Below are 144,179 nucleotides of genomic sequence, written 5' to 3'. Positions count from 1 at the left end.
ATGTTTGTCATTTAAAAATTCATCACAGGACATACAGATACGTCAACGTCAATCCTAGGCCTTTTTCTATCATTTTTCTTTGTCCTGATGTCACAGTTGATGAAATCAGTATGTTTCTTCCAGGCATTGATTTACCAGAGCTCTGACAGTGCAGGTTGTCCACAGTTCACACTGCTAATTGCCTTTCAGTAAACTCTCTGTGTGGGTTTACTGAAAGGCCATTAGCAGAAAGAGAGCGAGAGAGAGAGAGAGAGAGAGAGAGAGAGAGAGAGAGAGAGAGAGCGAGAGAGAGAGAGAGAGAGAGAGAGAGAGAGAGAGAGAGAGAGAGCTTGTTGCCAAAAGAAAAGGGCAATCAGTGAAGAACAAACACCATTGTAAATACAACCCATATTTATGTTTATTTATTTTCCCTTTTCTACTTTAACTATTTGCACATCATTACAACACTGTATTTGAAATGTCTTTATTCTTTTGGAACTTTTGTGAGTGTAATGTTTACTGTTCATTTTTTGTTGTTTATTTCACTTTTGTTCATTATTTATTTAACTTGCTTTGGCAATGTACAGTGAGGGAAAAAAGTATTTGATCCCCTGCTGATTTTGTACGTTTGCCAACTGACAAAGAAATGATCAGTCTATCATTTTAATGGTAGGATTATTTGAACAGTGAGAGACAGAATAACAACAACAAAATCCAGAAAAACACATGTCAAAAATGTTATAAATTGATTTGCATTTTAATGAGGGAAATAAGTATTTGACCCTCTGCAAAACATGACTTAGTACTTGGTGGCAAAACCCTTGTTGGTAATCACAGAGGTCAGACGTTTCTTGTAGTTGGCCACCAGGTTTGCACACATCTCAGGAGGGATTTTGTCCCACTCCTCTTTGCAGATCATCTCCAAGTCATTAAGGTTTCGAGGCTGATGTTTGTCAACTCGAACCTTCCGCTCCCTCCACAGATTTTCTATTGGATTAAGGTCTGGAGACTGGCTAGATCACTCCAGGACCTTAATGTGCTTCTTCTTGAGCCACTCCTTTGTTGCCTTGGCCGTGTGTTTTGGGTCATTGTCATGCTGGAATACCCATCCACGACCCATTTTCAATGCCCTGGCTGAGGGAAGGAGGTTCTCACCCAAGATTTGACGGCACATGGCCCTGTCCATCGTCCCTTTGATGCGGTGAAGTTGTCCTGTCATTTTAGCAGAAAAACAGCCCCAAAGCATAATGTTTCCACCTCCATGTTTGACGGTGGGGATGGTGTTCTTGGGGTCATAGGCAGCATTCCCCCTCCTCCAAACACGGCGAGTTGAGTTGATTTTAAAGAGCTCCATTTTGGTCTCATCTGACCACAACACTTTCACCCAGTTCTCCTCTGAATCATTCAGATGTTCATTGGCAAACTTCAGACGGGCCTGTATATGTGCTTTCATGAGCAGGGGGACCTTGCGGGCGCTGCAGGATTTGAGTCCTTCACGGTGTAGTGTGTTACCAATTGTTTTCTTGGTGACTATGGTCCCAGCTGCCTTGAGATCATTGACAAGATCCTCCCGTGTAGTTCTGGGCTGATTCCTCACCGTTATATATATATATTTTTTTTTTCCAGAGCGACTTACAGGAGCAATTAGGGTTAAGTGCCTTGCTCAAGGGCACATCAACAGATTTTTCACCTAGTCGGCTCGGGGATTAGAACCAACGACCTTTCGGTTACTGGCACAATGCTCTTAACCACTAAGCTACCTGCCGCCCCGTTCTCATGATCATTGCAACTCCACGAGGTGAGATCTTGCATGGAGCCCCAGGCCGAGGGAGATTGACAGTTCTTTTGTGTTTCTTCCATTTGTGAATAATCGCACCAACTGTTGTCACCTTCTCACCAAGCTGCTTGCCGATGGTCTTGTAGCCCATTCCTGCCTTGTGTAGGTCTACAATCTTGTCCCTGACATCCTTGGAGAGCTCTTTGGTCTTGGCCATGGTGGAGAGTTTGGAATCTGATTGATTGATTGCTTCTGTGGACAGGTGTCTTTTATACAGGTAACAAACTGAGATTAGGAGCACTCCCTTTAAGAGTGTGCTCCTAATCTCAGCTCGTTACCTGTATAAAAGAGCCAGAAATCTTTCTGATTGAGAGGGGGTCAAATACTTATTTCCCTCATTAAAATGCAAATCAATTTATAACATTTTTGACATGCGTTTTTCTGGATTTTTTTGTTGTATTCTGTCTCTCACTGTTCAAATAAACCTACCATTAAAATTATAGACTGATCATTTCTTTGTCAGTGGGCAAACGTACAAAATCAGCAGGGGATCAAATACTTTTTTCCCTCACTGTAAACAAATGTTTCCCATGCCAATAAAGCCCCTTGAATTGAATTGAATTGAGAGAGCAAGTGTTATGTTGGGAGTTACAAGTCATACCAGGACGATGGTCATCTTCTTGCTATAGGGTGCTGAATGTGAATGCAAAGCCAAGACCTCAACAGAAAGAAGAAAAGAAAAAAAATCGTTTTGGCAGCAGAGCGTCATTGCACTGTAGGATTTTTCATGTGTACACTTGAGCACTGAAGGTTGCTCTCACTGAGAATGTTCTGGCATTCTTCCTGTACTGTACACACAGGCACAGATAAGCACCGAAATTCTCATCTTGATTATATCAGTATGTTTGTCAGCTGTACTGTCAAGATAGCAATCACTCCTCTCTTTTCTTTTAATCTTATTTTTATCTCTAATAGGCAGAACCATCTGTTGGTTAACACATGTAGGAATTTATGTCCCGGGTCCCTCTCTGCTTGCACTCAATGCACTGTGTGTGCTTCTATTCACTCTTGTGCAACAATATGTTGGTATGTCTGTATCTGCATTCAGCTGCATGCACTAATAAAATAATAATAATAATAATAATTTGGTGGGTGCTTATATTTGTCCTGTTTCACACAAGTGAAATTGTACGCATGCATGAAATGGAAATGTGTTAATCTATAATCTATAGCGCTGTGGCATGGTGATTTTAGGTCTCTGAGGGATTTACAGACGGCCAGTGCTAGGTCACTCTGTTCCCTTCTCAAAGCCTGCAGTATGACTCCTCAGCCCAAGAGCATTTAAGGAAGGACTGTAATCTGTGATGTAGTGGTGCCCATTATGACTAGGATCATTTATGATGATGAGCTCTGATTTACTCTACTGAAATGTTTTCTTGATTCTGGCAAATCAAACCCACAGTTTAACCTGCTATGTTCCTCTGCTTCTATCAGAGCCTTGGAGAGAAGCGTCCTGGACCTACACAGGCCACTCACGATTAAACACGATCATGGCTGATTGACAGCAAATCCTCCAAAATAGCTGTGACTTCCCCTGCGCAAATTTGTAGACTACACTACACATTCTCCAACTGTAAAGACCAGATGTGATTAGAAGTTGTAGACAAACTATTGCCAATGCCATTTACACTTTGTATCTAGCTAGTACTAGTAAATGAATAGTTTGGTCATGGCTCCAGTGAGATGTACTCAGCCTCTACCCCATTAAACAGTCATTACACAATACGCTTGAATGAGAGCTTGGCTGTTATGTGGGCACTGAATATCTGGTAACTGACCCCTCAGATGCCAACACTCATAAATCCCCCTTGTAAATATAAGCAGTGCGATTGTACTCCTGAGAAGTCGAACGAGATGAACAGGTCTTAGGCAATTCTCTTTTGATGAGAGAGAGCCTGTAGACAAAGGGGATGGTGCCCTGTTGAACACTTTAAAAAACTATTTTGAATAGACTATTGCTATCTCTTGCATGTCTGTCTCCTACCTCTGGGCTCATTGTTGATGTAAAGAATGAGCTTGGTTGGATGAGATATTGATTACTAGCAGTAGCTTGAATCCCATGAATAGACTAATGGCATTGTAGACTAGCTCTTAAGGCTAACACAACGGACAGTCCAGTGTCCATGGTGAAATGGTAGCTTTTATTAGAGGACATGACAAAGCTAGCAGTTTCTCCTAGTTTCATTATTCCCATCTGTATTTGTATTTGTATTTATTAGGGATCACCATTAGCTGTTGCCAAAGCAGCAGCTACTCTTCCTGGGGTCCAAACACATTAAGGCACTTACATTACATATAAAATAAAACATAAAACAGTACATCATATAACATTATTATACCACTACATATCTACAATACAATGTATAATACCACCATACAACAATATTACAATGTACGTGTGTGTAGAGTGTGTGTGCTAGCGCGTGTGTCTGTACCTTTGTGTGTGTCTCTTCACGGTCCCTGCTGTTCCATAAGGTATATTTGTATCTGTTTTTTTAAATCTGATTCTACTGCTTGCATCAGTTATCTCTTGTGGAATAGAGTTCCATGTTGTCATGGCTCTATGTAGTACTGTGTGCCTCCCATTGTCTGTTCTGGACTTGGGGGTTGTGAAGAGACCTCTGGTGGCATGTCTTGTGGGGTATGCATGGGTGTCCGGGCTGTGTGCTAGTAGTTTAAACAGACAGCTCAGTGCATTCAGCTTGTCAACACTTCTTACAAAAACAAGTAGTGATGAAGTCAAGCTCTCCTCCACTTTGAGCCATCTGTAACAGATGGGTGGTTGCTTTCTGTACTTCTAGAAGAAGCTCATTGTCTTTGTGAAGCCTATGGCACTGTGCTGTGCCAGACAGTATTGCTGTTGGGTTGTTGGGTTTAGTAATCTCACCCCTCAGCCTGACGGCTGCCTGCCTGCCTGCCTGCCCGCCACCCCACTCCAGGAAATGTCACATGCCAGCATCAATAAGAGATGAGAATGGCTGTTACCCAATCGCCCTAAGCTGCCCACCTCAGTCCCCACTCCTTCCATTGCTCATGAGGGCACTATTAGCCTGGTTGCCGTCTCTGTTCAGCTATTACATTCCACTCCTCGCCACTCCTGTCATTTGTCAAGGAGTGGAATGTTAGCCAAAAAGACTGGTACCAAGACTAGGGCACTATTACACTGTATTCCCATTGATACAATTAGTGTGTGTGTGTGTGCGTGCTTTCGTGCATGCATGTGCAATGTCATCATACTGTTCCATACAATGCTGCACTGTTTCTCTTATCAGTCGAGCACTGACATCTTCCAGGTTTGCTGGCTGAAAGATAGACTGTTGATTCCAAGCATCCAATTCTCCTCTTTTAGTGATGCCTCCATTCTCTCATTGTCACGGCAAAATGGAATCTTGGCAGTCAAGCCGCACAATTATGATGCTAAACAAACCGTTTTTCTCTTTGAATGACTGTCGCCTTAGACGCATCCCTTTATTGGTACGACTGCTAGTTGTTGTTTCCACTGAATGAGTTTGGTGAGAAATAGATCACTCTGAAAAACACTCTTTAGTCTTTAATTGAATGCAATGTGTTGTGATTGTGTAACAGACCCTTGTGTGAATGTGAAACCAATGGAACGTGCCATTACACTATTACTTGATTGACAAAGACTAGCACAATGTCATTCAATATCAGGACAATATACAGTATGTTTGTCTGATACGTAATAATACACTGCTCAAAAAAATAAAGGGAACACTTAAACAACACAATGTAACTCCAAGTCAATCACACTTCTGTGAAATCAAACTGTCCACTTAGGAAGCAACACTGATTGACAATACATTTCACATGCTGTTGTGCAAATGGAATAGACAACAGGTGGAAATTATAGGCAATTAGCAAGACACCCCCAATAAAGGACTGGTTTTGCAGGTGGTGACCACAGACCACTTCTCAGTTCCTATGCTTCCTGGCTGATGTTTTGGTCACTTTTGGTGCTTTCACTCTAGTGGTAGCATGAGATGGAGTCTACAACCCACACAAGTGGCTCAGGTAGTGCAGCTCATCCAGGATGGCACATCAATGCGAGCTGTGGCAAGAAGGTTTGCTGTGTCTGTCAGCGTAGTGTCCAGAGCATGGAGGCGCTACCAGGAGACAGGCCAGTACATCAGGAGACGTGGAGGAGGCCGTAGGAGGGCAACAACCCAGCAGCAGGACTGCTACCTCCGCCTTTGTGCAAGGAGGAGCAGGAGGAGTACTGCCAGAGCCCTGCCAAATGACCTCCAGCAAGCCACAAATGTGCATGTGTCTGCTCAAACAGTCAGAAACAGACTCCATGAGGGTGGTATGAGGGCCCGACGTCCACAGGTGGGGGTTGTGCTTACAGCCCAACACCGTGCAGGACGTTTGGCATTTGCCAGAGAACACCAAGATTGGCAAATTCGCCACTGGCGCCCTGTGCTCTTCACAGATGAAAGCAGGTTCACACTGAGCACGTGATAGACGTGACAGAGTCTGGAGACGCCGTGGAGAACGTTCTGCTGCCTGCAACATCCTCCAGCATGACCGGTTTGGCGGTGGGTCAGTCATGGTGTGGGGTGGCATTTCTTTGGGGGGCCGCACAGCCCTCCATGTGCTCGCCAGAGGTAGCCTGACTGCCATTAGGTACCGAGATTAGATCCTCAGACCCCTTGTGAGACCATATGCTGGTGCGGTTGGCCCTGGGTTCCTCCTAATGCAAGACAATGCTAGACCTCATGTGGCTGGAGTGTGTCAGCAGTTCCTGCAAGAGGAAGGCATTGATGCTATGGACTGGCCCGCCCGTTCCCCAGACCTGAATCCAATTGAGCACATCTGGGACATCATGTCTCGCTCCATCCACCAACGCCACGTTGCACCACAGACTGTCCAGGAGTTGGCGGATGCTTTAGTCCAGGTCTGGGAGGAGATCCCTCAGGAGACCATCCGCCACCTCATCAGGAGCATGCCCAGGCGTTGTAGGGAGGTCATACAGGCACGTGGAGGCCACACACACTACTGAGCCTCATTTTGACTTGTTTTAAGGACATTACATCAAAGTTGGATCAGCCTGTAGTGTGGTTTTCCACTTTAATTTTGAGGGTGACTCCAAATCCAGACCTCCATGGGTTGATACATTTGATTTCCATTGATAATTTTTGTGTGATTTTGTTGTCAGCACATTCAACTATGTAAAGAAAAAAGTATTTAATAAGATTATTTCATTCATTCAGATCTAGGATGTGTTATTTTAGTGTTCCCTTAATTTTTTTGAGCAGTGTGTGTGTATATATATATATATATATATATATATATATATATAGTAACAAAAGTGTACGGGCTGATAGGGCCCAAGTGTTTCAGAATGTCATGCTATGATAGAGATGTAGAAGTATATAGCCTACAGTATGTTTCTAATGCGGAGTAATATATAAAATGTGTTTTTCTGCCCTATACAGTAGCAAAAGTGTGAGGAGTAATACTTGTTGTGTCAATGAGATAAATACTGCAGACTTTGAAAACCTCGTACAGTTTTACTGAGGCTCAGTGGGATTGTATCTGGGCCCAGCTGTCTCGTTGTCTGGCTTCCACGTCTGCGGGGCATTAGAAGGCAATATGTCGTGTCCCTTCAGCTCAGTAGAAAGTTTGTGGAAAACAGTTTTTGGCAAATTGTGTTTGCATACTAAGCATCTGGAGAATATTCTAATGTTATGAGGAAATCCTTTTAAGCAGAGAGTTTGAGTGCCACTGCAGGCCCTTAAAGTACTGGTGGATTATGCAGAGCATGAGTAAATAGCAAGGAGAGTATTATGAATATAAATTTTCATATTTCATAGAAACCAGTCGTGGCTATGCTTTTACTCAACGAAAGCTCCTTTAGAGAGGATAGGTATGAACCCTGTCTGTCTGTCTGCCTGTCTGTCTGTGTTTATGGTGTTTCTTCACCATGGGGTCTTGACATTCCCAGTATTATCTATCGCCCCTGACAGTGTGTAGCATGTATGCGTGCTAGTGTGTGTGTGTGTGTGTGTGTGTGTGTGTGTGTGTGTGTGTGTGTGTGCGTGCGTGCATGCAAGTGTGAAACCGAGCCGACATTCCCTCCATTTCTTGATTACCTTCTTTTTGTCCAGCTCCTGATATTATTTTTGATGCGCATAACCCCTCATCCTTTCATTGTGTCCTGCAGGTGACCTGGTATCCCGGGCCATGCACCACCTCCAGCCGCTGCATGTGAAGAACCAAAGCAACGGGACGCCCATCCACCAGAAGAGCAGCTCAGTACACTGGGAGCCTGAGGCACTCTACACCCTCTGCTACTTCATGCACTGTCCACAGATGGAGTGGGAAAACCCCAACGTAGAACCCTCCAAGGTTACCCTGCAGACAGAGAGGTAACACGCACACACAGAAACAAACACAAACACACACAAGCAGGAACACAGTGACGGACGCACTCACACACCTCATGGGAGACTGTTATATATATGGGCTGTTATGTTAATGGTGTAGATAGACAGTTAGGATTCATATTCATCCATTGATCAGACGGGTAAGACACAAATGTCATAGTAGTACTCATTCTATAGTGAACCAAAGCCATTCTGAAGTATGCGACACACACCTCCTGTATTCAGCTTTAACAGTGAGCCTCCAATGTCTCCCACACATCCCTTAACCAGATGGTTTCCTATAGAGGAAAAATATTTTAATGGAGTCAATTGACAGCTTGTGCATGGTATAGTAAACCCTAACAATCAGCAGGAAATTATTATTGAAACATGAGCACAGCCAAAATTGATGGCTTTACTAAATTACTTTAACTGACATAGTCATTACAGTTCAATACAAGTTATAGGCTGTATGGAGTCCATGTTTTAGAATGGTATTATGCATTACCCAACATTTACATGATGTTGATTCTGAGATCCCTCCTATACCTTAGAATTTGGTCAAACTCTTACCGTGCGGTAAAACTGCGAAACTGACGTCATTACAAGAAATGTTGCTCAGATATACCCTATGGGAATATCCTGCTTACAAATTCAGTAAATTTTTTCTTCTTCTTACAGTTATACACAATATATCGTACAGTAAATATGTGTTTAATGAATTTATGGCAAATACCTATCTATCTACACTGTACATATTAACACTGGCTTGGAGTTTTTCCTGGCCAAGTCACCTGGTGAGGAAAAGCTCCTATACATTATATAACCTCACCGGCCCAGAATGTCCTGAGGCTATGTGGAACCTCTGTCAGGGGAAGGGGAAATGGGTGAATAAGCTGGCAGTTGATGCAGAGCAGGCCTCCTCCGGGGCTCCAGACTTTACAGCCCTGTAATGGAGAGCTAACTGCTAATGTGTCTTCCAGGTCTCCTTCCCCAGTCTGCTTCAGCTCTGAGCACCACGAAGATAGGTTCCTAACGAATTGGGAATGCTGCGTGATCACGTTTTAAAACCTTGCCTAGGTCTACACTTAATTGCAAATCTTCAAAGAGAATGGTCGGAAACACGTCTTCAAGCTAGCCCGTGAACTATGTAGCTTTTCTGTTGGTTTTGTAGTGGAATATATTGGTCAACAAAATATACACTACTTCATGATGTGGGGTTGTGTCTTTTGAAACGCTGGTACAAATTGTGTCATAGTGTGACAGATATATGACAGATATACAGTACCAGTCAAAAGTTTGAACACAAAAGGGTTTTTCTTTATTTTTACTATTTTCTACATTGTAGAATAATAGTGAAGACATCAACACTATGAAATAACACATATGGAATCATGTAGTAACCAAATAAAGTGTTAAACAAATCAAAATAGATTTTATATTTGAGATTCTTCAAATAGCCACCCTTTGCCTTGATGACAGCTTTGCACTCTTGGCATTCTCTCAACCGGCTTCACCTGGAATGCTTTTCCAACAATCTTGAAGGAGTTCCCACATATTCTGAGCACTTGTTGGCTGCTTTTCCTTCACTCTGCCGTCCGACTCATCCCAAACCATCTCAATTGGGTTGAGGTCGGGGGATTGTGGAGGCCAGGTCATCTGATGCAGCACTCCATCACTCTCCTTCTTGGTAAAATAACCCTTACACAGCCTGGAGGTGTGTTTGGTCATTGTCCTGTTGAAAAACAATTGATAGTCCCACTAAGCCCAAACCAGATGGGATGGTGTATCGCTGCAGAATGCTGTGGTAGCCATGCTGGTTAAGTGTGCCTTGAAATCTAAATAAATCACAGACAGTGTCACCAGCAAAGCACCCCAACAACATAACACCTCCTCCTCCATGCTTTACGGTGGGAACTACACATGCAGAGATCATCCGTTCATCCACACCGCGTCTCACAAAGACACGGCGGTTGGAACCAAAAATCTCCAATTTGGACTCCAAATTTCCACCGGTCTAATGTCCATTGATCGTGTTTCTTGGCCCAAGCAGGTCTCTTCTTCTTATTGGTGTCCTTTAGTAGTGGTTTCTTTGCACCAATTCGACCATGAAGGCCTGATTCACACAGTCTCCGCTGAACAGTTGATGTTGAGATGTGTCTGTTACTTGAACTCTGTGAAGCATTTATTTGGGCTGCAATTTCTGAGGCTGGTAACTCTAATGAATGTACCCTCTGCAGCAGAGGTAACTCTGGGTCTTCCATTCCTGTGGCGGTCCTCATCATAGCGCTTGATGGTTTTTGCGACTGCCCTTGAAGAAACTTTCAAAGTTCTTGAAATTAGGCTTCTCCAAGCTCTGATGCGTTTGATGGTCATTAGTAGCCTACCAAACTTGCAAACTGCCTGGTACTCAGCACTCTATGGTCCCTCTAATCCCTCTGACATCAATGCAAATGTATTCAAAAATCTAATCAAACACTTAATGAGAGCCCATGAGCTCATGTTCCACTACATTTCTATAGGCTATGCAATTGCGTGAAAGAACAAAGTGATGGCCTCTATTAAAAAGAGGAGGATCCCTACAGCTTTCTATAGGCTAGGCCTACTATATTTATTTCTCAACCTTCCTAATATCAAGCACATTGCTTCTCTTTACAACAGGAGTATAACCTACCTGGCTGGCATGAAAATGAACCACGGAAAAAGCGTCCTCCATTTGCTATTTAAGTGCATAGATGACATGTATTTTTTTCTAGACAGGTGCATGATAATGGTCCATTCTAAATCAAAACACATTTCACACATATATTATTTTGTGCAAGATTAAATCAAGAACAGTCTGATGGGTGACAATATTAGCCTATCACTTGTGAATGATATATTATCACTTGTGAATGATGCTCAGCTTCTGTGCAGTAAGGCAAGAAACAGTGCATGCCTTTTTTTTGCACTTTTTCAAATCATAGTCTCACACCTCATGTAGCCTAGCCCATAGGCTATATGTTTTGATAAGGTTTGTATCACAACTAAAGTGGCCAAATAACTTCTTAAAATTAATCATATTAATCCGCTTTACAACGGGTGTAGAGCCTAACTGGCATACATACGGAGCACGTGAGTTTCAAGTTTGGGGAAGATAATTTTGACCATAAAAATGCACCTTTGTAACAAAAGCATTACATGCATAATCACATTTGCGGTCACTTTTGAGAATGGTGTTTTCCCGCTAATTGATTGCATTTTGGAACATTCGCACTTATAGCCTACTGCTGTGTGCGCATTGCTGTGCTTATAATGTGAAGAAATAGCCTATTAGTTTATCAACATTTTAAGCTAAACGTTTTGATCTGTTATGCAACAGATTAAAATGTTTAGCTTAAAATGTTGGCTCAAACGATTGGCTCAAACGCATTAAGAAGGAAAGAAATTACACAAATTAACTTTTAAGAAGGCACACCTGTTAATTGAAATGCATTCCAGGTGACTACCTCATGAAGCTGGTTGAGAGAATGCCAAGAGTGTGCAAAGCTGTCATCAAGGCAAAGGGTGGCTATTTGAAGAATCTCAAATATAAAATATATTTTTGATTTGTTTAACACTTTTTGGGTTACTACATGATTCCATATGTGTTATTTCATAGTTTTGATGTCTTCACTATTATTCTACAATGTAAAAATGGCAAAAATAAAGAAAGACCCTTGAATGAGTAGGTACGTCCACATTTTTGACTGCTAGTGTACATGTAGGAGTGATGCTGGGGCCAAGGACATTCAAGGCATTGAGCTATTTTGTGTGAGATAATTAGCAGTGATCTAGAGTCACATCAGTATTATTCAATATTAACATTACATGTATATTCATATTAATAATAAGAATATGTCTATGACAGACAGGTGCAGATACATATTCATATGTGTTTCCATCCTCTAAGGAACAAATACAATTGTCCTTTAAATGGGAACCAGCTGTTAGGGTCTCTGACTAAAGGAGTAGGAGGAATAGCATAACTTTGCTCCAAGACACTGATCTCAATTCAGTTTTGCGTTCCCCTACCCACCATCCCTTGAATGATAATGGTTAGAATTTGTGTAAGCTAAGCTGATCCAAGATCTGTACCTAAACCAGGACAACTTCTACCGGTACCATTCAGCCCATAGCTGATATTGATGACTCCTGTATGTGTGTGTGTGTGTGTGTGTGTGTGTGTGTGTGTGTGTGTGTGTGTGTGTGTGTGTGTGTGTGTGTGTGTGTGTGTGTGTGTGTGCGTTTGTGTGTGTGTGTGTGTGTGTGTGGGGGGGGGGGGGGGTGTCTCCCCCTGCAGGCCTTTCCTGGTGTTGCCTCCCCTGATGGAGTGGATCAGGGTGTCGGTGGCCCATGCGGAGCACCGCCGCAGCTTCTCAGTGGACAGTGACGACGTCCGGCAGGCCGCCAGGCTGCTGCTGCCAGGGGTGGACTGTGAACCACGCCAGCTCAAGTACGGCATGGAAACACACACACATGGCACTCAGGCACGCATGCAGGCTCGAAACACCCACACTCAACAATATGAACTCAAACAGACACACACACATGCACGCACACTACCACGTATGGACGCATGTGCACGCTCACGCACACACACACGCACACACACACACAAAACCACACGCACGCACACACACACCTCTCATACAGTTGTTATTTGTCCTCACATTGACACAAATCAGTTAACACACACATCATCTCTGTCCAGAATCAGTGTAACACTCTAAATTCAGCTAATTGATTTCCTTACCTGTGATTTCCCTACCAGGACGGATGACTGTTTCTGTGCATCCCGGAAGCTGGATGCAGCCTCCACAGAGGCTAAGTTCCTCCAGGACCTGGGTTTCCGCATGCTCAACTGTGGCCGCACCGACCTGGTGAAACAGGCTGTCAATCTGCTGGGGCCTGATGGCATCAACAGCATGAGTGAACAGGTTAGTTAGACACACACATACACACACACACACACACACACACACACACACACACACAAATGCATGCATGCAAGCACATACACGCGCACGCACACACACACACACACAGTACATCGAGCAGACGTAACACAAAACCAAACGGACACCTTGCAGGCAGGCAAGCACTGGCAAAGATGCTTATACACTTACACACATAAACGTACCCCTTCGGCCTCATGTACACATGGATGGATACACACACACACATACATGCCCACACCCACAACCACCCACCCATGTTCTCAACTCAATTTGACCTGCTACTTTTTTTCTTCTCTGTGGTGAACGTGTGAAACTCAGTATTGCCCACTCTCTCCTACACACATCAGTCCATTGGGACAACACACACACACACACACAGCTATGTCTTACTATACTTGTGAGGACTTTTTGTGGACCAACAATTGATTCCCATTCAAAATCCTATTTTCCCTAACCTCTAACTCTAAACTTAACCCTAACCCTGCCCCACTCATTATTGAACCTTTAACCTGTATTTTTAACTTGACAATTGCTGCTGGTGTTTTCGCTAAGAATTGGAAAGCGGCACGTCCTCCCCCTACATAAAGGCGGAGATCCTTCTGACTTACATAATTACTGCCCAAACTCCCAAGTTATTTTGCGAAGCCAAGGTACTACAATCCCTGACCAACTCCCAGCGAATAACTTTTTTAACTTCTCACGCTATTCTAAACATGCACTAGTCTGGTTTTAGATGATGTGTTAAATTGCCTAGATCATAAAAAACATTGTGCTACCCTATTTATAGACCTTTCCAAGGCATTCGACACCATTGACCATTCCCTACTCATTCAAAAACTGTCTGAAATGGGCCTGGACAAGGAGTCTTGCAAATGGTTTAAGAGCTATCTAACAGACAGGACACAATGTGTGCTTTCTGATGGTGTCAAGTCTAGTTTCCTCAATATTACGAAAAGTGTACCGCAGGGGTCGGTATTGGGACCTGTTCTCTTTACTATTTATATAAATAATATTGGTCTATGTATTAAATCCTGTAATATTCATCTGTATGCAGACGATACTGTTATGTATGCCATTGTCCCAACTGTAGACCAGCCGTTGTTAGAGCTGCAATCTGATTTTGTTGAATTACAGAAAGCCCTTGTTGATTTTAAACTTGTACTTAATGCGGGCAAAACTAAATATATTATTTTTCTCTAATTCACGGAAAAATTTCTCAGATGGGCTACATATTCACTCATTGGATGGCTCTCTCATCGTTCCCGCCAATAAATATCTGGGTGTCTGGATTGATAAAAATCTAACATTTAAAAAACATACTGATGAGTTAGTTAAAAAGCTAAGATTGAATGTGGGCTTCTGTTTTAGAAATAGATCTTGCTTCACCATGAACAGAAGGAAGAAGTTTTAATAATCATCACTGCATCCTGTATCAGAAGGTCGGCTGGACCTCTCTAAAGTCCCGTAGAACACGTCATTACTCCCTTCTTGTTTACAAAGCTCTGCTCTACAAGCTTCCAACATACACTATACTGACAGGTGTATAAAATTGAGCACACAGCCATGCAATCTCCATTGACAAACATTGGCAGTAGAATGGCCTTACTGAAGAGCTTAGTGACTTTCAACGTGGCACCGTCAAAGGATGCCACCTTTCCAACAAGTCAGTTCATTTCTACCCTGCTAGAGCTGCCCCAGTTGCTGTTATTGTGAAGTTGAAACGTCTAGGAGCAATAACGGCTCAGCCGCAAAGTGGTAGGCCACACAAGCTTACAGAACGGGACCGCCGAGTGCTGAAGCGCGTAGAGTGTAAAAATTGTCTGTCCTCGATTGCAACTCTCACTACCGAGTTCCAAACTCCCTCTGGAAGCAATGTCAGCACCAGAAGTGTTCGTCGGGAGCTTCATGAAATGTGTTTCCATGGCCGAGCAGCCATGGAAACAATGGCATATTATTACTTGTTGTAATAACCTGATGTAATGTGTTTATAGCTGTCTATAGTTTTTATATTTTAGTTGTTGTGTTGATGGAATGTTTGTCTTCAGGGCACCATTGCAATTGAGATAACTAATTACAACCCTAACCAGAATTCTAACCCTAACCCTAAACCCAACTCCTAAGACTAAAATAGCCTTTTTATACTAGTTAGGACCGGCAAAATGTCATCACTTCTCTGAATTTTTGTTGGTTTACTCTTCTTGTGAGGACTTCTGGTACTCACAAGTATAGTCAAACGTGTATACACACACACACACATCTAGTGTACCAGCCACATTCATTTTTCATTTTTTAGTTTGAGGCTGTTCTGAGCTGAGGAACGCAACTCATTCCCTCCAGACTGCCTCCTGTCTTTGATGTTTAGACTGAATGAGGAGCCCAGTGGAAACACACTGGCTGTTCCCAGTGCCTTAGGGAGCTGCAGAACATTACTCCTCTGAGTTTTCCATGACCGATGCCACACGCCACTGTAGTTAATCAAAGTGGCTGGAGGGAGAAATATCAAACATGGTGTCCAAGTGTGCTGTAAGCATATCCAAGAAGTCAGATACAGGTCAAGCTGAGGATTGTTGCCATGTGTTGATGGCTTTGACCTGTGCTCATGTAACGGAGGTAGTTCAGTGAACCACGCTCGCATGATGAGTAGTAACCTTGTCTAAGACCTGAAGACTTGTGTTAGCTCCCCGAGGTAATGCCTAGGCTTTAGCTCTGCGAGCTAACACAGCATTGTGGGGCACAGGAGATACTGTACGTCTTCGAACCCAGATGATCAAACTCACAGTGTAAAGACAGTGTAAAGCAACCATCCACTGTCATACAAAAACGATGTCCTTGACATCTGCTTCATATCTGCTTTATTCAACTCACATAACCCGGAACATCTGGACTATCTGTCAAACAAAACCCTAACTGTAATGTGACCAATGTATATTCTGACCCCTGACCCCTCTGATGTACATCAGGGGATGACCCCTCTGATGTACGCCTGTGTGAGAGGGGACGAGGCCATGGTCCAGATGCTGTTGGACGCTGGAGCAGACATCAACAGTGAGGTCAGTGATGATGACAACACCATGTTGTGTAGAATGATTTGTATGTAGCCTGTTCCCAGATCTGTTTGTGTTGTCTTGCCAACTCCCATGGTCATTGTCTCATTTGGCGTGACAATGACCATATGAGTTGACAAGTCAGCACAAACAGATTTGGGATCATTCTAATGTATGTGATGTGAGACAGGAGAAAACCCAGATTGTGCTGTCCCTCATCTGTCCCCACTCCTCCTCTCCTGTTGCCATGCTGTATGTATAGTGAGAAGAGGGTACGGTCATAATCATGAGGCACGGGCCACAATACTGTTTACTGTACACAATTCAATGACACACTGTTTACAATTTCATTACACAGACATAACTGTAAGCTTACCTTTTAGCTATGCCTTTGGTACGAAGAATGATAAGAGAACATTAAATACTATAGTAATATGTTTGAGGCATTTCTCAAGGAGCCCCTGATAAGCTTTGGGGGATCTTTGGTTGTAGCCTACTTACAGTAATGGTGGCCTATGCCTGTTGGTCCTAGTCTTGTTGAGTCATCTCATGACTGTGTAACCCACCAGCCATCACGTCAGAGTTCATGTCGGCCATGATAGTGGTAACCTTAGAACAAAGCACTCAACACAACACTCCAGTAGGCTGAGGATGGATTATGTAATTGCTTATTTTGAGGTTATAATGATTCATCTAAATAAAGTTAAATGGAGCATGTGACTGTTGTGATTGATTAGGCAACAGGACACTGTTTGTTGCTTCCAATATTTCTGAAGCACTGCACACAGCAGGTCAAAAATATTAAACATGTTACTTTTGCCTCTGCGTATCCTCTGAGTAATTAAGGTCAGGAAAAGTAAATTAAAGCAAAGCAAATTAGAGAAAAGTCAATTAGAGAAAAGTTTGAAATGAGTGTCCGCTTCAGAGACTCTGAGAGATGCTCGAGGGAATTGTGTGTGCTTTGTTCACGGGTCTCTGCTCACAGCCTCACATTCATGTGCTCCCAGTTGTTGTCTCAGCCCCTGATTGACTGTTTGCCTGAGAGGAGATGTGGTTTAGTTACTGAGGTGAACTTAGGTCAGCCTTGGACTCCAGACAGACAGACCAAGGCTGGAAAAGAGTGGAAAGTGGAAAGTATCTTTGAGTACTACACTATTAAGCAGAACTAGACAGAATCGATCGAGTTGGTTTAGCAACAAAACCAGCAGGATGTCCGCTTTTGCTGCAGGCTAACTAGCTAATTACCTATGGGTCGTATTCATTAGGTCATGCAACGGAAAACGTTTTAAAACATTTTGCAACAGAAGACAGAAATTATCTTTTTTATTGTCTATAAGTCCAAGTAGACCCTCCCTGTTTCAATCACAACAACCCCCCCCCCCCCCCGTTTGGTGCCTAATAAATACGATTCAGCTCTCCTTTAGACTCCCTCCTTTAGCTGCTTGTCTTTGCTGCATAGACTAGAATTTTAATGGCTTTATATCTCTCTTCCCTGAACCTCCCTGATGACTTCCCAGGTGCCAAACACAGTGCACAAGCACCCCTCAGTCTACCCCGAAACGCGCCAGGGGACACCTCTCACTTTCGCCGTGTTACATGGACATGTCCCTGTTATGCAGGTAGTGATGTCATCCTTTCTCACCTCATTGTGTTTTCTGTCTGTTCACCTCTCATTGTGCATCATATAGTGTCATGCAGGGTGGGGGTCAATTCCATTTCAATTTAGACAATTCAGGAAGTCAACAGAATTTTAGTTTTTCTAATTGAAAAGCATTGAGAAAAATTGTAATTAGAGGTTTGGTTTACTTCCTGAATTGACTGAATTGAAATGGAATTGACCCCAATCTTGGTATCATGGTTATTATTATCATGACATAAATGGTGATAATAACAGCTCAAATGTGTTTTCTCCTAATTCTATGTCTATTGAATGTCATTGAATGCTAAGTGACCTGAGCTTGAAAACCCAATGGAAACTGGTTGAAATGGAAACACTCAATATGTTTAGGAGTGTTTGTCCCAAAACGTGTCCCATTTTATTGTCAGAAAAGTACTAGTTTGAACGATTGTGTGATTCTCTACTTCCTCCTGATTAAGTGCACGTGGCACACACTGCATTAACTTAGTGGAAACAGGACAATCTGTTTGTCCACGTTGCTAATGGTTATCAAACACAATACATCAACATTGAAATGATCTTTCCACTGAATTGCTAGAACTAATTAGCTCTACTTCTTAAATTAAAAGGTGTAGCAGGACTTTTTCCACAGCCTCATCAAGGGGTTTCGTTAGTACATGGGAATCACTTGGGCGGAAAGAAGAAAAACAGGATTTGTGGTTGAATAAATGCAGATTTAGTGTCCAGGCTCTTTCGGGTAGAACTTTCTCTAAGCACCTGTAATGTTCAGTCAGATTTGGTTGGGGGCTTTTCAGTTTCATAATTTCACACTCCATTTCCCAAGCCATCTGTTCTGCCAGGCTGTAATATTGTACTATCCAGTATGTGGTTCAGGTTGTACTATCTGAGTCTATCTTGGTGATGGGCCACTGATGCTCATACCAACCCTTCAGAGAGTGAAGATAAGTCTGACTCCACGTGTCTCCCCCCTGCCTTACCCCTGCCTCACCCCCTGCCTTCCACAGCTGCTACTGGATGCCCGGGCCAACGTAGAGGGCTCCCTACAGGATGGCATGGAGAACTACACAGAGACCCCACTACAGCTGGCCTCCGCTGCAGGTACACCGCTGGAACAGCATGCCTCTGACAGCCTGCAGCCGACCTTGCACAACCAACCTGGACAACATCATGGCACTGCTGATAATAACCACAAGATGCAGTGGGATGTTATGAATAGGCCCTGGAGTTTTGCCTGACCACCTGACTAGGGAAATCTCAGGACCCTAAATTGGGGAAATAATTCAGTTTAGTTTTTCAGGGAGATCTAGCGTACACATGCGCACACACACACAGACACCTTGCAGGTATACAGATGTAGGATCTTAATTTGATCCAGTTTGCTACAGCAGGAAAATAATAATCCTGCAGCAACAGGAAATGTGAATTATTATGTGGATTACAATTAATGGACATTTTTTGTAGGGGTTGATACATTTTTCATTAGGGCAAGTACATTCTGACATTTTTAAGTGGAAATTACAAACTTTAAAAGCCTTTTTAAACCTTGAATACACTACAAGTTTGCATTTCCTGCACACTTCTCAGCAACAAAAGTGATAAAATTAAGATCCTACATCTGTAGGCACACTAGCGAAGATGTTCACACACACAAACGCACACCTACGGCCTCATGTACACATGCATGGATTGACACACGCACACAACATCTGCAACAAGCCACCCTCATACACACATTCTCAGCTCAACTTGACCCGGAACTTGACCTGCAACATTCTCCTCCCCTAGGTAACTTTGAGCTGGTCAGTCTGCTGTTGGAGAGGGGAGCAGACCCCATGGTGGGAACTATGTACCGTAATGGCATCTCTACAGCCCCTCAGGGAGACATGAACTCCTACAGTCTAGCCGCAGCACATGGACACAGGTAACACTTAAATAGTATGAGCAAAACACTTTACAGAGAAAACACATCTCTCATTCTTGCTCTCTCTCTTTCTGCGCCTCTGTCTCTCTGCCTATCTCTCTTTCTTTCGCATGTGTGCACGCACACACCGGACACCCCCCACACATGCACATTGCATCTACTTGTATTGACATCATCATACCTTACATTATCGCCACTATCACTACTAACAAATATATCTGTCTGCTATCCTCCCTGTAAAGGAACGTGTTCCGTAAGCTGCTGTCCCAGACAGAGAAAGGGAAGGGGGACGTGCTGTCCCTGGAGGAGATCCTGGCTGAGGGGACAGAGGAGGAGAGGGGCCTGGAGGAGAGGAGCCCCTCCCAGCTGGACCTGGTCCGGACGGGCAAGGCCAAGCTCAAGGCCCTGAGAGAGGCCATGTACCACAGCTCTGAACACGGACACGTGGATATCACCATCGACATACGCAGCCTGGGTGAGTACATACTTTGGTAACACTTTATTGGGATAGTCCATCTATATGGTATAGATCACTGGTGGCTGGTAGCACTTTAAGTCGGAGGACAGGCTAATGGCTGGAATGGACTGAATGGAATGGTATCAAACAAATGGTTTCCATTCCATTCACTTCATTACAGCTGTAATTATGAGCCGTCCTCCCCTCACCAGCCTCCTCTGGTATAGAGGCTCAGTAAACTATCAATAGGCCAGATCAGTAACATGTCAATTGCATGTCTGTGAACTTGCAACAGGAAATGATCTATAGATGTACATTCTGTAGGCCTTCACAGTAATTACAGTATAGATACAGTGGTGTGAAAAAGTGTTTGCCCCCTTCCTGATTTCTTATTTGTTTGCATGTTTGTCACACTTAAATGTTTCAGAACATCAAACAAATTTAAATATTAGTCAAAGATATTTAATGAAGGTTTTGAAATGAAGGTTGTTATTATTAAGGGAAAACAAAATCCAAACCTACATGGCCCTGTGTGAAAAAGTGTTTGCCCCCTGTTATAACACAACTCAACTGTAGTTTATCACACCTGAGTTCAATTCCTCTAGCCACACCCAGGCCTAATTACTTCCACACCTGTTCTCAATCAAGGAATCACTTAAATAGGACCTGCCTGACAAAGTGAAGTAGACCAAAAGATCCTCAAAAGCTAGACATCATGCAGAGATCCAAAGCAATTCAGGAACAAATGAGAAAGAAAGTAATCAGTCTGGAAAAGGTTATAAAGCCATTTCTAAAGCTTTGGGACTCCAGGGAACCACAGTGAGAGCCATTATCCACAAATGTCGAAAACATGGAACAGTGGTGAACCTTCCCAGGAGTGGCCGGCCGACCGAAATTACCCCAAGAGCGCAGCGACGACTCATCCAAAGAGCTGCAGGCCTCACTGTTTTGCTGCTTCAGGACCTGGAAGACTTGCTGTGATAAATGGAACCATGAATTCTTCTGTCTACCAAAAAATCCTGAAGGAGAATGTCCGGTCATCTTTTCGTGACTTCAAGCTGAAGCAAACCTGGGTTCTGCAGCAGGACAATGATCCAAAACACACCAGCAAGTCCACCTCTGAATGGCTGAAGAAAAACAAAATGAAGACTTTGGAGTGGCCTAGTCAAAGTCCTGACCTGAATCCTATTGAGATGCTGTGGCATGACCTTAAAAAGGCAGTTCATGCTCGAAAACCCTCCAATGTGGCTGAATTACAACAATTCTGCAAAGATGAGTGGGACAAAATTCCTCCACAGCGCTGTAAAAGACTCATTGCAAGTTATCGCAAACGCTTGATTGCAGTTGTTGCTGCTAAGGGTGGCCCAACCAGTTATTAGGTTGTAGGGGGCAATCACTTTTTCACACAGGGCCATGTGGGTTTGGATTTTGTTTTCCCTTAATAATAACAACCTTCATTTCAAAACTGCATTTTGTGTTTACTTGTGTTATCTCTGACTAATATTTAAATTTGTTTGATGATCTGAAACATTTAAGTCTGACAAACATGCAAACAAATAAGAAATCAGGAAGGCAAACACTTTTTCACACCACTGTATGTGCAGCCTTTGTCAGTATACTAGATATACATGTTCACCCTATACATTGTAATCTAAGAGATCCATATAGCCGGGGTCATTAGGTTGCGTCCCATTCACATGAGGCTAGCTATAGATTTTCTACCTGTGTTGTTGTCGTTTTTCCACTTGAATGAAGGCCTGGCTGTTTGTGTAACAACCTTGTGTTTTTTGTCATTTTGTCTCCTAATTGCACTGAGCTCTGGTAGTGTGTTCTCACTTTAATCACCCTCACTTAAGCCACATAAAGCCTATACCGTTAAGCAAAGATATTATAGTTTATTGACAAGATGACTGCCAATATTAACAATAGGAATCAGTGTAGACAGGTGGGAGGAGTTGGAAGCAGGTGCAGGTTGGAATTTATTGGGATGACTCATGTACTTGAGGCAGCTGTACAGGGTAGTCACTAGCTGGCACAGCCACAAACTCATACAATCAGATGTTAAACCTTACCCTAACCTTAACCACACTGCTAACCTTATGCCTAACCTTAAATTAAGACCAAAAAGCAACAACAAAAAAATCATGCATTTTTACAATATATAGGCAATTTTGACTTTGCAGCTGGCCCATCTAGTGGCAATCACTCAGCTCTGCCTCCAGGACAAGATTCATCCCAATAAATGTCAACCTGTGCGCAGGCGGGAACTCTGATATAAAGTGTTTTTTCTCAAAGTTGGTGGGATGTCTCATGTGTGTGTGGATGTCTGTGGATGTACACTCTTAGAAAACAAGGTGCAATCTAGAGCCTTAAAACCTTTTACTGCAGTGGGCTAAATCAGGGTCACACAGAGTGTTTCTTGGTAGTCTTAAACAAATCTACTTTGAAACAAAAGTATACACCTCACAGACATGGTTATGGGCTCACAAAAAAGAAGACACCTGTACCATGTCAGATATAGAGTTTAAATGTATTCAATTTTGAGTTTGCATCCCAATATTACACTTAATATACATCACAGAATACTGAAATATAACAAAACTGTTTGACATAGAAACACAGGATTTTCGTTTCCAAAGAGGGCGCTTTTGGTCATTGACTGCAGGAAAGGGCTACATGGTTCTTCAGCTGTCCCCATAAGAGAGAACCCTTTGAAGAACCCTTTTGGCTTCCAGGTAGAACCCTTTCTACAAATGGGTTCTACATGGAACCAAAAATGGTTCTACCTGGAACCAAAAAGGGTTCTCCTAGGGGTACAGCCGAACAACCATGTTGGAACCTTTTTCTCTAAGAGTGTATACATAATGCCTCTTGGTGTGTCTCAGGAGTCCCATGGACGCTGCACACCTGGTTGGAGTCTCTGCGGACGTGTTTCCTGCAGCACCGGAGACCACTGATCCAGGGCCTGCTCAAGGAGTTCAGCTGTATCGAGGAGGAGGAGTACACACAGGAGCTCATCACCCATGGCCTGCCACTCTTGTTTCAGATCCTACGAGCCAGCAAGGTGACTGAATATCAAGGCCTCTATTCAAAAAGTGTCTCAGACGATTGCTGATCTAGGATCAGGTCCCCCCCTCTTATTCATTATGATCTTAAAGGCAAAAGTGATTCTAGATCAGCACTCTTACTCTGAGTCAGGCGCAAATGTCACCATCTGCCTTCTGCTTTTCTCCATATCCACATCCCACTTTCTGTCAACTTTCAACCATATTTGAAAGTTGACAGATCCCAACACACAATCCCTCTCTGTCCCGTGTCTCTTCATCCCCATAACCCCCTCTTTGTCTCCTTTTCTCTCCTGACAGTGAAGATAATCATGTCTTCTCTCTGCTTCACAACCCTTAAGAAATAACCTATAGTTATTCTAATTTCCTCCTATGGGCCATGGTCAAACGTAGTGCACTAAATAGGGAATAGGGTGGCATTTGGAACTCATCCTATTTGTCTTCCTGTGATTATATAATACAGCCCTCAGCTTCACAGTGACTGACAGAATCACGCAGGCCCAATCCATTTCAATTAGTGCGTTGATTTATGATTTATGCCCTCCGGTTCTAACTTACGTACCCAGTCTTGAAAAACCCACCCTTCTCTCTTTATCCCCTCAAGATTCACTGCAGCATTAGATCCAACAGAATATCTCAATAATATATTATAACTAGACTCTCCTATCTTAAGTATAACCATAGAATGCCTTTTATTTTATTCCCAGTCTAACTTTTGGCCTGTCATGTAGTAGGGTTTGTGCATTATTGCTGAGAGAGAGCAGATGAACACACACATGCACGTGGACACTCACACAGAAACGCAATCACACACACTTACGCACACACACACACTCTCTCACACACACACAAACACACACTTATGAGCACTCTCGTGGACACACACAGACACAAACATGCCCACACACACAGACACACATTGCCCTCTCCTGTCCCATTCCAGCAGCCGCCCTTGTCCCTGTCAGGGTTGATCTATGGCGGAGGCAGTGACCCCATCTCTCTGAGACCCCAGGGACCCCCGTCACTGTTTGTTCTGTCATATCCCCGCTAATGATGTGTGACTTAAAGGTAGAGAACATTCATCTTCCTCTAGTCAGACTGAGTGTGTGCCGGTCTGTTCACACCTCCTTGTTTAACACACACAAGGGAAGGCTGACGCACAACAGAGAGTGAGTGACACAGAGAACATTTGTACATTTGTTTTTCTGTTCATGATGTGATATGAGAATTTGCCTGTGTTATGTTGTATAAAAATGTATGCACTCACTACTGTAAGTCGCTCTGGATAAGAGCGTCTGCTAAATGACAAAAATGTAAATGTAGTTCTACTGTGTCTCACAGGAGGGTATACATCAGGTATTCGTGTGACACATTTTAATAGCTTTTGTTTGTACAACTACGCAAGCTTAACCTGTGTCTGGAAAGTAGAAAAACACATTAACCTCCTTGTGGAGTGAAGTGGCTGGTAATTGATGTTGGAGGCGTCATGCTAGCGTGGATTTGTTGAATACACAGGGGAATTGTTCTATAAAGCGCACCGGTCCGTTGCGTATGTGCGCGTGTGTGTGTGCGTGCGCGTGTGTGAAGCGGGTGTGTGCATGCTACTACCCCTCTCCCTTCTCTCCCATAGGCCCTAGTACCACACACAGTGACTCAGACACACCCTACGATAGGAGAGGCCCATTCTGTCCCCAGAGACGTCTCACACTCAAGCCTGACATATTATGTTTATCATAGTCGTGTGGGTATACAGCACAGAAAACAGCATTATAGCTACTATACATCAGTGTGATATTCACCCCGTCCACAGATAAAGGGTGGATCACCTGATGTCTGCAAGTGGCCTTAATTAATGGTTGACTGTGAGCTACTGTGACTTGTGATATTTGAAGATTTGGGAGTGAATGTGGTAGTGGATATCTATACATGAATATGCCTTTTAAATTGTGGGTATGGAGTAATCTCGGAACCCAGAACCAAATTCTCTCATGAATGCTGACCTCCGGCCTGCTAATGGATTGCAGGTGTTGGGAGAGACTAGGTTTATTTAGTTTATTTATTTAACCTTTATTTAACCAGGTAAGCCAGTTGAGAACAAGTTCTCATTTATAACTGCGACCTGGCCAAGATAAAACAAAGCTGTGCGGTAAAATCAACAACAACACAGAGTTACATATGGAATAAACAAAACGTACAGTCAATAACACAATAGAAAATCTATATACAGTGTGTGCAAATGTAGTAAGTAATAATTACAATTTAGTATTAACACTGGAGTGACACTGGGGTGCAAACGAGCAAAATAAATAACAATGTAAATAACAATATGGGGATGAGGTAGTTGGATGGGCTAATTACAGATGGGCTGTGTACAGGTGCAGTGATCGGTAAGCTGCTCTGACAACTGATGCTTGAAGATAGTGAGGGAGATAAGTGTCTCCAGCTTCAGAGATATTTGCAGTTCGTTCCAGTCATTTGCAGCAGAGAACTGGAAGGAATGGCGTCCAAAGGAGGTGTTGGCTTTGGGGATGACCAGTGAGATATACCTGCTGGAACGCATACTACGGGTGGGTGTTGCTATGGTGACCAATGAGCTAAGATAAGGCAGGGATTTGCCTAGAAGTGATTTATAGATGACCTGGAGCCAGTGGGTTTGGCGACGAATATGTAGTGAGGGCCAGCCAACGAGAGCGTACAGGTCACAATGGTGGGTAGTATATGGGGCTTTGGTGACAAAACGGATGGACTACATCCAATTTGCTGGGTAGAGTGTTGGAAGCTATTTTGTAAATGACATCGCCGAAGTCAAGGATCGGTAGGATAGTCTGTTTTATGAGGGCATGTTTAGCAGCATGAGTGAAGGAGGCTTTGTTGTGAAATAGGAAGCCGATTCTAGATTTAACATTGAGTCTGGAAGGAGAGTTTACGGTCTAACCAGACCCCTAGGTATTTGTAGTTGTCCACATATTCTATTCTAAGCTCGTTTGGAGGTTTGTTAACACAGTGTCCAATGAAGGGCCAGATGTATACAAAATGGTGTCGTCTGCGTAGAGGTGGATCTGAGAGTCACCAGCAGCAAGAGCGACATCATTGATATACACAGAGAATAGAGTCGGCCTGAGAATTGAACCCTGTGGCACCCCCATAGAGACTGCCAGAGGTCCAGACAACAGGCCCTCCGATTTGACACATTGAACTCTATCTGAGAAGTAGCTGGTGAACCAGGCGAGGCAGTCATTTGAGAAACCAAGGCTATTTAGTCTGCCAATAAGAATGCAGTGATTGACAGAGTCAAAAGCCTTGTCCAGGTCGATGAAGACGGCTGCACAGTACTGTCTTTTATCGATCGCGGTTATTATATCGTTTAGGACCTTGAGCGTGGCTGAGGTGCACCCATGACCAGCTCGGAAACCAGATTGCATAGCGGAGAAGGTACGGTGGGATTCGAAATGGTCGGTGATCTGTTTGTTAACTTGGCTTTCAAATACTTACGAAAGGCAGGGCAGGATGGATATAGGTCTGTAACAGTTTGGATCTAGAGTGTCACCCCCTTTGAAGAGGGGGATGACCGCGGCAGCTTTCCAATCTCTGGGGATCTCAGACGATACGAAAGAGAGGTTGAACAGGCTAGTAATAGGGGTTGCGACAATTTCGGCGGCTAATTTTAGAAAGAAAGGGTCCAGATTGTCTAGCCCAGCTGATTTGTACGGGTCCAGGTATGGAGTGTTGTATCTAAGTACACATATATTGTGGGTATGGAGCGAATAAAACCTGCCTGATGTCTAACCCCTCCTGTCTGTTATGTTCTAGAATGAGGTGATCAGCCAGCAGCTGTCAGTGATCTTCACCCAGTGCTACGGGCCATACCCCATCCCCAAACTCACAGAGATCAAAAGGAAACAGACTTCACGCCTGGGTGAGCACTAGAATGATGATTTTAACACTTTGTAGCAATAGCTCTACATATACACTACATGACCAAAAGTATATGGACACCTGCTTGTCGAACATCTCATTCCAAAATCATGGGCATTAATATGGAGTGGGAAGGCTTTCCACTAGATGTTGGAACATTGCTGCGGGGACTTGCTTTCATTCAGCCACAAGAGCATTAGTGAGATTGGGCACTGATGTTGTTGTTACGCTATGGTTAACCCAGCACTCAGAGAAACAAAACACGACTAAGGGAGTGGAGGAAACAAAAATATTTTAATAAAAGTTCAATTTGTCTTAGTCCAAAAAACAACTGAAGAAAAGGAACAGAGTGGGCTAGTCGGCTCCGGAGGAAGGAGAGGCTGAGGCAGGCAGGCAGGCAGGCAGGCAGGAAGGCAAGCAGGCAGGTTGGGAGGTATGTCTGAACTGAAGACAAAACAAACGACAGGTTAAGGAGAGTAAAAAGCCAGGCTGAAGACAAAGACAATTAAACTTTACTGGTGAGCCAAGTTACCGCTCTAGTAAGAACAACGATCTGGCGCCGGTGGAGAGCCATGCCCAGGAATTAGTAGTGCAGGTTGATGAGAGAATAGGATGCAGCTGCGTAGGCAGGAATCACTGGAAACAACCCGCAGCTGCACAGGAGAGGCAGATCCTGAGCACGCCCCCCGATCCACTCCAGACACACCCACATAATGGGGACAAACACACATACAGAAACAACAGACAAAGAGGGGACAAAACAAGGAGGAAGGGAAACAGAAAAGGGAGAGACAAGCTGCCCACATAACAGTTGTGTGCGATTAGGCCTCACAGTCGGCATTCCAATTCATCCCAAAGGGGTTCGATGGGGTTGAGGTCAGGGCTCTGTGCAGGCCAGTCAAGTTCTTCCTCACCGATCTCGACAAACCATTTCTGTATGGACCTCGCTTTGTGCACGGTGGCATTGTCATGCTGAAACAGGAAAGGGCCTTCCCAAACTGTTGCCACAAAGTTGGAAGCACAGAATCGTCTAGAATAGCATTCATTGTATGCTGTAGAGTTAAGATTTCCCTTCACTGGAATTATGGGGCCTAGCCCGAACCATGAAAAACAGCCCCAGCCCATTATTCTTCCTCCACCAAACTTTACAGTTGGCACTATGCATTCGGGCAGGTAGCGTTCTCCTGCCATCCGCCAAACCCAAATTCTTCTGTCGGACTGCCAGATGGTGAAGCGTGATTCATCACTCCAGAGAACATGTTTCCACTGCTCCAGAGTCCAAGCTTTACACTACTCCAGCCGACGCTTGGCATTGCGCATGGTGAACTGAGGCTAGGATGCGGCTGCTCGGCCATGGAAACCCATTTTATGAAGCTCCCGGTGAACAGTTCTTGTGCTGACGTTGCTTCCAAAGGCAGTTTGGAACTCGGTACTGAGTGTTGCAACCGAGGATAGACGACTTGTATGCGCTACTCGCTTCAGCCCTCGGCGGTCCCGTCTGTGAACTTGTATGTCCTACCACTTTGCAGCTGAGCCGTTGTTGCTCCTAGACGTTTCCACTTCACAATAACAGCACTTACAGGTGACCGGGGCAGCTCTAGCAGGGCAGATATTTGACGAACAGACTTGTTGGAAAGGGTGCCACGTTGAAAGTCACTGAGCCCTTCAGTAAGGCCATTCTACTGCCAATATTTGTCTATTGAAATTGCATGGCTGTGTGCTCAATTTTATACACCTGTCAGCAATTGGTGTGGCTGAAATAGTCAAATCCACTAATTTGAAGGGGTGTCCACATACTTTTGTATATATAGGGTATCACACTGCACAGATTCACACGAACAGAGAGACATGTGCCATAGTGGCTAAAGATAGTAATAAACTGGACATTGAGAAGTGACTTGGAATACATGATGAATCTGTATGCCTTCCAGACCCTCACTTCCTGAACAACAAGGATATGTCAGATGTGACCTTCCTAGTGGAGGGGAAGCCCTTCTACGCCCACAAAGTCCTGCTCTTCACTGCCTCCGGCAGGTCAGAACACTGCACTGCACTCTCTCTCTCTCTCTCTCTCTCACACACACACACACACACACACACACACACACACACACACACACACACACACACACACACACACACACACACACACACACACACACACACACACACACACACACACAGACAACAGACACACAGGGCAAGTTTTCCGGACACAGATTAACCTAGTCCTGGACTAAAACACACTTTCAATGGAGATTCTCCATTCATGATTTCTAATCTAGGATAGGCTTAAACTGCATCTGGGCATATTCCTACATCTCCCCTAGCCCCTAGATCTGAAATGATTGGATAAATGTAAGCGATATGGTATAAATTCCACCCAATCTATCTGAGGGCAAGTGAGAGCTTTTCCTGATCAGGCCACTAAAAACTCCTGTCCCCAACTATCCATACATAACTGAAAATCATTCATGTCGAGGTCATTTGATCTATATATTTTACATGTGTTTGTGTTTCACCATATAGATCTGGATACTGGGCCATCTGTACTCTGCTTACACCATTGACACACACACACACACACACTCACACACACACACACACACACACACACAGCTAACTGGTTAGCGATTGCACATTGGCTACACAATGATGAAAAATATGACTGACTGCAGATATGTTGAGACTGCGTCAATATTGTCAGTGTGTTGATCCATAATGTCATTTTTTCTGGCCTTTGGGACCCTAAGAATACTCTCACTTCAGATCCTGTCACATGGCATTAAGGATGATTGACCCGATGGGTCATACAGTGAGTGAGGGCTTGTCACAAGATGGTTGATGTCCTTGACGATGCTCTGTTGACGTGTTCTGGAGATCTGGTGGTATGTGTCAAGGGCCTTGTAAAAACCCATTTAAATGGATGTGAACCATTACCTTATCTATACCGTAAAATACACAATTTTCTTTCAGTGATTACGTTTTACTCTGTAACATAGAATACAGTGTATGACTTGATCACAACAGTGATTACGGTTTTCATTGGTGAAGTGTAAAGACCATGAATGAAACAATTGTGAATCAAGGTTTATTACGGTAATATCAACCAAGATAAGGTATCTAAATCCTCATTTTCTCTATCTCTTTTGTATTTATCTCTTACTTTCTCTCTCCCCTCCTCAAGGTTTAAGTCTCTTCTGGCAAACAGACCAGCTGCTGAAAACACATGTATTGAAATCAGCCACGTCAAATACAACATATTCCTGGTATGTTCAAAGAGAAAACAACCATTCTGTTTACTTAGACATCTGTTTTCTCCTTACAATTTAATCATATATATACATAGATCCAGACATGTGCACAGATAGAGCTCTACCTGTGCAGAGCACATGCCCCTTTGCCCTTCCAGTTTCTAAAGTGCCCTTTTGTTTTCGGGAAAAATATGTGTAATTTACAGTGTTGGGGAAGCTACTCTGAAAATATAGTTTACCATGCTACCAATTACTTCACACTGGAAGAAGTTAAGCTACACTAAAGCTACCCTTAAGAAACATATAGTTTACTTAACTAAAGTTACTTTGAAAACGTAGTTCACTACATCCAAACTACTTTGTGATAAATTATCATATCTAAATCTGAAATGTCGTAGACTACAAATTGCAAGAACAGATCATTTTTGGGTCAAATGTTAACAGAATGTGTCATTTAGCCGATTAAACACAAAAACTATGTTTCAAGTGAGAATTAGGTAGGTCTGATGCTGAAAAAGAAAGTAAATTCTTACCTACTTTACCCATATTTTTCTAGTTCCAGTAGTTAGCTACACCACTACATGGCAAAAAAGTTATTAACTACTGAAAACACTACCAAGATTTTAATTTAGTTCAACAACCACCAAGCTACTGCAAAATGTAGTTCAATTACTAGTTGAACTATGTGTAGTTCACTACTCCCCGTCACTGGTCGTTTAATTAGCCATTAAGATTTGGCTGTCTATTGCTTTTATGTAACTTAATAATCAAAGTCATAATTGCTCAACGAGTCTGTGACCGGGTCGTGCAGAAATTCTTTTTTTGGGTGCCGTTTTTGTTGTTTGAGCACCTGCCCCGCAAAAGGTCTATGCATGGGACTGCATATATCATATAACATGGTGATACATTCTCAAAAGGGACTATTCATACAAAAAAAGAACCCAGATTATTTCCCATGACAAATCCATTTCCAGGTTGACTGAGTCTATGTTGTGTGAACGTTGTGTAAACGTCAGTTCTCACTACTGTTACAGCTGGTGATGCAATACCTGTACTGCGGTGGGACGGAGCATCTGCACATTAGAAACACAGAGATTATGGAGGTAAGACTGTTACAGTGGCTCACTTCTGGACATTGTCAGTCATACTGAGTCATAACCTCTAAGATGCAGTGATACCTAGACTGATATGGATGTGTCAATGTGGATACAAGTACAATGTAGAGACTTCCTGATATGAGAAGATTAATATTCTATCTGTCACAGTTAGTGAGAAGCAGTAATACAATATGTCCAACAACGTTTAATACTTTTCCTAGCCTGGACCCAAATCTGTGTCATTGTGACCATAGGTCAGGAGTTAAGGCAGCACAAATAGATCTGCTACCAGGCCATAACTGTCCTCTTTTCTGGTGTGTGCAGCTGCTGTCAGCGGCCAAGTTCTTCCAGCTGGAGGCGCTGCAGAGGCACTGTGAGGTCATTTGCTCTAAGAACATCAACACAGAAACCTGTGTGGAGATCTACACCCACACCAAGGTGAGTGGGTCAAGTTGAGTTGAGAATGTATGTATATGTGGATGGGTGGGTTTGTGGGTCTGCATGTGCGTGTCTACTGTCTATCCATGCATGTGTGAGGCCGTAGGTGTGCGTTTGTGTGTGTGATCATGTGTAAATATCTTTGCCTGTTCTTGCCTGCCTGCTAGGTGTCTCTGTGTTTGTCTGTGCTGCTGCAGTATGCACTATAGGCATGTGTGTGCGTGTGAACAAACATGTATAGGTTAGGCATACATCTCAAACTAGGCAACACTCATCTGTTCTCCAACCTTTTGCTCTATCAGTTCCTGGACGCCCCAGAGTTGGCTGCCTACATCGAGGGCTACTTCCTGAAGAACATGGTGGTGCTGATCGAGCTGGAGCCCTTCAAAACGCTGCTGTACGACACGCCCCCAGGCAGCCCCGCCACGGACGTACTCCTGGATCTGGAGAAGACCCTTGGCATCCGCATACAGTCCATCCACCTGTCCTCCTCCAAGGGCTCCATCGTCTGATTGGTTGATTGATTGATTGAGCTGCTACTGGGACTGGAATTGTCCATCTGTCACCATTGTCCCCAGTACAATACATACCTGTACTGAACCACACTCAGCAGAAATGCTGTTGAATCACTTGCTGTGCTGACACACGTCATCGCCATTCCCCTGCAGCCTACTGAGCCTAGGTCCGAGCAGTTAGGCAAAGTGGACAACGCTGGAACCTCAGAAATGGTGAAAATTACATTTCCGTAGAGCTGTAATAAAGCTGATTGATCACAGCAATAGTGGGACTATATCCCTGAGACCCAGTGAGAAGAGTGTGTGTATCTGGGATCATTTGTAAAGCTCCAGTCAACATTGCTTCGCTCCTTGACATTAGTCTCCAGACTGCAGTCGTACCTGCCATTGTCCACTTGTATTCTGGACAGAATCATTCTTGGTACTTTTCTTAGAATTGTTCTGCAATCCTACATAGCTTTATAGTCTATTTATGACTGGACCTAGCGAAACTAAACATAAGAGCAGACCTGGGTTCAAATACTATTTGAAATCGAATAATTTCTGCTTTTGCTCTAGTCTGCCTGGAGTGTCAGATGGGTGGGGTTTGCACTTTTGCGACTAATCTATTGGTTCCATTGCGACAGGCAAGGTCAATCGCCCAGTATTTAAAAGTATTTGATGTCAAATTGTATTTGAACCTAGGTCTGTTAAATGTAAGAGTGATATATGGACATACTGTATGTCATGTGGTTATATGTTTCAAGGGAGTCATGCGAAGGAGTGAGGTATTGGGAAATTCTTCAAACTGCGTTTGGGAAAGCTGGAGAACACAGGAACACATTTCCTTCCTTCATCCGCTGTTAGAAATGTGTAAATATTGTGAATAAAACACAGAGCTAAGGCTCTTCCTGTAAGTTAATGTATATATCCTACAGATGTTTCTTCTTCTCATGTGTCTCACCATTGGATATTGCTGTAAAGAAAACGCTCTTCTTTTCAATGTGTTATCGTTCTGTATGTTTCAAGTTGCATGTCACGAGAATGACTGTTTTGTTTATGTTCAGTTTGGTTTAAGAGTGGCATGAGACTGTTAGAGTGAGTGGGAGGGGTAGAGGAGTGATACTGTCAGCATGCGTCTCTAAATGTGTAGAAGTGTACTGGTGTCTTCATTTCAGGAGAGAACGACAAAGGGCCTGGACCTGTATTAAAAAAGTGTCTCAGAGTGGGAGTGCTGATCTAGGATCAGGCCCCCCTGTCTGTTTAATCTTATTCATTATGATCTAAAAGGCTCAAATAGGCCCTAGATCAGCACACATACTCTGAGACACTTTAAGGTTAGGGGCCTAGTTCAAAATATTAACAGGGTCTTAAACCGGTCTTAAATCTTAAACCGGGGAAGCGTCTTCTGTGTTTTCCAGACATTGTGAAACCACATGTAAATGTGTGACTTAATATCTGTTTCCTCTATAAAGATTAATATAAAGAATTATATGAATGCTCTCTCGACTGGTACAATTCTTGGCTCGACAACAATCTCAACTATTTTTCCTGCTGTGAAACCTTCAAACCTTAGTAAATGTTCTCCAGTTGTTGTTGGAACCTGTGGATTTACTCTCTGCTGTTCTGTCATAAGCTGGATCCCCCATGGCAGAAGGTTTGGAGGGTTGTCTTCGATCCAAGCTGAGGAGTTGGTTCTGTGATACAACGACACACTTAGCAAGCTGTACTACAGACAATTAATGAGTTTTAGGCTGCATCCCAATTCTCCACCCTTCTCCCAAAGTGTGCACTTGCAGTCTTCCAGTCATGCATTTAAAAGTGGTGGAAACTGCCTCCAGCCAATGCTTACGGCAATCCAATGGTTTTAAATCCATGACAGTGCGTGTGCAAGTGCACACTTTGGGAGAAGGTTGGAAAATCGGGATGTAGCCTTAGACTACAATCCTGACAACGTTGTCTTGCTGCTACTGTTCAACCCATCTGTGATCATTAGATGTGAATGCCTTTAGCCTGGTCTCCAACATGATATGATCCGTTTCACTATTGTCTCACTCCATGAAAGGGGGCATATCAGTTTGGATTCTGGCCTAGAATGCCTGCAGAGCACTGCTGGAGCCCAATATACAGGGCTCAATGCTGGGAACACATACAATGCACAGTGTAAATAATGCAGTATACAAACAGGATTGTGATATTATTAGCCATGTAGCCCTGTGTCTAGAGGGAGAGAATACAAGTGGTCAGAGATAGGTAGTCAGCATTAGAGAAGGAGAGAAAAAGAGAGTGAGAGGCAGCCAATCAGAGAGAAGAGAGAGAGACACTCAGACGAAGAAGAGAGATGGAGTATAAAAGGGAGAAGAGAGAAGCAATGCCATTGTAACAGCAGTGCAGAGAAAACAGGCTTATCATTGTCCTCTGCTCTACTCTTCTCTAGTCAAGAATCTGTGATTCTACTGTACAGAACAGTGCTAGCATAAATGAACTGTTGTATAATGGACTTCAAACTCTATTCTTGTCCATCTCCACATTGTTTTCTCCCTTGGCTGTTTATCTATGTGACAGACTGTTCAGATTAATCATGCAGTTGGAAGTTATTTGTTATGGAATTGAGACCACCATGCTGGCTGCCAGTCTGTCTGCCTGTCTGTCAGTAGCAGCAGCCAAGTGTATCTGGCCTGCCAAACAACATGATGAATCACAATAAAACCATTACTCCTCATGTGTACAACATGACAGGACTATGATGACACCCCAGGTTAGTTTCCTCTGCATGTTTTTCTATTTGCAGGATAGATAGGTTTTTAAGAGGAACTTGTCCTCTCCCACAAGATGTATGTAGGTCTACTTATGTTGCCATGCAAATTCACCTATGGGGCATTTAAGGATTCAATTACATGATATTCGGCGGCAGGTAGCTTAGTGGTTAAGAGCGTTGTGCCAGTAACCGAAAGGTCGCTGGTTCTAATCCCTGAGCCGACTAGGTGAAAAATCTGTCGATGTGCCCTTGAGCAAGGCACTTAACCCTAATTGCTCCTGTAAGTCGCTCTGGATAAGAGTGTCTGCTAAATGACTAAAATGTAAAATATTCTATTCTACTCTCCACTGTTTCAAACTTCTTAAAAACCCAGACATGACAGATCGACAACTCTGTGCTCGGCTATGACCTTAGATACAGAATGGTACTGTATTGCACTACAGGCCTATGCTTTACTGAGACTGAGCAGCCATTCAGTGTATTGCGTTTGTTGCATTGTCCAGTGTGTGTAGAGGGGACGGAGGAAGGTGGAGGGGTGGACGAGCTGTTGAAGAGTATCCATGGTAACAGCTGTCCAGGAACAATATTAAGCTGAGAGTATACTGCTTTGTTCAGAGTCTGAATGGAATCCCTGGTTGTGGCAAATCACACTCTCTCTCTCTCTCTCTCTCTCTCTCACACACACACTTTAAACACACACACACAAACACTTTAAACACGCACTCATTCTATTCAAAAGGATGTAATTCAGGGAAAAGTAATATGGGGAAACTGATGTGAAACACTGGAATGAACTTCCATCAGATTAACTGTGGCAGATGTGGCAGGAAATCACGTGAACCAAACGCCTCTCTGTCTCCTCTTTTCTAAAGCCCTGCTAGACAGCTTGATTTACTGGACTGTGAAGTGTAGCTAGCTACTGTTGGTCAGGCAGTGGCAAGGAGCAGGGGAACTTCTAGGGGGGAGAACCCAGAGTTATTTAACTAAACCAATGAGATTATTCTTTCTATGTGTGTGTTTTGTATGGGATGTGTGTGTATGTGTATGTGTGTGTATTCAGTATAGAGTATGTGACTGTTTGTCCCTATACTTTATGGAATTTATGTGTGTGTCCCTGTGTGTGTGACCAAGTATCTTGGCCTGACTGTGTATATTAGCTGAAGTATGTGTTTGTATGTTCTCAGTGTGTGAGGAGATGGGAGGGAAGAAGGGAAGGAGGGAAGGAGGGAAGGAGGGAAGGAGGGAAGGGGGGAAGGAAGGGAGTCGGGAAGGAGGGAAGGGGGAAGGAGGGAAGGAGGGAAGGTGGGAAGGGGGGAAGGGGGGAAGGGGGGAAGGAGGAAGGGGGGAGGAGGGAAGGAGGGAAGGTGGGAAGGGGGGAAGGAGGGAAGGAGGGAAGGAGGGAAGGAGGGAAGGGGGAAGGGGGAAGGAGGGGAGGAGTGAAGGAGGGAAGGAAAAAGGAGGGAATTGGTGGAAGGGGGGAAGGAGGGAAGGGAGAAGGAGGGAAGGAGGGAAGGGAGAAGGAGGGAAGGAGGGAAGGGGGGAAGGGGGAAGGAGGGAAGGGGGGAAGGGGGAAGGAAGGGAGGAGTGAAGGAGGGAAGGGGGAAGGAGGGAAGGGAAGGTGGTCTGCCCTATCTATCTCTGTCCCTGGCGCGAGCCCCTTCTCCCCTCCTCCTCTCCCGTCCTCCTCTCCTTTCCTCCTCTCCTCTCCCCTCTTTGTCATTCATAGGCTGTATGCCTCTGGCACAGAACGCGCTGGCAGCCTGAGAGGCATGTGTTTTTGTTCCCCTCTTTGAAAACAGCTAGCTCCAGAATTTTGTTCTCTCTTCTAAAGAGAGCGAGAGAAAGAGAGGGAGGGCGAGAGTGGGAGAGGGAGGGAGAGAGAGGGGGAGAGGGAAGAAACTTCTTCCGACCAACAAAAACAACTGTCTTCTATATGGGATTATAAAATTGCTGTGTGTCCATTGAGAGAGAACTTGTGGGTAGATACGTTGGGGAGATACTACAAGACGGACAACTAAACAGGTGAGTGGGAGAGGAAGACGAGGGAACGGGAGAGTAGAGGAGGGGAAGGAGAGGGTGAAAAGGGGGGGGGGGGGGGTTGAGTCAGATGAGACATGTAGGAGAGAGGGGGCAAGAAGGAGTGGGTGTTGTTCTTGAAATACTGTAGAATTCATTGATGTGTGAACATTTATTTGTGCGTACTTCCTTTTGTATTGATCTTGTTCCTTGATATCCCCTTTTTATCCTCTATCCGCTCAAAGTTATACCTATTTTTACTACACACCATTTTCACTCAGAGGTATATAATGCTCTCAGATTTTGGTTAGTCTGAACTACTTTCATTAATATAACTCATAATACATCTTGTTGATCTAATATATTTTTATTGGAAAGAAGATTCAAGAAATCAAGATTAATGGTACAGAAAACAATTTTGTGTTATGACACTTTGTGCAAAATCTTTATTTATCAACTGATAATTTACGGAAATAAATTATTATTTCCATTTGTGCAGCCATTTTATCTCCCTAAAGGACCAAAGATAATTAAGTTATCGTTTGATCCCAATTCTGATTTCTCAAAGTGTCTGAATGTCAAACAATAAATTATCATTTGATTCAGATACTGATTATGTACTTCTGACAAAGTGTTGGAGCCCTTTTTTTCTAGTTGCAGGTAGAACCCTTTTGATTCCAGGTAGAACCCTTTCAGGTTCCATGTAGAATCCTTTGGTTCCACCTGGAACCAAAAAGGGTTCTCCTATGGGGACAGCCGAAGAACCCTTTTGTAACAATTTTTTATTTTTCTATCAACAATGACAAGCCACCGGGGTCTGACAACTTGGATGGAAAATTACTGAGGATAATAGCGGACGAAATTGCCACTCCTATTTGCCATATCTTCAATTTAAGCCTACTAGAAAGTGTGTGCCCTCAGGCCTGGAGGGAAGCAAAAGTCATTCCGCTACCTAAGAATAGTAAAGCCCCCTTTACTGGCTCAAATAGCCGACCAATCAGACTGTTACCAACCCTTAGTAAACTTTCTGGAAAAATTGTGTTTGACCAGATCCAATGCTATTTTACAGTAAACAAATTGACAACAGACTTTCAGCACGCTTATAGGGAAGGACATTCAACAAGCACAGCACTTACACAAATGACGGATGATTGGCTGAGAGAAATTTATGATAAAAAGATTGTGGGGGCTGTTTTGTTAGACTTCAGTGTGACTTTTGACATTATCGACCATAGTCTGCTGCTGGAAAAACGTATGTGTTATGGCTTTACACCCCCTGCTATATTGTGGATAAAGAGTTACCTGTCTAACAGAACACAGAGGGTGTTCTTTAATGGAAGCCTCTCCAATATAATCCAGGTAGAATCAGGAATTCCCCAGGGCAGCTGTCTAGGCCCCTTACTTTTTTCAGTCTTTACTATCGACATGCCACTGGCATTGAGTAAAGCCAGTGTGTCTATATATGCGGATGACTCAACACTATACATGTCAGCTACTACAGCGACTGAAATGACTGCAACACTTAACAAAGAGCTGCAGTTAGTTTCAGAATGGGTGGCAAGGAATAAGTTAGTCCTAAATATTTAAAAAACAAAAGCATTGTATTTGGGACAAATCGTTCACTAAACCCTAAACCTCAACTAAATCTTGTAATGAATAATGTGGAAATTGAGCAAGTTGAGGTGACTAAACTGCTTGGAGTAACCCTGGATTGTAAACTGTCATGGTCAAAACATGTTGATACAACGGTAGCTAAAATGGGGAGACGTCTGTCCATAATAAAGCGCTGCTCTGCCTTCTTAACAACACTGTCAACAAGGCAGGTCCTACAGGCCCTAGTTTTGTCGCACCTGGACTACTGTTCAGTCGTGTGGTCAGGTGCCACAAAGAGGGACTTAGGAAAATTGCAATTGGCTCAGAACAGGGCAGCACGGCTGGCCCTTAAATGTACACAGGGAGCTAACATTAATGATATGCATGTCAATCTCTCATGGCTCAAAGTGGAGGAGAGATTGACTTCATCTCTACTTGTTTATGTAAGAAGTGTTGACAAGCTGAATGTACAGAGGTATCTGTTTAAACTACTAGCACACAGCTCGGTCATCCATGCATACCCCACAAGACATGCCACCAGAGGTCTCTTCACAATCCCCAAATCCAGAACAGACTATGGGAGGCGCACAGTACTACATAGAGCCATGACTACATGGAACTCTATTCCACATCAGGTAACTGATGCAAGCAGTAGAATCAGATTTTAAAAAACAGATACAAATACACCTTATGGAACAGTGGGGACTGTGAAGAGACACACACACACAAGTACAGACATGTGCATATGCAAACAAACGCTAACATTCTACACACACCTACATTAAAATAACGCTGTATGGGGGTATTATACATTGTATTGTAGATATGTAGTTGTGTAATAATGTTATATGATGTACTTTTTTATATTTTGTTTTATGTGCAATGTAAGTGCCTTAATGTGTTTGGACCACAGGAAGAGTAGCTGCTGCCTTGACAACAGCTAATGGGGATCCCTAACAATATATTTTTTTTTTTTCAGTCTAGTTATATTTCAGTCTTCTGTGATGTATATAAAGTGTAATATTGGGATACAAACTCAAAATTGAAACACATTTCAACTCCATATCTGACATGGTAAAGGTGTCATTTTTTTTGTAAGCCCATTACCATGTGTGTGAGGTGTATACTTTTGTTTCTAAGTAGATTTGTTTAAGACTACCAAGAAACACTTTGTGTGACCCTGATTTAACCCACTGCAGTAAAAGGTTAATGTCCGCTCTGCCAGACACACACAGGTTCCTCAGACCCAGCGTGACCGTCCCATTTGACTATCTGGGGGCGCTGTCACTCATCTCTCAACATGATGCAACGGGACGATCTGTCTGCCATGGAGGAGTTCAGCTACACCCAGATGCCCACGCTGGAGAGAGGGGTTGGCGGGGGTACGGTGGGCCGGCGGGGGTGTGCGGAGAGGGACCGGCCGGAGAGCTACACGGTGGACGTGAGGGCCAGTGACCTGCAGCTTGCCCACTCTGAGAAGCCCATGCACCCCTGCCTCAGCTACAGGACCTGGCTCTACAGCGTCCTCATTGGGGTGAGAGGTCGGGAGGTCAAGAGTTAAAGGGTTGGACAACTCTGGTATTCTAAAAACACAGTGCTGCTGTTTTGGTTTGTCCTAGGCACTTACTGTAATTGATTACTCAATGCCATTGATTGGTTAGAGAGAGCCCACACACCTGGTTATTCCATTCACATTCTGATTTGAAGGCAGAAAAACAAGAGCATAAAATCATCCCTCAAAGGGGGGAATGTACAACATACTCCCAGGGGTGAGAGAAAAGAGAACAGGGGACAACCTTTTGGTAAGTGAACTCTCCTCTAGGCAGTTTACGTGCTAACCACTGTGTGGTGTGTGTGTGTGTGTGTGTGTGTGTGTGTGTGTGTGTGTGTGTGTGTGTGTGTATGTGCGTGTGTGCGTGCGTGCGTGTGTGTGTGTGTGGTTCACAGAGCAGTCTGTTGGTCACAGCAGGCTTCTCACTCTACCTGGGCAATGTGTTTCCTGCTGCTATGGACTACCTGCGCTGTGCTGCAGGCTCGGTGAGTGGCTATCAGCTGACCAGAGTCTGAAAACAGGCTGATCCTCATGATCGTTATTATGATTATGATCATCATCGTTACTTGTACAGTAGCTTCAAAATATAACCATTGACAGACCCTTACAAGAGCAGAGACACATGATTCTAATCATGTTCATTATAACAAAGACAAATCTCCCCAATTACAAAAACATTTAGGACCTGGTGCCTGTGAGACAGCACAGCACCGCAGGCAAGCCAATATTGAGTGTACACTACTGGTCAAAAGTTTTAGAACACCTACTCATTCAAAGGTTTTTCTATTGTCGTGTATGAAGATTATGACAAGTCTTGAGGGACAAAGAAGAACTGTTTATCTTAGTTTGAATGTAGCAGTGGGAGGGTGACGCTCCAGGGGAGACCGGTGATTGGACGAAAAAGGGAGCAACCCATTTATTGCCATTGTTTATAAGTATGGGTTAGACAAAGGAAAAGTCAGAAGCATTCAGATTAATTTGGGACGGGACTTCTCCAGACATCGCGGGTCTGTAACTTATGCTGTAACCTCGTGATATTAATAAAAGCCTCTAAAACACGGTGCAGCCTAAGCGGATTCTTTGATTGACAGCAATACCCACCAGCATTCGACGCGATACCACACTATATTTTCACTATTTTCTACATTGTAGAATAATAGTGAAGACATCAAAACTATGAAATAACACATATGGAATCATGCAGTAACCAAAAAAGTGTTAAACTAAACAAAATATATTTTATATTTGAGATTCTTCAAATAGCCACCCTTTGCCTTGATGACAGCTTTGCACACTCTTGGCATTCTCTCAACCGGCTTCACCTGGAATGCTTTTCCAACAGTCTTGAAGGAGTTCCCACATATACTGAGCACTTGTTGGCTGCTTTTCCTTCACTCTGCGGTCCGACTCATCCCAAACCATCTCAATTTGTTTGATGTCGGGGGATTGTGGAGGCCAGGTCATCTGATGCAGCACTCCATCACTCTCCTTCTTGGTAAAATAGCCCTTACACAGCCTGGAGGTGTGTTGGGTCATTGTCCTGTTGAAAAACAAATGATAGTCCCACTAAGCCCAAACCACATGGGATGGCGTATCGCTGCAGAACGCTGTGGTAGCCATAATGGTTAAGTGTGCCTTGAATTCTAAATAAATCACAGACAGTGTCACCAGCAAAGCACCCCCACACCATAACACCTCCTCCTCCATACTTTACGGTGGGAAATACACATGCGGAGATCATCTGTTCACCCACACCGCGTCTCACAAAGACACAGCGGTTGGAACCAAAAATCTCAAATTTGGACTCCAGACCAAAGGACAGATTTCCATCGGTCTAATGTCCATTGCTCGTGTTTCTTGGCCCAAGCAAGTCTCTTCTTCTTATTGGTGTCCTTTAGTAGTGGTTTCTTTGCAGCAATTCGACCACGAAGGCCTGATTCACACAGTCTCCTCTGAACAGTTGATGTTGAACTCTGTGAAGTATTTATTTGGGCTGCAATTTCTGAGGCTGGTAACTCTAATGAACTTATCCTCTGTGGCAGAGGTAACTCTGGGTCTTCCATTCCTATGGCGGTCCTCATGAGAGCCAGTTTCATCATAGCGCTTGATAGTTTTTGCAACTGCACTTGAAGAAACTTTCAAAGTTCTTGACATTTTCTGTATTGAGTGACCTTCATGTCTTAAAGTAATGATGGACTGTTGTTTCTCTTTGCTTATTTGAGCTGTTCTTGCCACAATATGGCCTTGGTCTTTTACCAAATAGGGCTATCTTCTGTATACACACATGTTAATTGAAATGCATTCCAGGTGACTACCTCATGAAGCTGGTTGAGAGAATGCCAAGAGTGTGCAAAGCTGTCATCAAGGCAAAGGGTGGCTATTTGAAGAATCTCAAATTTAAAATATATTTTGATTTGTTTTACACTTTTTTGGTTACTACATGATTCCATATTAGTTATTTCATAGTTTTGATGTCTTCACTATTATTCTACAATGTAGAAAATAGTCAAAATAAAGAAAAACCCTTGAATGAGTAGGTGTTCTAAAACTTTTGACTGGTAGTGTATGTACTATATTTGTGTAATCTTGCGTGCCAGACTTGAAAGCTACAGAGTAGTATATGCAATATTATGAGAAACTTTCATCTGGCTCTGTGAGATTAATATTTGTGTGTGTCTTTGTTTCAGAGTATCCCGGCAGCAGTTGTCAGCTTTGCCATTGCCAAAAACCATCATGTTGCAGTGAGTACACAACAAATAGGCTTACACTACTCAATGAGCAAATGTGTATTTGTTGCATGAATGTTGTCCAGGGGCCACTGAGTTAGTGCTTAATACTGTCAACATGTCCCCTTAATACTGTCAACATGTCCGTGATACAGGTGCTAATAATATATTGTACATCTGGATTGACAGGTGTCAGATTTCCAGGTGGTATTTGTGTCCACCTTTGCTGTGACGACCACCTGCCTGGTGTGGTTTGGCTGTAAGCTGGTGTTGAGTCCCTCTGCTGTCAATGTGAGTCTACAGCCGATCTGATTTTCTCATCTGTGTGTACCCTAGATATAGTTGCCGTAAGGCAAAGCTTTAAGGGGCTTCAATAGTTTGTTTGCATAATACGCTAACACCTGACTTGTATTATAATCACACACACACACCCACGTGTGTGTTGTAGGATACAGATGTTGAATGAATCTCTCTCCCTGTCTCTGACAGTCTCTCTTCCCTCCTCTGTTTCCCTCCCATGGCCTGCCGTTGTTCAGATCAACTTTAACCTCATCCTGCTGATTCTGCTGGAGGTGCTGATGGCCAGTACAGTCATCCTGTCTGCACGCTCTGCAGAGGACTGCTGTAGCCACAGGAAGGTGTGTGTGTGTGTGTTATTGTTATAGCTGGGAAACAGTATATAGTATGTGCATGTGTTGGCTGTACTGTTTTTTGTACTGTGCTGTGTAGGATTGTTTGTCTGCATGTCTCTCTCCCACTCCCTCCGCACTGTATGTTCTCTCTCTTCCTGATTCTCCCTCTCACCCACTTTGTTCCCCCTCCTTCTCTCTCCTTTTCTCTCCCTCAGCCAGTGATGTATGACGGTCCTGTGGTTCTGAGCCCAGCCATCTTTCCCACTCGACTTCTAAAGGCCTACTCTGTGAGTACATAGACACTGAGTTCATGAACGAGACACATCATTACACATTCTGCTATGTACTCCTAACAGTGGATATTTATTTTTATTTTTTTATTTCACCTTTATTTAACCAGGTAAGCCAGTTGAGAACAAGTTCTCATTTACAACTGCGACCTGGCCAAGATAAAGCAAAGCAGTGCGATAAAAACAACAACACAGAGTTACATATGGGGTAAACAAAACATAAAGTCAAAAATACAACAGAAAATATATATACAGTGTGTGCGAATGTAGTAAGTTATGGAGGTAAGGCAATAAATAGGCCATAGTGCAAAATACTTAAAATTTCGTATTAACACTGGAATGATAGATGTGCAAAAGATGATGTGCAAATAGAGATACTGGGGTGCAAATTAGCAAAATAAATAACAATATGGGGATGAGGTAGTTGGGTGGGCTAATTTCAGAATGGCTGTGTACAGGTGCAGTGATCGGTAAGCTGCTCTGACAACTGATGCTTTAAGTTAGTGAGGGAGATAAGAGTCTCCAGCTTCAGAGATTTTTGCAGTTCGTTCCAGTCATTGGCAGCAGAGAACTGGAAGGAATGGCGGCCAAAGGAGGTGTTGGCTTTGGGGATGACCAGTGAGATATACCTGCTGGAGCGCAGACTACGGGTGGGTGTTGCTATGGTGACCAGTGAGCTAAGATAAGACGGGGATTTGCCCAGCAGTGATTTATAGATGACCTGGAGCCAGTGGGTTTGGCGACGAATATGTAGTGAGGGCCAGCCAACAAGAGCGTACAGGTCACAATGGTGGGTAGTATATGGGGCTTATAATGTTTGTACATTGAAACATCACACATACACCGGCTACATTGTTGTTCATCACTTACACCAGTGTTGATATGGCATCCCAATAGTCACTGCTGTTTTCTGACAGGTGATTGAGGTGATAGTAGGAATCACTTACACTAGTGTTGATATGGCATCCCAATAGTCACTGCTGTTTTCTGACAGGTGATTGAGGTGATAGTAGGAATCTCGTCCGTGTTTGGTGGTATCATCGCTCTCAACATGGACCTCTTGCTCCCTGGCCCATACCTGTCTGTCACCTTTTTCTGGATCTTAGTGGCTGTGAGTTAAGCTGCATGTGTTACAATTGGTCTATATAACAGTGGTTCCAAAATGTTTTGTACCCCACCAAAGAGACAAATTGTTTCCAGACACATCCCAGTCTTTATGCATGACCCAATAGTCTGCCTGACTCAGCAATGGGTGAAAGACTGAATCACCTGTGCCTCTATTTTGGTCCCTGTCTCTGCAGTGTTTCCCCAGTGCCATTGCCAGCCATGTCGTGGCAGAATACCCCAACAAGTGTCTGGTAAGTTTCTAAAGGTTATGTATTCTGGACAGGCGTCATGCTCAACCATTGCCCCACTGAAGACTATCTATCCCCCCCCGCCTCTCAGGTGGAGATGCTGATTGCCATCAGCAGTGTGACGTCCCCGCTTCTCTTCTCAGCCTCAGGCTTTCTCTCCTGCAGTGTGCTCAGTTTCATTGACATCTTCCTGCATGAGGTGCCTACAGCCAAGGTGAGCTGCCTAGTGCTCGTGATACTGTAGGTAGAGTCTGTGTAAATAGGATGAGTTCAGTAGGACTGCCTCAGGTCAGCCTCCAACTCAAAGTCATTGTCACTTGTGAGTCCAACATTTTTGAGAAAAGATATAACTAATGACCATCTAGAAATTCAATGAAATGTAAAATCATACAGAGCTTTTCATGTGGTGGTTGTAACTCAGATAGTGAGTGAATCCAAAGTTTTGAGAAAGAGACATTCAACATGCTCAAGAATGGCTCTGTGGTTGTAACTCAGATGGTGTTCCAATACAATATGTATGTGTGTATCCCTAGCAATCGTATGAGATCCTGCTGCTAATTCTGATGGTGCTGCTGCTGGTGCAGGCAGTTCTGACTCTGGCCACAGTGGTGCACTGTGCCTCCTACAAGAGCCAACTCCGCATGGGGGCTCCAGAGTGGGATGACAGCCTGCAGCTCCCAGCCCTCCACTCAGAGGTACACACACATACAGTAGATGCTGTTCACACAGACATACAGATTCACATAGACATGCAGATTCACACAGACATGCAGATTCACACAGACATGCAGATTCACACAGACATGCAGATTCAAACAGACATGCAGATTCACACAGACATGCAGATTCACACAGACATGCAGATTCACACAGACATGCAGATTCACACAGACATGCAGATTCACACAGACATGCAGATTCACACAGACATGCAGATTCACACAGACATGCAGATTCACATAGATGTAAGGGTCGGTGTGAGGTATGTCCCAGGTGCGGTGCAGGATAGACAGTAGGCAACGATGGTGAAACAAGGATCTTTCCTGGTGGTCCAAAAGCCAGGATACAAAACAACGGACTATACACGAAACAAATGAGGAGCATATAGGTCTCCAAAAAACAGGCTGACAGCAAACAATACGAAATACTAGCTCTGACTGGAAAAACACAATGACACAGCTAGAACACTTCTCGAGTACCTGTAACTCCGTCACGTGATCCGACACTGATACGTACTGCTTGACATCAAGGAACTAGCAGAGAAAACTGAGCAAGGGAACACAGGGAAGTGAGGGCATAAATACACAAGTGAATCAGATAGCCACAGGTGACACAAATAGGCAGATAATTAGTCCCGACTGTGAGTGAGGAGGTGGCTATGGTTGTCGGAGGATGACACCTAGTGGGTCGCTCCGGAACTGCGACCCACTCCTGTAACACATAGACATGAAGATTCACATAGACATGAAGATTCACACAGACATGAAGATTCCCATAGACATGAAGATTCCCATTGACATGAAGATTCCCATAGACATGAAGATTCCCATAGACATGAAGATTCCCATAGACATGAAGATTCCCATTGACATGAAGATTCCCACAGATATGAACTAGGACCAACACTCTCCTATTGCGCTGCACACACTGCATACAGTCTCTCTCTCCCCTCTCTCTCTCTTTCTCTCTCGCTCTCTTTCTCCCTCTTGCTGCCTCTCTCTCAAACACGCATGCACGCACGCACGCACACACACACATCTTTAGCAGATGAGATGTTGTGCTCTTTGACTCACTGATGAAGGTTCACTGATGAAGAGTCACTGATGAAGAGTCACTGATACTTTGACATACTGAGGTGAGAGATGCACCAGCTCTCTGGGAATGCCACTGACGTCTGAGGAGGTGTGAGGCTTATATCTAAGCTGGTCATTCATGGAGAAACAGTATGTTGTGCATTGACGGCGTGTAGACTGCAGTGACAAAGTACTGTATAACTGTCTCTGCTCTGTCTCTCAATTTTATTTTCCAACTTCTCTTCTCTCCTCTCCTTTCCTATCCATCCCCTCTTCCCTCTCCCCTCTTCCCTCCCTCCATCTTGTTCACTCAGCAACAAGCATCCAACGGAACACTGCGGGACTTTGACAAAGACAAGGCCTGGAAGGCGGTCGTGGTCCAAATGGCACAGTGAACAGAGGAGGAGGAGGAGGAGGAGGAGGAGGAGGAGGAGTAGGAGGAGGAGGACAAAACAGACAGACAGGGGAGAGGAAGAAAAAAGAAATAATGAATACCGGTAGTCAGTTTCACTGTCAGAGAAAAGAAAAAGGAAGGAGGAAAAATAAAGAATGCAAGATGAAAAAGGGAGAGAAAGGGGGAGCAAGGACGAGAGGAGGACAAATGAGTGAGAGAATGGAGAGGAGGGATACAGAAGGAAGTGTGTGATGTCATAAGCATTCACATCTCTCTGAGGTCTACATTTTAAAACTTGCTATATCAATCTCCTTACTGTAGGCAATTGGGTACTCTTATGCTTCTTTGTATTGTATTTGCAGCTTAGTATTCTTTGTCTATATGTAGTTATCTTTATACATAGGGCTATAGGTCTAATTGATATTGACATGGAGATTTGTATACAGTATACAACAGACATTTAGTTTTCTACTATAAACTATTGTGCCTTTTAGATACAGTTGTTGATTGTATTCCTGTCATGTAGACAAATAAAACTGTTTATATACCATCATGTCACTTCACCATTTTATGAATGATCATATCTATCGATCCCCTTTTCTGGCTGGCACGTGCTGAAGCACCAAGAAGACTATGCTATTGACTTGTCTTTGTGGTCAGAATGTACGAATGACACAACATACTCAACTCAGCTTTTTAAGTTGGGATGCAATGTTCAGCAAATAGCAGTGTCATATGCGACTGTGAGAAAACAAATTTGGTTGTTGGTGGGGAATTGCTTAACACTTGAGTTCCTTCCTTCAATAATATCTGGAAATGCTGTGAATTACTGTACCATTTGTTTTAATCCATACTGAGCAAAAATATAAACGCGACATGCAACAATTTGTTACAGTTCATATAAGGAAATCAGTCAATTGAAATAAATTAATTAGTCCCTAATCTATGGATTTCACATGACTGGGCAGTGGCACAGCCATGGATGGGCCTGGGAGGGCATAGGCCCACCCACTTGGGAGCCAGACCCACCCACTGAGGAGCCAAGCCCAGCCAATCAGAATTGGTTTTTCCCCACAAAAGGGCTTTATTACAGACATACTCCTCAGTTTCATCAGGTCCTAGGCTGGCGTGGTTACACGTGGTGGGACGTACTTCCACATTCTCTAAAATGACGTTGGAGGCAGCTTATGGTAGAGAAATTAATATTAAATTATCTGGCAACAGTTCTGGTGGACATCTGCTGTCAGCATGCCAATTGCACGCTCCCTCAAAACTTGAGACATCTGTGGCATTGTGTTGTGTGACAAAACTGTACATTTTAGAGTGGCCTTTTATTTGTCAAATCAAATGTTATTTGTCACATGTGCCGAATACAACAGGTGTAGACCTGTTGTCGTGCCCTCTTCACGACTGTCTTGGTCTGTTTGGACCATGTTAGTTTGTTGGTGATGTGGACACCAAGGAACTTGAAGCGCTCAACCTGCTCCACTACAGCCCCGTCGGTGCTCAGCCCTCCTTTTTCCTGTAGTCCACGATCATCTCCTTTGTCTTGCTCACGTTGAGGGAGAGGTTGTTGTCCTGGAACCACACTGCCAGGTCTCTGACCTCCTCCCTAAAGGCTGTCTCATCGTTGTCGGTGATCAGGCGTACCAGTGTTGTGTCGTCAGCAAACTTGATGATGGTGATGGAGTCATGCTTGGCCACTCAGTCATGGGTGAACAGGGAGTACAGGAGGGGACTAAGCACGCACGCCTGAGGGGCCCCCGTGTTGAAGATCAGCGTGTTGTTGCCTACCCTCACCACCTGGGGGTGGCCCGTCAGGAAGTCCAGGATCCAGTTGCAGAGGGAGGTGTTTAATCCCAGGGTCCTTAGCATAGGGGTGAGCTTTGAGGGCACTATGGTGTTGAACGCTGAGCTGTAGTCAATGAACAGCATTCTCGCGTAGCTGTTCCTTTTGTCCAGGTGGGAAAGGGCAGTGTTGAGTGCAATAGAGATCGTGTCATCTGTTGGGGTGGTATGCAAATCGGAGTGGGTCTAGGGTTTCTGGGATGATGGTGTTGATGTGAGCCATGACCAGCCTTTCAAAGCACTTCATGGCTACAGACGTGAGTGCCATGGGTCGGTAGACATTTAGGCAGGTTACTTTGGTGTTCTTGGGCACACCCCAGCACAAGGTGCACCTGTGTAAAGATCATGCTGTTTAATCAGCTTCTTGATATGCCACACCTGTCAGGTGGATGGATTATCTTGGCAAATGAGAAATACTCACTAACAGGGATGTAAACAAATTTGTGCACAACAGTTTAGATAAATAAGCTTTTTGTGAGTATGGAACATTTCTGGGATCTTTTATTTCAGCACATGAAACATGGGACCAACACTTTACATGTTGCATTTATATTTTTGTTCAGGATAAATCATAGCCTATTCCCACTTGATATGCTCTTTGTTGTTTCAGCACCAAGGACATTTTTATATTTTTATATTTTATTTATTTCACCTTTATTTAACCAGGTAAGCCAATTGAGAACAAGTTCTCATTTACAACTGCGACCTGGCCAAGATAAAGCAAAGCAGTGCGATAAAAACAACAACAACACAGAGTTACATATGGAATAAACTAAACATACAGTCAATAACACAATAGAAAATCTATATACAGTGTGTGCAAATGTAGTAAATAGGCCATAGTGCAAAATAATTACAATTTAGTATTAACACTGGAGTGATAGATGTGCAGAAGATGATGTGCAAATAGAGATACTGGGGTGCAAATGAGCAAAATAAATAACAGTGTAAATAACAATATGGGGAGGAGGTAGTTGGGTGGGCTAATTACAGATGGGCTGTGTACAGGTGCAGTGACCGGTAAGCTGCTCTGACAACTGATGCTTAAAGATAGTGAGGGAGATAAGTGTCTCCAGCTTCAGAGATTTTTGCAGTTCGTTCCAGTCATTTGCAGCAGAGAACTGGAAGGAATGGCGACCAAAGGAGGTGTTGGCTTTGGGGATGACCAGTGAGATATAAATGCTGGAGCGCAGACTACGGGTGGGTGTTGCTATGGTGACCAATGAGCTAAGATAAGGCGGGGATTTGCCTAGAAGAGATTTATAGATGACCTGGAGCCAGTGGGTTTGGCGACGAATATGTAGTGAGGGCCAGCCAACGAGAGCGTACAGGTCACAGTGGTGGGTAGAATATGGGGCTTTGGTGACAAAACGGATGGCACTGTGATAGACTACATCCAATTTGCTGAGTAGAGTGTTGGAAGCTATTTTGTAAATGACATCGCCGAAGTCAAGGATCGGTAGGATAGTCAGTTTTATGAGGGCATGTTTAGCAGCATGAGTGAAGGAGGCTTTGTTGCGAAATAGGAAGCCGAGTCTACATTTACATTTTTAGTCACTTAGCAGACGCTCTTATCCAGAGCAATTAGGGTTAAGTGCCTTGCTCAAGGGCACATCGACATATTTTTCACGTAGTCGGCTCGGGGATTAGAACCAGCGACCTTTTGGTTACTGGCACAACGCTCTTAACCACTAAGCTACCTGCCGCCCTTGATTTAACTTTGGATTGGAGATGCTTAATGTGAGTCTGGAAGGAGAGTTTACGGTCTAACCAGACACCTAGGTATTTGTAGTTGTCCACATAGCCTAGCCTATTCATCAAAAGTGCATGCAATTCTCACCAGCGGATCAAAACATAGATGAAGCCTTTTTATGTAAAGTCCAATCCATAAAAAAAGAAGAACATTGCCTCAAGCAACTGCCACTTGTGACAACACATTAGTCTCTTTGGTCACCATTGCGACGCTGCAGTGGCGGAGAGGAGACCCTATATTTGGATGCAGTCGTGAGGAGCGCCACCTAACCGGCGAAAACCGGCTAGTAACCTGACTTGTCCTTGAACGGAGTCCGGAACGCGCCCGCCTAGGCTTGGCTTCGCGTTCGCAGAGCCACTTGCTGGCTTGCTATCGATCTGACATGTACGGGAGTCTTGCCAGAAACTGCCTTCATATAATAGCCAGACGCACCACACACCTGAGCTCAAAACAAAGCAGCACGCCTTGCCCTTAACTGCACACACAGAACTAACATCAACAACATGCATGATAGTCTTTCATGGTTGAGGGTTGAGGAGAAATTGACTACTTCTCTTCTATTCTTTTGAAGAAACATTTGTGTGTTGAAAATGCCTAACCACTTGTACAATCTATTTGCATACACTTCAAACAGACATACATACCCCACCAGACATGCTACTATGGTTTCTTCACCATACCCAAACCAAAAAAGATATCATGCATTGCTCAGTTATATATAGAGCCATGTTATCATGGAAAGCTCTGCCACCAGAGGTTACTTGAGCAAAAAGCAAGTTTAGCTTTAGAAAACAGATAAAAAACATATTGTTTCACAGCGCCTCTCCTAATTCTAAAGATCAAATTTAAGTGTACTGCATATAAGAATATGAATATGCATATATGAATTGTGTGTAAATAGTATTTTTGTTGTCTCTTGGAGTCTTTCCAATAAATAACTCTTATTTAAACATTTTATTTGGAATTTAATGTAATATATTATGTTGTTCTTGTCTATAATATACTTTGTCATGTATTTGTAGCCTACGTTTTATGTGGACCCCAGGAAGAGTAGCTGCTACATGTGCAGTAGCTAATGTTGATCCTGATAAACTAAACTAAACTTAACCGTTTTAAATTTAAACTTCAATGGGGTGACGTCAGAGTTGGGACGTCCCAAGGATCCCGTTTAGACAACACCCAAGGTGTCGCGTTTGTTTCCCTATCTAAAGATCACAACCCGTTGTCCGGGTTTTCACAACACAGTCAACGATACATCTAAATCAGGATTTGTCGTTTCAATTTAGGCAAGGAGCGTGGAAGCAATAATTACTTGAATCCTAATGCATTATTGCATCTTTGGTTCTGAAGAGAGGCGAGAGACAAAACCGGGAGGGGAGGGTGAGGAGGGGTGAAGGCAGAACAAACCGGTGTGCCCTGATAGACGCTGTAGCGACTCGCCCGCACTGCAGATTAACTCTTAGCACGCCGAGGATGCACAGGACCGGTGAGTACATTATTTCCTCTCTTTGTGTAAATGGCCGAATTTGAATCCACAGTGGATTCTCGGGCTGATGTATTTTCCTTATGGATGGACCCTGAATTCCCAGTGCATGTCACCAATATGGACAGATGGACTGCAGCTAATACAGGTATCCTATTGAATCTCACAGATCTGAAAGTCTAGTACGAGTCCTTACTACACCCCTCTCAGACTCACACACTCAGATCTTCAGCATCCTATCTACATTTCAGGAGCTGTCCACCGCTCCAAGTGCTGAAACGGCGTGCACATTAGTTGACTTACAGCAGAGTGTTTTGTGCACTGCTCCTTTGATGTAAAGTAGCCAATAGCCTGTGGAGGACTAGTCGAACCAACAGTGCGGCATGTTTGAGAATGACTCTTGGGAAATGTCACTAGACTAGTAGAGGAAACCCTATAATATCATATGATAGCCTGTAGGTAGCATATAAGCATAACCACAATGGCTTCATTGTTATGTTATTGGAGCCTTTTGTTTAGCAAGGGAGTTGCATTCGGTGTAGTATGGGTAGCCTAATCGCTATTGTTTGCAGGGCTAACTGTCTTTTTAAGTTTGCTCAACCTGTTTTTTGTGCACTTGAAGAAGGCTAGCCTATAACAGATTGAATTAGAGTTAAATACCGGGGATTGTTGATGTAAGATTACACCATTCGCCATGCTCACTTTACAAGAAGAGTAGCTTGTTCTGGGGTTTTTGGAAGGAGGCCAATCTATAAATTCAGGATCACACTCGGAATGGATGTTCACTAATGCTCAAAATGATGAGGACCGGTGAGAGTACTTGAAAGATCACACAGTTCCACTCACTTTCCTTTATACATACAGTGAATTGTGTTAACCACTTCAGCAAAAGTGAGTCTACACCAACAGAGTCTGTCTATAGAACAGGGACAGCTATAACCAAACATGTGGTTTACTGTAGCTAGTGAATGTGGGTATCCCTTTTAAACACTGTTCAACTGTGGGGCATAAACTGTTGTAGGACTTTTGCCAAGGGCTCACCACTGCCAGAAGCTGAGTGTCTGAAATGTGATATTGTCCCCTACAAGACTACATTGATTTACAATTGGCAACTGTTGGTTGTAAACCAGATATTTGGACTTGTGGGACAAACATTTACCAGAATCATCAGGCCATAAATGTGGCCTACACCTGTAGCCTAAAGAAAATATTGTTTTATGTTAAGGACATTTTTGTGCGCAAGTTGAACCAGCCCTTTCACCTCTGTCTCAGGGCTTTCTCCTTCCGTGATCCAAGGGTCCAACAAAGATGGACCTTTGCTCTGCATCTTCGCTCCGGGGTGAAGTTTCCCCTAGTAGGTACAGATCTAAGATCAACTTCCCGTCCCCCAATCCGAACCTTAGCTATTAGTGGGGAAAATGCTAAACTGACCCCAGATCAGCATCTAGGGGCAACTTCACCCTACACCTATATCTTCAAACTTAGTAAAAGGGTGTTATCTATTCATCCTTACAGGTCAGTACTGTCGCTACATATGACTAATGTTTCATTACTAGCGGCTTGACAAGTTGACAGTTTATCTAACAATGATTTATTTCAGATACTTTTACAGTAGATGAACTTCATTCTATTCTACATATTGCAGTATGTCATGCTCAGATATATTCCATTTGTCATCATGAATTGTATCATGCATACGCTGAAAAATGTAATGCTTGAGTGCATTCAACAGTAAAAAAGCAGAAACGGTATTATTGGAGGGCATAATAGAGCATAATTCTCTGAAAACCATATTGTCATAATATTAATGATTGGTCTCAGCTAGGGGCAGGGAGGGGATGGTCCGGGAAGCCATTTTATGGAGTAAGTCATGATTCAAACAATCCAGTTAGTAGACAGGTTTCCCGTCCCTTTGTCCTTGCACAATGTAATCATTACAGTCTCTCTTCCCCTCTATCTGCAGACTGAATGGGCCTGCTTCTGTGTGGCTCAGGGAATAGAGTTATTTATGCCTGATTGAGAGAGAATGAAGAGGGAGAAAGAGATAGAGAGAGCAAGAGATGGAAAGAGAGGGAGAGAGAGTAAGATGGAGAGAAAGAGGGAAAGAGAGTAAGATGGAGAGAAAGAGAGGGAAAGAGAGTAAGATGGAGAGAAAGAGAGGGAGAGAGAGTAAGATGGAGAGAAAGATAGGGAAAGAGAGTAAGATGGAGAGAAAGAGAGGGAAAGAGAGTAAGATGGAGAGAAAGAGAGGGAGAGAGAGTAAGATGGAGAGAAAGAGAGGGGAGGGATGTTTGCGGTGGGGTGAGCTGGGATGATGTGATCACAATCCTCTCGAAGGACATTCACGTAACCTTCCTGTAGTGAGCATGCAGCAGCAGCAACCCCTTCCTCACTTGCCGAGTGCAGCAGTGGCAATGGGATACACAAACACATGCATGCACATCTGCACACACACACACACACACACATACACACACACAGGCATGCACATCTGCACACACACACACACACACAGGCATGCACATCTGCACACACATACACACACACACACACAGACATGCACATCTGCACACACACACACACACAGGCATGCACATCTGCACACACATACACATACACACACACAGACATGCACATCTGCACACACACACACACACACAAAGCATTAAGAAGCATCGACGACAGGTGTCCTGGAGTCTAACATTTGACATCCCCAGGTTAGACATAGTGTTCAATAAAGATAATGATGTCTCACAGCTCCAGGGGGAATGATTTCAAATCAAATCAATGTTTATTGGTCATGTACACAGAATTGCAGATGTTATTGCAAGTGCAGCGAAATGCTTGTGTTTCTAGCTCCAACAGTGCAGTAAAACCTAGCAATTAAAAAAGACCTACAAATAAATAAATAACAATACATACATAATCCAGAAAAATAAAAAAATAAGTTATGTAGTATGAGCTACTAGAATACAGTATATACATATAAAGTGGAAGAAACAGTATGTAAACATTATAAAAGTAACCAGTGACTCTATGTACATACAGTGCATTCGGAAAGTATTCAGACCCCTGACTTTTTCCACATTTTGTTACGTTACTACCTTATTCTAAAATGTCCTCATAATACCCCATAATGACAAAGCAAAAACAGGTATTTAGACATTTTGGCAAATGTATAATTTTTTTTTTTTTAAATACCTTATTTACATAAGTATTCAGACCCTTCGCTATGAGACTCGAAATTGAGCTCAGGTACATCCTGTTTCCATTGATCATCCTTGAGATGTTTTTAAAACATGATTGGAGTCCACCTGTGGTAAATTCAATTGATTGGACATGATTTGGAAAGGCACACACCTGTCTAAATAATGTCCCACAGTTGACAATGCATGTCAGAGCAAAAACCAAGCCATGAGATCGAAGGAATTGTCCCTAGAGCTCAGAGTCAGGATTGTGTCATGGCACAGATCTGGGGAAGGGTACCAAAAAATGTCTGCAGCATTGAAGGTCCCCAAGAACACAGTGGCCTCCATCATTCTTAAATGGAAGAAGTTTGGAACCACCAAGACTCTTCCTAGAGCTGGGCGCCCAGCCAAACTGAGCAATCGGGGGAGAAGGGCCTTGGTCAGGGAGGTGACCAAGAACCGGATGGTCACTCTGACAGAGCTCCAGAGTTCCTCTGTGGAGATGGGAGAACCTTCCAGAAGGACAACCATCTCTGCAGTACTCCACCAATCAGGTCTTTATGGTAGAGTGGTCAGGCGGAAGCCACTCCTTAATAAAAGGCACATGACAGCCCGCTTGGAGTTTGCCAAAAGGCACCTAAAGGACTCTCAGACCATGAGAAACAAGATTCTCTGGTCTGATGAAACCAAGATTTAACTCTTTGGCCTGAATGCCAAGCATGACGTCTGGAGGAAACCTGGCACCATCGCTATGGTGAAGCATGGTGGTGGCAGCATCATCCTGTGGAGATGTTTTTCAGCGGCAGGGACTGGGAGACTAGTCAGGATCTCGGAAAATATGAAAGTACAGAGAGATCCTTGATGAAAACCTCAGACTGGGGTGAAGGTTCACCTTCCAACAGGACAACGACCCTAAGCACACAGCCAAGACAACGCAGTAGTGGCTTCGGGACAAGTCTCTGAATGTCCTTGAGTGGCCCAGCCAGAGCCCGGACTTGAACCCGATCGAACATCTCTGGAGAGACCTGAAAATAGCTCCCCATCCGATCTGGAAGAGCTTGAGAGGATCTGCAGAGAAGAATGGGAGAAACTACCCAAATACAGGTGTGCCAAGCTTGTAGCGTCATCCCCAAGAAGACTCGAGGCTGTTATCTCTGCCAAAGGTGCGTCAACAAAGTACTGAGTAAACGGTCTGAATACTTAAATGTGCAAATACATTTTAAAACCTGTTTTAGCTTTGTCATTATGGGGTATTGTGTTTAGATTGATGAGGGGGAAAAAACAATTTAATCCATTTTAGAATAAGGCTGTAACGTAACAAAATGTGGAAAAGGTCAAGGGGTCTGACTACTTTCCGAATCCACTGTAGGGCAGCAGTCTCTAAGGTGAAGGGTAGAGTACCTGCTGGTAGCTGGCTAGAACAGTGACTAAGGTTCAGGGCAGGGTACTGGGCGGAGATAGAAGCTGTTTCTCAGTCTCTCGGTCCCAGCTTTGATGCACCTGCACTGTCTCCGCCTTCTGGATGGTAGAGGGGTGAACAGGCCGTGACTTGGGTGGCTGAGGTCCTTGATGATCTTCTTGGCCTTCCTTCGACACTGGATGCTGTAGATGTCCTGGAGGGCAGGCAGTGTGCCCCCAGTGATGCGTTGGGCTGACCACATCACCTTTTGGAGAGCCCTGCGGTTGCAGACGGTGCAATTGCAGTACCAACCGGTGATGCAGCCCGACAGGATGCTCTCAGTGGTGCATCTGTAGAAGTTTGTGAGGGTCTTAGGGGCCAAGCTGAATTTCTTCAGCCTCCTGAGGTTGAAGAGGCGCTTCTGCACCTTCTTCACCACACTGTCTGTGTGAAGGAACCATTTCAGGTTGTCATTTAAGCTTTTGACCCTGTCCAATGCGGCCCCCTCGATGTGGATGGGGGCATGCTCTCTCTGCTGTCACACTGAATGAGCAGAACATGAGCATATGTCATATGACTAACAATAACATCACTGATATAAATCGGAATCTGATAATATTGATTGACTCAGCCAGGAACCAAATCCTTTTTTTGTAACACGTTTGTGAATAATCGCATGCCCTTGTACTCATTGGTGCAGACAAGCTTTGTAAGGCTTTCCAAGGTCCTCTTTCTCATCAGAGAGGGTGACTTCGCCCTTCAGATTACTTTTTTCAAATCCTCAAAAGGTCTACAGCTGCACGATTGAGATCGTCTTGACTGGCTGCATCACTGCTTGGTATGGCAACAGCACCGCCCTCAATCGCATGGCGCTACAGAGGGTGGTACGGACAGCCCAGTACATCACTTGGGCAGAGCTCCCTGCCATCCAGGACCTCTATATCAGGCGGTGTGAAAGGAAGGCCCGGAAAATTGTTAAAGCCTCTAGCCACCCAGGCCATAGACTGTTCTCTCTGCCACCGCACGGCAAGCGGTACCTAACCAGATAACTTACTTCAACTCTTTTTAATGTTCACTAAGCTTGTGTTTTTGTGTTTTATTTTTTCAGTCTCTTTTTGAGATAAAAAGGCCAACATTTTGAATGTTTAAATTAAACTAATTGCCAATCTGTCTTTCGCAGGAGGAAGGACATGAGGTATCCCTGTTGATCTGGGCATACAGTACAAACTTACAAACTCATCCGCCAGGAACCACACTCTTTGAGAACTGAGAGAAAGATCATATATCCTCTCTTCAACCTGAGGCCAGGTAAAGGTGAGAGAGGACAAAAGCACAGAATGTACACAGCACAACTGGAACACACTGTAAACCACTGACTGAACTTAACGCCCTTTCTCAATGTGGGAAGAGACAGTCAGTGAACATACCCAAGACTGTCCATCAAAAACCCAGCTGTTCCTGGCGCCGCCACGTGACCAGGTCCGGCCTTGAGACTGCCAGTCCTGTGTGAGTGGTGACAGTGTGAGTAAAGGTAGCTAGGAGGAGGGGGCAGAAGGCGGGACGTCCCACTCACAGTCAGTGAAGATCCCAAGACACCCAAGAGACTGTCCATCAAGACCCAGCCATTACTGACTTTACATAGCCACATAACCAGGTCTGGCCCGGAGACAGCCAGTCCTGTGTGTGTGGAAGTAGCCCAGTGTGTGTGAGTGGGTGGAGGTAGCTAGGAGGAGGAGGAGCCTGTTGTCTTCTCAGGCCGGATGCAGAACATCCTCGAGCAGAACTTAGACATGGCCACGGCTCTGCTGGCGGGGGAGAAGCTGAAGGAGTTGATTCTGCCTGGCTCTTCCCAGGATGAGAAGGGAGGCATGCTGGCCGGCCTCATGGTCCAGCTCAAACTAGAGCTACCATTTGACCGCGTCGTCACCATCGGCACCGTCATTATCCCCATCCTGCTTGTCACCCTCGTCTTCACAAGGAACTTTGCAGGTCAGTGGGTCGGCCAGACGGCAGATCTGGGTTCAAATACTATTTGAAATAATTTGAAATACTATGCTTGATTGACCTTGTCTGGGGTAATTGAACCAGTAGAATAGTTGCAAACCTGCAAACCCCACCCATTTGGCACAGCAGGCAGACCAGAGCAAACGCTAATAGTATTTAAAAGATTTAGAATAGTTTTTGAACCCAGGTCTGGCAGAGTGCCAGTAGAGGGGACTGTGACAGTGCCGTGCTGTTGCTGTAAACACCAAGCACACACAGCAGGCTGGGAAGGGAACTTTCTGTCCTAATGTGTTGTTGTTGTCTCATCACTTAACACTGAACCAGAACACAGCACAGATACTGAAGTAGTCAGCTGTAGTAGCTTTATGTTATTTATAATATGACATTGGTATATTGAAAAAACAACAACAAAGGTTGCTCTCACAGACAAAGCCCCAACAACATTGGCATTCAGAATGTCTAACATAGCAGGATGTTATGGTGCTCTATGTTAATTTTTAGAGAGATCTGGGGAGTTGAGGGTTAAGTATGCAGTGTATTTGGTGTTTGATGTGAGAAAGATCAGTGCAGACATTAGGCTGGGCCACTCTGGTGAAAGGAGAGGGAGAGGAGAGGAAGGTGGGGGGGGTGGGGGTAGCTCAATGCTGAGTCAGGCTGTCTGCATAGCAACACCAACCAGCTGTGATTGAGCATTTCACTTAGCGCTGGGCGGGCAGGACCATCCGGGATAGGATGGGATTGGAGGGTGGGAGCCCATTTCTGCATTTTCTGCACTGCTCCTCCCCAAAACTCAAAAACATGGGTTACCCATGTGACTCATTAGATTAAACCTCTGAAGTGCCATGGCAGCAACCGATGACAGCAGTGCAATGTGCACTATCTTACATTTAAGTACAATGGAATTCTTATTGTATTGATGTCCTTGGTTAGTGCCCTCAAATTGTACACATTCTGGTGGATTGAACTCTCCTAAAATAAGTAGAAGAACAATAAAGAACAATAAAATAAACTTTCTCAAGCCTCAAAAACAGCCTTTTCCCAGACACAGTACTCGTCCCCCAGCCACCTGACTCAGCGCTCTGCAGTCAGTGTGCAATGTTCTCATGCTCGGTCCAACACCTCAGGGACAGATCTGCCCCTGAACCATCCAGACCTTGGCAGTCGACAGCCAAATGGCCTTGCTGCTACCGTGCTCAGCATAACAGGGAAAGAGTGGATGGAATACAAGTGTCGCTTGAAGTGCCTCCTCCTCATTCTCCTCTGCATTCGGTTTTATACCATGAATCAGCACTATCGGTATCAGATGAACAAGGTAGTCCTTGTCTAGAGATGAATGAAACCTAAGAGCTCTTCAGACATATGGATGAAATGGATCAATGGTATTTTCCCCCACATAGGAAACATCTATAGAATGAACATTATTATTATAAGGACTGACTGTAAAAAGTTTGACAGTTCAATTTAACTAATCTTTATTCATTTCATTCACTTACTATAAAGAGATTACAAACGTACATAACCATCAGTCATGTTGTATTGTCTCATTATGACGACTAATTCTCTCCATATTTTCCCTCTCAGAGGAGTCGATCTACTGCTACACGCCTCACAACTTCACCCGTGACCAGGCCCTGTACGCGCGAGGCTACTGCTGGACAGAGCTGCATGACGCCGTGCCCGGGGTGGAGCCTGAACTTCGACCTTCGCTGTTCGAGCACAAGTTCCTGCCCTACGCCCTGCTGGCCTTTGCTGGCATCATGTACATCCCTGCTCTGGGCTGGGAGTTCATGGCCTCCACAAGACTTACCTCCGAGCTCAACTTTCTGCTTCACGAGATCGACAACTGCTACCACCGGGCGGCCGAGGGCCGGGCCCCTAAAATTGAGAAGCAGATCCAGTCCAAAGGACCGGGTATCACTGAGAAAGAGAGACGCGAGATCATCGAGAACGCGGAGAAAGAGAAGAGCCCCGAGCAGAACCTGTTTGAGAAGTACCTGGAGAGACGAGGCCAGAGCAACTTCCTGGCCAAGCTGTACCTGGGGCGCCACCTGGCCATCATCTGCCTCAGCTCCATCCCCATCTCCTACTTGAGCGCCTACTGGCACCGCCAGCGCCAGAACGAGTTCAGCTGTGCCCTGGGGGAGCCTCCAGACTCCAGCAGCATCCCAGAGCTGAGGCTCAGCGTCAACTGCAAACTGCCGGCCGTGCAGCTGCAGCGCATCATGGCCGCCGTGGACATCGCCCTGCTGAGCACCATGAACCTCGTCATCCTGGTCAACCTGTTGCACCTGTTTGTGGTGCGCAAGTCCAACTTTGTGTTCGACAAACTGCACAAGGTGGGCATCAAGACGCGGAGGCGCTGGCAGAAGTCCCAGTTCTGCGACATCAACATTCTGGCCATGTTCTGTAACGAGAACCGTGACCACATCAAGTCACTCAACCGCCTGGACTTCATCACCAACGAGAGCGACCTCATGTATGACAACGTGGTGAGGCAGCTGCTGGCCGCCCTGGCCCAGTCTAACCAAGATGTCACGCCCACTGTGAGGGACTCAGGCATTCAGACCCTAGACCCCAATATGGACCCCTCTCTCCTGGGGGTAGGGGAGCTGGGAGGGGAGCCGCTGGTCATCAAACGACCACGCAAGAAGATGAAGTGGATCCCCAGCTCCAACCCTCTTCCCCAGCCCTTTAAGGTAGGACCCCATACACTAGGCCTAAATGTTGCCTGTCAAAGGTCTGCATATTTTGGCCACTTATAATGGGCTGGAAATGACATATGTTTGTCTAAAGGTAAATTACACCTAGTAAGTCTATTTATGTTATGACTAATTACCACCACATGAAAAAAATGAGATTCCAGATTTTAGACCCAAATTATCTTGATTCATCTTGTCACTTGCTCGGCCTCAAGACACCTGTGGATTTCCTTCAGGTTAATACCTGAGGATAATCATGTAAATTAATATAAGCAGTAAAATAGTCTTCACCCACTGTGCTGAAAAACCAAAGCACCACTTACTGTACAGTGGGTTGTACTCAGTGGACAAGAGCAATATCAGCAATATTCATATCAGCGTTTATTGAGAAGACTTGACATGGGCCTTTTCTGATTGAAAGGCCCATAGAGAAATGAGGCTCTCAGCAAGAGATAGCACAGAGTTTATTCAATTTATTCAATCTCTAAAGGCAGAGGACCTATTTCAATCATATCTAACAATGTTATATCCGTTAAAGGGATCGTTCACTTTTTAAGTTTGAGCTTTTTTGCACATTAATTAGGGTGATGTCGTTTCATCCAAACCGTTTTTAAATTTGTTAAAACCCGAGGTAACCCTTACTAAGTTGGAAAAACCTTAGGTAAAGAAAACTTCAAAAAAGTGAACTATCCCTTTAATAATCTAATTCTACTAACTGTCCATGTCCATTGTGAAGGAACCTCTGACAATGACGCGTTTGGAGAACAGCATTAAGCCTGAGAAGCCCAAACCGGTGAGGAGGAAAACAGTGGCAGAGAACTACGTCGCTCCTTTAAGCAAGAGCACACAGTACTCTGCTAAAGGTACTGTACTGAGAGCAGTGACATTACTGTAGAAAATTAGGGTAATGGAAGGTAACGTTTATGGTTACTCAGAATTTTGCTAAAATACTATATTTTGGATATTTGACTAAAACTGCTTTTACCTCTGGTTTTGCATAGAAAGGTGCTTCTGGAATGTCACATGCTATACATAAAGTTGTGCAACGTGTGCACTATTCGGTCCTGCTGTTGTGTTCTATCTCCGCTGACCATATCTGTTGAATGCCGACTGCAGATATGAGCACAATGGAGAAAAAGCATAGTCGCAACTTTTCCCTGGATGTCCACCCGTACATGCTGACCATCCGTAAGCCCACCAAAGTAGAGACAGTCAGCACAGAGCCTCTGCCACCAGACCACACCCTGGACGCGGTGTTCATCGAGGGCACCCACACCATCGTCCATGTCTCCGCTTCTATCACAGGTAAGATTGCCATGCCCAATCTCAGGAGGGATCTGTCACCAAGGCAACCAAACCATATTCTATATTTACTTATGTGTCTGGATAAAAGCGTCTGCTAAATGACTAAAATATAAATGTAAATGTGTGTCACGATCGTTTACGTACGAGACGGACCAAGGCGCAGCGTGATAAGCGTACATATTTATTTAACGTACTTAACACACGACAAAACAACAAACAAACGATACGTGAAGTCCTAGGTAGACTAAATAACATACCTATCCGGAACAAGATCCCACCACTGACTGGTGCCAAAAGGCTGCCTAAGTATGGTCCCCAATCAGAGACAACGAGCTACAGCTGCCTCTGATTGGGAACCACCCTGGCCAACAAAGATCTAAACGATCTAGAAACTAAACATAGAAATAAACACAACACGAAATATACACACCCTGGCTCAACATTTAAGAGTCCCCAGAGCCAGGGCGTGACAATGTGTCCCCTGATTCTTGTTGACATTTTAGATCAAGGAGAAAAATATGAAAAATAGCCCACTCTAACAGAATGCTTAACTTAATGCAAATAAATAATAATAAATAATAATTGTGTGCAGAATTTTCATTGTTGGACATAAAAGACCAGGAAATCAGTGATTTTAATTAAAGAAATCTGTTCCCAAGTATTCCCACGCATAATAGAGACAAAAATGATCGTATACAAATGTAAGCAAGGTTTGAAATGATTATGTTTTAGTCAAACATTATATCTGATTGGGCTTCTTGTGGTCAATTTGCAGTCTACAAATGTAATTATGTTCTGGCCCCCGACCATCAGCTTACGAAAAAATTGGGCCACGGCTGAATCTAGTTGATGATCCCTGGGCTACTCTTAGAAAAAAGTGTTCCAAAAGGGTTCCTTGGCTGTCCCCCATAGGAGAACCCTTTTAGGTTCCAGATTGAAACCTTTTTTTTTTTTACCTGGAACCAAAAGGGTTCTTCAAAGGGTTCTCCTATGGGGACAGCTGAATAACCATTTTAGGTTCTAGATCACACCTTTTTTTTCTAAGAGTGTAGAAGTAGGCTATAACTAGGGTCTAAAGTTTTTTCCGGGTTAGGTCATGTGGTCTGGAAAAAGTCTGGGCCTGTGTACTGTTCTGTTTTCTCTCTCTCTCTCTCTTTAGAAAAGAAAGGTCGCACTCCAGAGTCCACCAACACAGTCTTCTCTACAATGACCGTCCCCACCAGCACCTATATGAACGGTGCCACTCCCAGCCCCAACCCACCCTTCCTCGCTGACCGCCACCTTACAGAGCCCCTGATCGAGCAAGAGGAGCCTGAAGATGCCCAGCCTGCAGTTTTCACTCGGATCCCTTCCCACCAGCTGCTCAGTATGCACCAGCTACTCAGTATGGAGGAAGAGGAGGCTAGAGGACAGGGGGGCAGACTAGCTGAGAGACCCGGGGGGGAACTGATCTCTGCTGGGGAGTGCTGAGGAGAAGACACACACGTCCCGCCTCGAAATATGTAACCCAACACAGCAACATGTATGTCACTCACCACTACCATGCCTCCACATGCCAAGCACTGTCTGCCTAAAGCCACCTTGTCCCTCTGACCACACAGTTATGCTGTGCTCATACCTCACTACTCCTCTGGTGAAGGCACTGAGTGAAAGTGCTGATGGTGCTGAACCAGAATTTGTAGCTGGAGTGATGAAGATTTAACAAGATGGAGCATAGGAGTGGTTCAATGTGTTCTGATCTACCCATAGTCATCTGACTGCTCTTATTCTCTCCACACTTGATTTGTCCAGGGTGGGGCAGCAAGAAGACTTCACTGAAATGCAGACAGGAGCACTACCTTTGTAGATCCTGCACAGTTGAATGGAGCATTTGTTGCTCATGTTGTTGACTTGGAGAGGAAGCAGCTCTTAATGAAAAAGAATAGGGAAGACATACAGTTTGAAGCTTTTTAAACACATTTTAGAAAATACCATCTACAGTGCATTCGGAAAGTATTGAGACCCCTTGACTTTTTCCACATTTTGTTATGTTACAGCCTTATTCTAAAATGGATTAAATAGATTTTCCCCCTCATCAATCTACACACAATACCCCATAATGACAAAGCAAAAACAGGTTTTTGTAAATGTTTGCAAATGTATAAAAAAACAAACAGAAATATCACATTTACATAAGTATTCAGACCCTTTACTCAGTACTTTGTTGACGCACCTTTGGCAGAGATAACAGCCTCGAGTCTTCTTGGGGATGACGCTACAAGCTTGGCACACCTATATTTGGGTAGTTTCTCTCATTCTTCTCTGCAGATCCTCTCAAGCTCTTCCAGATCGGATGGGGAGCTATTTTCAGGTCTCTCCAGAGATGTTCGATCGGGTTCAAGTCCGGGCTCTGGCTGGGCCACTCAAGGACATTCAGAAACTTGTCCCAAAACCACTCCTGCGTTGTCTTGGCTGTGTGCTTAGGGTCATTGTTCTGTTGTAAGGTGAACCTTCACCCCAGTCTGAGGTCCTGAGCACTCTGGAGCAGGGTTCATCAAGGATCTCTCTGTACTTTGCTCCGTTCATCTTTCCCTCGATCCTGACTAGTCTCCCAGTCCCTGCCACAGCATGATGCTGCCACCACCATGCTTCACCGTAGGGATGGTGCCAGGTTTCCTCCAGACGTGACGCTTGGCATTGAGGCCAAAGAGTTCAATCTTGGTTTCACCAGTCCAGAGAATCTTGTTTCTCATGGTCTGAGAGTCCTTTAGGTGCCTTTTGGCAAACTCCAAGCGGGCTGTCATGTGCCTTTTACTGAGGAGAAGCTTCCGTCTGGCCACTCTACCATAAAGGCCTGATTGGTGGAGTGCTGCAAATATGGTTGTCCTTCTGGAAGTTTCTCCCATCTCCACAGGGGAACTCTGGCGCTCTGTCAGAGTGACCATTGGGTTCTTGGTCACATCCCTAACAAGGCCCTTCTCCCCCGATTGCTCAGTTTGGCCTTGCGGCCAGCTCTGTGAAGAGTCTTGGTGGTTCCAAACTTCTTCCATTTAAGAATCACTGTGTTCTTGGGGACCTTCAATGCTACAGAAATGTTTTGGTACCCTTCCCCAGATCTGTGCATCGACACAATCCTGTCTGTGAGCTCTACGGACAATTCCTATGCCCTAATGGCTTGGTGTTTTGTTCTGACATGCACTGTCAACTGTGGGACCTTATATAAACAGGTGTGTGCCTTTCCAAATCATGTCCAATCAATTGAATTTACCACAGGTGGACTCCAATCAAGTTGTAGAAACATCAATGGAAACAGGATGCACCTGTGCTCAATTTCGAGCCTCATAGCAAAGGGTCTGAATACTTATATAAATAATATATTTCTGTTTCAAATTGGAAATAAATAGGAAAAAATGTCTAAAAACCTGTTTTTGCTTCATCATTATGGGGTATTGTATGTAGATTGATAAGAAAAAAAAAAGTAATACATTTTAGAAGAAGGCTGTAACGTAACAAAATGTGGAAAAAGTAAAGCGGTCTGAATGCACTGAACAAAAATATAAACGCAACATGCAACAATTTCAATGATTTTACTGAGTTACAGTTCATAAGGAAATCAGTCAATTGAAATAAATAAATTAGGCCCTAATCTATTGATTTCACATGACTGGGCAGGGCCACGCCCACGGACTTGGGAGCCAGGCCGACTCACTGGGGAGCCAGGCCCAGCCAATCAGAATGAGTTTTTCCCCACAAAAGGGCTTTATTAAATACAGAAATACTCCTCAGTTTCATCAGCTGTCCGGGTGGCAGGTTTCAGACGATCCCACAGGTGAAGAAGCCGGATGTGGAGGTCCCGGGCTTGCGTGGTTACGCGTGGTCTGCAGTTGTGAGGCCAATTGGACGTACTGCCAAATTCTCTAAAACAAGGTTGGAGGCGGCTTATGGTAGAGAAATGAACATTCAATTCTCTGGCAACAGCTCTGGTGGACATTCCTGCAGTCAGCATGCCAATTGCACGCTCCCTCAAATCTTGAGACATCTGTGGCATTGTGTTGTGTGACAAAACTGCATATTTTAGAGTGGCCTTTTATTGTCCCCAGCACAAGGTGCACCTGTGTAATGATCATACTGTTTAATCAGCTTCTTGATATGCCACACCTGTCAGGTGGATGGATTATCTTGGCAAAGAAGAAATGTTCACTAACAGTGATGTAAACAAATTTGTGCACAAAATTTGAGAGAAATAAGCTTTTTGTGCGTATGGAAAAATTATGCTAACTTTTATTTCAGCTCATGAAACATGGGACCAACACTTTACATGTTGCGTTTATATTTTTGTTCAGTATAGAATTTCATAAAGACTGCTTCACCAACAGCTACAGTATGAAAAATGTATGCACTCACTAACTGTAAGTCGCTCTGGATAAGAGCGTCTGCTAAATGACTAAAATGTAAAAGAAATGTAAATGAGAACATGTTTATAAAACATTCATATTATTGCTTATTGTCCCTCTAGACAAGTATACTGAAAGCCAATGCAATACACTCTTTTAAAATCTGCACTGCAATATATGCAAAAGATCACATAATGTTGTTTGTGGCAATAATATATACGCGCATAAGTTGTAAAACATTTTACATACCATAAATCATCTGTAGACTGTATGTAGCCCTATCTTGGTTGTTGTGGTGTGCTTCACACATAAATGTTCCATTAGTTAATCAGTGTCATTTGACCACACAGAAGACAGAGAGAGGCAAAGTGAGAATGCACCTACCTTATAAAGGATTGGGCTCCTTAAAGGTGCAATATGCAACTTACGTTTTACCAGTTGCACATTTAGCCCAGAAGCAAAACAAAAAACAAATGGTTGCATTCGTTTAAGTTCCTCTTTAGTTTACAAACAAGTGCACAGGCAGTACTTTGGACTGGGAATGAAAGTTACAGATTGCACCTTTAATGGGTTCCTCTCACACCACTAGTGCACTTATTAGGTGAGGTTGGCTGATCCATTCACTAGGGAAGTCATAGGATGGATTTTCATGTGTAAACAAAAATGTCAAATTCAGAAACACCTTCACTTTAATTAATATAGGCAAGCATATGCATTATTGCCAACATTCAAGTTAAAACCTCCTTGCTATGGATCTACGAAATGTTTTCCAAACCTTCCACCTCTCAATGTCAGTGGAAGTGACTGTTTTTATGACGATGATGATCCAGGCAAGGTAATTGTCCCTATGTGCCCTGATGACTCTGATAGTTACTCTGAACTGATGAGCTTTCAAGGTGCAGTGGTCTTTACGCCATCACTGCATTTCAACTGAAACCTGGACTCATTCGGGGAGAGTGCTGGACATTGCAGTCATCCCCAGCTCTTCTCGTGGAAGTTATGAAGAATAGGTGAAGTGATACGTAGATGTAGAAAGCATTGTACACAATAAAATGTACAGCATCTGAATGCTTTGCTTTTGACTGTCCTACCTTTTCAACATAGGCCTACGTTGCCACGTGCCACCACATTGAGAGCAACAACAGCACCCCATGTCCAATGCCACATCAGTAACACTTGGTTATTGTGGTGTCTCATTACTCACCAAAGACAATGCCCCCTGAAATTAACGAATGAAAACTAGAGTACTGTAGTTAGTAGAATTGTTATTAGGATATAATAGCACCTTTCACCAGGTATGATGCAGTAAACAAGGGGATATGTGTAGCAACCACGATCAACCGTATGTCTGAGCAATTGGTAACCTAAACTGAACAGTGATTGCAGAACAATCTACAGCACGCATGTATTCTGAATGAACATCTGAGGATTCCTCTATGCTGTGAATCTTTCATCTTGGGCAATAAAACATGTCTTTGTATAAAAGGGCCATATGATGTGCATGTAAAAAGGATTAGAAACCTTATAATATTACTATCTCACTGGTATGTGACGAGAAGAAGGCTTAGAACACTTATAATACAAATGTTGTGCTAACACGGTTTGTGACAATGCAAAGTTGACTTTCCAATGAGATAGATGTGTTGTTATGTTCACAGTCTAAAATGCACTAAATACATGGTTTGGGAAACTACCTGCCTGGGTAGTCTACCTAATAAGAAATTACAAACATTACATTAATTTCATGACCTGTGGCGCACTATCCCCTTGATGTACTCAGCACACTAATGCATTCAAAGGCACTTTAAATATGTAGCACAAGTTTATGAGTGTGAGCATGTTGATAGAGCAGTGCTCCTCCTCACACTTTTTCTGGGGACCTCAGATTGGGGAAAGAAACTGTTTTGTTCCTGGAGGCTTTGTCTGGGTAGATGCCCTTGGGCACAGATCTATCAACAGTCTATCCACCCCAAATCCTAGTCCCAGAAAAACAGGGGAAAGACACAAAACTGACTTCAAATCAGTGCAACTTGATCCCACTACTTCTTGAGGCAAGGTGGGTGGTGTTTCTGGTGATGGAGTCAAAAGTTGTCTGTGACTGTATGATGTAGTCTGAGTAATAAACTTTTTTTGTTAAAATAAAATTTGAACAAGAGTTCTTTGTATAAATGTTTCTGTAATTAATAGCATATGCATAGAAATATAATTATATGGCCTTTAGTTTACACAACAAAATTATAAGAACTACAAATCCATATTGCCACAACGCACTCAAATCTCAATTGAACTACAAGTACCAGAAGACAACGTTAACGGACGAGTCGAACACATCATTGACATTGGTCGAATTGCAGGTGAGAGCACAGGTTGGTTAGCTTGTAAGTTTTATTTTGTATTTATTGTATTAACATATAACATTGTAAACTGTAGTTATTATATTTTGATTACACATTGATATAACCTTGTTTACCAAGTAGTTAGCAGCAGTTAGCCAACTAACCGATATGCCAGCTGTTAGTTAGCTAGCTAGCTAACAGTCAGCTAGCTAGTCGTTGAGCAGTAAGCTATCTAATTTGGGCCAACTTGCTAACATTAGCTAACTTAATGAATAATGTTAGCTAATTAGCTAGTTTGGCTAGCTAGCTAGATAATATGTGGAAACGTAGGGAATGTTAGCTAAGCGTGTCCATTTTTGTCTCTAGCTAGCAGGTTTGACAGCTTTAGCTAGCTAGCTAACGTGACTTGGTAGCATGTGGTTAGCTAACTAGCAAGATAGCTAGCTAGCTATGTCAACACACTTGTGTGGAGATGATGTAATCGTGTTGAAGTACGCAGCTACATGTAGCAGGAGAGCGTTTAGCCAAGACCGGGCTCTAAAAAGGGACCACTAAGCTAACGTTAGGCAGTTTGCTCATGATATTTGGCTATATACTATAACGTTACTGTCACAGTAAAACCTGTCTCACAAATTGTCTTAGCTACTAGAATTAGCTACCTGTGACAGGTAACGTTAGCTAACCGGTTTTATTTTCCAACTATGTCGCCATACATGTTGATGGTAGCTAGCTAGTAACTAGTGAGAATGGGTTGTTTGTTTATGGTTTGGTAGACTGCACATATAACGTTATCTAGCTAGCAAACGTCAGCAATTGGGGAACTTGAACTGGGGCCTGGGGCTTTAGCTAAGTCACAAAATAAGCAACACAGCTGACAGCATTGCAGAGAAAAGCAATTATGGTCAACAAACCTACTTGATGAATTTGGCTAAATGCATTAATACATTTGACCATACTCTTTCCTCCTGTTTTGCTTTCCATTTCAGTAAGGAGAGTGAGACATCGCTTTAGTTTTTGCCCAGCTCTCAAAGGTTAAATAATGGACCAAGACAACAACTCAGAGGTCAGTTTGGGGACTGCTGGACATGGCTCACTGCATAATGCTTTGACAGCTGTTATTTTGATAATTTAAAAAAGGCACACAGAGTACAGCTTCACACACGTCTGTTATGGTCCATACAGCTGTGATCTTTGAAGTACACAGCTCTATGCTGATCATAATACATTAGGCAAAACAAACAAACATTCTTAGAATTTTGTCCTGCTCTTGTACTTAGCCTAGATATTAATCGCCTAAGAATCAGTGTCGCAATAAATCTGTCTACTAAGCCCTTGAGCACATTGACCAAAAAATGTGTAGACATTTAAAGTTTTAGAATTACTATATCTGACTTAATGACTACATATGCTTTTTGACTTTTTTTTTAGGATGAGTTGGTAGGTCCCTCTGAAGATGCGTCTGAAGATGAGTCACTGCCTAGTCGTCCCCCTGGACTCTGTGAGCGCCCTTATTTACCTAAAATCTATTTCCTGTCCTCTCCCTCTGCTTGTCACCAAAAGCTCATATTGTTTCACAATGCCCATGTGAGAGAAAAAGGGGAACTGTCCTTTACTGTTCTAACTTGTTTGTGATCTTTATTTCAGTAGGCTACAACATGTACCCTACCCAAATCTGACTATCACTTTCCTTTGGCATATCGAAGTATGTTGTCTTTCCTGCCATCCAATTCAGTGATGCAGGAACTAAAGGTTCTTTCCATTCTTGTTTTTCTCTTTCTCTCTTACTTGCTCTATTTCTCTCCCCCTCCCCTTCCACCTCTCCCTGGCTGGTTCCTCCATAGCGGACTCTGAGGCGGTGGAGCTGCTATGGCAGGTGCGTGCCCAGCGGCGCCAGTCCTCCCCAGAACTCCCTGAGACAGTCACCCGGCTGACTGCCCCAGACGGCAGCCTGCTCTACTTGGTAGGCACCGCCCACTTCAGTGACAGCAGCAAGAAGGACGTGGCCACGGTGAGCACAACAAATCTGACATGCAAGCATTAAGGTTTTTTTTCCTTGACACAGATTAACCTAGCCAGTTACTAAAAAGTATTCTGAATGAGGAATCTCCATTCAAATACATTTTTGAACGAGGCGTATAATCTGTGTCTGGGAAACCGGCCTTAAATGATTGTCATGGGTCTATATCTCCTGGATTGGCCTCTTGAGTTCGTTCAGCGAAATCCATTCTATTGTCAGTCTTGTACAGTGGGGAAAAAAAGTATTTAGTCAGCCACCAATTGTGCAAGTTCTCCCACTTAAAAAGATGAGAGGCTTGTAATTTTCATCATAGGTACACGTCAACTATGACAGACAAAATGAGAAAAAAAAATCCAGAAAATCACATTGTAGGATTTTTTATGAATTTATTTGCAAATTATGGTGGAAAATAAGTATTTGGTCACCTACAAACAAGCAAGATTTCTGGCTCTCACAGACCTGTAACTTCTTCTTTAAGAGGCTCCTCTGTCCTCCACTCGTTACCTGTATTAATGGCACCTGTTTGAACTTGTTATCAGTATAAAAGACACCTGTCCACAACCTCAAACAGTCACACTCCAAACTCCACTATGGCCAAGACCAAAGAGCTGTCAAAGGACACCAGAAACAAAATTGTAGTCCTGCACCAGGCTGGGAAGACTGAATCTGCAATAGGTAAGCAGCTTAGTTTGAAGAAATCAACGGTGGGAGCAATTATTAGGAAATGGAAGACATACAAGACCACTGATAATCTCCCTCGATCTGGGGCTCCACGCAAGATCTCACCCCGTGGGGTCAAAATGATCACAAGAACGGTGAGCAAAAATCCCAGAACCACACGGGGGGACCTAGTGAATGACCTGCAGAGAGCTGGGACCAAAGTAACAAAGCCTACCATCAGTAACACACTACGCCGCCAGGGACTCAAATCCTGCAGTGCCAGACGTGTCCCCCTGCTTAAGCCAGTACATGTCCAGGCCCGTCTGAAGTTTGCTAGAGTGCATTTGGATGATCCAGAAGAGGATTGGGAGAATGTCAGATGAAACCAAAATATAACTTTTTGGTAAAAACTCAACTCGTCGTGTTTGGAGGACAAAGAATGCTGAGTTGCATCCAAAGAACACCATACCTACTGTGAAACATTGGGGTGGAAACATCATGCTTTGGGGCTGTTTTTCTGCAAAGGGACCAGGACGACTGATCCGTGTAAAGGAAAGAATGAATGGGGCCATGTATCGTGAGATTTTGAGTGAAAACCTCCTTCCATCAGCAAGGGCATTGAAGATGAAACGTGGCTGGGTCTTTCAGCATGACAATGATCCCAAACACACCGCCTGGGCAACGAAGGAGTGGCTTCGTAAGAAGCATTTCAAGGTCCTGGAGTGGCCTAGCCAGTCTCCAGATCTCAACCCCATAGAAAATCTTTGGAGGGAGTTGAAAGTCTGTGTTGCCCAGCGACAGCCCCAAAACATCACTGCTCTAGAGGAGATCTGCATGGAGGAATGGGCCAAAATACCAGCAACAGTGTGTGAAAACCTTGTGAAGACTTACAGAAAACGTTTGACCTGTGTCATTGCCAACAAATGGGTATATAACAAAGTATTGAGAAACTTTTGTTATTGACCAAATACTTATTTTCCACCATAATTTGCAAATAAATTCATAAAAAATCCTACAATGTGATTTTCTGGATTTAATTTTCTCATTTTGTCTGTCATAGTTGACGTGTACCTATGATGAAAATTACAGGCCTCTCTCATCTTTTTAAGTGGGAGAACTTGCACAATTGGTGGCTGACTAAATACTTTTTTTCCCCACTGTACTTCTGCCTTTGGCTTTCTCTCTCTCTGACCGCCCTTTCTCCCCGCTCTCCCCTTCCTGTCCTCTCCCTCTACCCCCTTTCCCTGTTTTCCTCCTCTCCTTATCCTCCCACTCTCTCCTCCCCCTTTCTCCCCTGTCCCCCTTGCTTGCCTTCTTCTCCCCCCTCTCTTCCCTCCCTCAGACGATCCGTGCAGTGCAGCCAGACGTTGTGGTGGTGGAGCTGTGCCAGTACAGGGTGTCCATGCTGAAGATGGACGAGAAGACGCTGCTGAAGGAGGCCAAGGACATTAATCTGGACAAGGTCCAGCAGGCCATCAAACAGGTACGACTATGGGACACAGTGCATTCGGAAAGTATTCAGAACCCATTACTTTTTCCATAATTTGTTACGTTACAGGCTTATTCTAAAATGGATTACAAAAAACAGGTTTTTAGAACTTTTTGCAAATGTATATAAAAAAAAAAAAAGGAAATATCACATTTACATGTGTATTCAGACCCTTTACTCAGTACCTTATTCTAAAGTGGATTAAATTGTTTTTTTTCCCCCTCATCAATCTACACGCAATACCCCATAATGACAAAGCAAAAACAGTTTTTTATAAATGTTGGCAAATTTATAAAATACAAAAAATGGAAATATCACATTTACATAAGTATTCAGACCCTTTACTCAGTACTTTGTTGAAGTACCTTTGGCAGCGATTACAGCCTTGTGTCTTCTTGGGTATTGTTATGATGAGTTTCTAGTATTGAGAAGTGAGGATGCAAGAATTTACTTAGACATTCTGTGGAGATTTTACCAAGTATTTATTTGATCACGAGCTCGTGGGTTCATCTAACAAACGGACATAGCCTTGCCCCCATTGTCAGTTGAACTGCCCACACACACAAATCTCACAGCTTTTATACTCTTGGTTATCCTTCCTTTCACATACATCTGGCAACCATCATGGGCACTCCCTTTCTCTGTTGCTATTACCCTTTGCCCCAAGTCAGTATATCCTGTCCATCCATCATGCTATCCTAAACATCACTAATCTCCTTTGACATAAGGAATATAGACTCCATGGCCCCAAACCACTTATCTAGTAACTCTTCCCTGGTCCACACAATACTATGACATGACATAATTACAGGTATGATGCTACAAGCTTGGTCAGAGTCCTTTAGGTGCCTTTTGGCAAACTCCAAGCGGGCTGTCATGTGCCTTTTTACTGAAGAGTGGCTTCCGTCTGGCCAGTCTACCATAAAGGCCTGATTGGTGGAGTGCTGCAGAGATGGTTGTCCTTCTGGAAAGTTCTCCCATCTCCACAGAGGAACTCTGGATTCTTGGTCACCTCCCGGATCAAAGCCCTTCTCCCTCGATTGCTCAGTTTGGCCGGGCGGCCAGCTCTAGGAAGAGTCTTGGTGGTTCTTAACTTCTTCCATTTAATAATGTTTGAAGCCACTGTGTTCTTGGGGACCTTCAATGTTGCAGAAATGTACTTGCAATTCCTTTGACCTCATGGCTTGGTTTTTGCTCTGACATGCACTGTCAACTGTGGGACCTTATATAGACAGGTGTGTGCCTTTCCAAATAATGTCCAATCAATTGAATTGACCACAGGTGGACTCCAATCAAGTTGTAGAAACATCTCAAGGATGATGAATTGAAACAGGATGCACCTGAGCTCAATTTCGAGTCTCATAGCAAAGGATCTGAATACTTATGTAAATGTGGTATTTGTTATTTATTTTTAATACATTTGCAAACATTTCTAAGAACTTGTTTTCGCTTTGTCATTATGGGGTATTGTGTGTAGATTGACAAGGATTTTTAAAAATGTAATCCATTTTAGAATAAGGCTGTAACGTAACTAAATATGGAAAAAGTCAAGGGGTCTGAATACTTTCTGAATGCACTGTGCATAGTATCGCCATAGTCCAACACAGAGAGAAAAGTACAACGAATCAACTATTTTCTAGCAGCAAAGGAAAAACAAGCTTTGTGCCGGTAATAAAACCCAATAATCAGCTTGGGTTTCCTGACAAGGTTCTCTACATGGGTGGTGAAGCTCAACTTCTCATCCACCCAAACTCACAGATATTTGTACATCTTCACTTGCTCTATAGAATGTCCTTCCAAGGTAGTAATTACATGATTTTCATAGTGTTTTGTATTGGAAAATACCATGCATTTTGTTTTAGAGGAATTCAGAACAAGCTTCAAATCGCCCAGATTCTGTTTTATAATGTTATAAGCTGTTTGAGCTTTTTGAAAAGCGAAAGTCAAACTGCTGCCACTTGAGTAAAGAACAGTGTCATCTGCATAAAAATTTACATCAGAGGGGTATACTACAAAGCAGGATCAACGAGTTAGCCAGCTAACTTGCCTAAATACTATTGAATAACTTTACATTATTTAGAAAGATATGCATGAAATGGGCATGGTCTAATTGACTCAACAACCAAAAATAGCTCTAAGTTTATCTTTCTTAATGATCCAGAAAATCAATATATATTTATGTTTGTTTATTGAAGTTATCTGGCTAACTCATTGAACCTGCTTTGTAGTATACTGTCTCAATATGTCTCCCAATGTTGTTGATGTAGATAATAAACCTAAAATGTATCCTTGAGGCACAACTCTCTATGGTGTCCGATTTACAACCATCTGCCTTAATACACTGGGTTCCATTTGACAGGTAGTTCACAAACCACTCCAGAGCATGACCAGTAATCCCAATACACTTCAATTTCTGCACCAAGACAGTATGGTCCACAGTGTGAAACACCTTTGACAAGTCTATGTATACAGATACACAAGCCAGAACTGTAAGTTAATATCCTGTTTCTTTCTCCTCCCATCTGTCCTTCCCCCTCTTTATTATGTCATCACAGAATGGAGTGATGTCTGGCCTGATGCAGATCCTGCTGCTCAAAGTGTCAGCTCACATCACAGAGCAGCTGGGCATGGCTCCTGGAGGGGAGTTCAGGGAGGCCTTCAAACAGGTGAGACACTCACGCACTCACTAAAATAGGGTCACAGGTTTGTTCTCGCACAAGGTGTCAGGTGAAGGTCACACATATACTTTCAAATACACACTAATGTTCTTATCTCACATAGCATAACATACTGAACTTAACACCCTCTTACATGTTACCCACTGTGTACAGTATTAGTAAGGTTCTATGTAAAGACCCTCCCTCTCTCTTCTCTCCACCCAGGCGGGCCGGGTGCCCTTCTGCAGGTTCCACCTGGGGGACCGGCCCATCCCGGTGACATTCAAGCGGGCCATCGCTGCTCTCAGTCTGTGGCAGAAAGCCAGACTGGCATGGGGCCTGTGCTTTCTGTCAGACCCCATCAGGTACACTAACCTGACAGTTACTACTCTCTAGTGTCTAGATTAAGTCCACAGCTTACTCCACTATACACTTCCTCTCAGTATTTCCTTTGGCTAGTGTGTAGTAAGATTAGAGCAGAAATATTACTATTGTGGTACTGTATTTAGTAATATCCCATTTAATAATATATTTAATTTATATAGGGCTTAATTGATTTACCTGAATACAAATGATAAGTTATTGGGATTTAATTTGGGGAATTGGTTAAACCTAGTGGATAGAATGCTGTTGTGCTTTTGTTATTGTAATATGTTTGTTGTGTGTCAGTAAGGAGGATGTGGAGAAGTGCAAACAGAAGGACCTGCTGGAGCAGACAATGCTAGAGATGATCGGCGAGTTCCCCGCTCTCCACCAGACCATTGTGGCCGAGCGAGACATCTACCTCACACACACACTCCGCCAGGCCGCACACTGTGTGGAGGCGCCCCCCAATGCTCAGAGTGAGTATCGCAGCATCTCTGCCTGTTTCGCTTTACACCTGAGGAAGTCCACAGAAAAGTTTCTCCATTAGTGTCTGTTCACACTGCTCGTGGGAAAAACACTACCATATAATTGGTTGTAGTCTGCGCAAGATTGCAATTAAACCAATGAAAAGGCTTACTTTCTGGCATAGTTTTCCGTGAGCAGTTTGAATGGACCCTTACTCTGAAAGATGGCCGAGCTGGGTTATTGTGTCTGTGTTTTGCACACTGCCTATGATGGCAATTAAGTTTTACCTCAAACTCCTAATGTATCCATGCATAATAGATGGACTGTTACAGACCAATGTATTTTGGGAACATGGATGCCATTTCAGCTGGATCAATTTGCTCTGTTTCTTGTGACAGAAGTGCCTGCTGTGGTGGTGGGAGTGGTGGGAATGGGCCACGTCCCTGGCATCGAGAGGAACTGGGAGAAGGAGCTCAACATTCAGGAGATCATGAGGTGTGTGTGTGAGAGTGGGTCTTTCTTAGCAGTCTAGACCAAGTTATTAGTAATGTTTATAGAGCAGTATAATCATTGTATTTCGGCATCTTCTAACTTTTATGAGTTAATATTGACCCTCTTTCTTTTGCTTTTCTGTGTGACTGTCAGTGTTGCGCCCCCGTCTCGTTTTGGCTGGATGTTACGCACGGTGCTGAAGGCTGGGGTGATAGGAGTTCTGGGATATGCCTGCTACCGTGCAGGAGGGGGCATGGGGAGGGCTCTTTTGTCCCTACCCGCTGTCCAATCACTACTGGACAACCTGCGACCACTGCCCCCAGCAGCGGCTTGACCCCGCCCCCTCTCCTATACTTGTGACATGAACGATCCCCTCTAATACGAAAACAATGCATCTACCACCAATGGCCTTATCGACAGGAGGAGGGGTTAGAGGTAAAGGTTCACCTCCTACCCTATGAACTTACATGGATGTAAGGGGTCCGAGGGCTTGAGCTGCCCTCCCTCTCTCTTTCTTCCTTCCTTCCTTCCTCTCCTCCTTGTCCCTGTGGAACACAGAACAGTACTGCCAAAGAAACCATGACAGTACCCTTATTCTTTTCTTTTTGTATATTTAAAAAGAAAAATGGCAACAGAAGGATTTTGGTAAGGTTTACAAATGTTTTTCCATTTATATTACATCTGCTATCCCCCACATTCCAATTGATGTAACATTGAAGTTGGAGATTTTGGTGCACATTGTCTTTGAGGTTTTTGAGATATTATTGCCCCAAGCGCATATATATATATATATGTATGTATGTATGTATGTATGTGTGTGCGTATATATATATGTATGTATATGTGTGCATTCGGAAAGTATTCAGACCCCTTGACTTTTTCCACATTTTGTTACGTTACAGCCTTATTCTAAAGTGGATGAAATTGTTTCAATCTACACACAATACCCCATAATGACAAAGCAAAAACAGGTTGTTATAAATTTTTGCAAATGTATAAAATACAAAAAATGAAAATATCACATTTACATAAGTATTCAGACCCTTTACTCAGTACTTTGTTGAAGGACCTTTGGCAGCGATTACAGCCTTGAGTCTTCTTGGGTATGATGCTACAAGCTTGGCATGCCAGTATTTGGGGAGTTTCTCCCGTTCTTCTCTGCAGATCCTCTCAAGCTCTGGAAGGTTGGATGGGGAGCATCGCTGCACAACAATTTTCATGTCTCCAGAGATGTTTGATCGGGTTCAAGTCCGGGCTCTGGCTGGGCCACTCAAGGACATTCAGAGACTTGTCCCAAAGCCACTCCTGCGTTGTCTTGGCTGTGTGCTTAGGGTCGTTGTTCTGTTGGAAGGTGAACTTTAGCCCCAGTATGAGGTCCTGAGCACTCTGGAGCAGGTTTTCATCAAGGATCTCTCTGTACTTTGCTCTGTTCATCGTTCCCTCGATCCTGACTAGTCTCCCAGTCCCTGCCGCTGAAAAACATCCCCACAGCATGATGCTGCCACCACCATGCTTCACCGTAGGGATGGTGCCAGGTTTCCTCCAGACGTGACGCTTGGCATTCAGGCCAAAGAGTTCAATCTTGGTTACATCAGACCAGAGAATCTTGTTTCTCATGGTCTGAGAGTCCTTTATGTGCCTTTTGGCAAACACAAAGCGGGCTGTCGTATGCCTTTTACTGAGGAGTGACTTCCGTCTGGCCACTCTACCATACAGGCCTGTTTGGTGGAGTGCTGCAGAGATGATTGTCCTTCTGGAAGGTTCTCCCATCTCCACAGAGGAACTCTGGAGCTCTGTCAGAGTGACCATCGGGTTCTTGGTCACCTCCCTGACCAAGGCCCTTCTCCCTCGATTGCTCAGTTTGGCCAGGCGGCCAGCTCTAGGAAGAGTCTTGGTGGTTCCAAACTTCTTCCATTTAAGAATGATGGAGGCCACTTTGTTATTGGGGACCTTCAATGCTGTAGAAATGTTTTGGTACCCTTCCCCAGATCTGTGCCTCAACACAATCCTGTCTCGGAGCTCTACGGACAATTCCTTCGACCTCATGGCTTGGTTTTTGCTCTGACATTCACTGTCAACTGTGGGACCTTTATATAGACAGGTGTGTGCCTTTCCAAATCATGTCCAATCAATTGAATTTACCACAGGTGGACTCAAATCAAGTTGGAAACAGGATGCACCTGAGCTCAATTTCAAGTCTCAGCAAAGGGTCTGAATACTTATGTAAATACATTTGCAAACATTTCTAAAAACCTGTTTTTGCTTTGTCATTATGGGGTATTGTGAGGATTTTTATTTATTTAATAAATTTTAGAATAAGGCTGTAACGTAACAAAATGTGGAAAAGGTCAAGGGGTCTGAATACTTTCCGAATGCACAGTAAAGGACCCCAATAGTTGAAGCATAGAGCTACCGCCCCACTAATGACTTTTCATTCTCATATGGTCTCTTAATCCTGGATCCAGGACCTACATGGGACCATCTAGGCTTTAACAATGACCATGTTTAAATCCAGCACTTTATACGTTTTTGGGTACAGATTTCCACCCATGGCTAGTAAGGAATTCAACAAATTAACTCCATTTAAAATCAAGTCAAAAAGTAAAATATTACCAAATAACGTATGTAACTGACTACATTGTAGTTTCCCAAACAAAAACACTGCTGTGGTAAAGTTCTCTCCCTAGCCAAGAGACAAGGTTTTAGTAGGAAATTGTATTTGCGCTATCCCTACATGGACACCTAAGTTCCTCCATCGCTGTTTAAAGGGCTCATGGTAGGTTTGAGGAAAGTAAACACAGGGACTAGGCTATGTCTGCTGTTATAGTGACTACCTCTCTCCTCTGGTCACACAATATACTGTTCCTCAAAGCAAACTGATCTGTGCTGGTTGGTGTTACACACAACCAGCCATACTGATTGATACAGACAGTACAACCTAATGCTTCAACGTGTGTTGTAAATACCTGTACTGTAGAAGGCAATGCCCAACTCAAATTTGTACTGGTATTTTGAATTGCATATATATATATTATTATTTTTTTTTTCAAAGAATGCTGCATGCTGGCAGATCAGTTGTGTGTTTTGGATTGGTTGTAGTTGGAAGGGTAAAATACCATGACCCCAACTCTTATTACATACTTCATTTAACAGAGGGCTAATGTGGGATATTTTTTACGATAGATATGCAGAGGATGACGAAGTAAAATTGCCTCAAAGCAAGCAATGCATTTTAAATGGAGGCATTTTGTATATTTGACTTTACTTGCAATGAGGCACCTTCATGTATGCTGTAAAACATAAACTGCCACTTTCTGCGTGATGGTGGTAGATACTGGACATGATCAGAAAATATGCACTTTGTACGACAAGCCATCAATGAACTCTCTTTGTACAGGAACATCTGACATTTCAGACTACATGCTTCTACGACATGCATGATTTTAGTACAGCCGATTGCCCGATTGTTCCCTAATCCCTTGGAATGAATGGAGAATGTTGGGGATTCTGTTCGATTGGAGCTGGGAAGGGTTGGTTGTGGTTAACGCCTTATTCTGCTGTCGCCTTATTCTGCCTTGGACCTGTAGATTGCCTGCCTCTGCTGCAGCTGTGACTTGTTCATCTCTCTCTGTCCTCCATTGTTCTGTGTCTCCCTGTCTCAGTCTGTTCATACTGTATGTCTGGGTCTGCTGGGTAGGACCAGGTTGGGTGACACCCTCAGACAAAGGGTTGTGGATTCTGTTTCCCCAAAAATGAAATGTTTATCTGATAGATATACTTTTGGGAGATAATGCCATGTTACATTTACATATCTCAGCCATCGCCCCTTACAATGCATTTAGAATTTATAATTGAAATATATTGGGAATTTAGCCTACCGCTGTAGCTCAATCGATTATCTCAGCGGGTGTATTTAAGACTTCAGTTTGAGTTTACGCTGAGCCAATAAGGAAACCACTGTCAGAAAATTGTTGGGTCATTCACCACAATAATTTAATATCTAGATGTTCCGACATACTGTAGTTTCTGATGTGTATGGGGGCATGCAGCGGTCCTATATCACCCGCACCATTCTGTCAGTATTGGTGTAGTTTGTGTTTGTATGTTGACAAGTGAAAACGATGTGTGTGAATGACAGTATGAATGACAATCTGTATTCCCATCCTCAATCTAGTATCATTGTAAACAAGCCAAATATTGAAGCCTAAATTCTGTATTGAACTATACAACTTTTAAATTAAAAAAATTATATAAAAAAAAGTATGTTTCAATTTATTTTTGTATTATCTCTTTTGGATGCAATGACCAATGTAATTCCGTCTAAGTTTCCGGTAGGACCAATAATAGAGTAGCACAATATTTTAGACAAATATCCGTAGTTAAGTGCTGCGACCACTGGCTGGGACAGCGTCGTGTCTTGTTATGAAATGGTAAATGACGTCAGATGACCTTAGTTGGATGGCTGCTTTAAAATTTCGTCTGGCACGGTCTAATTTTCTTCGCTCAGCTATTTTCGTCGTAGTTAGATACTTCTCCACTGTCGGGATGGACGGCATGGTTCTGGCGGTCAGTCGTTCACCGCTAGAGCGTCTCGAGTTTGACAACGTCGTACTCAAGAAACTTCTGCTGGATACATCAGAAGAGCCTGGACCGTGAAGGGTGGAAAGAGCCTGTTTCTCCCGAGTAAAGCCGCAGCCAGTGGTCAAGCCTAGGTTCGTGGCTGTCTCTAATGACGCTTTGGCTTTGCTTGGGCTGAACGCCGAGAAGGTTCTGAACGACCCGCTTGGCCCAAAGTATCTGAGTGGCTCCAAAGTAATGGCAGGGTCCGAGCCTGCCGCCTACTGCTACTGCGGTCACCAGTTCGGCTCGTTCGCCAGACACGAGGGGACGGGGCAGCCTGCTATCTGGGTGATGTAAAGGCTCCAGCTGACCAGAGGCCAGAGCTGCTGCGGGAGAACCCCAGTGGCGGGTGGGAGATTCAGGTCAAGGGAGCTGGTCTGACTCCCTACTCCAGGTGGGGCAGTTTACACAGTATTGCATAAGCATGACTTTCTTTAATGAAATCTGTTTCCTCAGTCTATTTCCTCAGTTTTTGGCTAGCATTGTGTCTTGGCCTATATTGTTCTTCATATGCAGTGCACATTCTGGAAGCACAGTATATGGAATTATGAATACACGTTTGTATAATTAATTCTCTCTCATTCCCAGACAAGCTGACGGCCGTAAGGTGCTGTGCTCCAGTATCAGAGAGTTTCTGTTCAGCGAGGCGGTGTTCGCTCTGGGGGTGCCCACTACCAGGGCAGGGTCACTGGTGACCTCCGACAGCAAGGTGGTACGAGACGTGTACTACAGCGGGTACCCCACCAAAGAGAGGTGCTCTGTGGTCCTCCGCATCGCACCCACCTTTATCAGGTTACTATCACATCCTATCCATTGGCCACTGCAGTAGGTTTAAAAACAAAAACAAAGTGTTGATAGAGTGATTCCCAGTTTTGACAAAATTACATGAACAATATGGACATTTGTCACTGATCATTGTGTGTGTGCAGATTCGGGTCCTTTGAGATCTTTAAGGTGGCTGATGAGAACACAGGCTGGCAGGGACCCAGCTATGGCCATGATGAGATCAGAGGTCAGATGATGGATTATGTCATAGAGAGCTTCTACTCAGAGATCCAGCAGAACCACACAGACAGAGTGGAGAGGAATGTGTCATTCTTCAGAGAGGTAATCATGGACACCACTAGATTCAGTGAAGCATCAATCATTCATTCTGAATACAATAATGCTCTGATACGAATTTGAAGGAATATGGCTATCCTTTCTGACAGTGAAACTACTTTGTGTCAAAGCAAACTGTAGGCCTACATTGGAGCTCTCTCTATCCTTCACCTTTTTGTTGTGGAGCCAAGAACACTGCTATCCTCTTATCCTGTTCATCCCTGCTGTGACAGGAAGTCATAATACAGTGAGAGTGTGACTGCCTTAGCACACACTGCTATTAATTCATTATCTTCTCTAATGCTAAATGGTATTAACAAAGTAGTAACATGTAAGATGTTATTGTTTTGCGATTAACTATGCATTGCTAAGCACATTCACATCCCTCGTCAAGATTATCAAAAGCACAGCATACGATCCCAAAATATTTTTGCCTAACCCATCACCTAAGCAAGATATGACTGAAACCAGTAGACTCAAGTCCTCTCCTCTTGTCCAGTCTGACACTTCTCTGTGTGCGTCTGTGTCTTGGTGGTAGGTGATGCTGCGTGCTGGTGGCCCAGTGGCAGTGTGTGGGCTTCTGCCATGGAGTCCTCATGGACAGGTACAGTAATTTACAGTACCTAACATACTGTATACAGGATAATCTTAGATCCACATTATTTCAAACAAGGATCTGGCTTTACACTGTCTATTTCTTCCTCTCGCTTGTCAGCAGGTTTGATCCTGACTTCATCTGCAACGCCTCAGATAACTCAGGCCGCTACACCTATCAGGCCCAGCCGGCCATCTCCGCTGGAACCTGGCTCACCTCACCTGGCCGAGGCCCTGGACCCAGAGCTGCCCCCAGGCCGGGCGGAGTCTGTCCTGGATGAGTACCTGCCCCTCTACAACACCTTCTACCCGGACAACATGAGGAGGAAGCTGGGTCTGCTGAGGAAGGAAGAGCCAGAGGATGAGATGCTGATCACTGAGCTGCTGCAGACCATGTACAACACAGGTAGGGAGAGAAAGACACTACATACTCATTGTACATAACAAAGCTAAGGGGAATGAGGAGGGACAAAGAGAACTGAGGGATGTGCCGCAGTACACTCAACACAGATGCATAAAAAGGAGACTCACAGTAACACCATTCACACAAAACAGCTTTGACACTACACTATGACTAAGCATGACTGATTTAATCTCTGATCATTTCCTTCCTTCCCCATTGTAGGTGCAGACTTCACTAACATGTTTTGCTGTCTGAGCCAGATTCCCTTTCCCACTGAGGGCAACGCGGAGGAAGAGGAAGGAGTCATCAAAATGGCAATACCTCTTCCTGGAGCAGTGTGCCTCTCTGGAGGAGCTCAAGGATGCCAACAAGCCCAGCATGGACACACAGTGAGAGAATAGATTGACATGAGCAGTGAGAACAGTTAATGGTTTGTTTGAAGCTGACTTGATCTTGGGTCGTTGATGTTGGAGTAGCGGGACATTCTCATTGTAGACTAAAACTATTTGGTCAATAATGCAGTAGTGGGCATTAGGGGTGTGAACGTTTAAAAGGAAATTGGGATCCTTAACGTTAAGAAAAATCCGTAACTGAAAAACAATGTTTGTTCCTCCCCCAAATAAATTAAATCACAGTGCAGTTATCACAAAACAAATTATTTTCTGTGTTATAGTCAATTTCCGCAACAACTAAGAGCATTGAAGCACGAGGCTCAATTTCTCAGCTGTTTGTTGGTGCCCTGGCTACCACACTGAACAGCTTGAAGCGAACCTGTGCACGTACGCAGATACTGTGTGAGAGCGGAGTGTTGCATCTCGCTCATCTCAGTATCCTAGCCTATTCATTGATGATAGGCCCTTCTTCACTGGTTGCGAGACATTGCAAGCCAAGAAATTGCGAGATACATCATTCCATTGCGAGATACTGTACAGCTTTTGATTGCCGATAAATAGGCCTAGTGCACGGTTCTGACTCTGTCAGCCTGGTGGCCGACCTGCCTATACCCTCTCTGTCCCTTGCTAGCTCGCAATGAAAGATGTGAGTGTTTGTGTTCTCGGAAGTCACGCAATTAATCAGTATCCTCCGTTCCAAAAATACTGAATCTTAGGAGTCGATTCCTAGCTGAATCTAATCTTGACACTTGGAAATGGGAGTCGACAATGGGAGTCGATGTGCAAGGAGTCAAATAATCAATTATTTTGGAGTCGACGCTCCACCACTATGTCATCGTCGTTAACTGTTGGAAAAATGGCAGAGAAAGGCAAGTGACAGCAGTGAAGTCCTGTATGACAATACTTTGAGAAGTTAAATGAGAAGGAAATACAAACTTTGTGAGGTGGAATTGTAGTACATTAATGGTACTACAGGTGCAACGCTTAACCATCTGAAAGGGACGCACCGTGAGACCCACACCATTGCTGGCAACAGCATTGTAAATTCATGTGGAATTTTAAGAATTTTTCTTATCGTTTTAAGGGGAACCCCCCCCCCACCCCACAGAAAATGGCTGTTTAAACATTACATTTACATTTTACATTTTAGTCATTTAGCAGACGCTCTTATCCAGAGCGACTTACAGTTTAGTGAATACACATATTTTTTTATACTGGCCCCCCGTGGGAATCAACCCCACAACCCTGGCATTGCAAACGCCATGCTCTATCAACTGAGCTACATCCCTGCCGGCCATTCCCTCCCCTACCCTGGACGACGCTGGGCCAATTGTGAGCCGCCCATGGGTCTCCCGGTCGCGGCCGGCTGCGACAGAGCCTGGATTCGACCCAGGATCTCTAGTGGCACAGTTAGCACTGCGATGCAGTGCCTTAGACCACTGCGCCACTCAGGAGCAGGGTCTAAACATAAAGAAAAAGTTTCCATTTGTCACATCCCTATAATCCATTGGATGGACGTCGTCCACTGACCTAAGTGTTTGTCTGTTAGTCTTATACAGTGCATTTGGAAAGTATTTAGACCCCTTGCTTTGTCCACAATTTGTTACATTACAGCCTTCTTCTAAAATAGATTAAATAGTTTTTTCCCCCCTCACCAATCTACACACAATACCCCATAATGACAAAGCAAAAACAGGTTTTTAGACATTTTTAAAATAAAAACTAAAAAGTATCACGTTTACATAGGTATTCAGACGCTACAAGCTTGGCACACCTTTATTTGGCTAGTTTCTCCTATTCTTCTCTGCAGATCCTCTCAAGCGCTGTCAGGTTGGATGGGGAGCGTCGCTGCACAGCTATTTTCTGGTCTCTCCAGAGCTGTTCGATCAGGTTCAAGTCTGGGCTCTGGCTGGGCCACTCAAGGACATTCAGAGACTAGTCCCGAAGCCACTCATGCGTTGTCTTGGCTGTGTGCTTAGGGTCATTGTCCTGTTGGAAGGTGAACCTTCGCCCCAGTCTGAGGTCCTGAGTACTCTGGAGCAGGTTTTCATTGAAGATCTCTCTGTACTTTGCTCCATTAATCTTGCCCTTGATCCTGGCTAGTCTCCCAGTCCCTGCCGCTGAAAAACATCCCCACAGCATGATGCTGCCACCACCGTGCTTCACCGTAGGTATGGTGCCAGATTTCCTCCAGACGTGACGCTTGGCATTCAGGCCAAAGTGTTCAATCTGGGTTACATCAGAGCAGAGAATCTTGTTTCTCATGGTCTGAGAGTCCTTTAGGTGCCTTTTGGCACACTCCAAGCGGGCTGTCATGTGCATTTTACTGAGGAGTGGCTTCAGTCTGGCCACTCTACCATAAAGACCTGATTGGTGGTACTGCAGAGATGGTTGTCCTTCTGGAAGGTTCTCCCATCTCCACAGAGGAACTCTGGAGCTCTGTCAGAGTGACTGTCGGGTTCTTGGTCACCTCCCTGACCAAGGCCCTTCTCCCGATTGCTCAGTTTGGCCAGGCGGCCAGCTCTAGGAAGAGTCTTGGTGGTTCCAAACTTCTTCCATTTAAGAATAATGGAGGCCACTGTGTTCTTGGGGACCTTCAATGCTGCAGAAATGTTTTGGTACCCTTTCCCAGATCTGTGCCTCGACACAATCCTCGGGGCTCTATGGACTATTCCTTCGACCTCATGGCTTGGTTTTTGCTCTGACATATACTGTCAACTGTGGGACCTTATATAGACAGGTGTGTGCCTTTCCAAATCATGTCCAATCAATTGAATTTACCACAGGTGGACTCCAGTCAAGTTGTAGAAACATCTCAAGGATAATCAATGGAAACGGGATGCACCTGAGCTCAATTTCGAGTCTCATAGCAAAGGGTCTGAATACTTATGTAAATATGGTATTTCTTTTTGTATTTTTTATAAATTTGCAAAAAATTATAAAAACCTGTTTTCACTTTGTCATTATGGGGGTATTGATGAGATTTTTTTATTTATTTCATACATTTTAGAATAAGGCGGTAAAGTAACAAAGTGGTAAAAATCAAGGGGTCTGAAAACTTTCCAAATGCACTGTATCTCTTTAGTCTCTGCCTCTTCCTTCGCTTTCTCCTTCCTCTCTGCTTCTCCCTTCTAGAAAAAATTTTAATCACATTTTTATTGACATTTTGCATTGAAACACCACTCTCCCTTCAGTGAGTTGGCCATGCTGCTGCATTTGGCCCAGAACAACTCGCCCCTGTTCCAGATGATCTCGGAACGGAGGACGATGGCCATGCAGCTGGAGAAGCTGGGCCGGCTGAAGGAGCAGCTAGAGGCCGACGAGGAGGTGGTTAAGGCCAAGCACAGGGAGGACTGGGCCACCTGGGTCACCTCCTACAGGTCAGAAATAAGTAATGTAGTCTTAATTACATACTTAGTCTTACATAACATACCCCTTTCTCAAACTCAGTGTTTGACACTAGGCGACTTACTCACCCCTCCACCACCAGTGTGTATATCCCTAGCACTCACCTGCTCTAGAAATATAGCATGTCCCTTCCGTCTTCAAGAGAGCGAGAGTTGCACCCCTCCTCAAAAAACCTACACTCGATCCCTCCGATGTCAACAACTACAGACCAGGATCCCTTCTTTCTTTTCTCTCTCAAACTCTCGAGCGTGCCGTCTCTAGCCAACTCTCCTGCAATCTCTCTCAGAATGACCTTGATCCAAACCAGTCAGGTTTCAAGACTGGTCATTCAACTGAGACTGCTCTTCTCTGTGTCACGGAGGCTCTCCACACTGCTAAAGCTAACTCTCTCTCCTCTGCTCTTATCCTTCTAGACCTATCTGCTGCCTTTGATACTGTGAACCATCAGATCCTCCTCTCCACCCTCTCCGAGTTGGGCATCTCCGGCGCTGCTCACTCTTGGATTGCGTCCTACCTGACAGGTCGCTCCTACCAGGTGGCGTGGCGAGAATCTGTCTCCGCACCACATGCTCTCACCACTGGTGTCCCCCAGGGCTCAGTTCTAGGCCCTCTCCTATTCTCTCTATACACCAAGTCACTCGGCTCTGTCATATCCTCACATGGTCTCTCCTATCATTGCTACGCAGACGACACACAATTAATTTTCTCCTTTCCCCCTTCTGATAACCAGGTGACGAATCACATCTCTGCATGTCTGGCAGACATACAGTGAGGGAAAAAAGTATTTGATCCCCTGCTGATTTTGTACGTTTGCCCACTGACAAAGACATGATCAGTCTATAATTTTAATGGTAGGTTTATTTGAACAATGAGAGACAGAATAACAACAAAAAAATCCAGAAAAATGCATGTCAAAAATGTTATAAATTGATTTGCATTTTAATGAGGGAAATAAGTATTTGACCCCTCTGCAAAACATGACTTAGTACTTGGTGGCAAAACCCTTGTTGGCAATCAAAGAAGTCAGACGTTTCTTGTAGTTGGCCACCAGGTTTGCACACATCTCAGGAGGGATTTTGTTCCACTCCTCTTTGCAGATCTTCTCCAAGTCATTAAGGTTTCGAGGCTGATATTTGGCAACTCGAACCTTCAGCTCCCTCCACAGATTTTCTATGGGATTAAGGTCTGGAGACTGGCTAGGCCACTCCAGGACCTTAATGTGCTTCTTCATGAGCCACTCCTTTGTTGCCTTGGCCGTATGTTTTGGGTCATTGTCATGCTGGAGTACCCATCCACGACCCCTTTTCAATGCCCTGGCTGAGGGAAGGAGGTTCTCACCCAAGATTTGACGGTACATGGCCCCGTCCATCGTCCCTTTGATGCAGTGAAGTTGTCCTGTCCCCTTAGCAGAAAAACACCCCCAAAGCATAATGTTTCCACCTCCATGTTTGACGGTGGGGATGGTGTTCTTGGGGTCATAGGCAGCATTCCTCCTCCTCCAAACACGGCGAGTTGAGTTGATGCCAAAGAGCTCGATTTTGGTCTCATCTGACCACAACACTTTCACCCAGTTCTCCTCTGAATCATTCAGATGTTCATTGGCAAACTTCAGACGGCCCTGTATATGTGCTTTCTTGAGCAGTGGGACCTTGCGGGCGATGCAGGATTTCAGTCCTTCACGACGTAGTGTGTTACCAATTGTTTTCTTGGTGACTATGGTCCCAGCTGCCTTGAGATCATTGACAAGATCCTCCCGTGTAGTTCTGGACTGATTCCTCACCGTTCTCATGATCATTGCAACTCCACGAGGTGAGATCTTGCATGGAGCCCCAGGCCGAGGGAGATTGACAGGTCTTTTGTGTTTCTTCCATTTGCGAATAATCGCACCAACTGTTGTCACCTTCTCACCAAGCTGCTTGGCGATGGTCTTGTAGCCCATTCCAGCCTTGTGTAGGTCTACAATCTTGTCCCTGACATCCTTGGAGAACTCTTTGGTCTTGGCCATGGTGGAGAGTTTGTAATCTGATTGATTGATTGCTTCTGTGGACAGGTGGTTTTTATACAGGTAACAAGCTGAGATTAGGAGCACTCCCTTTAAGAGTGTGCTCCTAATCTCAGCTCGTTACCTGTATAAAAGACACCTGGGAGCCAGAAATCTTTCTGATTGAGAGGGGGTCAAATACTTATTTCCCTCATTAAAATGCAAATCATTTTTTACATGCGTTTTTCTTGATTTTGTTGTTGTTATTCTGTCTCTCACTGTTCAAATAAACCTACCATTAAAATTATAGACTGATCATTTCTTTGTCAGTGGGCAAATGTACAAAATCAGCAGGGGATCAAATACTTTTTTCCCTCACTGTATCAGTTTGGATGTCGGATCACCACCTCAAGCTGAACCTCGGCAAGACGGAGCTGCTCTTCCTCCCGGGGAAGGACTGCCAGCTCCATAATCTCGCCATCACGGTTGACAACTCTATTGTGTCCTCCTCCCAGAGTGCAAAGAACCTTGGTGTTGCCCTGGACAACACCCTGTCGTTCTCCGCTAACATCAAAGCGGTGATCCGATCCTGCAGGTTCATGCTCTACAACATTCGCAGAGTACGACCCTGCCTTACACAGGAAGCGGCACAGGTCCTAATCCAGGCACTTGTCATCTCCCGTCTGGATTACTGCAACTCGCTGTTGGCTGGGCTCCCTGCCTGTGCCATTAAACCACTACAACTTATCCAGAACGCTGCAGCCCGTCTGGTGTTCAACCTTCCCAAGTTCCCTCATGTCACCCTGCTCCTCCGCACACTCCACTGGCTTCCAGTTGAAGCTCGCATCTACTACAAAACCATGGTGCTTGCCTATGGAGCTGTGAGGGGAATGGCACCTCCTTACCTTCAGGCTCTGATCAGATCCTACACCCAAACGAGGGCACTACGTTCATCCACCTCTGGCCTGCTAGCCCCCCTACCTCTACGGAAGCACAGTTCCCGCTCAGCCCAGTCAAAGCTATTCGCTGCTCTGGCACCCCAATGGTGGAACAAGCTCCCCCACGACGCCAGGACAGCGGAGTCACTGACCACCTTCCGGAGACACTTGAAACCCTACCTCTTGAAGGAATACCTGGAATAGTCTAACAGTAATCCTTCTACACCCCCCCTCCCCCAGTGGTGGTTGTCCCACTGGCTATCCTAAGTTGAATGCACCAATTTGTAAGTCGCTCTGGATAAGAGCGTTTGCTAAATGACTTAAATGTAAATGAGAAATTCTAGGCATGGAGAAGAGCAGTTTGGTCTAGTGTTTGCACTAGAGGTGTTTTTATTCTGTGCCAGCCTGTTATCTGAGTCATCCAGGTCTGTGTTGTGACTGGTGCAGGAAGCGTCTGGCTGGGGAGGTTGAGGGCCAAAGGGACGTCCAGGCACTGCAGGAGGAGAGAGTGAATGTGATGAACGGCACCAACCCACGATACGTCCTCAGGAACTACATCGCCCAGAATGCAATAGAGGCAGCCGAGAACGGAGACTTCTCTGAGGTCAGGCTCCGATCCTTTCTCCACGTGTTCTTCGTTATTCTGTAATAGGGACCAAACTTTCAATACCGCTTCCCTTTTGACTTTCATTTGCATTATTCCAAACAACGATGTCACCATTACAGAAGCATTCTCACAATGGAAAAAACATGCTCTCTCTCCCTTAACTTGCTTCTCTGGATTTCCATCTCATAGTTTTATCTTTCTCCCATCGCTCTGTGATCTGTTCCATAGGTCCAGCGGGTCTTGAAGGTTCTGGAGAAGCCTTTCTCTACCCAGCCAGGTCTGGAGCAACCGAGATGGCTGGGCCAGGGGGGGGCGGAGCAGCAGGGGGCAGAAGCGGCAGCATCCCGAATGCGTGTTCCCTATGACAGCAAGCGCCCTGTTTGGACCAATGAAATCTGTGTCACCTGATCTTCGTAGTCCCTTCCCTGACAGTCTACCCACCCATATGTACAATAGAGACTGTCACTCAGTCTTTCCTTCCTCTGTTTACCTATACCTTTACCTCTCTCCTCATACTCTCTTTACTTCGGTGGGTAATGCCACGGAAGGTACATTTAATGAGGTAAGATGCTCCTATGTCAACCAGTCAGCCTATAGATACCCCAGAAATCTGAAATAACAACTTTTGATCCAACTGATAATTACATTTATGGAAATATCATCATTTGTCTTCAGTTGATCTATACCAGGGTTCTTCAATTCCGGTCCTGGAGGGCCGAAACACCTCTGTTTTTCATCCTCTCCTTCTAATCAGGGGCTAATTCAGACCTGGGACACCAGGTGAGTGCAATTAACTACCAGGTAGAAATAGAAAACAGAAGTGTTTTGGCCCTCCAGGACCGGAATTGAAGAACACTGATCTATACTCTTTATACAGATCTCTCTGTAGATCTGTGTAGCCTATTGGCTGTCTGGTTATGAATGACGTCCCAGACGTCCAGTCCTACAGTGACCTGTCTGAGTCCGAGAGACTGAGTATCACCGCAATGTACCAAATATTGTGTGTGTGAAAGGGAATGTACATGATTTACATATCATCTGAATTGTACAGAATGATTCACATAATGTGTGTGTGACTGATTGAGCCGCGAAGGACTTCACGCACAAGTATAACATAACATAAATGTCAACATTATGTCAAAGCAACTGTAACACTGACCACTTGGTGCTTCATTGCACAAATACTACTACACCACATTGCATCGTGTAGGTCATGATAACATTCTATCTATTGCATACATTTTCCAGGAAGCTTCAAAACTGCCATTGTCAACTAAATATAAGCCAAAGAAATCCTGGGAAATTGTTGTTTTTTAATTTCTTGGGATAAATAATTTTTAATGAATTGATATGCAAATGAGATGTCATGACGCTAAGGAAATTGCTTTTATAGCGTATTTACATTTTAGTCATTTAGCAGACGCTCTTATCCAGAGCGACTTACAGTTAGTGAGTGCATACATTATTTTATTTTTTCATACTGGCCCCTCATGGGAATTGAACCCACAACCCTGGCGTTGCAAACGCCATGCTCTAACAACTGAGCTACATCCCTGCCGGCCATTCCCTCCCCTACCCTGGATGACGTTGGGCCAATTGTGCGCCGCCCCATGGGTCTCCCGGTCACGGCCGGCTACAACAGAGCCTGGATTCGAACCAGGATCTCTAGTGGCACAGCTAGCACTGCGATGCAGTGCCTTAGACCACTGCGCCACTTGAATTTCTTTGAAACTGTAATATTGTGGCAAAAAGTTGAGCTATTCATAACTTAAATTTAATGTATTGTTAAATATTCTAGTTTTTTAAGTTAGAAGGTTTTACTTATGGCAATTTTTGTGAAGGAAAAAGGAAAACAATGTGCACTACTCAAACGGCTTCTCTTGGGCTCCAGGTAAATTCTCTGAGATATATATGAATCAAACTCATAAATGAACATTTCAACCACTGTGACCACCACCACAAATCTCTATCATTACCCCCTTCAAAGCATGTCAAACCATGATGAAAAGAGGGACCTCTGTCAGGTGACAGATGGTAAGTCTGTTCATATTGATCAGCAAAAACATTGTTTATAATAGAACAGTTATAACCTGTGGTGTTTTTATTTATTATTAATGTACATATGATATGAAATGTATTATCTTCTGAGAGCTTTCTCAAAATGTGAATCATAGTCGATTAAAAAGTTATACAAAAATCTATGTTGGCTATTATTCTGTCTTTTTGTGTGCACACCCATGCATAGGCCTACACATGCACAACAGTATAGCCTTCATTGACATTATATTCTAGCTAGTCTCTTCATGCCTGGATTCCATAACCTTGCATGTGAAGGATTGATGTTGCTCATGTTAAACAGTAAATACTAGAGCCCACCAAACCTACCATAAAATATTCCGAAAATAGACTTGAGGCCATTTGATTTGACAGTGTTTCAAGAATTCTGTTTCACTTCATTTTCCAAAATTGTTGCCATGTTTGTGCGAGGGTATTGTGTATCTCGTATCTTCCTCACGCACTAACTGGCCTACACACAGCATTGCGATTCTCCCAAACCAGCCTCAGAGCAGTGTGAGGAATGTCTGTACCCCTGGGGCCTCCTCAATGCACAGGTCCCAGCAAGCCCTGAACACAGTGGTTTCTCTACATCTCAAAACGCCCAATGCAGAAAGCCATTTAGGGAGCAGTAGCAACAACAAGCAGGCCTGTAATGATTCATCTTACACACAATTGTACTTGTATTCGATCCTTGTTGTATACCATTGATATTCTGATCTTCCAGGTGATCTAGTTATCTAATAATAGGAATTGATTAGGGTGCCTTCTTGACAATATATTCTACTCTGCAGACAATTGAAAATGACAAACTTGTCACTGTCTGAGTTATTTATCCAAATAGAACTCATACAACACTAATCAGCACTTATATTGTGCATACAGCATGGGTCTATATATGCATGTCCCTTTTCAGTTAGTGGATGTCCTGATACACTACACTTCATGAGACTCGGGAGTGGCTGTGCTGTGGTTGACCCCAGGCGGCGTCTTATAGCTGCGCAAGCTGCGCAGTCGACGCGCTGCGCATTCGGTGACGAGAATGAATTCAAGAACGCATAGGTAGGACAATGGGTGTGTAAACGAAACTGGGAAATCACTTCTTGGGATACGTACTATATTTGTTAAATCAGGTCAAATAAGATGTCCAGCCGGACCAGACCTGGCTACTGTCGCCAGGACGTGAACAAAACCACCTGGGAGGTACCGGAGCGGTACCGGGAGCTGAAACAGGTGGGGACAGGGGCGTACGGTACAGTCTGGTAAGTGTCGTGGCAACTGGGGTGGGAAGAGATGTCACAACTGTAGGCTACATGTTTGGTTCACTTTGACATAGCTTAGTGCAGGGGTCTCCAACCCTGTTCCTGGAGAGCTACCGTCCTGTAGATTTTCACTCCAAACCTAATCTAGCGCACCTGATTTAGTAAAGGTTTAGTTTTTCGCAGTAGAACAAAACGAGAGAAAAGCTATAGCTCCTCTCGAGTTTCACACAAAAGAGAGGGCCACTTCCTTATTTAAGGGAAATATTTAATGGTGAATATTTCTATCATATCAACCCATATTGACATTTCACAGCCTTTTGATTTGTGACTAACCTCCCTGGTCTTTGCAATAGGCCTACTCATGTAATGTATGCCTATAGAATGACAATATGTATGATACTCTCAAACTAAATTAAGCGTGTATTATTATTATTACATAACTCAAAAGTTTACATAATCATAAACGCTCGGAAATAGATGTGCTATAAATCATTTGCCATTGCCGTTGCACTCTAGACACAATACTTTTGTGTGGCTCACAGCATGAGGTCGTTACATTGTTGTTATCAATGATTAACTCTGTGGGCGGATCCAGAGTTGTGTCGGCTGGCTGAATGGTCTTTGCAATCCGGGATCCTTGGGACGCCCTTAGTTAACCCCATTGAAGTTAACATTTAAAATGGTAAGGGTAAAATGCGCTGCATTGTCATTCCGACGTCTGCATTGGCCGTGCAGTATTGACGTGATATGGCCTCTGCAGAAGTCAGGGCATTCATACTTCTTGCACTTCGCGGATCAGCACAGAGCTGTTGTGAAGGAAGTTGTCAAGGAAGTGAGTTTGTGTTTATACAGGACCTCCCGCCCCTACCTACCGTCAACCAATCATGTCAATGCGGAGCTATACTATGGAGCGAGATACCTGCCAAAAGGTTGAACGTAGGTATGGTTAGGATCGTAAGAAAAGCCATGAGTGAATGTTGGGATATTTATTTCATCTCTCAAAATCTTGCCAAAGCATATTCTGTAGGAGGGGTTAATATGAATTGAAAATAATTTGACATTATTTATTTGAATCAGGTCATGAACATATGGACTGTGAAATGAACAAGAGAGGGGTTAAATGTAGGCTAAGTCTGGCATAAGCTTATTCCCACACTTTACAAGAACTCTGTTGCAGTGGTCTTAGATAGTCTCCGTATAGGCTATTCCCTCCATCGCGACACTGCTGCCCAGTTGAAGAGCTTGTGATCTCCATGCAGCACCACAGCACCACGCGCCTTCAGAAAATCACCCCTCAACCTCAGAAGATGCCCTTCTGGAGGCATACAGCCATAGAGTCATTTTGCCTACTAGCCAAATAAAGTGCAGAACATGCATGATGCGTGCAACTCGTCATTCCAACATATTTAAGCATTTAATTCATCCTTCATTCAGTTCAGTCTGTCAGTATGTCATCCATTCAGTCAGTTGTCTGAGTTGCAATAGGAACTCAATCAAAGAGAATAGAACAGTCTTATCCATTTGTTTATTGAAATCCATGTGTGTATTCAAAATTATCGAAATTCTCCAAAGATCTTTAGCCTATGACTTTAATAATTCAATGTTTAATTTAGGTCTATCCAAATAAAAAATAGTCCTTCAACTTGTAGGCATTGCAATTTGGGCTATCATTTTGGGTACTGGTGTCATGCTGAATAATTTTAGAACTCTATTTGTGTTTTATAACTGTTTTTATTATAGGGCTCCCCTTAAAAAGAGACCCTAGCTCACAGGCCTCTAAATATAGCCTCTAAATGAATTTTAAACAAAATAGTTGAAGAAGCATGTGCAGTGGCTGATAGGGAAAACAGATCTGTCAATATGAATAGGCTATGACCATTTGGGACCCTTTGCTATTTCGCTCAGGACAGGTTATAGCTAAGACTTAATCAATATTTTGTTTTGTCTCATTTATTGATATGGTTATAGCCTCTGCGTGATGGGGTTGTGCAACGCAAATGGCTATAACAAGCCTACATACAGAGTGGAATTCACTAATACAACAGTCAAAATGCCTAATATAAGGCCTACAGTCCGTGCTCCCAAATACTGGAAAAAGTGTGATTTATTAGGTTACATGATCACCACAGTAGCCCCACATGGCTATAAAAATAATTGATGCAATTATATGGGCATAAAATAGCACAACAGCATGGTATATTTAGATAGCGGAATAGGCCTAGCCTAAATCATAAATACAGATGCCACATTACTGCCACAAGTTTGTAAGTATAAAAACAATATCTGTAACCGAGTAAAGGGAGACGTAAAATAAGAATTGAATGTGTAAATGTTAATTCATAGTCATAACATATCTGTATGTTTACAGATTTAATTTAACGTGTACGTTTCATGTTTCATGCATGGCTTTTCTTACAATCCTAACCATTTACGAATTGATTTTCTTATGAATCTAATGATGCATACATTCAACCTTTCGGCAGCTATCTCGCTCCATGCTATATGGAGCCCTCCACATTGTTACAAAATTTGAGAGGCATGGCTATGCGGTACGCAGCTCAATTTGGCCTCTGCGCTTCTCCAGAGACTTCGCAATTGAGTCACACCATCCATACCGCTCCTCCGACCACATTTTCAGATCAAGCATAAATTGCCTCTTAGGGTAGGGTTTAGGGTATGGACGTCCCAAGGAACCCGAATAGTACTAACCCTGGGTGATTGCCAATTTGTAACACATGATCAACTCAGCATTCCAAAGGTTGCGTTTACACAGGCAATTCTGATATTTTTATCCACTAATTGTTATTTTGACCAATGACGTCTGATATTTTTCAGATCTGATCTGATTGGTCAAAATACAAATTAGTAAAGAAGAGATCCGTCCTCTACTCCGTCCTCTTGCCTACTTTTGATAAAGGTCAAAGGTAAGGAGAGGCGGCGAGGAGAGGGAAAGTGGACGAAAAGGCGCTTGTATGAAATTATTGGTGTTATGATTCTGCAAGGTTAGATAGCTAGCAAAAATGACAAGCTACCATGTGGGGAATTGTAGGTGTCTCGTTTCAGCTCATTGTATCATGGTATTGATACCATACTGAAAGGTTGCACTTTTCTTGCACTTTTTTACAAAATGCTTATTTTTATGTTCGCTAGCTGGACAGGCAAACGTTGCCGAGTATTAAACTGTAAACCAATCAATACTTGTGTACTATCCATGGTACTATCTCTGCTGATCACGTCTGCCAATCACGTTATCCGTACCTAAGGTAGTAAACAGTTGGCGACATCTCGAGCGAGATCTCCATCCGACAAAAACTGCTATCAGGTAAAGTATTTTTTATTTATTTGTAATCTAACTATTTAGTTATAGAAACGTGATACCATCAATGCAACCTGTAAAATGACTTCCGACAAGCTTAGTAATGTAGCTAGCTTGCTAGCTAGTTATAACAAGTAGATTTGTTTGCAAGCACTACAAACATCCAATCTGAGGCAGAGCACCCTGCCTCAGATTGTCAGGATGTTCATTTTCTAGCTCACAAACTACATTACTTGTGATTATTTATTTGATTCATTCTGTATCTCACTTTTGCTCTCCTGTGTCCTGCTCCCATAGGTCAACCAAGGGCTATTCACCAAGCATGAGGAGAACCATCCTGCTGCAGTTTGAAGTAGCCCTGCTGTCACTATTTAAACATTATGACCACATATGCGTTTGCCTGTTGTCTCTTCTTTGTGGATTTTATCTTAAACAGTCTAGTACATTTCAGAGTTGAAGAACACCAACTACAGATACACGTGCTTGTTTTAGTGCATCAGAAAATACCAAATAGAATTTAGAATCGGTTTGACAGGTGACAAACATATTATTTTACTATTAACATGCAGTGGTGAGAATTCTATTGTCCCAGTCAGGAGCCCAGGCTTTTGTCATAGATGGTAGAGTTCTTATCTCTGGACCGCACAAGCTTTGGATTGCATTCTGCTAAGGAACTTGTCTCTCTCTACATTGGTCAGCTACGTTGGTGACCAGGGTGGGATCCTTTTGATACGCTTATGGGGCCTGGACACACAAATGCTCCTAGGGAATACTGAAGCATGCATTGATGACAGTACTACAGTCTCCATCAGAAGCCCAGGCTTTTGGTGTAGATGGTAAAGCTGTCATTTCTGGATTGCAACATTGTAAGATTGTGCCCTCCATGGGACTTGATATACATTGATTGGTAGATTACACTATATTTAGATACTTCAAATACTGCCTTTGCTATTTGTGTCTGTACTCAATAAATGGTGAAGCACTATTTGTGATGGTGTTCTTTATTCAAATGTATATGCAAGTCAAACAACAAGGCCAAAAATGGTACACAATACAATAAATGTAAGTACCTGATGATAGACACAAGGAAGCATATTAGATGTGCAGGACAACAGTATGTTGACGGCTGTAGATTCATGATTCGTCTGTTAGCATGGAAATAACTGAATTAGCAGGGAGCTAATGCGACCACTACAATTAGAGCATGCTAGCTAACTCACTCTTACAGCAATAACATACACAAGCACATCCCAGATTGCCCCCAATATCTAACAGGTACCACACACACACACACACACACACATACAGTGGGGAGAACAAGTATTTGATACACTGCCGATTTTGCAGGTTTTCCTACTTACAAAGCATGTAGAGGTCTGTAATATTTATCATAGGTACACTTCAACTGTGAGAGACGGAATCTAAAACAAAAATCCAGGAAATCACATTGAATGATTTTTAAGTAATTAATTTGCATTTTATTGCATGACATACGTATTTGATACATCAGAAAAGCAGAACTTAATATTTGGTACAGAAACCTGTGTTTGCAATTACAGAGATCATACGTTTCCTGTAGTTCTTGACCAGGTTTGCACACACTGCAGCAGGGATTTTGGCCCACTCCTCCATACAGACCTTCTCCAGATCCTTCAGGTTTCGGGGCTGTCGCTGGGCAATACGGACTTTCAGCTCCCTCCAAAGATTTTCTATTGGGTTCAGGTCTGGAGACTGGCTAGGCCACTCCAGGACCTTGAGATGCTTCTTACGGAGCCACTCCTTAGTTGCCCTGGCTGTGTGTTTCGGGTCGTTGTCATGCTGGAAGACCCAGCCACAACCCATCTTCAATGCTCTTACTGAGGGAAGGAGGTTGTTGGCCAAGATCTCGCGATACATGGCCCCATCCATCCTCCCCTCAATACGGTGCAGTCGTCCTGTCCTCTTTGCAGAAAAGCATCCCCAAAGAATGATGTTTCCACCTCCATGCTTCACGGTTGGGATGGTGTTCTTGGGGTTGTACTCATCCTTCTTCTTCCTCGAAACACAAAAAAAGAAGCAAAGAAAGCTATATTTTTGTCTCATCAGACCACATGACCTTCTCCCATTCCTCCTCTGGATCATCCAGATGGTCATTGGCAAACTTCAGACGGGCCTGGACATGCGCTGGCTTGAGCAGGGGGACCTTGCGTGCGCTGCAGGATTTTAATCCATGACGGCGTAGTGTGTTACTAATGGTTTTCTTTGAGACTGTGGTCCCAGCTCTCTTCAGGTCATTGACCAGATCCTGCCATGTAGTTCTGGGCTGATCCCTCACCTTCCTCATGATCACTGATGCTCCACGAGGTGAGATCTTGCATGGAGCCCCAGACCGAGGGTGATTGACCGTCATCTTGAACTTCTTCCATTTTCTAATAATTGCGCCAACAGTTGTTGCCTTCTCACCAAGATGCTTGCCTATTGTCCTGTAGCCCATCCCAGCCTTGTGCAGGTCTACAATTTTATCCCTGATGTCCTTACACAGCTCTCGGTCTTGGCCATTGTGGAGAGGTTGGAGTCTGTTTGATTGAGTGTGTGGACAGGTCTCTTTTATACAGGTAACGAGTTCAAACAGGTGCAGTTAATACAGGTAATGAGTGGAGAACAGGAGGGCTTCTTAAAGAAAAACTAACAGGTCTGTGAGAGCCGGAATTCTTACTGGTTGGTAGGTGATCAAATACTTATGTCATGCAATAAAATGCAAATTAATTATTAAAAAATCATACAATGTGATTTTCTGGATTTTTGTTTTAGATTCCGTCTCTCACAGTTGAAGTGTACCTATGATAAAAATTACAGACCTCTACATGCTTTGTAAGTAGGAAAACCTGCAAAATCGGCAGTGTATCAAATACTTGTTCTCCCCACTGTATATACACTACCGGTCAAATGTTTTAGAACACCTACTCATTCAAGGGTTTTTCTTTATTTTTACTATTTTCTACCTTGTAGAATAATATTGAAGACATCAAAACTATGAAATAACACATATGGAATCATTTAGTAATGCCAAGAGTGTGCAAAGCTGTCATCAATGCAAAGGGTGGCTATTTGAAGGATCTCAAATATAAAATATATTTTGATTTGTTTAACACTTGTTTGGTGACTACATTATTCCATATGTGTTATTTCATAGTTTTGATGTCTTCACTATTATTCTACAAGGTAGAAAATAGTAAAAATAAAGAAAAACCCTTGAATGAGTAGGTGTTCTAAAACTTTTGACCGTTAGTGTATATATATATATATATATATATATAGTGCCTTCGCAAAGTATTCAGACCCCTTGACTTTTTCCACATTTTGTTACGTTATAGCCTTATTCTAAAATGGATAAAAAAATAATAATAATGTCCTCAGAAATCTACACACAATACCCCATAATGACAAAGCGAAAACAGGTTTTTAGAAATGTTTGCTAATTTATGAAAAATAAAAAACAGAAATACCTTATTTACATAAGTATTCAGACCCTTTGCTATGAGACTCGAAATTGAGCTCAGGTGCATCCTGTTTCCATTGATCATCCTTGAGATGTTTCTACAACTTGATTGGAGTCCGCCTGTGTTAAATTCAATTGATTGGACATGATTTGGAAAGGCACACACCTGTCTATATAAGGTCCCACAGTTGACAGTGCATGTCAGAGCAAGAACCAATCCATGAGGTCGAAGGAATTGTCCATAGAGCCCCGAGACAGGATTGTGTCGAGGCACAAATCTGGGGAATGTCTGCAGCATTGAAGGTCCCCAAGAACACAGTGGGACCCACCCATACGTAAAAATATATGCACACATGACTGTAAGTCGCTTTGGATAAAAGCGTCTGCTAAATGGCATATTATTATCATTCTTAAATGGAAGAAGTTTGGAACCACCAAGACTCTTCCTAGAGCTGGCCGCCTGGCTAAACTGAGCAATCGGGGAAGAAGGGCCTTGGTCAGGGAGGTGACCAAGAAACCGATGGTCACTCTGATAGAGCTCCAGAGTTCCTCTGTGGAGATGGGAGAAACTTCCAGAAGGACAACCATCTCTGCAGCACTCCACCAATCAGGCCTGAATGGTAGAGTGGCCAGATGGAAGCCACTCCTCAGTAAAAGGCACATGACAGCCCACTTGGAGTTTGCAAAAAGGCATCTAAAGACTCTCAGACAAAGAGAAACAAAGATTGAACTCTTTGGCCTGAATGCCAAGCGTCACGTCTGGAGGAAACCTGGCACCATCCCTACGGTGAAGGATGGTGGTGGCAGCATCATGCTGTGGGGATGTTTTTCAGCGGCAGGATCTGGGAGACTAGTCAGGATCTAGGGAAAGATGAATGGAGCAAAGTACAGAGAGATCCTTGATGAAAACCTGCTCCAGAGTGCTCAGGACCTCAGACGGGGCGAAGGTTCACCTTCCAAGTACACAGCCAAGACAATGCAGGAGTGGCTTCGGGACAAGTCTCTGAATGTCCTTGAGTGGCCCAGCCAGAGCCCAGACTTGAACCCGATCAAACATCTCTGGAGAGACCTGAAAATAGCTGTGCAGCAACGCTCCCCATCCAACCTGACAGAGCTTGAGAGGATCTGCAGAGAGGAATAAGAGAAACTCCCCAAATACAGGTGTGCCAAGCTTGTAGCGTCATACCCAAGACTCAAGGCTGTAGTCGCTGCCAATGGTGCTTCAACAAAGTACTGAGTAAAGGGTCTGAATACTTATGTAAATGTAATATTTCAGTTGTTTTTCTTAAAATAAATTTGCAAAAATGTATAAAAACCTGTTTTTGCTTTGTCATTATGGGGTATTGTGTGTAGATTGATAAGGGGAAAATCAATTTAATCAATTTTAGAATAAGGTTGTAATTTAACAAAATGTGGAAAAAGTCAAGGGGTCTGAATACTTTCCCGATTGCACTGTATATACATGCACACATCAGGACATGTACATGGTGAACTCGTACACATTGTAAATATGAAAATATAATACAGTATTTCAGAATGTGACCTAACACATGCATGTCAATTTCAGACTGGGAAGAATTCATGTTTGCGATGTCTTCCTATCTGCAAGCATGACCAATGGCATAACACTTTATTGACATCTGACTTGAACCAACCAATTAGAATACATAAACATCAAATACATATTTCTGCAGTGTCAAGTGGCAACGTAACCAACCCTCTTGGTTACGTTGCCACTTGTACGTTACAGAAAACATCTCGCACTCAGTCATAGTTATAGAATAATGAATGGATTAGCAAGATTTTGGCACTGTCAACTTTTAGAAGGTTAGTTAAATTAAACCACCTACATATAGTCACATTTACTTAACATTTAGTATTTGAAACACACACATTAATTTCCCAACTGCTTTTCCTATAATCCTACAGGCTCTTTATCGTTCTCCATACCTTATATTCCAATGCATCCAATATTATGCATGCCCACCATGGTATTGGGCAGCTGCTATTTGAGAACTAATCTGGTTTAGAAATCAAACGGGTTATCTTATTGCAGAGCACATTGTACAACAGTTTTTAGAGAAGATTGTATTGCAAGGAATGCTATATGTGTAGGCTATTCCATATGTATTGGCTAATATGCACATGCAGCTGTCGTATTTATACCTTCATTCTACATAGACACATCACGATTTCATGTGAGCCCACAACCTAAATGAAGCCACGGAAGTTAAAGGCTGACCGCAGTACAGCATGCATTGTTTGCAGAAAACAGAATCCCTCATTATAGTGAATGGAAAATTGGCAATCTTAATGTAAATAAATAAAAAATTCGAAGACAATCATGGTACCAATAATTGCTTGTAATACACCAGATGTATGTCCTTGAACCAATTATTTTAAAAAAATCGCACACATAAGAAGTTATAAGGATAATTTAGTTACTGATGGCAGCCTACAGTACCGAGGTTACTCAATGAGAGAGCAGCACTGAGTTAGCCTGTAACGTCACTTCTTGGAGTAGCTCAAACTGCGCATTAATTTGGCTTCAATGCGCTATTGAGTCTTCACATAGGAATGAATGGTGTCACGTGAGCGATGGCTTTGTCCATTCATATATAAAGTCACTGGTTCTACTACATCGCTTTCTAGGTTTGGCTGGGAAATAGTGTATAGTAGCCCGGGAAATAGTGTATAGTAGCCCTGCTGGCGCCAGATGGCATTATTATTTCTTACATCTTTTGTCATTTTTGTCCATTTCCAAATGACAAAAGACCTAAGGAATAATAGTGCCATCTGGCGGCAGCAGGGCCAAGTGTATAGGTGGTGGGAAGGGCTTTGAGCTACAGACTGCTGGGTTATTGAATTGTACTGTATTAGTATATTTAAAATCAAATCAAATGTTATTCATCACATGCTTCGTAAAACAACAGGTATGGACTAACAGTGAAATGCGTACTTACGTGCCCTTCCTAACAATGTAGAGAGAAAGAAAATAGAGAAATAATAGAAAAGTAAAACACATAATAATACAAATAATAATAGCTACACAGTGAGAAACAATAACTTGCCTATATACAAGGGGTATCAGTACCGAGTTGATGTGCAGGGTTACGAGGTAACTGAGGTAGGTATGTACATATAACTAGGAATAAAGTGAAAGATAGTAAACAGTAGTAGCAGCGTGCAGTTGAAGTCGGAAGTTTACATACACTTAGGTTGGAGTCATTAAAACTAGTTTTTCAACCACTACACACATTTCTTGTTAACAAACAATAGTTTTGGCAAGTCGGTTAGGACATCTACTTTGTTCATGACACAAGTCATTTTTCCAACAATTGTTTACAGACAGATTATTTCACTTATAATTCATTGTATCACAATTCCAGTTGGTCAGAAGTTTACATACACTAAGTTGACTGTGCCTTTAAACAGCTTGGAAAATTCCAGAAAATGATGTCATGGCTTTAGAAGCTTCTGATAGGCTAATTGACATCATTTGAGTCAATTGGAGGTGTACCTGTGGATGTATTTCAAGGCCTATCTTCAAACTCAGTGCCTCTTTGCTTGACATCATGGGAAAATCAAAAGAAATCAGCCAAGACCACAGGGAAAAAATGGTAGACCCCCACAAGTCTGGTTCATCCTTGGGAACAATTTCCAAACGCCTGAAGGTACCATGTTCATTTGTACAAACAATAGTACACAAGTATAAACACCATGGGACCACGCAGCCGTCATACTGCTCAGGAAGGAGACGCGTTCTGTCTCCTAGAGATTAACGTACTTTGGTGCGAAAAGTGCAAATCAATCCCTGAACAACAGCAAAGGACCTTGTGAAGATACTGGAGGAAACAGGTACAAAAGTATCTATATCCACAGTAAAACGAGTCCTATATCGACATAACCTGAAAGGCAGCTCAGCAAGGAAGAAGCCACTGCTCCAAAACCGCCATAAAAAAGCCAGACTACGGTTTGTAACTGCACATGGGGACAAAGATCGTACTTCTTGGAGAAATGTCCTCTGGTCTGATGAAACAAAAATAGAACTGTTTGGCCATAATGACCATCGTTATGTTTGGAGGGAAAAGGTGGATGCTTGCAAGCCGAATAACACCATCCCAACCGTGAAGCACGGGGTGGCAGCATCATGCTATGGGGGTGCTTTGCTGCAGGAGGGTCTGGTGCACTTCACAAAATAGATGGCATCATGAGGAAGGAAAATTATGTGGATATATTGAAGCAACATCTCAAGACATCAGTCAGGAAGTTAAAGCTTGGTCGCAAATGGGTCTTCCAAATGGACAATGACCCCAAGCATACTTCCAAAGTTGTGGCAAAATGGCTTAAGGACAACAAAGTCAAGGTATTGGAGTGGCCATCACAAAGCTCTGACCTCAATCCTATAGAACATTTGTGGGCAGAACTGAAAAAGCGTGTGCGAGCAAGGAGGCCTACAAACCTGACTCTGTTACACCAGCTCTGTCAGGAGGAATGGGCCAAAATTCACCCAACTTATTGTGGGAAGCTTGTGGAAGGCTACCCGAGACATTTCACCCAAGTTAAACAATTTAAAGGCAATGCAACCAAATACTAATTGAGTGTATGTAAACTTCTGACCCACTGGGAATGTGATGAAAGAAATAAAAGCTGAAATAAATCATTCTCTCTGCTATTATTCTGACATTTCACATTCTTAAAATAAATTGGTGATCCTAACTGACCTAAGACAGGGAATCTTTACTAGGATTAAATGTCAGGAATTGTGAAAAACTGAGTAAATGTATTTGGCTAAGGTGTATGTAACCTTCCGAATTCAACTGTATGTAATGAGTCAAAAAAGTTAGTGCAAAAAGGGTCAATGCAGATAGTCCGGGTAGTTTTTGGTTAGCTATTTAGCAGTCTTATGGCTGGGAGGTAGAGGCTGTTGAGGGTCCTGTTGGTTCCAGACTTGGTGCATCGGTACCGCTTGCCGTGCGGTAGCAGAGAGAACAGTCTATGACATAGGTGGTGGGAGTCTTTGACAATTTTTAGGGCCTTCCTCTGACACCGCCTGGTATAGAGGTCGTGGATGGCAGGGATCTCGGTCCGCACTAGTCTCTGTAGCGCCTTGTGGTCGGATGACAAGCAGTTGCCATACCAAGCGGTGATGCAGCCAGTCTTGAAGCTCTCGACCCGCTCCACTACAGCCCCCTTGATGTAAATGGGGGCGTGCTCGGCCTTCCATTTCCTGTAGTCCATGATCAGCTCCTTTGTTTTGCTGACGTTGAGGGAGATGTTGTTGTCCTGGCACCACACTGCCAGGTCTCTGACCTCCTCCCTATAGGCTGTGTCATCGTCGTCGGTGATCAGGCCTACCACCGGCGTGTCGTCTGCAAACTTAATGATGGTGTTGGAGTCGTGCGTGGCCACGCAGTCGTGGGTGAACAGGAAGTACAGGAGGGGACTAAGCAATCACCCCTGAGGGGCCCCTGTGTTAAGGGTCAGCCTAGCGGATGTGTTGTTGCCTACCATCACCACCTGTGGGCATCCCGTCAGGAAGTCCAGGATCAAGTTGCAGAGGGAGGTGTTCAGTCCCAGGGTCCTTAGCTTAGTGATGAGTTCGGAGGGCACTATGTTGTTGAACGCTGAGCTGTAGTCAATGAATAGCATTCTCATGTAGGTGTTCCTTTTGTCCAAGTGGGAAAGGGCAGTGTGGAGTGCAATAGAGATTGCGTCATCTGTGGATCTGTTGGGGCGGTATGCAAATTGGAGTGGGTCCAGGGTTTCTGGGATGATGGTGTTGATGTTAGCCATGACCAGCCTTTCAAACCATTTCATGGCTACAGATGTGAGTGCTACGATGTGATAGACATTTAGACAGGTTACCATGGCTAGTCTGTTAGGCTTGCGTCACTGGGCAGCTCGTGGCTGGGTTTCCCTTTGTAATCCGTGATAGTTTGAAGGCCCTGCCATATCCGACGAGCGTCAGTCAGTGTAGTAGAATTCGATATTAGTCCTGTAATGCTTTGCCTGTTTGAAGGTTAGTTGGAGAACATAGCGGGATTTCTAATACATGTCCGGGTTAGTGTCTCGCTCCTTGAAAGCGGCAGCTCTAGCCTTTAGCTCAGTGAGGATGTTGCCTGTAATCCATGGCTTCTGGTTGGGATATGTACGTACAGTCACTGTGGGGATGATGTTGTCGATGCACTTATTAATGAAGCTGGTGACTGATGTGGTAAACTCCTCAATGCCATTGGATGAGTCCCGGAACATATTCCAGTCTGTGCTAGCGAAACAGTGCTGTAGCTTAGCATCCGCTTCATCTGACCACTTCCGTGTTGAGCTGTTACTTCTTGTTTGAGTTTTTGCTTGTAAGCAGGAATCAGGAGGATAGTGTTATGGACAAATTTGCTAAATGGAGGACGAGGGAGAGCTTTGTATGTGTCTCTTTGTGTGGACTAAAGGTGATCTGGAGTTTTTTCACCTCTAGTTGCAAAGGTGACATGCTGGTAGAAATGAGGTAAGACGGATTTCAGTTTTCCTGCATTAAAATCACCGGCCACTAGGAGTGCCGCCTCTGAATGAGCATTTTCTTGTTTGCTTATGGCCTTATACAGCACATTGAGTGTGGTCTTAGTGCCAGCATCGGTTTGTGGTGGTAAATAAACAGCCCCCCAAAAATAATGGATGAAATCTCTCTCAGTTAATAGTATGGTGTACAGCTTATCATGAGGTATTCTAACTCAGGCGAGCAGAACCTCGAGACTTCCTGCGCACCAGCTGTTGTTAACAAAGAGACACACACTACTCCCCTTGAGCTTACCCAACGCTGCGATTCTGTCCTGCCGATGCATAGAAAAACCAGTTTGAATATTATCCATGTCCTTGTTCAGCCAAGTTTCAGACAAACATAGGATATTACAGTTCTTCAGGTCCCGTTGATAGGATAGTCTCGAACAGAGCTCTTCCAGTTTCTTCTCCAGTGATTGTACAGTCGTGGTCAAAAGTTTTGAGAATGACACAAATCCTAATTTTCAGAAAGTCTGCTGCCTCAGTTTTGATGATGTCAATTTGCATATACTCCAGAATGTCATGAAGAGTGATCAGATGAATTGCAATTAATTGCAAAGTCCCTCTTTGCCATGAAAATGAACTTAATCCCCAAAAAACATTTCCACTGCATTTCAGCCCTGCCACAAAAGGACCAGCTGCCATCGTGTCATAGTCTCCTGAGTGGCGCAGTGGTCTAAGGCACTGCATCGCAGTGCTAGCTGTGCCACTAGAGATCCTGGTTCGAATCCAGGCTCTGTCGTAGCCGGCCGTGACCGGGAGACCCATGGGGCGGCGCGCAATTGGCCCAGCGTCGTCCAGGGTAGGGGAGGGAATGGCTGGCAGGGATGTAGCTCAGTTGATAGAGCATGGTGTTTGCAACGCCAGGGTTGTGGGTTCGATTCCCACAGGGGGTATGAAAAAATATATAATGTAAGTTGCTCTGGATAAGAGTGTCTGCTAAATGACGTTAATGTGTCAGTGATTCTCCCGTTAACACAGGTGAGAGTGTTGACGAGGACAAGGCTGGAGATCACTTTGTCATGCTGATTGAGTTAGAATAACAGACTGGAAGCTTTAAAAGGAGGGTGGTGCTTGAAATCATTGTTCTTCCTCTGTTAACCATGGTTAGCTGCAAGGAAACACGTGCTGTCATCATTGCTTTGCACAAAAAGGGCTTCACAGGCAAGGATATTGCTGCTAGTAAGATTACGCCTAAATCAACAATTTATCAGAACTTCAAGGAGAGAGGTTCAATTACATTACATTTTAGTCATTTAGCAGACGCTCTTATCCAGAGCGACTTACAGGAGCAATTAGGGTTAAGTGCCTTGCTCAAGGGCACATTGACAGATTTTTCACCTAGTTGGCTTTGGGGATTAGAACCAGTGACCTTTCGGTTACTGGCACAACGCTCTTAACCACTAAGCTACCTGCCGCCCCATCTGCCATCTGACAATTGTTGTGAAGAAGGCGTCAGGGTGCCCAAGAAAGTCCAGCAAGCGCCAGGACCGTCTCCTAAAGTTGATTCAGCTGCGGGATCGGGGCACCACCAGTGCAGAGCTTGTTCAGGAATGGCAGCAGGCAGATGTGAGTGCATCTGCACGCACAGTGAGGCGAAGACTTTTGGAGGATGGCCTGGTGTCAAGAAGGGCAGCAAAGAAGCCACTTCTCTCCAGGAAAAACATCAGGGACAGACTGATATTCTGCAAAAGGTACAGGGATTGGACTGCTGAGGACTGGGATAAAGTCATTTTCTCTGATGAATCCCCTTTCCGATTGTTTGGGGCATCCGGAAAACACCTTGTCCGGAGAAGACAAGGTGAGCGCTACCATCAGTCCTGTGTCATGCCAACAGTAAAGCATCCTGAGACCATTCATGTGTGGGGTTGCTTCTCAGCCAAGGGAGTGGGCTCACTCACAATTTTGCCTAAGAACACAGCCATGAATAAAGAATGGTACCAACACATCCTCCGAGAGCAACTTCTCCCAATCATCCAAGAACAGTTTGGTGACGACCAATGCTTTTTCCATCATGATGGAGCATCTTGCCATAAGGCAAAAGTGATAACTAAGTGGCTCGGGGAACAAAACATCGACATTTTGGGTCAATGGCCAGGAAACTCCCCAGACCTTAATCCCATTGAGAACTTGTGGTCGATCCTCAAGAGGCGGGTGGACATACAAAAACCCACAAATTCTGACAATTCCAAGCATTGATTATGCAAGAATGGGCTGCCATCAGTCAGGATGTGGCCCAGAAATTCATTGATAGCATGCCAGGGTGGATTGCAGAGGTCTTGAAAAAGAAGGGTCAACACTGCAAATATTGACTCTTTGCATAAACTTAATGTAATTGTCAATAAAAGCCTTTGACACTTATGGAATGCTTGTAATTATACTTCAGTATACCATAGTAACATCTGACAAAAATATCTCATAACACTGAAGCAGCGAACTTTGTGAAGACCAATACTTGTGTCATCCTCAAAACTTTTGACCACGACTTTCCATCCGCCAATAGAACAGAGGGTTGAGGCGGATTATTTACTCCCCTCCGTAGTTTCATCAGGGTGCCCGCACGTCAGGCTCTATATCGCCGTCTCTTTCTCTTCAGAGTGTCGCCTACTCATTGAAGTAGAAATCTTCATCCAAATCGAGGTTAGAGCTAGAGCGATGTTTGTGAGACAAGGGCGGATCCCGAAAATGATTCATCTCACAAAAACGTCTGTAAAGTCCGAACAGTTTGAGCTACAAACTATTATGAGCCATCTATGAAGAGCTGAAATGCTCACAAACATGCACTGTTTGCTCTATGACAATCACAAGCCACAAAATAGTCGTTAGAAGGTAAGAGGTTATTCTACATAGAAGATCATAGGACAGGACATAGTGCCTATAATACTGTAATAAGCTCACATAGTTTCTGTCACAAACTCCAAACTCCACACAGTTGTCACTGACTACCATTTTATTTTGCGGACAACCAGGGCTACAAGTAGAACACAAAACAATTTGACATAAACAGTTGCATTCATGAGTTTTATTGACAAATGTCAATAAACAAATAAGGTCTGCCAAGCATAAGCCTGATTATAATAAGAATGCTGTAAATACAGAAATTGTTTGCTCAGTGGAAAACAATTTCTGTATTTACAGCATTCTTATTCTTATTTTTAATTTTTTATCAGGCTTATGCTTGGCAGACCTTATTTGTTTATTGACATTTGTCAATAAAACTCATGAATGCAACTGTTTATGTCAAATTGTTTTGTGTTCTACTTGTAGCCCTGGTTGTCCGCAAAAGAAAATGGTAAAACAGATGAAAGAAGGTAGTGAATTTCAGCTTTTTCACTGTGGGAGGCCTGGGACCAATGTAGTTAAAACGGAAATAACCTGATTCCCCAATTGTATAGGACTCAAAGCTAAAATGTATGTTTTAAATTATTTGAGAACCAAAGGACCTTGTACCTTTCTTCCTCTCTCCCTCCAACTCACCCTCCTCCCAATCTCCATGTCTGTCTCCAGCTCTGCAGTGGACTTCAGGACAGGGACCAAGGTGGCCATCAAGAAGCTCCACAGGCCCTTCCAGTCTGAGCTCTTTGCTAAGAGGGCCTATCGGGAGCTGAGGCTGCTCAAACACATGAAACATGAAAATGTAAGACTTGCAAGCCTGTAGTCCGAAAACAACCCTTATCCCATATCATTGCACTACTTTAGTCCTTAAGGGTTGCAGTCCTCAAGGTTTTTTCCGCCCTGAGTGACACTTAGTAATTTCAAGCAAGTAGCCTAAGTGATTGCCTTGGGTAATCCTCTCCACACACAGTCTCTGATTAAATGGCAAGGATGAAAACCAGAGAGGCCCTCGAAGACCAGAGTTGTGCATCCCTGCCCTAAAAACACTAGGCTTATTAGCAATATACTGTAAGCTAGGCCTATAGGGTGTTTGTCTTACTGTGTCTCCCCTCCAACTGCTATGTAACAACCTGATCAAAACCTAATATAAGTTGTTTATTTTCCCTCATTCTCTCCCTGGGGTTAGGTGATTGGCCTTGTGGATGTATTCACTGCTGACCTCTCCTTAGACAGATTCCATGATTTGTGAGTACACTTTTGTGTTTTCATATTTGGGCACAATAGGTCAGGAACTTCAAGTAAAGAAAATACGGAAGTTGGAGACACAATATCCACATTCCACACCACTGGATGTTTAGCAAAGTCAAAGTTCCATCTTTCCTCTCCATGTTGGTTGGTCATTGCGAAGATATGTAGACATTTAGTCTCTCTGTCTGTCTCTCTCTCTCTCTCTCTCTCTCTCTCTCTCTCTCTCTCTCTCTCTCTCTCTCTCTCTCTCTCTCTCTCTCTCTCTCTCTCTCTCTCTCTCTCTCTCTCTCTCGCTCTCTCGCAGCTATCTGGTGATGCCTTTCATGGGAACCGATCTGGGGAAGTTGATGAAGTTACAGCAGCTCTCAGAGGACAAAGTACAGTTCCTGGTCTATCAGATGCTGAAGGGACTCAAGGTGTGTCTCACAGCCACACACAATCTCATAAATACTTATATACATACATGTATATAAATATGTATACACCCTGATATTGTATTTTATTGATGGAAATGCCTGTTGTATTCTTTTATTACAGTATATCCATTCTGCTGGCATAATTCATAGGGTAAGTGAATCTCCTTTTTCCTGTGTGTGTTTGTGTGTATGTGTGTGAGTGTGTGTGTGTGTGTGTGTGTGTGTGCATGCATGCGTGAGTGCCTTTGTCATGCAAGTGTGTGTGCATGTGTGTGGCCCCTCAAAATGACCCACTTAATGTTTGTATCTGCAGGACCTCAAACCAGGGAATCTGGCCGTTAACCAGGAATGTGAGCTCAAGGTACACAGTCACACACCCAGTGCTCTGATAACCTAAATAAACTTTCCACTGTGTTCAGCTCCACTGTCAATAACTCAGTCTGTGGCTTAAAGATGCACTCCAGGATCTTAAGCACAACAAATTCATAACATATAGTACGAATTGGATTCGTAACATATTATACGAATTGCACACAAAAAAACAGGGACAACTTTTGGCTCGTGAGCACCACTTTCAAAACTACTGGCTGAAATTATACAAAAGCTCAAGAGTGCATCTTTAATAGCCTTTGCACAGACCAACAGACAACATTTCTCTCTGTTGACTTTGTTGTCATGGTTTGCTGCATGAGCACAGTTTGGCAGCAATAATGACTTCCATTGTATTTTGTAGTGTTATAGCTGGTATGATGTAGGTACAACGGTATAGTGCTGTCATGAAATGTCCCATTGATGTGCAATTGATTACTGGGACTGAGCTATTTTGAAGGATGTTTTACTTATAATGATTGTGATACGTGGTTGTTTTACCTACCTTAGTTGAATGCAGAGAGCATCTGCTTAATGACTAAAATGCTAATGTAATGTCCAGTAATAATAAGAGTGTGTTGTGTCTGTGTCAGATCCTGGACTTTGGGTTGGCGCGGCAGGCAGACAGTGAGATGACAGGCTATGTGGTGACGCGCTGGTACAGAGCCCCAGAGGTCATCCTCAGCTGGATGCACTACACCCAGACTGGTCAGCAGCACACCACGCAACACTCCTCTTAACTGGTCCAGGATCAGATATGTTGTTAAGCCACTGATGGTTAAGGCTATACTGGAATACAGACAACTGATCTTGGATCAGCTGTTTTATAAGGATGTAAATTCATCTGAGTGGTCTGCATAGATGACAGAGTCAACTGAATGCATTGAAGCCTATGGAGAATGGTAGAATGTCCACAAGGTGGTGCTCTAGCCTGTATATTTTGCCTAGTGATAAATGCACTTCAACATGGTTCTATCAGATTTAAACGCCAGCCATGTTAATGGAGGTCCTTTCTATCAGTTAACAGTATTCTCTCCCTTTCCTCTCTTCCTAGTGGACATCTGGTCTGTGGGCTGCATCATGGCAGAGATGCTGTCAGGGAAACCACTGTTCAAAGGCAATGACCGTATCCTGATCTGACCTGCCCCTGAGCCCTCCTATCCACTGTTGCACAATACACAAATGAAACTCTATTACTGTGGTTAATGTTGTTTATGTTGGAATCATGCTTGCTTCCATTCTTACTTTTCGGTTTGACTGACTAGAACCAGATTATACCCTTAACATGGCCAGGTGGTTTTGTTTCACTTTCACTCTAGATGCAATGTGTTTCTCAATGAGGATATGTTCAGTATATCATTTGTATGTAGTTTGACCTTTGATCCTTGACCTGTGGAGCACAGACCTGGATCAGCTGACTGAGATCATGAAGATCACAGGGACACCCACTCAGGAGTTCATCACCAAACTGCAGTCTCAGGACGTGAGTAATGTACTTACATGCCAAACACATACTATAGGTCTACATGCACATAGTCCCTGATTAAATATGCTGACATTCTGTTTCTCAGGCTAAAAACTATGTCAAAAGCCTTCCCAAAGTGCAAAAGAAAGACCTTCAGGCGCTCTTTTCCAAAGTCAACCCACAGGGTAAGACTATCACCATCATATGTCATGTATAGTGAATCTGCAGTATCCCATCGTCATGACAATGTCTACTGTTCCTATGTCTGCTGTCTTTATCTCTCTGTTTAGATGTATGCATTCCCTCTCTTAGGTGTATTGAGACTCTGATGATGCACTTTAAATTAAATTTGACTTGATTTTATTCTATATCTCCCTTCCCCTTCATCTCCAGCGGTGACAGTTATAGAGCGCATGCTGCTGCTGGACCCAGAGAGTAGGGTGACGGCGGCAGAGGCCCTCGCCCTGCCATACTTCTCAGAGTACAGAGAGCCAGAAGAGGAGACTGAGGCCCAGCCATACGACCACTCTGTAGACAACTCTGACCTGCCTCTGGAGCAGTGGAAACGTAAGGAGGAGGGGAAGGCTGGGACAAAACCCAGGGTTTATTCATTAGGCTCCAAATGGAAGAAAATGTACTGAAACAGGGAGGATTACCTGGACTTGTCCATTAGAAGCGCTCGTTTTCTGTTGCAAAACGTTTTGCTACTGTGTGCCCTAATGAATACGATCCCAGGACAGAGGTGAGGAGGTGTCAACAGGGACCAGTTTGTTTTCATTGGTTAACATTATAACATTAAACCACTATTTAAGGCATTTTTAAAGGATATCCAGACAAGTTCTTGTTTGGTATGACAGAGTCAGGCCTCTCTGGAACAGGGACTTACATTTGCTATATGTGTTGCTGATGGTTTTTACAATGAGCTACTGCAATACGCATATTTTCAGGATTTCATTCTCTTCCATGAATTGCAATGATAGCCTTCTGTATGTAAACACTGACATGTTATGTATCTGTCTTCTCTTTCTCTCTTCCTCCTTCTGTTTGTTTACAGGTCACACGTTCACAGAGATCCTGTCATTCCAGCCCATAGTGGTAGAGTCCAGGGAAACCGCACTGTAAGATGAAGCATCGCACATGGAAAACAACCCCCCTCCCACCATTTTTACAAGTGTGTCATCCTCTGTTCAATCAACATTCTCAGTCCATCATGTTGTGTGTGTGTGTGTGTACTTTTTCAGACATTTTCACACCACTGTGTTGTTGCGTCCTATATAAAGCCCTTGTCAAGACATATTTGACAAAAATTCTAGGATGTTTCCTTGTGTATGTAGCTGTGTAGTCTAAATGTGTCTGTGACCACTACTGATGTTTCCTCAACCTTATAATTCCCTCTTATTGCCTTAATGATAGAACAATAGCATACAGCCAAACAACATCTGAAAACCATTTACTAAACGGTACGCACAAAAGCAGTATTTCACATTCTTTTTGTGCCAAGGAATGCACACACATAAAAAACATTTGTAGCCTGTAAAATGTTGCGCAAAAAAACAGTTTGTATATTTGCCATTTACTGTAATTTTCCTTACACTGGATATGTATTTTTTATTAACTCATTTGTTCCAGAAAATTCTATGCAAATCTTATGCCATTAGGCTACTAACCCTAATATGTAATCCATATTGCTTTTTTTTTATGTATTGAAAAGTAAGTTTTATTTTCGGTCACAAGGGAACATACAGTGAGTGCTCTGCCTATAATAAAACAAGGCAACAATAAACATGTCGTCCCCCATGAATGATGCAGCGCCCCCCAAATTGGGATATCGCGTGTACCCACAGATTATCCATTATTGACCAGATACTCAAGTGGCCGCTCTAACAATGAAAATCAATGTCTTCAAAAATGGAAGGCAGTTAGCCTGGGTACCAGTCCAGGTCTTGACATTCAGGTACATTTGCCAGTGGCACACCAGGATCACAGCAAAGCAAGTTATATTCAATTGTTGGTGATTTCATGTTTCATTTGCAGTCTGGACAAGTGTCATATATTATAGCCAGCCATAAAATCGGATATTTACACTGATTGTTTGGAAAACCAAAATAAAACCATCCCCCCTCTCAATGTTGACATATAGCTTATATTAAACTGTTTAAAATGTAATGTTCCCCTCTAGAAATGAGCCCAATAACATATTGATGAAAAGCAATATCTTTAGGTACATAGTCCTCAGGCAGGTGTGCTATTTTAGCAATAAGCATTGTCACCTGTCTGATGCAGCATCGTGTCTAAATGGCTGAAGCAATGGGGTTGCTCCTCTGCATTGTTTACCACAGTGGGCTAATCATTAGCTAGATAACGGACTCTAAATATGATCTTGTTGCTTGTTTAATGTCCTAAAAAGAACTCCCACTGGCACTAATAAAATCATGGGATTTTTACAGTGTTTAATACAGTGTAATTGTGTATTTACAGTGAATAATAGGTCTACCATTTATGCATTGGAATGGCTGACACGCTTCCCGTGGTTACTTTTTTAAATTGTCATGCCAGACACTCAAGATTGTAAAACGCTGCCAATTGAAAAATAAATCATACAGCACTGGAAAGCTGGGATTCCGCTCTGTTCAATAATTGCCATCAAAACAGTTGTATTTGACTGAGATTGCATTTAGAAATGTTGCACAGTGACTGGGATTATTACAGTACACAGTATTGCGGCACAACCGGCATTCAAGATTGGTAAAATAGGTACTACTATTATTTCACATTTCCCACCAACACTGCAGAATGTAACAAGGTGGTCTTGATTTACCTTTCCTGACCTCTAGGATCCTACAGTATGTCCCCTCAAGTACCAGTGACGCACTCAGTACGGAAGTGGTCTGATGAAGCAGACACGAGGCTACATGACAGTTTTTCTAGTACAGACTGGGATATGTTCTGTGATTCATCCGATAGCATTGACGAGTTTACCACATCAGTCATGGGCTTCATCAATAAGTGTATAGACGACGTCGTCCACATAGTGACCGTACGTAGATATCCAAACCAAAAACCATGGATTACAGGCAATTTCCACGCTGGCCTAAAGGCTAGAGCTACCGCTTACAAGGAACGGGACACGGACATGGCACATACAAGAAAGCCAGTTATGACCTGCGACGAGACATCAAACATGCAAAAGGACAATACGGGAGGAAGGTGGAATCTTATTACACCGGCTCCAACGCTCGTCGTATGTAGCAGGGGTTGCAGATGGATTACAAAGGGAAACCTGTGAGATGCCCAGTGATGCAGAACTCCAAAATGAGCTAAATGCCTTTTATGCTCGCTTTGAGGAATATGACACTGAGTCTTGCGTGAAAGCCTCTATTGTTCCAGATGACTGTATGATCTCGCTCTCCGTGGCCGATGTTTGTTAAAACTTTTAAACAGGTTAATACTCACAAGGCCGCCGGAATACCTGGGTACGTTCTCAAAGCATGCGCAGACCAGCTGGCAAGTGTCTTCACTGACATTTTCAATCTCTCCTTGTCCCAGTCTGTAATCCCAAAGTTTCAAGCTGACCATTATTGTCCCTGTTCCCATGAACTCCAAGGTAACCTTCCTAAATGACTATCGCCCTGTAGCACTCACATCTGTAATTATGAAGTGCTTTGAAAGGCTGGTCATGACACACATCAACACCATCATCCCAGACACCCTGGACCCACTCTAATTCGCATACCGCCCCAACAGATCCACAGATTACACAATCTCAATTGCACTTCACACTGCCCTCTCCCAACTGGACAAGAGGGGAAATAACTACAGTGCCCTCCACAATTATTGGCACCCCTGTTTAAGATGTGGTCGAGGACTTCCAAAAATTATCCTTTTTTTTTAAACAACATAGAACCCAAATGCAAAAAAAAAGAAAAATCCAACCTTTTATTTAAGTACATTACTTTGGTGTAAAAAAAAAAATCACACATTTAGAAAAAAAAAAACTTGAAATCATGTGTCCCACAATTATTGGCACCCCTGATGTTAATACTTTGTACAACCCCCTTTTGCCAACAAGACAGCACTTAATCTCCTCCTATAACATTTCACAAGATTGGAGAACACAGAGAGAGGGATCTTTGACCATTCTTCTTTGCACAATCTTTCTAGATCATCCAGTGTCCTGGGTCCTCTCTTATGCACTCTCCTCTTTAGCTCGCCCCACAGGTTTTCGATTGGGTTGAGGTCTGGGGACTGAGATGGCCATGGGAGGACCTTGAGTTTGTGACTGCTGAACCATTTTTGTGTAGATTTTGCCACATGTTTTGGATCATTATCCTGCTGAAAGACCCAATGACGACCCATCTTCAGCTTTCTGGCAGAGGCCATCAGGTTTTTATTTAAAATGTCCTGGTAGTTCAAAGCGTTCATAATGCCATGCACCCTAACAAGGTTCCCAGGGCCTTTGGAAGAGAAACAGGCCCACAGCATCACAGATCCTCCACCATACTTCACGGTAGGCATGAGGTGCTTTTCGGCATACTCATCTTTTGTTTTACGCCAGACCCACTTAGAGTGTTTGTTGCCAAAAAGCTCAATCTTAGTCTCATCTGACCAAAGCACACGATCCCAGTTGAAGTCCCAGTGTCGCTTAGCAAACTCCAGACGTTTACGTTTGTGAGTGTTAGTGAGAAAAGGCTTTTTCCTTGCATGCCTCCCAAACAGCTTGTTGGCATGTAGAGAGAGTCTGATGGTTGTTTTGGAGACTTTGTGACCCCAAGATGCCACTCTTTGATGCAATTCTGTGACAGTGAGCTTAGGACTTTTTTTTACTTCTCTTACCATCCTCCTCACTGTGCGTTGTGGCAAGATAAACTTGGGACCTCTTCCAGCCTTGTTTGTCACTGTTCCAGTTGTTTTAAACTTCTTAATGATTCCTCTGACTGTAGATACGGGCAAGTTAAGGCGAGTGGCTATTTTCTTGTAGCCATTGCCTGACTTATGAAGGTCGACACAAATCTGCCTTACTTGAATGGTGTGTTCTCTTGTCTTTGCCATGTTGACAAATGGGTAAGAGAATTAGGCCTCTGTGTCACGTCATATTTATACCCCAGGGAAACAGGAAGTCATGTATTACTAATTAAAAGTTCCTAGATACCCTGACCAACTTTAGCAACTACAGAAAAATATATTTTTTAAAAAATCAATTAAAATTTTCAGCGGAATTGTTAGGGGTGCCAATAATTGTGGGACACATGATTTCAAGTTTTTTTTTTCTAAATGTGTGATTTTTTTTTTTACCACCAAAGTAATGTACTTAAATAAAAGGTTGGATTTTTCTATTTTTTTGCATTAGGCTTCTATGTTGTTTAAAAAAAAAGGAGAATTTTTGGAAGTCCTCGACCACATCTTAAACAGGGGTGCCAATAATAGTGGAGGGCACTGTATGTGAGAATGCTGTTCATAGACTACAGCTCAGCATTTAACACCATAGTCCCCTCCAAACTCATCACCAAGCTGGGGACCCTGGGACTGAACACCTCTCTCTGCAACTGGATCCTGGACTTCCAGATGGGTCAGCCTCAAGTGGTGAGGTCAGGCAACAACACCTCCGCTTCTACCCCCAAGCCATAAGACTGCTAAATTGCCATAAGACTGACTCTATGCACACTCACAAGACTATATACTGTATACACACTATATACACACTCACTCACACACTACACTGACACTCTCACACAAAACCCACACACATTCACATACACTACATACGCATACCGACACACATCATATGCTGCTACTCTGTTCTTTATTTTACTCTTATTATTATCTATCCTGATGCCTGTTCACTTTACCCTGCCTTCATGTACATACAGTGCACTCGGAAAGCATTCAGACCCCTTGACTTTTTCCACATGTTGTTACATTACAGCCTTTTTCTAAAATTGATTAAATTGTTTTTCCCCCTTCATCAATCTACACACAATACCCCATAATGACAAAGCAAAAACAGGTTTTTAGAAATGTTGGCAAATTTATTCCGACCTTTTACTCAGTACTTTGTTGAAGCACTTTTGGCAGCGATTACAGCCTCGAGTCTTCTTGGGTTTGACGATACAAGCTTGGCACACCTGTATTTGGGGAGTTTCTCACATTATTCTCTGCAGATCCTCTCAAGCTCTGTCAGGTTGGATGGGATGCGTCACTGCACAGCTATTTTCAGATCTCTCCAGAGATGTTTGATCGTGTTCAAGTCCAGGCTCTGGCTTGGCCACTCAAGGACATTCAGAGACTTGTCCAGAAGCCACTCCTGCGTTGTCTTGGCTGTGTGCTTAGGGTTGTTGTCCAGTTGGAAGGTGAACCTTCTCTCCAGTCTGAGGTCCTGAGCGCTCTGGAGCAGGTTTTCATCAAGGATCTCTCTGTACTGTGCTCTGTTCATCTTCCCCTCGATCCTGGCTAGTCTCCCAGTCCCTGCCGCTGAAAAACATCCCCACAGCATGATGCTGCCACCACCATGCTTCACCGTAGGGATGGTGCCAGGTTTCCTTCAGATGTGACTTTTGACAATCAGGCCAAATAGTTTTCATCAGACTGGAAAATCTTTAGGTGCCTTTTGGCAAACTCCAAGCGGGCTGTAATGTGCCTTTTTCTGAGGAGTAGCTTCCATCTGGCCACTCTACCATAAAGGCCTGATTGGTGGAGTGCTGCAGAGATGGATGTCCTTCTGGAAGGTTCTCCCATCTCCACAGAGGAACTCTGGAGCTCTATCAGAGTGACCATCGGGTTCTTGGTCAACTTCCTGACCAAGGCCCTTCTCTCCCGATTGCTCAGTTTGGCTGGGCGGCCAGCTCTAGGAAGAGTCTTGGTGGTTCCAAACTTCTTCCATTTAAGAATGATGGAGGCCACTGTGTTCTTGGGGACCTTCAATGCTGCAGGCATTTTTTAGTACCCTTCCCCAGATCTGTGCCTCGACACAATCCTGTCTCGGAGCTCTACGGACAATTCCTCCGACCTCATGGCTTGGTTTTTGCTCTGACATGCACTGTCAACTGTGGGACCTTATACAGTGGCTTGCGAAAGTATTCACCCCCCTTGGCATTTCTCATATTTTGTTGCCTTACAACCTGGAATTAAAATGGATTTTTGGTGGGTTTGTATCATTTGATTTACACAACATGCCTACCACTTCGAAGATGCAAAATATTTTTTATTGTGAAACAAACAAGAAATAAGACAAAAAAACAGAAAACTTGAGCGTGCATAACTATTCACCCCCCAAAGTCAATGCTTTGTAGAGCCACCTTTTGCAGCAATTACAGCTGCAAGTCTCTTGGGGTATGTCTCCGCCCCATCACCGTCCACCCCTCCTCTCCTCTACCGCCCCATCACCGTCCACCCCTCCTCTCCTCTACCGCCCCACCACTGACCACCCCTCCTCTCCTCTACCGCCCCACCACCGACCACCCCTCCTCTCCTCTACCGCCCCACCACCGACCACCCCTCCTCTCCTCTACCGCCCCACCACCGACCACCCCTCCTCTCCTCTACCGCCCCACCACCGACCACCCCTCCTCTCCTCTACCGCCCCACCACTGACCACCCCTCCTCTCCTCTACCGCCCCACCACTGACCACCCCTCCTCTCCTCTACCGCCCCACCACCGACCACCCCTCCTCTCCTCTACCGCCCCACCACCGACCACCCCTCCTCTCCTCTATCGCCCCACCACTGACCACCCCTCCTCTCCTCTACCGCCCCACCACTGACCACCCTCCTCTCCTCTACCGCCCCACCACCGACCACCCCTCCTCTCCTCTACCGCCCCACCACTGACCACCCTCCTCTCCTCTACCGCCCCACCACCAAGTATCCAAAAATGTCATCAGTGCTTTTACAGTTGATGATACTGCTCTTAAAATAGTTGTTCTCTCATCTGTAAAATAAATATCCAGAACTGATTAGTGTTATTAGTGGTCCAAAGTTTGGATGGCTGCCCGTACACTGTGTATGCCTGACTCTATCTGTATATGTGTGTACTGTAACTCTATACTGTATATTTAATGTCTCACAGGAGCAACAAACAGCCTGTTATTTGTGTACTTGATGTACACCATGTGACTATGTGCTTGGTTCCAGATGTTTGAGCCTATCTGGGATCCAGATCTAGAGAGAGCGAGGCGTTCTGTGGCTAGTTTACAGCAGCCTGCTTTTCCTCATACATGACTGCATGTGTTGTGTACAGTACTGTAATATAAAGGCAGAGTGATTGGTGTTCTGTAAGTGAAAAGAGATGTATACTGAAAAGACCAAGAGTAAAGTCATAAGCAGTGTTGCCATGTACACAAACTGGGCATTTACTGTAGTGGTGCTCTGTAAATGTAGTAAATATTAAATATTAGGGTTGCTACACTCTTAGAAAAAAGGGTTCCAAAAGGGTTCTTCGCTGTCCCCATAGGAGAACCCTTTTTGGTTCGGGGTAGAAACCTTTTTGGTTCCATGTAGAACCCTCAGTGGAAAGGGTTCTACACGGAACCCGAAAGGGTTCTACCTGGAACCAAAAGAGTTCTACCTGGAACCAAAAAGGGTTATTTAAATGGTTCTCCTATGGGGACAGCTGAAGAACCCTTTTAGGTTCTAGATTGCACCTTTTTCCCCCTAAGAGTGTATATGCTGTGATGCACAGTACTTTTCCAGAAATATCTGTCCAACAGAGCCCAGGAATGCACAATGTTCCAACATCGCGTAACCATTTCCCAGGACTGTATTTGTGTTTTCTGGGTATTTGTTTGGGACTGAATATGCCTGTGTTTATTGTCCGTGAGGGTTTATTTTTCCATTTGCAGTATTATTGTGCGTATGTGTGCATACGTCTGTGCGTCTGTATTTGTCAAGTAGATCTCACTCTGAAATTCCCCTGATGTAATGTGGCCTGGCTCTCTCTCTCTCTCTCTCTCTCTCTCTCTCTCTCTCTCTCTCTCTCTCTCTCTCTCTCTCTCTCTCTCTCTCATGCTCTCTCTGAGATGTACAGGGGGAACCACACTTGTCTGTGGCTCCTTTGAAGGAGTCACTGGGCTAGCCAGGCAGGCGGAACAGGGGGGGAAATTCCACAGGCTCACATGTTCCCTGTGAACCAACCCACCAGTTTGGCTATGGGGATCTTCTCCTCCAGCTCCCCTGACCTTAGTGGAGGTGTCAGGGTTGCGGAGAGGGGGTACTATAGGGGTACAGACGGAGGAAGATGGGGTAAGAAGAGGTGGGAGAGAAGGGAACGATGGGGGAAGTAGAGACAAGCGAGAAGGGAAAGTGCAGGGAAATATGGGGGGAGAGGAGGAAATATTGGGAAGAGGGAAAAGATGGGGGGAAGTGAGATGGAGGAAGAGGAAGGGGGCCCCCCATATAGGACAAGGTCCCAGGGAGGGCCAATGGTATCTCCACTCTACAGGGAGTTGTTTCATTCACATCAGCTCATTCATTAGCTGGCCTCCCTCTGTCAAGCACTCAATGTGCAGCATGCCACTGTGTCTGATTGTGTTCACATGGAACAATTACTTAGGAAGAAGCTCTATGGACATAGAAGTATCTGCTAGATGTTGTTGATGTATGGACTTGTATAGTGTGTCCCAAATGACACTCTGTTCCCTATATAGTGCACTACTTTGACCAAAAGTAGTGCACGCCATATGGAATAGGGTGCCATTTGGGACACAGCCATGGTGGAGGTACAGTATGTGCTGGTGAAGAGCACTCACTTTTATGGGGCCTACAGTTTATGGAGTGGGATAAAGTTCCACTTTTAGCCAAAGATCGAAAGTGTCAAGGTTTGAAACACAGTTTACGTTTAAAGTCAAGGTCAACACCGAGTCTCATATTGCAGTTGGCTTACCACAGAGAAGGGAAAATGTTGGGCCTGCTTCTATTTGTTCTGGTGTGTGGTGAGGATTTTGGATATCCTGCATCTGTTTCTCACTGAGTGCATTGAATACAGCTGTCAGGAAGAGCAGAATATTCTTCGAACTCAATTAAGCAACTGTGGCGTTTTTGCAGCTATTGTGGAGGGCCTTTCCTTTGGTTTTGCAGTTTTTCTGGATGATGTTATATTCACTCAGTTCCTATTATAGATCAGAATGTAAGTGTGAGATGTGGTAGAGTCAGTTGGTAGAGCATGGCGTTTGCAACGGCAGGGTTGTGGGTTCGATTCCCACGGGGGGTATGAAAAATAATAATGTATGCACTCACTAACTGTAAGTCGCTCTGGATAAGAGCGTCTGCTAAATGACTAAAATGTAAATGTGAATTATTGAGATCTACAGGTAACTGCCAAAATAATGGAAACACTTGAGTAAATGAGGGATACAAAGTATATTGAAAGCAGGTGCTTCCACACAGGTGTGGTTCCTGAGTTAATTAAGCAATTAACCTCCCATCATGCTTAGGGTCATGCATAAAAATGCTGGGCAGGCCATTATTTTGGATACTGAGGCTATGCCCCAATAGGATGGCAATGCACCCATCCACAAGGCACGAGTGGTCACTGAATGGTTTGATGAGCATGAAAACGATGTAAACCATATGCCATGGCGTCTCAGTCACCAGATCTCAACCCAATTGAACACTTATGGGAGATTCTGGAGCGGCGCCTAAGACAGCGTTTTCCACCACCATCATCAACAAACACTAAATTATGGAATTTCTTGTGGAGGAATGGTGTCACATCCCTCCAATAGAGTTCCAGACACTTGTAGAATCTATGCCAAGGTACATTGATGCTGTTCTGGCTCGTGGTGGCCCATCCCTATTAAGAAGCTTTATGTTGGTGTTTCTTTTATTTTGTCAGTTACCTGTATGTGTGTGGCCCAATGGTTATGGTACACAATTAGATTCAGACTATCACGGGGCAACGACTCCTGCCTCAATCCATCAGTTTATGCAATATCAGATCATCCAAACACATTGGAACCTTTTGCTTTATTGTATACTGCCAAATATTAAATGGTGTGAAATTGGATTACAAGGTATTAACACATATTCCAACTTCTGTGAAATTACACATTATGGACACCAATAGTTCAGCCTAGCTGTGTCCAATCATCTGCCAAGATGAGACCCCCCCCCCCCCCCTTGTGGGTTCATCTTATTTACAGCCTGGCGAAGACCTTTGTGTCGAATCGTTGCACAGTAGACCTACTGGAGCAATCAACAGTGTGCAGGTATTTACATTTTATTTATTTAGCAGACGATCTTATCCAGAGCGACTTACAGTTAGTGCATTCATCTTAAGATAGCTAGGTTGGACAACCACATATCACAATCATAGTAAGTAAAACAATTCTCAAAGTAGCTATCAGCAAAGTCAGAGCTAGTAAGGGGGGGGGGGGGGGAGTGCGAGTTACAGTGAGCTCACAAGGTATTGAGACAGTGACACACTCTTTTTATCAGTTTACTTATTGTACCCTGCACCTGCATGTTACTGGATTTGCATACTTTAAAACGTATTTAGTGAACATATTTACCTAATTTGGGACGACATACAGGGATTACTTACGTAACAGCCGTGGCAAGTATTTGGAGGAACAATAGTAAATCATGATTGATTTTATGGTCAAGTGGACTTATGGCCTGCTGACCCCGGAGCAGACCCCAGGCTTCCGTATGTTTTCCCTCACCAAGGGTAACCTAACGTAGCAGGCGTTAAAGAAACGCCTGAAACTAGATCCCCTACATACTGGTCTTGACCAGAAGAAAATAAAAATGTCAGGGGAGGTTCTCTTCTGCACTGTTCAATCAATCCAGTAAATGTGGAGGAGAAGTTAAGATGGAGTGTCACCTTGTTAATGTCCAAAAGCGGAAGTTGAGTCACAGGCTCTCTTTCCATTTCCCCTGAAAACTGGAATATCCAGTAGCTAGGACTGTTTCTGGTCAAATAGACCTTCAACCGGTGCCAGGCCAGCCATGTTCATGCTCTGTTACGTAATGGAATGCTAAGACACAACACCTTGACATAGATTTAATTGTTATTCTGAGTTTATGCAGTTATCGTGTTTATATCTGTTTTTTCGCCAATTTGATAAGATAAACTGTTCTTTCACTCCCAAACCTAATGCAATGGTAAATCTAAGCGCTGGCCATAGCGCTATAGGTCCAGGGGTGTGTCAGAAATATATTTGCTATTTTCACAGCTGGAATTATGAGCGCAATAGCTGGCGGTTGCGCGAAAGGGCTGGGTTTTGATGAATAAACAAGTTTGAGGAGGGCTTGGCCAATTAACACGTTCCATGGCTTAATACTGCATGCATGTGTCTCAAGTGCTGTAGATTATTGAAGGTCTTTTCATCAACTCCAGAATATTCTCATCCTGGTCCATTGTGTATTGATAGCCTAATACAGTTTATTAAATAACATAGGCTACAGTAATGAGGAATAGCAACAGTAAAACAACATCTAGTGTTTGCTCAAGAGCCTATGTTTGGAGTGTTGGCAGTCAACATCGTTGTAATTGGCTTCAATGAGCCTAGCCTACATGTCTTTATGTCATCGCACTTCTCCTAAAATAAAAAACACTAGACTCCCGTAAATTGTATTGTATGTGTGATGCACGTTCTCAATAAGCAAAATATAGTCTAGGTCTACCATTAATAGTGCATTATAGGACAGAATAATTTAAATAAGTTTGGAGGAGTGCACCTTTGGTAACCGGATGAAATGTGCTCTTTGGAGATGTGGATGGATACTTGAACAAGTGAAAGGAAGTATACAGGTAGGCATATGTGTGTGTATGTTTTAGGATGTGCAGTATATTTTCAATTCAAGACACTCTGACGAATAGACCATTTAAACACCATTTCTGGATAGGCTACTTTGCAAGGCCAGGATAAAAAAGACACAACGCATTACTGTTGAACCAGCCTTAGTGCCTTCAGAAAGCATTCATACCGCTTGACTTATTCCACATTTTGTTGTGTTGCGACCTGAATTCAAAATACACACAATACCATGTAATGACAAAGTGAAAACATGGTTTTAGAAATTTTAGCAAATACAGAAATAGTATCGTGGACTAACTACAATGTTGTTGATCCATCCTCAGTTTTCTCGTATCACAGCCATTAAACTCTGTAACTGTTTTAAAGTCACCATTGGCCTCATGGTGAAGTCCCTGAGCGGTTTCCTTCCTCTCCGGCAGCTGAGTTAGGAAGGACGCCTGTATCTTTGTAGTGAATGGGTGTACTGATACACCATCCAAAGTGTAATTAATAACTTCACCATGCTCAAAGGGATATTCAATGTCTGCTTTTTTATTTTTTACCCATTTACCAATAAGTGCCCTTTGCCAGATATTGGAAAACCTCCCTGGTCTTTGTGGTTGCATCTACAGTACCAGTCAAAAGTTTGGACACACCTACTCATTCAAGTTTTTTTTAACATTGTAGAGTAAGAGTGAAGACATCAAAACTATGAAATAACACATATGGAATCATGTTGTAACCAAAAAAGTGTTAAACAAATCAAAATATATTTTATATTTGAGATTCTTCAAATAGCCACCCTTTGCCTTTGCCCACTCTTGGCATTCTCTCAACAAGCTTCACCTGGAATGCTTTTCCAACAGTCTTGAAGGACTTCCCACATATGCTGAGCACTTGTTGGCTGCTTTTCCTTCACTCTGCCGTCCGACTCATCCCAAACCATCTCAATTGGGTTGAGGTCGGATGATTGTGGAGGCTAGGTCATCTGATGCAGCACTCCATCACTCTCCTTCTTGGTACAATAGCCCTTACACAGCCTGGAGATGTGTTGGGTCATTGTCCTGTTGAAAAACAAATGATAGTCCCACTAAGCCCAAACAAGATGGGATGGCGTATATCGCTACAGAATGCTGTGGTAGCCATGCTGGTTAAGTGTGCCTTGAATTCTAAATAAATCACAGACAATGTCACCAGCAAAGCACCCCCACACCATAACACCTCCTCCCCCATGCTTTATGGTGGGAACTACACATGCAGAGATCATCCATTCACCCACACCGCGTCTCACATAGACACAGCGGTTGGAACCAAAAATCTCCAATTTGGACTCCAGACCAAAGGATACATTTCCACCGGTCTAATGTCCATTGCTCCTGTTTCTTGGCCCAAACAAGTATCTTCTTCTTATAAGTGTCCTTTAGTAGTGGTTTCTTTGCAGCAATTCGACCATGAAGGCCTGATTCACACAGTCTCCTCTGAACAGCTGATGTTGAGATGTGTATTTTACTTGAACTCTATGAAGCATTTATTTGGCTGCAATTTCTGAGGCTGGTAACACTAATGAACGTATCTTCTGCAGCAGAAGTAACTCTGGGTCTTCTATTCCTGTGACGGTCCTAATGAGAGCCAGTTTCATCATAGCGCTTGATGGTTTTTGCGACTGCACTTGAAGAAACTTTCAAAGCTATGGAAATGTTCCGTATTGACTGACCTTCATGTCTAAAAATAATGATGGACTGTCGTTTCTCTTTGCTTATTTGAACTGTTCTTGCCATACTATGGACATGGTCTTTTACCAAATAGGGATATCTTCTGTATACCCCTGTTAGACAGGTAAATAGCAAAACCTGCCGTTATTTTGCTGTGCATAGAATGGCGTCATGATTGCATTCAGATGTGTGGCCCAGAGCTCTGACGTCATGTATAGCATGTTACTGTCCAGCCACTGAGTTCCAATTTAGGCGCTTATCAGTCTCCAAATCTACAAATTTCAACCCGTATATGGGTGCAAGTGTAAAGGGCTACACTTAAATTACGTAAGCTTTCACGATCTTCAAAGTCTCTCTAGCTTGACACATTGAGAGTGGAAGATTGCTTTCAGTCGTACGGCCTTACAGTCTTACGGAAAGTGAGTAGAAACAGAAGAGTTTGCGTTTTTCTCCCTTACTAAAGCCATCCTTCACTGAATTAGGAAATAAGGGAAACTCATGCAGACACACATGCAGTGGTGGGGTGGTGTTGGAGGAAGGAGGGCTGAGGCAGAACAGTGAGGCTGAGCTCTGGGGGTGGTTGTGGTGGTGATAACTGGAGGTGGTGTCAGTGTCGGGATATTTTCTGTTTTCTGTTTTTTTTGCTGAGGATGCCAGCGAGCTCTGTGGTTCAGACTGACTGGGCTGCAGGCCCACAGACAGGCCTCTGACAGACTCATCATGGCTGCCCACATGGTTAAGGAAACACTGAACCAGAATCTGGCCTTACAGGAGACAATGATATGGCTAATCTCTTTTAAGCCCAGGAAGCAGTCATTCAACATGCCATTTACTAGCTTTTCAAGCTTAATAATATCAAAATACATTTGTTATTCACCAATTAGCAACTATCGTCATTTACTGCCGTCACGGCCGGTATGTCCTTCCAGAAAACGTCTAAATAAAAAGTTACATGCAACTGAAAATATTCCTCTTCTACACAGTAGACCACACAGTAGACCACACAGTAGACCACACAGTAGACAATTGACAAAATATTTTTGGGGGATAAGATACCTTTTATTGTTATCACACAGGTGGAATAAAGAACAGTTCTTATTTCAAACAACAACCGGTCAACTTTGTTTCTATGCAATGTAATTAATATTCAATAATTACCATCAATGTTATTACCATGTCAGTACATGGGTTCAGCACATTATAAAAGGGCCATTTTAGGTTTAGGATCCAGCTGAGATTTATCTTCAACTTTAACAGAGAGCTCTGTACCAATAGGTAACCAATATGGTTTACGAGTTTCAACCAATAAGAGGACTTCTTGAATTTATAGTGCCTTATCACTTCTGATCCTCAAATGTTATTTACTTTGGTTTAAAGCTGTTATTAATCTCTCTCTTCAGAAACCTCTTCCTCTAAAGCAGGGATGGGCAACTTTGATGGGGGTGGGGGCCACAAATGAAAGGAACTCATCATGAGGGGCCGCAGTGGCTCATCATGAGGGGCCATCTGCGTGCCCACGAGCTCCACCCACCTTGAGAGCAAAACATTTTAACGGCCCCCCTCGTGACAGCGAAAATACATTTTTTTAGTTTAAAAGTTAATTTCCTGCAATTCTACACATTTTGCCGTTGGGTGTAGACAAAATGATTCCGTTTTAAAGCAAGTTTGCTGCAATTCTACACATTTTGCCATGGGGTGGAGGCAACTGCTTGCAGTTTTTAATATGATAACTGATGATCAATGGGCCCCACCGCAGTCGGTAATTCGACCATGCTTTCTACAAGTTTAGATAGCCGGCCGCTAAACTAATTTACCAATCTAAAAAAAAATAAGGTGACACGGGCTAATTGAGTGACTGCTGATGCACAACCAAATTTCATAATTGCACCATGTGTATTCTGTTATTCTAACTCTCAACAGTAAGTTGAGACCCTGAATGAGTTCCATTTATTTTAATTTTATTTTTAATTGTTCCACGGGCCTACAAAAGGGGGGCATGCTCTAAAGTGTTCTTTTCCAGATCGATTGTACTGGAGGGAGGTGATATGAGGTCCTTCTGTGGGTTGGGAGAGGAAGGTGTGTGTGTGTGTGTGTGTGTGTGTGTGTGTGTGTGTGTGTGTGTGTGTGTGTGTGTGTGTGCGTGCGTGCGCATGTGTATGTGCATCCATGTGTGTGTGGTGGCAGATATGCAGGGTTATAAATTCACAGGATGTTTTTAGGGAATGCTGTGGGGTGACCCCGGTCCCCTGTACACACTCAAGTACTCCCCATGATGATGTGGTTAAATCGACATGATGCTCTGGTGGCCTCTTGGTGATGTGGAGCATAATATATGCTCTGTAGGGATACAGGGTGCATGCATAGGCCTATTATTCATTCAGTCGATGATATATATAGACTATACTGTATATACAAAAGCATGTGGACACCGCTTCAAATTACTGGATTTGGCTATTTCAGCCACACCCGTTGCTGACAGGCCACACAAGCTCACAGAATGGGACCGCCGAGTGCTGAAGCGCGTAGCACGTAAAAATCATCTGTCCTCGGTTGCAACACTCACTACCAAGTTCCAAACTGCCTCTGGAAGCAATGTCAGCACAAGAACTGTTCGTCAGGAGCTTCATGAAATGGGTTTCCATGGCCAAGCAGCTGCACACAAGCCTAAGATCACCATGCGCAATGCCAAGCATCGGCTGGAGTGGTGTAAAGCTCACCGCCATTGGACTCTGGAGCAGTGGAAACGTGTTCTCTGGAGTGATGAATCACGCTTCACCATCTGGCAGTCCGATGGACGAATCTGGGTTTGGCGGATGCCAGGAGAACGCTACCTGCCCCAGTGCCAACTGTAAAGTTAGGTGGAGGAGGAATAATGGTCTGGGGCTGTTTTTCATGGTTCCGGCTAGGCCCCTTAGGTCAAGTGAAGGGAAACCTTAATGCTACAGCATACAATGACATTCTAGAAGATTCTGTGCTTCCAACTTTGTGGCAACAGTTTGGGGAAGGCCCTTTCCTGTTTCAGCATGACAATGCCCCGTGCACAAAGTGAGGTCCATACAGAAATGGTTTGTCGCAATCGGTGTGGAAGAACTTGACTGGCCTGCACAGAGCCCTGACCTCAACCCCATCGAACACCTTTGGGATGAATTGGAACGCTGACTGCGATCCAGGCCTAATCGCCCAACATCAGTTGGGGTGGGACCAACTCCATATTAATGCCCATATCCATATACTTTTGGTCATGTAGTGTACCTTACGTAGGCTAATGGAAGTTCTTCTGCTTGCCTTGAAGAAGAAGAAACAGTGAAAGAAGATTGAACCTGTTCATGTCTTTTTTGCTGCACAATTGTAATGATTTTTACTTGAACTATGTACTAAAGAAAAACATTAAGGTTCCTTTAACTTGAAATAACGTTTGCTTAAAATAACATATTCAGCAGCATAAGTGCATGGTGGGGTCTAGGTGTTGTGTTGAATCCATTGTTGCTTGCAACAAAAACTCAGGTTTGATCAACTCAATAATGAACAGGCGCGTGCATGCTGAAAGCACATTTGGAGCTGGGGATATCCTTTGTTTTGCTCTTCAGAGTATCCTTGAATAAGAAGACGGACCCACTTTTGTTTGAATCGGGGGTGTCCCTCCCTCCACGATGCATGTGACAAAAACACTGACCGGCCCCCTTCAATTCCCATGGATCGACCTACAGAACCTCCGCTTCAAGACATCTGTTCCTTTCTAACAGAGCGCGCCCCCGTTTCCAGAGCTGTGACGGAACGACTGACTCTCGTGGTCCCCCGACTGGTGATTTCCACGTTGACTCAAACTCACCCTGCTCTTCTTTTCGCAGTTTGTAGACCAGAGGGAATTGGAACGAGGATTTTTCCTCCTCCCCATCACTCTTGTTCGAGCAGAGTCACCACCGAGCGTCAAAAGCCCGGTGCCATTGAGTAGCCGATTTCTTTTTGTCTGCCCTCTAGCAGGGGGTTTCGCATCCTCCGCGTCTGGCTTGGATGGGAAACGACAACGAAGGGCGAATGAAAATAACGTGGTTTCTGATGTTTGTATATTTTGCGCTTCTGAACATTTAATTCCTCGAATTCAGTCATCGTTGAGAGACTACTGTGATTATGGAGTCGGTAGAAAAGGAGTGCGGAGCGTTGGGTGGATTATTCCAAGCTATCGTCAACGACATGAAGGTACCAGAGCTCGATTAATGTCGACAGGTTTTGCCGATCTATTGCATTGATGATCAGACGCAATTTACTGCCTTTGTTTCCTCTCCTATTCCCTACCCCCTCACTGGCTATGCAATAGGATAAATTGTGATAAATATTTTTCCTTTGTGTTATTTGCCTGGAGTGGGCAGATTTGTAGGGGGGCAGCTATTCTGGTGACGACCAACATTAGTCTGTCCTTGAATAGAATCAGGCTGTATATTTTTTTTATGAGTTAATATTTGTAGGCTATAGGCTACATACTTTGTTATGCAAAATGTATGTTATACTATTATTATCAATAACTGAATAATAACTGAATAATGTCTGAATAAAAAAGCCGGGGTTCCCATTGACCCACCTCTTAATCAGTCATTGTTACAACCACTGTTATTGTGGATTTCTTGATGGATGTATGACAGCTCCCTAACCTAATCCAACAGACAAGACAAACAACCTATATATCACCTCAACAGCTGGGATGTGGACATATAAAGCATGTGGCACACATTGATCACAGAACCCATAACATGTTTTTAGTGTGTGTGTGTCTGTGTGCCTACACATTTTCCAGTGTCTAACATCAGGCCAATGATGGAGAGAGGGGTTGATTGATCAAATTTGGTGACCCCTTCTCATCCAGGAAGGCACCTCTTTGACAAAGACATCATGTGTCAAATCATATGGCCATTTTGGCCACTAGGCCCTGGTCCCTAGTGGCCATGGTCTGGCTCACGACACCATATGGCCACTGGCCAGTGTCCACCACCAAAGATTGTGATGTTTCTCTTTATATTTAGATTATGGGGGTTTTGGGGAATGTGCAGCCAAGCTGGACAAGTGCACATAGGTTGAGGCTGTGGCCTGGTTTGGTCTGTTGTACAAAATATGGAAAGTATGAACAGGCATGGTCATCAGCCGTGGAGGAAGACAAGTTGGGTCGCTGCCAAGGATTGTTGGGTCATATGGACTAGGACGAAAGTAACATTTGTAGTTTTTTTCCTAATTACTCAGAGATCGATAGAGCTAGAGACTCCATATTTTATGACAAACAACTTATATATGTCCTCTATCATTAGCAACTCTAATTTAATTTATAGGATGAATTAGTTGAAATTAAATAGACAGAGAACAGAACTACTGTGCCGTTATTTTTGTACCTGTTGGCAGGGCGGGAGTAACACAGCATTGGGATGGAACTAACAGCTGCACAATATCTGTCTTATCTCCATGTTTCTGGTTTGTAATGCTCATTACTTTCAACAAATGTACTATCGGCCATAATTTCATGTTTGTGTCGATTTTAATAATTTATGCTATAGGTTCATAATTTATGAAAATGAACCATGCGTCAACATCACAATGTTGCGCAACCACAATATTTTTCCTTACAATATTAATCGGACTAAAATGGATCACATAATAGCTATATTAACCATAATTTTCTCATCTCACCTTAATGGGAATGTAGTAGGAGATGTTTTTCAAAATGTTCAATGACTATTCATGCTTAGCCCTACCAATCAGGTGCGCTCAAGCTTTATTCTCTTCACAAACGGCAAACTCATCATGCTTATCACATATCCATGGCTTGACAGGTAATTGACCCCCAGAATAATAAAAAATACACTACATGACCACAAGTATGTGGACACCTGCTCGTCAAACATCTCATTCCAAAATCATGGGCATTAATATGGAGTTGGTCCCCCCTTTGATGCTATAATAGCCTCCACTCTTCTGGGAAGGCTTTCCACTAGATGTTGGAACATTGCTGCGGGCACTTGCTTCCATTCCGCCACAAGAGCATTAGTGAGGTCGGGCACTGATGTTGGGTGATTAGGCCTGGCTCGCAGTCGGCGTTCCAATTCATCCCAAAGGGGTTCGATGGGGTTGAGGTCAGGGCTCTGTGCAGGCCAGTCAAGTTCTTCCACACATTTGTCCGTCGGACTGCCAGATGGTGAAGTGTGATTCATCACTCCAGAGAACGCGTTTCCACTGCTCCAGAGTCCAATGGCAGCGAGCTTTATACCACTCCAGCCAATGATTATCATTGCTCATGGTGATCTTAGGCTTGTGTGCGGCTGCTCGGCCATGGAAGCCCATTTCATGAAGCTCCCGACGAATAGTTCTTGTGCTGACGTTGTTTCCAGAGGCAGTTTGGAACTCAATAGTGAGTGTTGCAACCGAGGACAGACGATTTTTACACGCTATGCGCTTCAGCACTCGGTGGTCCCATTCTGTGAGCTTGTGTGGCCTACCACTTCGCGGCTGAGCAGTTGTTTCTCCTAGACGTTTCCACTTCACAATAACAGCACTTACAGTTGACCAGGGCAGCTCTAGCAGGGCAGAACATTTGACGAACTGACTTGTTGGAAAGGTGGCATCCTATGACGGTGCCTTCAGTAAGGCCATTCTACTGCCAATGTTTGTCTATGGAGATTGCATGGCTGTGTGCTCGATTTTATACACCTGTCAGCAACGGCTGTGGCTGAAATAACCGAATCCACTAATTTGAAGGGGTGTCCACATACTTTTATATATATAGTGTATATTTAACTACTAACCTGTCGATAAAACCTTATGTGAGAAGCTGATCCATTAAGTCAATTGATTAAAGCATAATTCTAATTATGTCATATATAACTTTCAAACATTTAGTCACTTGTTGATATTTTGCTAACAATATAAAAGCAATATGAACTAGAAGAGGCAATGGCCTGTGCTTAAACGTTTTATTTTATTCCATGTCATCAATTTACATTGTGTTACTTTCGTCCCACCTGTCTCTATTGTAACTTCCCCCAGGCTAACACCCAAGACTAGCTAGCATGATACTTGAAACCTATGCTGTCATTTAGTCACTAGATGGGTTAAGAAAATGACATGTTTGGAACCTTAACAACTAAACAGAAATCTACAACCGACAAATATTTCCGGGTCCGTTTTTTTACTTACATTGCTCAAAACCACTTTTTGTTGATAACTCGTCGAAGCATGGTCAGACTGGGCTGTTTTTTTGCAGGGAGGTCGTCCTCCACATTAGGAACGTACTGACTTCACTACGTCATTCTAGCTTCTGTGTTATCTGAGAAAAAAGTTGTGTTACTTTCACCCTGTGTTACTTTCGTCCCGGCTCTCCCCTACTCACCATAAATAGGACTAGGAGTTTTTCCTGACCACATAATCTGGAAAACTCTGGGCTTTAGTTATAAACTATATAAATATAGAAAGTGTCATGATCTGACCAGGAGGAACTCTGGACCCTAGTTATAAACTATATATAAATCGTATATATAGAAAGTGTGAGTATATATATAATGATTATGTCCTTCCTCTCTCTAGGCTTGTAGCTCTGGTTCTAAAAAAGTATTGTTCACACTGCAGGCCTTAATGCTCAAATAATGTTCGTTTTTTTCAAATCCATTTTGGAATACTGAATATCCAAACAGCAAGTTAAAAGTGACCAAATCGGATTTGTGTGTTTTCGGACAGCAGCCAACTGCCAGTGTGAACAAGGCTTAAGAGGCTGAGGCTCCAATCCTGAAATTATAAAGGAGAATTTGAACTGAATTACTTACCGGGCTAAATAAAGGTTAAATAAGGTCATGTCATTTAGAAAAACTTCTGGCCCTAATAATAAAACAACAGGACCCACTCCAGTTCCTACCAAACGTATCTGTATTCGTCTCTAAGTAGTAGTGCTGATCTAGGACCAGGTCCCCCCTTGTCCATTCATTTTAATCTAAATGGCAAAACTGATCCTATATCAGCACTCCTACCCTGATCCCTGGTATTGATAATCTACTCACAGTGTCTAACTGGCCATGGCCACTCGATACCCTCTATTTATGGGCCGTTATTTGTCAAGCACTGTAAGACGCTCAATGAGATCAGCACTTAGTATCGGCATTTCATACATTTTTTGTCGTCATCGTGTCTACGGGAGCAAAACAAGACTTGAAGAAAGGAACCTATTGATAAATAGCTGGAATCAATGGGTCCAAATTCAGAAAACCTTACTCAGCAGTCAGCAGAACTGGGTCGTATTCACTGCCCTCAAATTCAAATCTGGACCTCGAAGCCAGTTCCACTGTATTTGTTAATTCTTCCCCTCTAATCAGGGACTGATTTAAACCTTGGACACCAGGTGGGTGCAATTCATTATCAGGTAGAACAGAAAACCAGCAGTAGTCCAGACCTCGTAGGGTAAGATGTTACAGGAGGGGGGTCGCAGTTCCGGAGCGATCCACTAGGTGTCCTCCTCCGACAACCTTAGGCACCTCCTCATTCACAGTCTGGACTAATCATGATCCTATTGGTGTCACCTGTGTCTACCTGTTCACCTGTGTATTTATGCCCTCACTTCCCTGTGTTCCCTTGCTCAGTTTTCTCTGCTAGTTTCTCTATGCCCAGCAGTACTAATCAGTGTCTGATCGGAGACGTATGTACAGGGACTTGAGAAGTGTTCTCCCTGTTTCTCTTCATAGTTAGTATTTCGTATTTTGTCTGTCAGCCTGTTTTTGGAGACTTATTTGCTCCGCCTTTCTTTTATCGGTCTGTTATTTTGTATCCTGGCTTCAGGACCACCAGTAAAGTTCCTTGTTTCACCATCTCTGCCTACTGCCTACTGTATATCCTGCACCGCACCTGGGTCACACCTCACACCAACCCTTACAGTAAATTGAATACCCCTGCGCTAGGGCATGCAATAGAAAACGTTTTCAAGCGTTGCAACGGATAAAGGAAATTACATTTCTTATTGGACAAGTCCAAGTAGTCCCTCCCAGTTTCAGTCCATTTTCTTCCGTTTGGTGCCTAATGAATATTACCCAAGTGCCTAGTGCTTGGCCTCCTTCCTGGCCAGCCAAGGAGAGAATTAGCCCCATGTCTCTATGACTAACCCAGCTATGTAGGGTAGGTACACACTGTCAGTGTTGCAGCCTGTTGAGAGCTCTGCCAGTGTATCACTGACTCCCCTATATCCAACAGCGCAACATGACACAGACCAGCCACCATCTGATGCAGTTATATAACAGCCATCCCTGCTCTCTTCAGATTAATTAATTAACTGAGAAAGGCAGGATCTGCCTGGATTTTAGGAGCTCTGTATGTGTGTTTATGTGCTCACGCGCGTGTGTGTGTCTTCCTTCGCTGCACTGCGTGGATCTCTTAACCCTGCATTCACCCTGCTCCCTCAGCTGTCCTGGCTCAACCTCCTCTCAGCCTCCTCCGTCGTCGCCGGGAGGCGCGGGGCTGAAAAGCTGATTAGCCACCTGTTGCAGCCCAGTGAAGACAGACAGGGAGAATGGTGAAGCATGGGGAAAACATTTTAACAGTGAACGTGATATTCCTTATAGTGTAACCAAATCACTTTGTGACTAGTTAATTTTCTCATAGAAATATCTGGAAAACATGGGATCTCTTCTTGGGAGGATATGAGGAGAGAAATAGGATGAGAGTGAATGATCTGGGATGTTTTTTCGCCTATTTTCTCCTTTCTCTGCAGTCTTTTCACTTCTCTGCAAGAGAAGATTGTGAATATGTAGACAGGCTATGTCCCCTTCTCTCTGGGCTCTATAAGAGGCTAAGGCTGGGCTCCAGTCATAAACATGTTTTGTGTTTGGGCTGGGGCCCAGGGCTGGAGGGAGGCAGGTTGCATGTGACTGATCATCCTCAGGGAAATCTGATCCAGTCTGATTCCTTAAAGGTCCAATGCAGATATTTTTTATATCAATATCAAATCATTTCTGGCTAACAATTAAGTACATTACTGTGATTGTTTTCAATTAAAATGGTCAAAAACAAACAAAAATAGCTTCTTAGCAAAGAGCAATTTCTCAAGCAATTTATCTAGGACTATCTGGGAGTGGTCTGAGTGGGGAGGGGAAAACTGAAAACTAGCTGTTATTGGCAGAGAGGTTTGTAACTCTCTTTCCAATTGGTCTATTAACTCATTTACTGCCTGCCAGGCAGGCCAAAACTCCATCCAACCAAAACAGGCAAAAATTCCAGGCGTTCTTTTTCAAACAGCTCTTACACTAAAAGGGTATTATCATAATTTTTAACATTTCACAGTACTATTCCAACCTCATTGTGTGGAAATGTATATAAAGCACAGGAAAATCATATTTTTGACTGCATGCAACCTGCTCCGTCCCCCCCAATTTCCCCCTTCCCCCCTCCACATACACCCCAGCCTGGCCCTGCAGCACCCCACAGGAGCAGGGATGCTATTAGGTAGTCACACAGTCTGGGAACGTTGTAGCAATGTAGTTAAATGCCCCTTTAAAAGACATGTATCAGCAGAAGTGTGTTCTGTAGGCATACTGTGTTGGTTACAATACTTACCCTTGGGGAAGAAGCTACCTTTCAGAGTTATGCACCCCTGTTGGGCACATGTTTAATTTTCACAGTCAACTGTGTTTTCAGCTTGGTTAGGTAAGAGAGAATATGCAAGCTTGATAGGACGAGAATGTATTATGTTGTTCTGAGTCATACAAATTAGTAATATCAAAATGCTGAGCACAGAAAGTGCTCCAAAGTGCTGGTCAACTGGAACAAAGCATGATGTTTGTGGCGCAAAAGGTTTTAACTAATGTTTGATTCCTTTTTCATCCAGAGTTCCTATCCAGTGTGGGAAGACTTCAGTGCCAAGGCCACTAAACTGCACTCCCAACTCAGGTGAGACCTTAATTTCATGTCCTATCCCTCTTCAGTAGACTGGTAACTCTAAATGTCTTGTGTTGACATTCTGGACTATTGCTGGTTTCTAGTCACTGTTGATGTTGAATGCTGACTGCTGTTTCCTCCTCCTGTGTACATGTAGGACCACAGTTCTGGCAGCAGTGGCATTTCTAGATGCCTTTCAGAAGGTGGCAGACATGGCAACCAACTCAAGAGGTAAGGAGAAAGTAGAAGGAAGAAGGCCTTTTTTAATATCTTTGTTTCCTCTCCCTTGACTCAACCATTCTGAAAACATTGTATAGGTGAAACTAATATCCTCAACTCCTACAGTGATTTTGTTATTGCTTTCACTTATCTAGTGCTTTCACATCAGTGTGGCTCAAAGGAAGGGGATTGAATGGGATCTTACGCACGTACAAATTCGAAACATATTGTGGCGGTTTTGGAGCAGTGGCTTCTTCCTTGCTGAGCGGCCTTTCAGGTTATGTCGATATAGGACTCGTTTTACTGTGGATATAGATACTTTTGTACCGGTTTCCTCCAGCATCTTCACAAGGTCCTTTGCTGTTGTTCTGGGATTGATTTGCACTTTTCGCACCAAAGTACATTAATCTCTAGGAGACAGAACGCGTCTCCTTCCTGAGCGGTATGACGGCTGCGTGGTCCCATGGTGTTTATACTTGCGTACTATTGTTTGTACAGATGAACGTGGTACCTTCAGGCGTTTGGAAATTGCTCCCAAGGATGAACCAGAAGCTGTTTAAAGGCACAGTCAACTTAGTGTATGTAAACTTCTGACCCACTGGAATTGTGAATTATAAGTGACATAAAGGCACTTAACCTTAATTTGCTTCAGGGACGCCGTACTACTATGGCTGACCCTGTAAAACAACACTTTTTACTGCACCTATCCGGTGTACCGTCGTGGTCAAAAGTTTGGAGAATGACACAAATATTAATTTTCACAAAGTCTGCTGCCTCAGTTTTTATGATGGCAATTTGCATATACTCCAGAATGTTATGAAGAGTGATCAGATGAATTGCAATTAATTGCAAAGTCCCTCTTTGCCATGAAAATGAACTTAATCCCCAAAAAACATTTCCACTGCATTTCAGCCCTGCCACAATTGGACCAGCTGACATCATGTCAGTGATTCTCTTGTTAACACAGGTGAGAGTGTTGATGAGGACAAGGCTGGAGATCACTCTGTCATGCTGATTGAGTTAGAATAACAGACTGGAAGCTTTAAAAGGAGGGTGGTGCTTGAAATGATTGTTGTTGGTTAGCTGCAAGAAAACACGTGCCGTCATCATTGCTTTGCACAAAAAGGGCTTCACAGGCAAGGATATTGCTGCTAGTAAGATTGCGCCTAAATCAACCATTTATCGGATCATCAAGAACTTCAAGGAGAGAGGTTCAATTGTTGTGAAGAAGGCTTCAGGGCACCCAAGAAAGTCCAGCAAGCGCCAGGACCGTCTCCTAAATTTGATTCAGCTGCGGGATTGGGGCACCACCAGTGCAGAGCTTGCTCAGGAATGGCAGCAGGCAGGTGTGAGTGCATCTGCACGCACAGTGAGGCGAAGACTTTTGGAGGATGGCCTGGTGTCAAGAAGGGCAGCGAGGAAGCCACTTCTCTCCAGGAAAAACATCAGGGACAGACTGATATTCTGCAAAAGGTACAGGGATTGGACTGCTGAGGACTGGGGTAAAGTCATGTTCTCTGATGAATCCCCTTTCCGATTGTTTGGGGCATCCGGAAAAAAGCTTGTCCCGAGAAGACAAGGTGAGCGCTACCATCAGTCCTGTGTCATGCCAAAAGTAAAGCATCCTGGGACCATTCATGTGTGGGGTTGCTTCTCAGCCAAGACAATGGGCTCACTCACAATTTTGCCTAAGAACACAGCCATGAAGAAAGAATGGTACCAACACATCCTCCGAGAGCAACTTCTCCCAACCATCCAAGAACAGTTTGCTGACGAATAATGCCTTTTCCAGCATGATGGAGCACCTTGCCATAAGGCAAAAGTGATAACTAAGTGGCTCGGGGAACAAAACATCGAACTTTTTGGTCCATGGCCAGGAAACTCCCCAGACCTTAATCCCATTGAGAACATGTGGTCAATCCTCAAGAGGCGGGTGGACAAACAAAAACCCACATATTCTGACAAACTCCAAGCATTGATTATGCAAGAATGGGCTGCCATCAGTCAGGATATGGCCCAGAAGTTAATTGACAGCATGCCAGGGCGGATTGCAGAGGTCTTGAAAAATAAGGGTCAACACTGCAAATATTGACTCTTTGCATAAACTTAATGTAATTATCAATAAAAGCCTTTGACACTTATGGAATGCTTGTAATTATACTTCAGTATACCATAGTAACATCTGACAAAAATATCTAAAAACACTGAAGCAGCAAACTTTGTGAAGACCAATACTTGTGTCGTTCTCAAAACTTTTGACCACGACTGTATGTGCCAATAAATTATATTACTGCCTTCGGGAAACACGAATACAAGCCGGTGCGAATGACCAGTGCACACTGGTGTTGTATAGAGGTGCCTGCCGACCTGCTTCCCACTGGGCAGCTGTATCATGGTCTCGCCAGTGATAGTTAACGTGGCCAAATGTTTTCCTCCCAATTTTCTTTTAATTCCAAGTAGTAGAACAGCCTTCATGTCAAATCGTATAATATTGGTAACCATCTGGATGCATGTCACCAGGACACAGATTCAATGGGGAGAGCATGGACAGCAAGTAGGTGTTTCACGACACCGGTACACACTGTCCTTCGCCTTGCCTGCCGAGCTCTGCTCTCCCGCAGTTCTGTTAACGTTACGACAAGGGAAGTATCTGGCAGCTGGCTAGCTAGCTAGCTAATGTAGCCAACCCAACTCTTGTGTGGCACTACTTGGTGGGCGCGGTGTGTTGTCGTTCGTCACTACACGAATATCCCCTCTTGCCACACCCCCTAGTCTGCGGTCTGCAGATAGACCCTACTCCAAGTTTTGGTGACCTGTTTTGGCTCGTGAGCGCTACTTTTAAAACTAATGGGTGAAATTATACAAAACCTTTAACGTATCTTTAAGACTATCGGGAAGCACTGTATCTGCTATCTGCAGTATACCGGCTCTATGGTCATGTCCAGATTCAGTCCTGTATCTTACTTTAAGATCTGAAATGATGGGTGAATCTGCATGGAAACAACCCACTAAAGTGTAAAGCTGAGCTTATTGTATGTAGGGCTGGTTATGAGGTCGTGTTTTGATCTGCTTTGTCACTGTATGGAGCGGCAGACAGATCCGATGTAGGACAATGATTAAAACAGATTTCCACCCAGTTGATCATCGAGAGCAGTATTTAGGTCAAAAACCTACACACACAGACATATGCACGCACACACACAACAGCTGGTGCTCAGCCACCTGACCTTAGACCTCATGGTGACACACACACACGAAGCAGTCGGTAGAATCTTGTAGTCTACTATGTATACTTTACATGTGTACCATCCTATAGAGAATAATCTATACCTCCACATAACCACCTCTGAGTCTGTATAGTCTGCACAGCCAATCCACTGTTCTATAGTCGCCCATTCATTACAAATGAACTGATGAATAGGGTAACATGTTATTTGGATAG

General features: G+C 43.7%; 7 protein-coding genes and 1 pseudogene across 11 annotated transcripts in view; 7 read left to right on the top strand and 1 right to left on the bottom strand.

Annotated features, from left to right (window-relative positions):
• LOC311137405 (carbohydrate sulfotransferase 1-like) overlaps positions 1 to 29,388 on the bottom strand; it is a gene marked incomplete at its 3' end in the record, with an annotated part of 184,349 nt that extends 154,961 nt beyond the window's left edge. Inside the window, exon 1 of the mRNA XM_084171875.1 lies at positions 29,341 to 29,388. The remainder of the gene's footprint in view (positions 1 to 29,340) is intronic.
• Positions 7,430 to 34,008, top strand: LOC311137030 (ankyrin repeat and BTB/POZ domain-containing protein 3-B-like; the record flags this gene model as incomplete). The annotated part of the gene is made up of 16 exons (XM_084171346.1): positions 7,430 to 7,457; positions 8,001 to 8,205; positions 12,524 to 12,676; positions 12,995 to 13,160; positions 16,142 to 16,231; positions 17,743 to 17,847; positions 18,869 to 18,962; positions 19,650 to 19,785; positions 20,028 to 20,260; positions 23,128 to 23,306; positions 27,118 to 27,223; positions 29,154 to 29,256; positions 30,410 to 30,491; positions 31,511 to 31,579; positions 31,898 to 32,011; positions 32,314 to 34,008. 16 exons carry the CDS (start codon positions 7,430 to 7,432, stop codon positions 32,521 to 32,523), a joined length of 2,073 nt encoding a protein of 690 aa, XP_084027472.1. The 3' UTR covers positions 32,524 to 34,008.
• Positions 34,009 to 37,121: 3,113 nt separating this feature from the next.
• LOC311137401 (membrane protein MLC1-like) lies at positions 37,122 to 48,166 on the top strand. Its single transcript, XM_084171868.1, has 12 exons — positions 37,122 to 37,285; positions 40,098 to 40,406; positions 40,820 to 40,909; positions 43,112 to 43,165; positions 43,340 to 43,441; positions 43,687 to 43,788; positions 43,998 to 44,069; positions 45,067 to 45,183; positions 45,374 to 45,430; positions 45,519 to 45,641; positions 45,961 to 46,122; positions 47,535 to 48,166. Exons 2-12 carry the CDS (start codon positions 40,173 to 40,175, stop codon positions 47,613 to 47,615), a joined length of 1,194 nt encoding a protein of 397 aa, XP_084027994.1. The 5' UTR covers positions 37,122 to 37,285; positions 40,098 to 40,172; the 3' UTR covers positions 47,616 to 48,166.
• Positions 48,167 to 59,045: 10,879 nt separating this feature from the next.
• LOC311137400 (pannexin-2-like) lies at positions 59,046 to 64,763 on the top strand (the record flags this gene model as incomplete). Its single annotated transcript, XM_084171867.1, has 5 exons — positions 59,046 to 59,274; positions 60,871 to 61,985; positions 62,725 to 62,851; positions 63,105 to 63,293; positions 64,453 to 64,763. The coding sequence occupies 5 exons, from the start codon at positions 59,046 to 59,048 to the stop codon at positions 64,761 to 64,763; spliced, it is 1,971 nt and encodes a 656-aa protein (XP_084027993.1).
• A 5,225-nt stretch (positions 64,764 to 69,988) lies between these two features.
• Positions 69,989 to 82,408, top strand: trabd (TraB domain containing). Of its 4 annotated transcripts, none has more exons than XM_084171871.1 (10): positions 69,989 to 70,020; positions 70,989 to 71,065; positions 71,431 to 71,500; positions 71,844 to 72,010; positions 74,022 to 74,162; positions 76,724 to 76,834; positions 77,051 to 77,190; positions 77,495 to 77,667; positions 78,055 to 78,151; positions 78,302 to 82,408. In XM_084171871.1, the coding sequence occupies exons 2-10, from the start codon at positions 71,042 to 71,044 to the stop codon at positions 78,480 to 78,482; spliced, it is 1,104 nt and encodes a 367-aa protein (XP_084027997.1). In that variant the 5' UTR covers positions 69,989 to 70,020; positions 70,989 to 71,041; the 3' UTR covers positions 78,483 to 82,408. The 4 variants fall into 4 exon arrangements, with proteins under 4 accessions (XP_084027997.1, XP_084027996.1, XP_084027998.1 ...); XM_084171870.1 differs by having other exon boundaries at positions 69,998 to 70,044; XM_084171872.1 differs by having other exon boundaries at positions 69,999 to 70,032.
• A 174-nt stretch (positions 82,409 to 82,582) lies between these two features.
• Positions 82,583 to 94,360, top strand: LOC311137029 (protein adenylyltransferase SelO-1, mitochondrial-like; annotated as a pseudogene). The gene is made up of 8 exons (XR_014615450.1): positions 82,583 to 83,162; positions 83,357 to 83,560; positions 83,698 to 83,875; positions 84,408 to 84,869; positions 85,089 to 85,255; positions 88,453 to 88,638; positions 92,033 to 92,189; positions 92,421 to 94,360. The product of XR_014615450.1 is annotated as a protein adenylyltransferase SelO-1, mitochondrial-like (transcript).
• Positions 94,361 to 94,866: 506 nt separating this feature from the next.
• mapk12a (mitogen-activated protein kinase 12a) lies at positions 94,867 to 117,806 on the top strand. The gene is made up of 12 exons (XM_084171874.1): positions 94,867 to 95,509; positions 112,363 to 112,492; positions 112,877 to 112,935; positions 113,243 to 113,354; positions 113,476 to 113,505; positions 113,668 to 113,715; positions 114,317 to 114,431; positions 114,778 to 114,849; positions 115,127 to 115,206; positions 115,295 to 115,373; positions 115,582 to 115,755; positions 116,243 to 117,806. Exons 1-12 carry the CDS (start codon positions 95,391 to 95,393, stop codon positions 116,308 to 116,310), a joined length of 1,086 nt encoding a protein of 361 aa, XP_084028000.1. The 5' UTR covers positions 94,867 to 95,390; the 3' UTR covers positions 116,311 to 117,806.
• A 15,953-nt stretch (positions 117,807 to 133,759) lies between these two features.
• LOC311137399 (protein MTSS 2-like) overlaps positions 133,760 to 144,179 on the top strand; it is a gene marked incomplete at both ends in the record, with an annotated part of 42,181 nt that continues 31,761 nt past the window's right edge. The window contains 3 exons of the mRNA XM_084171866.1: positions 133,760 to 133,828; positions 140,469 to 140,530; positions 140,676 to 140,749. Of these exons, the coding sequence (XP_084027992.1) occupies positions 133,760 to 133,828; positions 140,469 to 140,530; positions 140,676 to 140,749 (205 nt within the window). The remainder of the gene's footprint in view (positions 133,829 to 140,468; positions 140,531 to 140,675; positions 140,750 to 144,179) is intronic.

Source organism: Coregonus lavaretus, assembly GCF_964263955.1.
Source record: "Coregonus lavaretus genome assembly, chromosome: 11".
NCBI lineage: Eukaryota > Metazoa > Chordata > Actinopteri > Salmoniformes > Salmonidae > Coregonus > Coregonus lavaretus.
This window is presented reverse-complemented; position numbering and strand designations above follow the sequence as displayed.

Coding starts and splice junctions, on each gene's coding strand:
- trabd (XM_084171871.1), top strand. CDS start 71,042: ATGGACCAAGACAACAACTCAGAG. Junction 77,668..78,054: donor GGCGCCCCCCAATGCTCAGA/GTGAGTATCGCA, acceptor TTCTTGTGACAG/AAGTGCCTGCTGTGGTGGTG. Junction 78,152..78,301: donor AACATTCAGGAGATCATGAG/GTGTGTGTGTGA, acceptor TGTGACTGTCAG/TGTTGCGCCCCCGTCTCGTT.
- LOC311137401 (XM_084171868.1), top strand. CDS start 40,173: ATGATGCAACGGGACGATCTGTCTGCCATGGAGGAGTTCAGCTACACC. Junction 40,910..43,111: donor TGCGCTGTGCTGCAGGCTCG/GTGAGTGGCTAT, acceptor TCTTTGTTTCAG/AGTATCCCGGCAGCAGTTGT. Junction 44,070..45,066: donor GACTTCTAAAGGCCTACTCT/GTGAGTACATAG, acceptor GTTTTCTGACAG/GTGATTGAGGTGATAGTAGG.
- mapk12a (XM_084171874.1), top strand. CDS start 95,391: ATGTCCAGCCGGACCAGACCTGGCTACTGTCGCCAGGACGTGAACAAA. Junction 95,510..112,362: donor GGGGCGTACGGTACAGTCTG/GTAAGTGTCGTG, acceptor GTCTGTCTCCAG/CTCTGCAGTGGACTTCAGGA. Junction 115,374..115,581: donor TTCCAAAGTCAACCCACAGG/GTAAGACTATCA, acceptor CTTCATCTCCAG/CGGTGACAGTTATAGAGCGC.